At 43.1% G+C, this 144,179-nt stretch overlaps 2 long non-coding RNA genes across 2 annotated transcripts; one reads left to right on the plus strand and one right to left on the minus strand.

Annotated features, from left to right (window-relative positions):
* Positions 1-4,411: 4,411 nt before the first annotated feature.
* On the plus strand, positions 4,412-99,251 carry LOC149121248 (uncharacterized). The gene is made up of 3 exons (XR_016224031.1): positions 4,412-4,696; positions 96,057-96,197; positions 99,078-99,251. It is a non-coding gene; the product is annotated as an uncharacterized LOC149121248 (long non-coding RNA).
* Positions 31,088-39,033, minus strand: LOC149121249 (uncharacterized). Its single transcript, XR_016224026.1, has 3 exons — positions 38,720-39,033; positions 35,708-35,929; positions 31,088-31,885 (listed from the first exon to the last, which is right to left on the minus strand). It is a non-coding gene; the product is annotated as an uncharacterized LOC149121249 (long non-coding RNA).
* Positions 99,252-144,179: the final 44,928 nt, after the last annotated feature.

Below are 144,179 nucleotides of genomic sequence, written 5' to 3' on the forward strand. Positions count from 1 at the left end.
AGTGCCCCTGATTATGCCGGTGTGCTTGGAATGTGTATGTGTTTGTATCCATGTGTTCCATGTGTTTTAGGATTTATTTACCTCCTCACACAAAAACAGTTAGTGGGGTTAACTAATAATTCCAACTCTCTTTCCTTTACTATGTCTCATCCATTCACTGCCTCCTACCAAGTTGGTGTGTCTCTGTGGTTTTCTATTTTTCATTCAATTTCCTTTCTTTTGCTATTCTTTGGTGTCACATGTTCCAGAAAAGTTGCCACTGCCTGATTCCTTAACTCATCCCACCTATCTCAATTGACTATTGGGTTGTCCCTTTATTGTCACTTACCTTGAAGAGCTCTGCTTTTCATTTATTTATTTTTAAGAGATTTATTTGTTTATTTGAGAAAGTTATGGGGGGGGGACAGAAAGAGATCTTCCATCCACTGGTTCACTCCCCAGATAGACACAATGGCTAGCAAGAGGCCAGACTGAAACCAGGAGCAGGAGCTCACTTCAACCAGGTCTCCCACAAGGGTGGGAGGGGCCCAAACACTTGGGCCATCTTCCACTGTGTTTTCCAGGCAAATAGCAGGGAGCTGGATTGGAAGTGGAGCAGCCAGGACTCAAACCAGTGCTCAAATTGGATGCTGGCGTCACAGGTGGTGGATTTGCCTGCTATGCCACAGTGCTATCCCTAAAGAGCCAGTTTTTTTTTTTTTTTAAGATTTATTTATTTGAAAGTCAGAGTTACACAGAGAGGAGAGCCAGAGGCAGAGAGAGAGGTCTTGTATCTGCTGGTTCGCTCCCCACAGTGACTGGAGCTGTGCTGATCAGAAGCCAGGAGCCAGGAGCTTCTTCCGGGTCTCCCACAGGGGTGCAGGGGCCCAAGGACTTGGGCCATCTTCTACTGCTTTCCCGGGCCATGGCAGAGAGCTGGACTGGAAGCGGATCAGCCGAGACTCAAACCGGTTCCCATATGGGATGCTGCCACTGCAGGCGGCGGCCTTACCCACTACGCCACAGGGCCGGCCCCAGAGCTGTGGTTTTTAAACACTGCTTGAACGTACACATTGTTCCATTTACATTCTTGTGCCATTTTCACTGCATAAGGCAGCCTTTCCACAGGTGTTGTGGATCCTAATTAAAGAGACTTAAGAGCTGTGAGAGGTCTGAGATTTTGCCTTTCTTACAAGCCAACAAATTAGTCTGCTACTGGTTCAGGGATGCTGGCAGAAGACACAAGATTCCTGGGTCAAAGATTCAGGCAAACAAGAAGTGAAAGCACTGTGTTTGCATCAGTCCCCTTAGGACCATGTGTCCCACGAGGGTGACATGGAGAGGCCTAGGTGGGTACTCAGCGTGTGCTGGGCTTGCATCACAACCCACAGACCACAGCGTAGGGAACTCAGCTCTTTGGCAATGGGTGGAAAGCCTGCCCACCCTTTGCTTCAGCATCTCCAACTCCCAAGGCTGTTTGCTATACAAATATCCTCGAGAAGATCATCTGGAGCAAAGGCAGCCAAGACTTCTGCTTACAAAATGTACAGAGATGTGAGAGACCAACAGACAATTGTCTCCCAAGAACAATGTCACATAGTTTTGTTGGGAGGGAATCATGTTTCAAAAATCTTTATGTATAAACAATTCTGACATGAAAACAGGGCAGAGATAACTTTACTTGGCTATCTTTTTTTTGAAGTATTTATTTATTTGAAAGGCAGAGTTACAGAAAGAGAGAGAAAGAAAGAGAAAGAGGGAGAGAGATCTTCCATCTGTTGCTTTACTTCCCAGGTGGCCACCACCACTGGAGTTGGGTTAGGCTGAAGGCAGAACCCTGGAACTCCATCTGGGTCTCTCATTTGGGTAGCAGGGGTCCAAGTACCTGGAAATCTTCTGCTGCTTTCCCAGGTGCATTAGCAGGGATCTGGATAGGAAACAGAGCAGCCAGGACTTGGACCAAACAGAGCAGCCAAGACTTGAACCAGTGTTCCTTTAGGATGCCCCCATCACAGGCAGTGGCTTAACCTGCTGTGCCACATTGCAGCCCCCTACTTAGCCATCTTAACTGGAAATTGACCCACCCTTTTCTTCTTAAAAGTATAAATATATATATATAATTTTATAATATATAATATATAATAATTTATATTAAATAATTTTTAGCAGACATAAAATTATATATATTTATTGGATGCTATCTGATGTTTTGTTTTATATATATATGTATAATGTCCAATTAGAGTAAATATGCTTTCAAGCATTTAACTTTTATTTTGTAGTGAAAACATCCAAAAATTCTATTTTCTGTTTTTCAATTGAGAAATACAAAGAAAGTTAACATTATCTGTCTTCACTTAACTGTAAATAGAATCCTAGAACTTTTACTCACATCTAGCTGTAACCTAGTACCTATCAATCAATCTTACTCACATCTAGCTGTAACCTAGTACCTATCAATCAATCTTACTCACATCTAGCTGTAACCTAGTACCTATCAATCAATCTTACTCACATCTAGCTGTAACCTAGTACCTGTCAATCAGTCTTCTCCCTCCTTCCCTCCCTCCCTCCCTCCCTCCCCACTTCCCTCCCCAGCCCTTGGTAACCACAATTACATTTTTAACTCCAGTGAGATCACCTGTTTTTTTTTTAAGGTTCCCATGTGAGTGCGATCCTATGATATTTGTCTTTCTGTACTTGGCTTCTTTTACTTAACATGATGACTCCAACTGCATCTATGTTGTTGCAAATGAAAAGATTTCATCCTTGTATATGGTTGAGTAGTATTCCATCGTGTACTTTTTCTTTATCCATTTATCAGCTGATGGACACTTAGGCTGTTTCCACTTCCTGGCTACAGTGATCATGTGAGTGCAGATGTCTCTGACAGATGAGGGACTGTTGGATTATATGATAGTTCCACTTTTAGCTTTACTGATGAAACTCCCTACTGTTTTCCACAGTGCTTGTATTAGTTTACTTTCCTAGCAACAGTATACTGGGCTCTCTTTTCTCCACAGCCTTCCCAACACTTACTATCTTTTGTCTTTTTGATGATAGTCAATCTTACTGGAGTGAGGAGAGAGCTCACTGTGGGATTGACTGACATTTAAGTGATGATTAATGATGGTGAGCATTTTTTCATGTACCATTTGCCCATTTGTATGTCTTCCTTTGACAAAAATCTGTTTAGATCTATGACCCATCTTAAAACTGGATTTTTTGTTTCTTTGCTATGGAGTCATTGAGTTCTTTATATATTCTGGATACTAACCCCTTGCCAGATGGATAGCTTGAAAATATTCTGTCTCAGTTTTTAGGCTGTTGATATTTCCTTTGCTGTGAAAATACCCTTTTGTTAGATGAAATCCCATTGTCTATTTTTGCTTTTATTTCTTGTGCTTTTGGGGTCTGACTCAGTAAATCATTGCCCAATCCATTGTTATAAATTATTTCCTCTATGTTTTCTTCTAAGTGTCAAAATTTTAGGCCTCATATTTAGGTGCTTAATCAATTTTGACCTGGTTTTGTAAATGATAAGAGATAGGGATCTAGTTTCATTCTTCTGTGTGTGTAAATCCAATTTTCCTGCCACCACTTATAAAAAGACCCTTCTTTCCCTAATGTATGTTCTTAGCACCTTTGTCAAAGATCAGTTGGCTGTAGATGAATGAGTTTACTCCTAGGGTCTCTATTCTGTTCCATTACTATGGGCCTGTTTTTATACCAACACCATGTTGCTTAAATTACCATTGCTTTGAATATATTTTAAAGTCAAGTAGTCCAATGACTCCTGTTTTGTTCTTTTTGTTCAAGAATGCTTTGGGTGGGGCTGATGCTCTGGCGTAGCAAACTAAGCTGCCTGTGATGCCAACATCCCATATCAGAGCACCAGGTTTGAGTCGTTGCTGTACTGCTTCCAATCCAGCTCCCTGCTAATATGCCTGGGAAAGCAGTGGAAGATGGCCCAAATACTTAGGACCCTGCCACCCATGTAGGAGACCTAAGTGGAACTCTGGGCTCTTGGTTTTGGCTTGGCCCAGTCTGGGACCACTGCAGCCATTTGGGTAATGAACCAGTGGATGGAAGGCCTCTTTCTCATGCTGTCTCTCTCTCTCTCTTTCTCTGTCACTCTGCCTTTTAAAAACAATTGTTTTGGCTATTTAGAATCTTTTGTCTTCTCATTAAAAATTTCATACTGCTTTTCTTAGTTCTGTGAAAAATGTTATTAGGTGTGGGGAGCAACTCAGACTAGACTAAGTTACTGGAATTAAGACTTATTCTATGCATCTGCTCTCCCACAATATGGCGCTGGGAGAGGAGGTAACAGCTTCTACACAGCTGCCTCCAGTTCAACCAATAAACTGTAGGACCTGCTCCTGATTGGAGGAGAGCAGTGTACTCGGCGTGTGGGTAGCAGAGTTGGGATTGGTGGAAGAGGACTATAAAGGAGGAGAGAGACAACATGCACCAGGAACATCTATCTGAAGGAACACCTGTGCAGCCCCCGAGAGAGCCGGCCAGCGGTGTGCCGCTCCCCCACGGAAGTGGGGAAAGTGGCTAGGGGGAACCGCCCTTCCACGGAGGTGGAAGGGTCGGTAGCCAACCTGGGAAGAACCAGCAGCAAACCCGGGGAGGGCCGAGCAGACAAAAGAACAGTGCAGGGTCCTGTGTCGTTCCTCCACGAAGAGGGGGAGCGACAATTAGGAGTTTGGTATGGATTGCATTGAATCTATAAATTATTTTGGATAGTATGCACGCTTTAATGGTATTGATTCTTCCAGCTCTTTAACATGGGACATTTCCAATACTTTGTGCCCTCTTCAATTTACTTCATCGATGGTTTGTAGCTTTCATTGTAAATGTTTTTTACCTCTTTGGTTAAATTTATTGCCGGCATTTTTTTTTTTTGGTACCTATTGGAAATAGGAGTGCTTTCTTCATTTCTACTATTGATGTATAATAATACTACTGATTTTTGTATACTGACTTTTTTTTCGTATCCTGCAAATTTGCTGAATTTTTAAAATAGTTTCAACAGCTTTTTGGTAGAGTCTTTGGTGTTTTCTCTATGTAAGATCATGTCATCTGCAAACAGTGACAGTTTGAATTTCCTCTTTCCAGTTTGGATGCCCTGTATTTTTTTCTTTTGCCTAATTGATCTATCTGATACTGCCAGTAATATGTTGCATGAGACTGAGCAGCCTTCTAAATCTTAGAAAATCTTCGCTTTTCTCCATTTAATTTGATGTTAGCTGTTGACTTATTACATAAGGCCTTTATTATGTTGAGGTATGTTCCTTCTCTACCTAATTCAGTCAGAGCTTTTATCATGAAGAGATGTTGAATTCTATCAAATGACCTTTCTGCATCTAATGAGATGATCATATGCTATTTGTTTGTCATTCTGTTGATGTGGAGTTTCATATTTATTGATTGACATATACGTTGAACATCCTGGCATTCCTGGGATACGTCCCACTTGATCATGGTGAATGAACTTTTGATGTCCTGTTGGATTCAATTTGCTAGTATTTTTTTTTTGAGGATTTTTGCATGTATGTTCATCAAGGATATTGGTCTGTAGCTTTCTCTTGTGTGTGTGTGTGTATGCTTGTCTGATTGTGTGTCAAGGTAATGCTAGACTCAGAATGAATTTGGAAGAATTCACTCCTCTTTTATTTCATGAAGCATTAAGAAGCACTCACATTAATCCTTCTTTAAATGTTTGGTGGAGTTTAGCAGTGAACTCATCTGGTCCTGAGCTTTTGTTTGAAGGGGGATTTTTTTTTTTATTACTGATTCTATCTTGTTACTCAGTTTTGGTCTGTTTATGTTTCTATATCCTCATGATTCAATGTGGGTAAGGTATGAGTCCAAGAATTTGTTCATTTATTTTAGACTATTGAATTTGTTGCTTTATACTTGTTCATAGTGATCTCTAACAATCTTGTATTTTCTGTGATATCAGTATAATATCTCCATTTTCATCTCTAGTTCTACGTATTTGAAACTTCTCTCTTTCTTTCTTGGTTAGTCTAACTAAGGGTTTATCAATTTTGTTTATCTTATCCAAGATAAGTGGCACCGCGGCTCACTAGGTTAATCCTCTGTCTGCGGTGCTGACACACCAGGTTCTAGTCCCAGTTGGGGCGCTGGATTCTGTCCCGGTTGCCCCTCTTCCAGTCAGCTCTCTGCTGTGGCCCGGGAGTGCAGTGGAGGATGGCCCAGGTGCTTGGGCCCTGCACCCCATGGGAGACCAGGAGAAGCACCTGGCTCCTGGCTTTGGATTGGTGCAGTGCGCTGGTCGTAGCGCACTGGCCGTGGTGGCCATTTTGGGGGTGAACCAACGAAAGGAAGACCTTTCTCTCTGTCTCTCTCTCTCACTGTCTAACTCTGCCAACCAGTTCTTTCTTTCATTGATTTTTTTGTTTGTTTGTTTGTTTCTAAGTCATTTATCTGTGTTCTGAGTCTTATCATTTCTTTCTTTTATCAATTTTGTTATTTTATTTGTTCCTGTTTTTCTTTTGTTTCCTGTTTTTTTCCTTTAGGTATAATGATATATTGTTTATTTCAGATCATCATGTGTTTTGGATGTGTGCATTGATTACTATCACTGTGTTAGTACTTCTTTTGCTGTTTCTCACAGGGTTTGGTGTGTTGTGTTTACATTTTCATTTGTTTCAAGGAATTTTTAAATTTCCTCCTTGATCTGCTGGTTGCTCAGCAGTTGATTAATTTCCATGCATTTTTGTAGTTTTTATGTTTTTGTTGTTTTCTAGCTTTATCGCATTGTGGTCAGAAAAGTTACTTGCTATGATTTCTGTTCCTTTAAATTTGTTGAGACTTGTTTGCAACCTACCATATGATCTATTCTGAAAAATGTGCTATGTGCTCTTGAGAAGAATGTGTATTTTGTAGCTGTCGGGTGAAAAATCCTGTAGATGTTGATTAGATCTAGTTGATATAGAGTTCAGGTTAGCTTTTCTGTGTCTTTGTTGATGTTCTGTCTACATAATTTGTCCATTTCTGAAAGTGAGTTGTTAAAGTTTCCTTCTGTTATTGTACTGGAGTCTATCTCCCCCTTTAGATCTATTAATATTTACTTTATGCATTTGTGTGCTCCAATACTGGGTGTGTGTGTGTGTGTGTGTGTATATATATATATATATATAAAATATATATATATAAAATAATGAAATGTTATTTTGTTTTGTTGGTTTGAATCTTTATCATTATGGAATGACCTTACTAATCTCATTTTACTATATTTGATTTAAAATTTATTTTTTCTGATAAAAGTATGATTATCCCTGCTTTCTTATAGATTCCATTTGTATGGAATATCTTGCTCCACCCTATCACTTTCAGTATATATGTGTCCTTAGGGGTGAAGTGAGTTTCTTGAAAGCAGAATATAGGTGGGTCTTATTTTTATAATCCATTGGGTCTGTGTCTTTTAATTGGAGACTTTAGTTTATTGACATTTAAGGTAATCATTGATAATTATTGATATTGATAGGTAAGGTCTTACTACTGCCATTTTAGTACTTGGTTTGTATTTTTGTTGCAGATCCTTTCTTTCTTGGTCCCTAAATGACAATCTACATGTGTGGTCTAGTGATTTTCACTAGTGGTATACTTGGATTACTTACTTATTATTTTTGTAAGTCTATATATAGTTTTGCTTTGTGGTTACCTTGAGGCTTACAAAAAATTCTTTTGGCTATAACAAGCTATCTTGAAATGGTAACAACTTAACTTTGATGATAAAAATAGGAAAATGGATGTACATTGTGGTACAGTGGATTAAGCCACTGCTTGGGATGTTATATCCCATATGGTGTACTGGTTCAAGCCCCATTAATTCTGCTTCTAATCCAGCTTCCTGATAGTGCATTGTGGGAGGCAGCAGATGATGGCTCAATTACCTGGACTCCTGCCAACCATGTGAGAGAAATGGATGGAGTTCTTGGTTCCTGGCTTTGGTCTGGCCTAGCCCTGGGGTTGAACCAACCGAGGGAAGATTTCTCTCTCTTTTTCTTACTTAGTGTTGCTTTCTCTCTCTGTTATTTCCAGTAGTGAAATAAATAAATGTCAAAAAAAAAGGGAAAGACAAAGAAAAAGCAAAGAGACAAGAAATCCTAATAAAGCTCTATGTAGTTTTGTTCTATTCCTCCCCACATTTTGAATTTTGATGTTACCTTTGACCTCTTTCCATTTTGCTTATGTCTTAACATTTTAGTATATAATTATAAATTTTAGTCTTCACAGTAAAGATATAAATGATTTACACACTGTATATTAGAGCATCCTGAATTTGTTGCTATGGTTACCCCTCCCAGTGAGTTTTCTACTTTCTTATATTTTCTATTCTTTCCTGTTAGCTTCTGTTTCAGTTTGAAGAACTCCTTTAACACTTCTTGTAGAGTGGCCGGTTAGCTCAGTTGGTTAGAGTGACACAGGTGACACTAGTGGAAATTTAATTTTGTTTCAGGCGTATTTATTTTCTTTCAGAGTTTCTTCCTTTGATTTGTGCTCAGTCTTCACTTAGCTTGAGATCAGATGCATTTTTATTAGCAATTTTTATGGATGTTTCCTGGTTTATACACTCCTATGTCACTTCTCTGAAGTCTATTTTTTTAAAATTTAATTAAAATTAATTTCAGAATCGTTTGATTTATAAAATAAGAATCATGAAGTAGTATAAAGATTTTGCCTATACCTCCCCTGACCCAGCTTCCACTATTATTGAAATCTATTGGTGTATTTGTCACAATTAATGAACCATACCCAGCTTCTCGTATTTTTTAAGGGCACACTTTACCATCAGAACTCTAAGTTTTCTAGTAGGTTTTATTATTTGAAAAACCATTCTTTTGTGACAGCTAAGATGGGAGTGGGAAGTGGTCCATGAGGGGACTTCAAAAGTTCATAGAAAATGGAATTAAAAGATGTTGATTTTGATACAAGCAATTTTAAAGTACATAAGTCTTCAAAAGCTCCTAAAAAGTGTGTATTATGAAAAACTGTGCTTATATTTCAAATTTTTTGTACCAAAATAAACTTACCTTTCAATTACATTTTTCCATGAATGTTTTGAAGTGCTCTCAAATCCCTGATTTTCTTAATTTTTTTTGTACTTTCCAAAATATCTATGACTACACAATTCACTTTTGTCTGTTACAAGAATAGTGAAGCAGCAGTTTAGACAAAAATCGTAGGACAAATTAAATAGAACAAAAACTAACTTCATCTAGTGAAACTTTAAAATCTCTCACTGAAGACTTACAACACAGGTTGTAATTTGGAAATTATCACATAAATGAACCTTTAAATATGCTGTGAGACAGAATAAAAATAAACCATGATTCTGATTCAGCTCAGCAAATGGTTTTAAGTTAATTAAATATTTTTCTTGACATCTGAACTAAAACTAAGAGGTTAAGTAATGATGGTACTCATAGCTCTCTCTAGAGTTTAGTTTTTTTTCCCCCAGAAACCATTTATTTAAGGTATGCAAACTTCATGCATTTCATAAATACAAATTTGGGAATATAGTGATTCTTCCCACCCTACCCTCCCTCTAACCTACATTCCCACCCTTCCTTGTCCTCCCTCTCCTATTCCCATTCTTATTTTTTACTAAGTCTATTTTCAAGTAATTTTATACACATCAGATTAACCCTACACCAAGTATAGAGTTCAACAAATACTGTGACAAAACAAAACAAAACAAAACAAAAACGCTGTTCCTCAACAGTCAAGACGAGAGCTAGTCAAAATCATCGCGTCTCAAAGTGTCAATTTCACTTTTATAGATTACCTTTTTTTTTTTTTTTTTTTTTTTTTTTTTTTTTTTTTTTGACAGGCAGAGTGGACAGTGAGAGAGAGAGACAGAGAGAAAGGTCTTCCTTTTGCCGTTGGTTCACCCTCCAATGGCCGCCGCGGCCGGCGCGCTGCGGCCGGCGCACCGCGCTGATCCGATGGCAGGAGCCAGGAGCCAGGTGCTTTTCCTGGTCTCCCATGGGGTGCAGGGCCCAAGCACCTGGGCCATCCTCCACTGCACTCCCGGGCCACAGCAGAGGGCTGGCCTGGAAGAGGGGCAACCGGGACAGAATCCGGCGCCCCGACCGGGACTAGAACCCGGTGTGCCGGCGCCGCTAGGCAGAGGATTAGCCTAGTGAGCCGCGGCGCCGGCCCTATAGATTACCTTTTAGGTACTCTATTAGTTACCACAGATCAGGGAGAACATATGGTATTTGTCTTTTTGGGACTGGCTTGTTTCACTAAGTATAATGTTTTCCAGTTGCATCCATTTTTTTTGCAAATGACAGGATTTCATTTTATTTTTACTGCATGTAGTATTCCACGGTGTACATAGCCCATAATTTCTTTATCTAGTCTTCAGTTGATGGACATCTGGGTTGATTCCATATCTAGTTATAATACATATGAGATGGGACTCAGAATAAAAGGTGTTTTTTGTCAACTTTTAAAAAATTAATTTACTTTTTTAAAGATTTATTTTTATTTATTTGGAAGAGTTGCAGAGAGAGCTAGAGACAGACAGAGAGAGAGAGAGAGTGGGAGAAGTCTTCCATTCACTGATTCATTCCCCAAATGGCTGCAATGGTCAGAGCTGAGCTGATCCAAAGCCGGGAGCTAGGAGCTTCTTCCAGGATCCCACATGGGTGCAGGAACCCAAGCACTTGGGCCATCCTCTGTTGCTTTCCCAGGCACATTAGCAGGGACCTGGATCAGAAGTGGGGCAGCCGGACTTGAACCAGCACCCATATTGGATGCCAGCACTGTAAGCCAGGACTTTAACCTACTGCGCCAAAGCACCAACTTTTATAATAGAGTGAATGGTGTTCTATTCAATGCAGCTGCCCATTTTCATGAAACTTCCATAGTCGAGAACCTCTCTCATAATTGTCTTACACAGTTGACTTTGAGGTCACCCATATGTTTCTGTTGCCATCCTCAGTATACTTTGAAGGGTATATAAAGTCTTAGCAACAGTCTGAAGAAATTTAGATTAAAGTCTGGGGAACATGTCTGTTGGGTCCAGCTGACTGACAAAAAATAAGACTATAATGCTGTGTCACTTATGACGTTGTGTTCAGCTTTCAGTTTTATAAAATACACTTATGGTGGCTAGCAGTATGAATTTTTCTCACTTATTAAGGAGTCCAAGGCTACTGGCGTGGGCTTACATTGCTCAATGATGTCAGGGCTGGCATTGCTGTAATTCCTTTGTTTTTTTTTTTTTTTTTTTTTTTTTTTTTTTTCCATGCATGACTCCCTCTCCAGGCTCACAGGACAACTGGTGTCTTTCCAGGCTTCACTTTCATGTCCAATGAAAAAAGGGCAATAGCAAGCAGCATTGCTAGTCTCCCCCCAGCCCCCATTTAACAGGACAACTGATGATGGCTCCAGTATCATTGATCAGAACTGGGCCACACAGTCATTCCCTAAGCAAGAGCACTGGGAGCACGAGGGATAGACTCGTCATGATTGGTCTACATCAGTCATGACCCTTAGCTCTCATTTGAGAACATGGCTGTCCATACAAAATAGGGATTATAACGACAAGGATGAAATGGAAATAGGACAGGCAACCAACTGTGTTTGCCACAACGTGAATGGTGGTAGGCTAGCTATGAAGAAGTTCCCCAAACAGTAACTGGTGGTAGTCTCTTGGGATTATTGGAAATGCACATTGATTTGGCCATCTGTGTTCTGTCATTTTACTTACAAAATAATAGTAGTCCTTATACTCACACTGTCCAGCTTTATGTTGCTAGTGTTTTGCTCTTGTCTTTTTCATTAGATTACGTTTTTCTCTAAGATAAGGACTACATTTATTTATTTATTAAAGTTTTATTTATTTATTTGAAAGGCAAGAGGTACAGAGAGAGAAGAGAGAGGGAGAGATAGAGAGAAAGAGAAAGAGAGAGCGAGAGATCGAGAGATCTTCCATTCACTGATTCACTCCCCAAATGGCTGCAATGGCGAGAGCTGGACTGGTCCAAAGTCAGGAGACAGGAATTTCTTCCAGGTCTCCCACATGGGTGGCAAGGGCCCAGGGACTTGAGCATCTTCCACTGCCTTCCCAGGTGCATTATTAGGCAGCTGGACTGGAAGTGGAGCAGCTGGGACATGAACTGGTGCCCATATGGGATGCTGGTGCTGCAGTTGGTGGTGGCTTAGCCTTCTACTCCACAGTGCCAGCCCTCTACATTTATTTTTATAATATTGTGAAGGCAGGTTTCCATGTATTTCTGGGTACTTAAGTTTTGCTTGTTGATCAATTAAATGTAAAGCAGTTAACTCCACACTTAATAAGTCTCTATGGGATGGGAAGCTAAACACACAAAGCTTGGTATCTTATACATTCATGGACAATTACTCATATGGTGTATTTACTAGAATACTCCTCCCAGCTCCAGGATGTTTTTAGCAATATGGTTTAGCTCAAGGAGTCTCTCCACCAATCACAAAACCTGGAAATGATAGAAGCCACAGATACTTGAAAGCTAGCTTTATTAGTACATTCGAGTAGATTGAGTCTAGAATGAGGAGGGTATTCAGCCAGACACTTTCAGCTTTCTCTCAGTAAGGAGATGTTCACTGTTCCTGCTTTTGACATGTATTTGCATGGCGTTGTGCTTCAGAGTGTGGGTAATCCAGGGAGGTAAGCCGATAAGTATGCAAACATATATATTCCTATAGCCAAAAAAATGAAGCTTGGGATTGGGTAGTGTAAACATTGCATAAATTCTTGAGTTAGGAGGTACCTTTCTCTGAAGGGAGGAGAGAACTTCCACTTTGACTATGACCTTGTCTAAATGAGATTGAAGTCGACGAACTCAAAAGGCCTCCATAGCCTTGGCAACTCATGACTAGAGCCTAGGGTGATTACTGACACCATAAACAAGAGTGTCAAATTGTTAAGTCAACAACAGGAGTCACTGTGCACTTACTCCTCATGTGGGATCTCTGTCCTTAATGTGTTGTCCAATGTGAATTAATGCTATAACTAGTACTGAAACAGTATTTTACATTTAAGTTCTGTGTGGGTGTAAACTGATGAAGTCTTTACTTAATATATACTAAATCGATCTTCTATATATAAAGATAATTGAAAATGAATCTTGATGTGAATGAATGGGAGAGGGTACAGGAGATGGGAGGGGTGCGGGTGGGAAGGAAGTTATGGGGGGAAAAGCCATTGTCATCCATAAACTGTAATTTGGAAATTTATATTTACTAAATAAAAGTTTAAAAAAAATTACTGAGAGGAGAAACGAGGTGAATAGGTTGTAGACTTGGGATTATGAAATTATGAAATGTGGATTTTAAACAATTGGCCAAGAATCCTTCCTTGGAAACACTGAGTGATAAGAGAACTAAAGACACAGTAGGACTCTGTAGTCTAAAAGTCCAAAAAATAGGTGAATGACCCAGGATTCTTTTTTTTTTTTTTTTTTTCGCAAATGGCAAAGAACTCAACCCAAACTACTTTAACAAAAAAAGGGGCAATTAATTGGCTCACCTTACTGAAAACACTAGGGTTCAGTGGGAGGCAGATGTGCTAATGTTATCAGTAGAGTGGGGTTCTCTTAGTCTCTAATTTGACTCTGCTTTCCTGGCTGTATTGGTTTATTATCTCCTGCATTGTCCTTTCAAGAGCCCAAGTTGGTCTTGTGATCCTGACATGGCACTTTTTGAACTTCATGTCTGGAAGGAGAAGAAGAACTTTCTTTGTAGCAGGGAAGACAAAGGCCAAAGCCTGGTTCATTGATCGGACTTGGTTCATTGATCACAGCCATCTTTGCACCAATCCCAGTGGGTAGGAGGTGGGACATACTGACGAACTGGATCCACCAATGTCTACTCAAACCTCATGACTCCTAGGTAATTCTCTCACTCTCTCCTTGTTGAATTATGATGGAATATCCATGACTACACATCTCCTTTATTATACATAGTGTAGTCAAAGTGTGCTCCGGGCCAGTGACGATGAGTTTCACGTGGGAACTCATAACAAGTACAGTTCTTGGGACCCACCTCAGACCTATAAAATCAGAAAACCTAGGGATGGGACCTGGTGTGTGCTTTCTTAAAACCCTCTAGATGTTTCTGGTGCACATTAAAGTTTGAGAACCATGACTTAGAGAAATTGACTTTGTATGAAAAAGAGGCCTCTTCTGAGAGGAGAATATATTTTCATAGCAATAATGGCAGCTTAGCCAAAGGTCAAATTAGATGAACTTCTAGAATCCATCAAATGCCAGAGAGAGAGAGAGAAAAATAACTGCGAGAGAGTTTGTTGTATGCTGTCTGAACATGGCTATTTTGACCCTGAAAAAATGCAAATGCATTTTTGTACCCTTAGCACACACTCTACAGTCCAGTAATAATGCATTGTAAACAGACCATATTAAAACAAACAGTTCTCTCTAGATCTTTTTTCAATATTTTCTCTAAATAGTTATTTGGTAATACACATTTTTCTGTTTTGTAGAGTCCCTAAATAGCAGAGGTCTTAGTTTGGAGGAGCCAACTTGTGCCTCCAAGTGCCAGAATGTTCGTGGAGTTTTCGTTGTACTAAATAAAGAACTGGAGCTAATGTCGACCCTGTAGTGGCACTGGGCCCTCGATCCAGTAGGAAAAATAAGGAACTCATAGTTCCCTTCCCTTCCTCAAACCAGAGCTGGTCCGAGACTAAATGGCGCCGAAGGGCAGTCACATCCCCCGGTTTCCTGTTTCCTTCTTTCTGGTGAGTTATCTGCAGAAAGCCCTACTGATGTCACAAAATCAGACACACACTCCACTTTAGAATCAGGTGACTAGTTATTCATTTGTGTCACACGGATCTGTGCCAGCAGATCCCTCTGGGGCTAAAGGTTTCCACTACCGCACTTCACTGCAAAACCCAATATTGAAGAAACTGATGATTTTCTGATATTTACTGTATTATTTGAAGTCATTTTACAGCTTTGTTGATTTCGTCTTCAAATTCATCCCTAGGATAGTTTTCACCAGCTCAGAGCCCATCATGTGCCTGTGAACTGCTTGCTGTCTGTGTCTCAGATGTTGCAGAATAGGCTGCCTTATGACTCACTGGCTTTTGTATTCTGGGCCTCACAGATTCATGGTGTTGGAGGTAGAAGATACTTTGGTAATTGATCATTATTTATTGGTTTCCTCTAAGGCAGACTGTATGCTAATGCCATGCAATTCCTTGGAATTCCTGCCACTAGGAGAGAGGTTCTTCCTCACTTATCCATGGCTTCGGGGGCTTGCATCTCAAAGCACCTCCAAAAAGGGCATACTTTGCTGGTACAACTATCCTGAGCCTGCATGACCCCTTACAGCCTGGAGCAGTGTTCTGTAAGAATTAATGTTTCAGAAGTAACTGTGCACTTACTCCCCATATAGCACTTCTGTCCTTAGTGAGTTGTACTATGAGAATTAACTGCAAAACTTGCTCTCAAACTGTACTTTATATGTTTTGTGTGTGTGTGTGTGTGGGGGTGGGTGCAATCTGTTGAAATCTTGACTTAGCATAGAGTTGGTCCCCTGTATATAAACTAAAAATGAACCTTAATAAAGAATGGGATGGGAGAGGGATTAGGAGGTGGGACGAGAGTTGGGGTGGGAGGGCGGGTATGGGGAAAAGAACCACTATATTCCTAAAGCTATACCTATGAAATTTGCATTCATTAAATAAAAGCTTTAAAAAAAACACAATAAATGTTTAAACAGATGGGCTTTGGATTCAGTAGGCGCTCATAAGAGAAGCAACTTGCTGGCTTTGCTATCTGGGCAGGTGACTTGACCCTTGTGGTCTCAGTTGTAATCTGAGGCTTCCTCCAGCACGGGAGGGCTGTGGTGAGCCTGAGAGGCATGGATAGACATAAACTCATGCCTGGCGCATGCCGAACGCCCAGCGAAAGCATTAGCGATTGTTTGTACCTCCCTGCAGTGGCGCCTCTTTCTCTCTGCCTCATAGCCCGAGTTAGGAACAAGACTCACACTTCCTCCAAGATGGCAAGGGTCATCACAAGGGCAGGGGCTGTATCTGCTCATCCTTTAGTGCCTAAACCTCAGCAAAGTACCTTGGCTGAATAGGAGCTTAAGAAACAGGCTTTGAGTTGAACTGGAGCTCCCCTTCTCCCACCTTAAGCCTATTTAGCATATTCCAGAATAACAGTCCTCTGATATTCTTTTCTTTTACCTAAAATTGATTTTCTGTAAGTTTGTCTGCTTCAAGACCCCTGCCAGGATTTTTGATTCTCTAAATTCCTCTTGCAAAAGCCTTCTTTTCACCATCAAAACTGCTCACTGCTCATTTATTCTCTTCTCTCTTCCTCCAGTCTTCCTGGGGGCTCCCCACATTAAAAAATAATAACAATAAATAGACCAACTCATTGTTTTGGTCATCTGATAAGATGCTTTTTCCATTGTGCTCTGGGCCTTTAAGTTTTTCTCCTGGAGAAGTGGGTAAGAGATGAACAGGAAGCGGGTTGAAGGAGGGGCTCAGAAATTCTTCATATCAGTCCCTATAGACAGGGCAATCCCCCTCTTGTTTATTTTTAAAAATTTATTCTTTGAGAGACAATGTGAGTGGAGGGGTGAGAGATCACATTTGCTGGCTTACTCCCCAAATGCCCATATCTTGGGGGTGGACCATAACCAGTAGCTGTAACTCAATCCAGGTCTCCCACGTGGATGGCAGGAGTCTAATCACTAGACTCATCATTGTCGCTCCCCGTCTTCGTGGAGGAACGACACAGGACCCTGCGCTGTTCTTTTGTCTGCTCGGCCCTCCCCGGGTTTGCTGCTGGTTCTTCCCGGGTTGGCTACCGACCCTTCCACCTCCGTGGAAGGGCGGTTCCCCCTGCCACATTCCCCACTTCCGCGGGGGAGTGGCACACCGCCAGCCGGCTCTCTTGGGGGCTGCACAGGTGTTCCTTCAGATAGATGTTCCCCTTAGATGTTCCTGGTGCATGTTGTCTCTCTCCTCCTTTATAGTCCTCTTCCACCAATCCCAACTCTGCTACCCACACGCCGAGTACGCTGCTCTCCTCCAATCAGGAGCAGGTCCTACAGTTTATTGGTTGAACTGGAGGCAGCTGTGTAGAAGCTGTTTCTCCCTTCTCAGCGCCATATTGTGGGAAAGCAGATGCATAGAATAAGTCTTAATTCCAGTAACTTAGTCTAGTCCGAGTTGCTCCCAGTTGCTCCCCATAATCATCACTGCCCCAAGGTCTGCAGAAGCAGGAAGCTGGCATCAGGAGCCAGACCTGGGTACCAAATCCAGGCACTCCCACAGGGACATGGACAACTCACCTGCAACGCCAACCTCCCACCCTCTCATCCTCTTCTGATGATTTTCTTGACCCCACCCATTTTTCAGGACCCTTACTCAGTAGCCATTAGGAGCATGAAGAAGCTTCCTGATCGCCCTCCACATGACACCCAAAGCGATCTGTCGATCACCATGGGAGTCTGCTCTGGGTCCCTGGTTACGCCTGTTCTTTCTAGTACAGTGAGGACGGGTGTGGCTGATTGAGCTGCAGGGCTGGAAAGAGTTACACATCAAGGCAACCTACAGTGAGCAAACTTACTCATTGGTAAAATGTGGGAATCTAAGATCGTGATTTTCTTTCCTGAATTTTCACTCTTCCTCCATACGGCAGGACGGAAGAACTATAGAATGGCCTGAGCAGTGGAGGGAAGTGCCACAATAAGTATGGCAAATGGGGTGGCTTCCAGCAGAAACATTTTCTCTCATAGTTCTTGAAGCTACATCTGAAATCAAGATGTTGGCAGGGCTGTACTCTTGAAGACTCCAAGCAAGGATCTGTTATTTTTTCTTAATTTCTGGTGTCACCAGTGATTCTTGGTGACTCTTGGCTCGTAGATGCATCCTTCCAATCTCTGCCTCTGTCGTCATGTGATGTCCCCTTGCCATCCTCCTTACAAGGATACCAATCATGTTGGGTTACTGGCTGACTGTTCTCCAACAGGATCTCCTCTTAACTAGTTAAATCTATAATAGCCCCATTTCCAAATAATGTCACATCTCAAGATATTGAGGGTTAAGGCTTCAATATATCTCTTTGGGGAAGGGGCACAATGCAAACCATCACAGAAGGGAGATGCTTTGAGGCAACTGTATGATAAAAATTTTGATATCACATGAGCTGGTCATTTTAATATTGAAAATTGGGTCTGGCATTGTGGCATAATGGATAAAGCTGTTGCCTGTGACACCAGCATCCCATATGGGTGTCAGTTCATGTTCCAGCTGCTTCGCTTCTATTCTGTTTCCCTGATAATGCCCCTGGGAAAGCAGCGAAAGATGCCGCAAGTCCTTGGATCTCCATCACCCAGATGAAGCTCCTGGCTCCTGACTTCAGCCTGGCACAGCCTGACCACTGCAGCCATTTGGGGAGTGAGCTAGTGGATAGCAGATCTCTTTCTCTGTTTCCTCTTCTCTTTCTTTGTAACTCTGCCTTCAAATAAAGAAATATATCCTAAAAAATAAAATTAATTTTTGTCTGTAAATCTGAAAGTGACTGGAGGAAGCTGTTTGCTCCTGAGGGAAAGGAAAGGAGATGTGAGAGACCAGGTGGTACCAATGGAGGAAAAATGAACTCCTTTCAACCCCACCAAATGCAGTCCATTTAGCAAGACAGACACAAACCTAGTCAAACTGCTGCTTTTGAAGATAAGGAAGCAAAAGCTTAGAGAAGTATAAAGCTTTGCCACAGCCAGTGTTTTAATAACTCAGTGTTCTGTAGTTTATTCTGTTCTTTCTTTTCTAAATAAAGAGAAGAGGGTCAGCATTGGTTGAGCCCTGATTGTTCCACTTCCAATCCAGATCCCTGCTTATACACCTGGGAAAGCAGTAGAAGGTGGCCCAAGTGCTTGGGCCCCTGCTGCCCACATGGGAGACCCAGATGGAGTTTTCAGGGTCCTGGCTCCAGCCTGGTCCCACCCTGGCCATTGTGGCCATTTGTGCCATGAATCAGGAGAGGAAATCAATCTCTCTCTCTCTCTCTCTCTCTCTCTCTCTCTCTCTCCCTCGACCCAAGGACTCCAACAGCAGCATTAGGAACAGCTTTCCTCCATTTCTCATATCTTCTCTCCTCTCTGTTGGTTTCATTTTCAGCTACCATTTCCTGCCCAAAGGTGATTGACCCCTTATCCTGAGTGCTAGCAACATTGATTAGTGTTGCCTGATTTGAACTGCATATTAAAGGAACCGTAGGGGGTCTGCTTCTTTTATCCTTTATTGATGTTTGTGAGAATCGTCTATTTTGTTCCACACGGATTTTTCAATGCTATTTGTGTACTATATGAATGTACCACAGTTCATGACTTCTTTTTCTCTTTTACTATTAGCAAACATTTTCCCTTGGTTTTAAAAAATATTAACTATTTAATTTGAGGGAAGGAAGGAGGGAGGAGAGAGGAAAAGAGGAAGAGAGGGAGAGAAGGAGAGAGGGAGAGAGAGAGAAAGGGAGAGAGAGAGAGAAAGGCAGAGAGGCAGCAAGCTCCCATCTGCTTTTTCACTCCCTAGATACAAGAACCAGAACACGGCCAGGCTGAGCCAGGAGGTGGAAACTCAATCCAGATGTCCCACCTGGTGGCAGGAACCCAGCTACTGAGCCATTACCTGCTCCTGGGATATGGGATGTGGGCATCTTAAATGCTATACCATGTGCCCACCCTTCCCCCAGTTTTTGACTAATATTGTTGCTGTGAACATTTTTATACACTTACATGTAAACGTAAGTATTTTTATCCTAGTAAATTTTCTGGGTGAGAAGATTTGCATGCATGAGGGGGTACTTCAGAAAGTTAATGGAAAATTAAATTAAATGATATGTTTATTTTCATGCAAAAACATTTGAAATCCATGTGCAATTTTTTTCATAACATCAATTTCTTATGAGTTTTTTGAAGGACCCTTCTTATTCAGTTTTAGAAGATAATATATAACCCAATTAATCCCCACCACCACATACTGCTAGGATAGTGAGTAGGACAGTATTGAATCTATAACTCAGATTGGAAGAATATGCATTGACTGCACTGAAATTCTAATCCATGAACATGGTATATATCTATTTACTATTTGGTTATTTAGTATGTCTTAATAATGGTTTGTAATTTTCTGGTTACACAAATTTTTAGATTTTCTATTTGACTCATTCCCATGCATTTAATACACTTTTGTTACTGTTATGTTATTATCTTCAGTATTTCTTTCATTATTTTTATTATTTAGAGTACATATATGATATATTTTTATCTAACTGGATTTCTATTTAGTGACCTTGTTAAATTCATTTGTAAAATATCTGCAGATTCTTTAGGATTTCCTATACATACCATCCTGTGTATAATAACAATTTTTCTTTCCTATCAATCTTTTAAGTTTTAATTGAAATTTTTTTGTTTTACTGAATGGGCTAAGATACTTAATAAAATGTTGAATACAAATAATGAGAGTTGACTACATTGTTTTCTTCCTGATATGAGAGGCAAAATTTTCTGCGTTTTATTATTAAGTACTGTGCTTGATTTAGAATCTCTTGTGAATTCCTTTTGGCAGACAAGGGAAATTACCTTCCATTCCTAGTTCGTTATGTTTTATTGTGAATGCACATTGGGGCGTGTCACATTCTTCTACTTTTTTTTCACATGATCATATAATTTTCACATATAACATTGATTTTGAAATGTTAAATAAACTTTGTATTTCTGGAAGAAGCCCCACTTTGCCATAGTTTTTTTTTTTTTTTTTAATTGCTGAATTTTACTTGCTACCCTTTGGTTAAGAACTGTTGCAACTTTGTTCATGAGAGATTCTGGCCTCTAATTTCCTTACTTGTAATATCTTTGCCAGGTTTTGGTAATAAGATTATAATGGCCTCATAAAATCAGTTGGGAAGTGTCATCCCCCTTTTTGGTAGTCCCTAGAACTAGTGCTACTTCTTCCTTAAATATTCAGTGGATCTTAGTATTGAAGCTCCCTGAAGCTGAGGTTTCCTTTGTGGAAAGATTTTAAATTATGAATTCAGTTTCTTTCCTAGATACTGGATTACTTAGATTTTTTAAAAGGATTTTATTTATTTGAGAGGTAGAGTTACAGACAGAGAGAGGGAGAGACTGAAAGGTCTTCCATGCGGTGGGTGACACCCCAAATGGCTGTAATGGCCAGAGCTGGCCTGATCCGAAGCCAGGAGCCAGGAGCTTCTTCTGGGTCTCCCACATGGGTGCAGGGGCCCAAACACTTGTGCCACCTTCATTGCCTTCCCAGGCCATAAGCAGAGAGCTGCATCAGAAGAGGAACAGCCGGGACATGAACCGGTGCCACAAGTGGAGGCTTAGCCTCCTGTGCCACAGTGCTGGCCCCTATTTAGGTTTTATATTTCTTCTCATGCCATTTTTGTAAATTATGTTTTTCTGGGAATATGCCATTTCCTCTGAATTTTCAAATAGATTTGCATAAAGTTATTAAAATGTATTTTCTTGGTGAGGTCATTTAGCCTAGCAGTGTAGAAGCTGTTTAAGCTGCCAGAGTACCTGGGTTTAATTCCTGTTTCTGGTTCCTGACTGTCCTCTTGCTAATGCTGGCACCTGGGAAGTGGTAGTGACGGCTGAAGTGACTGGGTTCCTGCCACCTGTGTGGGAGACTTGGATTGAGTTCCTGGCTCTTGCCCAGCTTGGTCATTGTGGGAGTTTGAGGAGTAAACTAGTGGATGGAAGCTCTGTTTATATGTCTCTCTCTTTGTCTGCTCTCAGATAAATAGATGGACATTAAAAGATATTCTCTTACTGTTTCTAATCTTTAGTATCTGTTATGATATTCTTTTCTTTCTGTTTCCATTTGGAAATTTTCACCTTCCACCCTCTTGGCCAGTTGTATTTGTTTTTAAATATTTCTTTATTTATTTGAAAGTCAGCGTTACCGGGGAAGTGGGAGGTGGTGGGGAGAGAGAGAGACAGAGAGACAGAGACAGACAGAGACCTTCTATCTGCTAGTTCCCCAAATGCCTGCAATGGTCAGGGCTGGGCCAGGCCAAGGCCAGGAACTTCTTCTAGGTCTCCTGTGGGGGTAGACCATCTTCTACTGATTTTCCCAGGCCATTAGCAGAGATCTGGATTGGAAATGGAGCGGCCAGGACATGAACCGGTGCCCATATGGGGTGCTGTCATCACAGGTGGCAGTTTTACCTGCTACGCCACAACAGCAGCCCCTGTTGTATTTTTAAATTCAATCCTTTTAGTCTTTTCAAAGGAAAATATTTGACTTTGTTGATTCTACTTTAATTTATTTTTATTTTATCAGTTTTCTCTCCCAGCTACAATTTTCTTCTTCCTACTTTCGCAAGTTTAATTTGCTTTCTATCCCTGTGATCTTCAGATGGGTACTTCAGTTAGTGGTTTTCATATATTTTGTTTTCTAGCATATTTATTTAAGGCCACATTTTTTAGAGGAAAAATTCCTAATTTGGTGATATACTATAACATGCCATATTTTAATAATAATTCTATTAAAATACTTTGTAACTCTGATTTGATTTCTTATTTCATTTATTTGTTATAGAGAAGAGTCTGAATTCCCAAATATTTGAAGATATTCTGCTATCTCATATATTGATTTATATATGTAAATATATATATATATATTGAACTAGAGGTACATATTTATTGTGCACTTACTGAGCATAATGTCAATTAGATTAAGTTTGTTCAAATTTTTTTATATATTAACTAACTTTTGTCTTCTTGTGTTATCAGTTGCTGAAATAAATATAGAGATCTCATTTTGATTTGGGATTCACCTATTTTTCCTTTGTTTTCTAACTTTTGTGATGAATCAACACCTTTATTATTCTGCTTTTCGCCTTTATTTTGCTTTTATTTAGCAATCACTCTTGATGACAATTGAATACTTCCTGTATGTATCAGTGTATACATTGGTACTTTTTTCATGAGACGCTCCCCATCTTTTGTTTTATCCTCCAGTATTTTTTAAATGCTCATGTTTTAATTTACAGACATTCAGACAGCACAAGGCATTGGTTTCCTGTATGGCACATCGAGTGTCCATTTAGATTTACGGTCTGTGTTCTTCCTGTTGGCCTTCATTTCCTCCTCCTTCTGTGGGCTTTCTTTTTATTTTTATTTTTATTTTTATTTTTATTTTGACAGGCAGAGTGGACAGTGAGAGAGAGAGACAGAGAGAAATGTCTTCCTTTGCCGTTGATTCACCCTCCAATGGCCGCCGCGGCCGGCACACTGCACTGATCCGAAGGCAGGAGCCAGGTGCTTCTCCTGGTCTCCCATGGGGTGCAGGGCCCAAGCACCTGGGCCATCCTCCACTGCATTCCCGGGCCACAGCAGAGAGCTGGCCTGGAAGAGGGGCAACCGGGACAGAATCCAGCACCCTAACCGGGACTAGAACCCAGTGTGCCGGCGCCACAAGGCGGAGGATTAGCCTAGTGAGCCGCGGCGCCGGCCTCTGTGGGCTTTCCTGTGAGATAATTTCCCTGAAGTTCCTGTAGTGTTAACTTTTTAAACAGCTTTGTTGGTGATTATTTCAATATACTTAGTCTCACCTTTGGTGTCCTAAAATAATACTCTCACAAGATAGGCAATTGAGTTGTTTCCTTTTAGCGTTTTAAAGGATGATGTTACATTTTCTTATGACTTCTATCTTTTCTGTTTAAAGCCATGTGTAATAGGTAAGTACTTGTCCAGCAGTGAAGTGATTGTTCAGGATGCCTGCATCCAGTATCAGAGTACCTGTGCCCAAGTCCCTGGTCTGGTTCTACTAATGTGGACCCTGGAAGGTGGCAGCTGATGGTTCAAGTAGTTGGATTTTTGTCACCCATGTGGGAGATCAGGATTGAGTTCCTGGATCCTGGATTTAGCTTAACCCAGTCCTAGTTATTGCAGGTATTTGGGGAGTGAACCAGAAGGTAGAAGTTATCTCTGTTTACTTGTCTCTCAAAGAAAAGTCATGGGCAAGTTTTACTATTGATCTTTTTTTTTTAACAAATATATATGTGTATTTATATTTATATGAAGAGAACTGATTCTATGTATCGTATATATACAGTTTTAAGAACATATCAATACTTCAACCCTTCCTCCCACCACCTCTCCTCTTCCTTTTATTATTTTTCTTTTAATTTTTGCAATGACATACTTTTCATTTACTTTATAATCACAAACTTAGTCTTGCACTGAACAAAGACCTCAACAAGGAGCCAGCAGAAAGACCACTGTTCCTCAGGAGTATAGACAAGGGCTATAAACAATAATCAAATCGCAAGATGTCAGTTTCAGTCATTTATTTGCTTTTTTGTACTCTATATATTAGTTACCACAAATCTCTCTCTCTGTGTGTGTGTGTGTGTGTGTGTGTATCTCTATGTATTTTCTTCATCCTGTCATCAGTTGATGGAGATCTGGGTTGATTTCATATCTCAGCTATTATGAGTTGAGCTGTTATAAACATGAGGGTATAGATAATTTTTATATACTGATTTTATATCCTTTGGGTAAATTCCCAGGAGTGAAATAGCTGGGTCACATGATAAATCAATTTTTAGATTTCTGAGGAATTTCCATACTGTCTTCCATAATGGTTGTACTAGTTGACATTTCCAATAGTATATTGGGGCACACTTTTCCCTACTTCCTCACCAGCATTTCTTACTTTTGGGTTTTTGGATGGTAGCCATTCTAACTGGGATGAGATGAAATTGCATTGTGGTTTTTATTTGTATTTCTCTGATGGCTAGTGATCCTAAGCATCTTTTCATGTGTCTATTGCCCATTTGCATTTCATCCTTTGAAAAATGCCCATTCATATACTTAGACAATTTCCTAACTTGATTTTTTCTTTTGTTGTTGTTGAGTGTCTTGAGCTCTTTATATATTATATACATAAATAAATATAAATAATATTATATATTATTAATTCTTTATCAGATGTATAGTTTTCAAATATTTTCTCTATTCTGTAGATTGCCTCTTCACTTTGTTGAGTGTTTTCTTTGCTATGCAGAAGCTTTCTCAGCTTGATGTAATCCTTTGTCTATTTTTGCTTTTATTGCTTGTACTTTTGGGGTCTTATCCAAAAGTCCTTGCTTATGCCAATGTCTTGCAGTGTTTCCTCTATGTTTTCCTCTAGTAATTTGATGATTTCAGGACTTAGATTTAGATCCTTGCTCCATTTTGAGTTAATTTTTGTGTAAGGTGTTAGATAGGGGTCTTATTTCAAACTTCTGCATGTGGAGATCCAGTTTTCCCAGCACCATTTATTGAAGAGACTGTCCTTTCTCCAAGAAGTGCTTTTAGTTCTTTTGTCAAAGATTAGTTGGTTGTAGATTTGTGGATTAATTTCTGGGGTTTCTAATCTGTTTCATGGGCCCACATGTCTATTTTTGTGCCAGTACCAGGCTGTTTTGATTATAACCACCCTGTAATATGTCTTGAAATCTGATATTGTGATGACTCTAGTTTTATTTTTATTAAGACTGCTTTAGCTACTCAGGGTCTCCTGCATTTCCCTGTGAATTTTAGGGTCATTTTTTCTAGATCCGAGAAGAATATCCTTGGTATTTTGATTTGGATCACATTGAATCTGTAAATTGTTTTGGGTAGTATGGACATTTTGATGATATTCTTCCAATCCATTAAAATGGAATTTTTTTAAGGAAAGTTTATTTTTTTCTCTCTGTTGTCGGTTTTCAAATAGTTCTGCTATGATGTGCACATATATGATTTCTTTGTCTTAATTCTAGTTAGACACTTGATCTTAGCCAAAAGGCTGAGAACCAATTAATTCTGCTTAGATACATTAGTGCTTCTTGAATTTGTGACCCTGTCTTATGTTTTGGAAACTTTTACTTTATTAACTTTTTAAATAATATTTTATCTCCATTTTCTTTCCCCTTTCATTCTGGGAGCTCCATAACACGAGAATTAAACTCTACCCTGATCCACAGGCCCCTCATTTTATTTCTCTCCATTATCTTTTCTTGCTGCATCTGAGAATGCAATTGCACCCTCATTTCAGCTGTGCTCAACCCGATATCAGATCTACTAAGTGAGTTACTGACTTCATGTATTGACCTGTCAGTTCTGGATTTTACATGTGATGCTATATTACATACTTCAGTTATCTACTCAAATTCTATCCTTTTCATATTTTTCACTAAACACAGTAGTGCTAGCTATTTTAGAAGACATAGTGGATAACTCTAATATCTAATGTCATTGATAAGTCTGTTTCTATAATTTTCCCCTTCTCCCAAGTTTTGTTTTTTGGTCCTTTGTCCTTTTATGCCTGATATTTTTAGACTAGTTTTTGGACATTGTGTGTGAGAAAATGATACAAGGGTATCTTCCCATTTTCTTGGCCAATTAACCTCTTAACATTTCAGCCCACAGATGTGTATGATAGCCAGTGCTTTGCACAGTATCATCCTGTGATCTCAGTTCATCTCCTGGCTACCTTGTTATCACTCACTGATTCCCCTAAACAGATGACTTAAAATTTCCTTTCATAAAATATCCTAGTTCTAGTTGTTCTTGGTGGCAGGTATAAGCTAGTCAAACTAGAACAGGAAATCTAAAAGTCTTCTTCCTTAAGTTCTATGTTTTGTGCTCCTAAAACAACAAAACCACACTCTTTGTCCTCTGCTCCTTGAAGAAGATGGTGGAAGATACGAATGTTAGATACAAGGACACTTCTTCCTCTTTCTCTTACAGTGTGTTGGTTTTCTTTCAGGAAACCAGAGGTATAATTTAGAGAATACTCTTCCTACAAAATTCTCCAAATTTTGAGTCTTTAAGGGACAAAATATTTGATGCTTTTCATTACTCTATATTAGTAAAAGAATATTTTTATCTATAAGCTTTTAAATTTACATTATAGGGCCGGCGCTGTGGCTCACTTGGTTAATCCTCTGCCTGCGGAGCTGGCATCTCATATGGGTGCCGGGTTCTAGTCCCAGTTGCTCCTCTTCCAGTCCAGCTCTCTGCCGTGGCCCAGGAGGGCAGTGGAGGATGGCCCCTGCACCGCATGGGAGACCAGGAAGAAGCACCTGGCTCCTGGCTTTGGATCGGCGCAGCACCGGCTGTAGCGGCCATTTGGGGAGTGATCCAATGGAAGGAGATCTTTCTCTCTCTCTCTCTCTCTGTCTATAACTCTACCTGTCAAATAAAAAATTACATTATAGTTGTGACTTTTGTAGCTTCTATTAATGGTAGAAAGTGGTTGCTTTCTCAACACTCCATTAGATGGGAAACAACAGGTTGATGGAAAAATGTTGTCGTAAGCATTTACCTAGAACTATGGACAGACAGAATCTGTTTCTGAAACTTGGCTGCTCTGTGAGGTCCTATTTGGCTTTGATTTTGAGTTTTGTTTCTTTATGGAAACATATTGAGTTCTATATTCATTATATGCCTCCACTCATGAAAATGAATTCTCTTTGGATGGGTTATAGTCATGACTGACTAAATCAGAGGTTCAGGATGGTATTTCTAGTGCAAGTTCAGAGCTAAGTCTAGGCATTCATTATCCTTGTTGTTCAAAGGAGCCTCTTGTTTATATGCAGAATGACAGACCTGACCTTATGGTGCAGTGAGTTAAGTTGCAGCTTTTGATACTGGCATCTCTTAGCTAAAAACCGATTCAAGACTTGGCTACTCTGCTTCCAATCCAGCTTCTTCTTAATGCAGAATTAGGACAAGAGTTGCAGTTTCTTAAATAGTGATTAGACAGCTAGTTCAAAGTTATAAGAGCATTGTTGCTCAAAGTGTTCTACAAATACGACTTCCTGACCTGATCAATATGTGAAATGGCTGGAGTGTGAAGTGTAGGGTGCTAGGGAAGAGACAGGATCCTGGATTCAAAAGCAGAGTTATACAGCCAAGTTTATTTACTAGGTCACTTGTCAGATAGGCACACGTGTGTGTCTGATATGCATTGTGATTCTCCAAGGTGGGGAGGGGCGAATGAAAAGGTGCAGCACGGCCGGCGCCATGGCTCAACAGGCTAATCCTCCACCTTGCGGCGCCGGCACACCGGGTTCTAGTCCCGGTCAGGGCGCCAGATTCTGTCCCGGTTGCCCCTCTTCCAGGCCAGCTCTCTGCTGTGACCCGGGAGTGTAGTGAAGGATGGCCCAAGTCCTTGGGCCCTGCACCCCATGGGAGACCAGGAGAAGCACCTGGCTCCTGCCATCGGATCAGCACGGTGCGCCGGCCGCAGCGCGCCGGCCGCGGCGGCCATTGGAGGGTGAACCAACGGCAAAGGAAGACCTTTCTCTCTGTCTCTCTCTCTCACTGTCCACTCTGCCTGTCAAAAAAAAAAAAAAAAAGTGCAGCACTTCCCAAAGGAATCTGAAAGGTGGAACTTACTCCACTTTACACGTTCAAAGGAAATTCTTACTTCTGTTATAAGCCCTAGGCTTGGTGATGATGCTGGGAGAGTGGGAGAGTAAGATAGCTCTAGATGGGATGATAAATTCATTTTCTTTCCACTCCATGTATTCGTTTTCACTGTCATCATGTTAAGAAATGTTTCTTGTTTATGTGAGGTTTTTTGGTACTGACTTTAAGCCTTTGGCATGGGAGTTTCTATAGAAACTAAGCAACCAGCCAAACAGAATGCTCCTAGCTTCCCCCTTCCCCTGGCAGTGAAGTGTAGGTGATGTTAAGAAGGCTGCAGTGGCAGAAGCTCCCCTGGGGGAGTCCTCTTGTTGGTACAAGATACTTCTCCTAACTGGAGTTCTTCTGAGTGCTTGGTTTCCCAGTGGTGACTGGAGGACTGGTGGTGACTGGTGGACTGGAGATAGGTTGAACCTGGGATGATGTGAATCTTATTTGAAAGGAAACTCAGATGAGCCAAGCATTAGAGGACAAATTCCAAGGGCAGATCATATACCTACCATACCCTCATATCCATCACCTTTTTCAAGGACAGACTGGAGAAGAAGAAGAGTCAGACTGGTAGGAATAGTGATTATTTCTACAAGAAATATATATTTTTTAAAAAATATAGCATTATGTTAAATCCTGTCTTTCTCATGACATGACAACATGTATGAGTAATTGAATACTTCTCACTTGTGTTGTGTTGTGTGTGTTAGGAGACTGTGGAGCTATAACCCAATATTTAGTCCTATGTAGAGTAAGAGTTCCTTGTGGTTATGAGGAGTCAAAAGGAATCTTGTTACTTGTTTTGCATTTATGTATAGCCACGCTTTTTTAAAATTTATTTGACAGGTAGAGTTATAGAGAGTGAGAGAGAGAGAGAGAGACAGAGAGAAAGGTCTTCCTTCTGTTGATTCACTCCCCAAATGGCTGCTACGGCTGGAGCTACACTGATCTGAAGCCAGGAGCCAGGTGCTTCCTCCTGGTCTCCCATGTGGGTGCAGTGGCCCAAGCACTTGGGCCATCCTCCACTGCCTTCCGGGTCCACAGCAGAGAGCTGGACTGGAAGAAGAGCAACCAGGACTAGAATCCAGTGCCCGTATGGGATGCTGGCGCCGCAAGGCAGAGGATTAACCAAGTGAGCCATGGCGCTGGCCTGCCACCATTTTTTAAAATTTATTTTTATTTATTTGAAAGGGCTAAAAAATACACAGACAGACAGTAAAAGAGAGACCTGCCACCAACTGGTTCACTTCCCAAATACCTGCACAGCCAGGACTGGGCCAGGTCAAAGCCAGGAGACTGAAACTCAATCCAGGTCTCCCTTGTGGACAGAGAGACCCACGAACTTGAATGATCACCTGCTGTCTCCCAAGGTGTGCTTCAGCAGGAATTTAGAATTGGGAGCAGAATCAGGACTGAAACCCAGGCACTTTGATACGGGATGTAGACATCCTAAGCTGTGTCTTAACTACTATTCCAGCTACTCAACCTGCATAACCACCTCTCTTTAAGGTATTCTGGAATAAAGGGAAAACTGGAGTGTTGGGGAGAGAGATCACAGTTCTTAACAGCTGGCAGATCTCTTTGCACCAACCCACACTGTGGCTCTCAGCTGTGCTATCCCTGTCACTCCGAGCAGAGCTGCTTTGTTTAACGTTGCTGGTGATGGGATGGGCAGGGAGGCGAGGCTGTTATTTGCCTTGACTCTTCCACAGAAATTTCACAAATAGTTTGCTTAGTGTGTCAATCTGTGCATCTGGGAAGCATAATGCGTTCTTGGCACTGCAGCCCACTGTGATGTTCGTCAATTGCCTCTCGCAGAAGGGGAAGGGGTTGAGTCCATCTATTTAGAGTATTGAGTATTTTGGTGTCTATTATTTAGAAAGTTGTGATTGGGATCTCTCTTCAAGTGGAGATTATTTTTGTCCTCAAATAATGAAAACCAGACTCCCTACAGGAGGTGGTAGGATGGCGGCGGGTGCACTTGAGTAGAACCAATTGCTATCGTGCAAACCTCATCACCACATTAGCGAAGAAGGGGATTTGAATGATGAAAATTGTTCCAGAGAGGTTTGGCCTTATGGTTTTGATAATGTGTATGGCAAAGCTGGGAATACAAATATACTTTCTCTGGGATAAACAACATAGTACTATAGCATCTTTGACAATGTTTTGTCTTGATTTTGGAAAGGGAGATGACAAATTAGACATCAGGGTTGAGTTATAGTCACTGGAACCTCATTTCTCCTTTCTTCTTCCCCATCACTGAGTGTTTTTGCAAGATTTTAACCCTTTTTGCTAATATAGTACCCCTTTTTTCTCCCTAGGCAGATCAGAGACATGGCAATACCTATTCCAATGTCATGGAGATAAATTTTGAAATGTGGAAGACCCTGAAACACTGATTTTTCCCTCTGCATTTTTCCTGCTGCTCACCATTGTCATGCAATGATATTGATGATCATCGTTACCATCATCTTCTTTTTTTTAACTTTTATTTAATGAATATAAATTTCCAAAGTACGGCTTATGGATTACAATGGCTTCCCCCCCATAACGTCCCTCCCACCCACAACCCTCCCCTTTCCCACTCCCTCTCCCCTTCCATTCACATCAAGATTCATTTTCGATTCTCTTTATATACAGAAGATCAGTTTAGCATACATTAAGTAAAGATTTCAACAGTTTGCTCCCACACAGAAACATAAAGTGAAAAATAATGGATGATTTTTTAAATGATGATGAAATCAGATCAGACCTATTTTACCATCATCTTCTAAACATTAACTCTTACGCCTTCCCTCTGTCTTCCACCCTGCACATTGTTGCCAGATTAATCTTCCTGAGACAGGTCTTTGTTGCTGGTGTCACTCTGGTCAGACACCTTCACTTGGATGGTCCGGTCATTACAGAGTTCAAAGTCCTGTAGTCTAGATCTGGTCTCACTCTGAAGACTCGGCCTCTCCCTGTTTGCGACACACATTCGGGAGTTACTTGACTTTGCCTTCGGTGCTCCTTTTGGCTGAAACACCTTTCCTTCCACCTTCCTAGGTATAAATGCTGCTTAGCATTCCTGATGTAGTTGAAATGCTGCTTTCTGCTCCCCGAGACCGTATCTTCCTCTTCTAACCTCCTTCTACACTGTTAATTTGTTTCGTCATTTATCATCTTTTTTTTCTTAGAGCATGCTTTGAAAAATAGATGTTATCTTCTTTTAAGGAGTCAGAATCTCTCCTGGAAGCCACTTTCAGTGCCTAAGTGACATTTCATTATCTGTGAGATTTGGCCATAGTGAGCTTTCTGGGTTCCAGAAAAATTCTTTATTTCTTGACTTCTATTTGAATGTTTATACTGAATAAACCATTGCTTGAGGCAACTTTATTGAGTTGTTCTTCTTGGAAAGTAAATGAACCTAAGACAATTATAAAGATGTTTATTTCTTAGTGGTCACTAGAGGCTAAGAAGGGGAAGGTAAAGGTGGGATTAGGGGGACCTGGATCCCAAAATGGTGTTTCACCGGAGGCATAAACTGCAGTGTTACATAGCACAATAGGGTGATTATTATAATTGAAAGCAATGTAGTGCATAGGTGATTATTATAATTGAAAGCAATGTAGTACATATTTCATAAAGAACAAGAAGAGAAGAGCTCTAAGTTTCTCAACACAAAGAAGTTATAGATGTGTAGAGAGATGGAATTATCCTGATTTGATCATTATCCATTGTATATATGGATTGAATTATTACACTTCCCCACTAGAAATCTGTACAATTGAGATGTCTTAATGTCTTGCTAAGTTAATTAGCAAATGCAATACAATTCTAGTAAAACATGAAGAATTTCTTTTTATTTAACCTGAGAAAGTGACTTTAAAGTTTGACAGAGAGAATACAAGAGAGGCCTGACCAAAAAAAAAAAAAAAAAAAAAAAGTCCAGAGGAGGAAGGATGGATCACTGACATCACTAAACTTTAAAATGATTTGTAGGAATACAGCAGTATAGAGCCAAAGCCAGAATCCACAGACGAGGGGATGAGCATGGTGAAACCAGAAGTTGGTAGACAGCAAAGGGGGCATTTCAATCTGTAGCAAGAGGTTTCGGGTCATTCATGTCCCTGCTCCTGGAAAGAAATCAATGAGTCTCCACTTGCAGCCATGCAGCAAACAGACTCATAGAAAGGTTTAATGTAAAATGAAACCACAAGAGATGAAAGTCAAAATCTAAGAGACTGTGATGTAGAAGGGGCCAGCTTTCCCTAAGGAAAATCTCAAAGGGCCTACGTTTGCTTCTACTGCTCTACTGTTGCCATCTTAAATCTTAGTAACTGTTTACAGAGGACTTCTGCCATTCATGTATTGTAGACTTAATCCACAAGCTCACATGTGACGGTAATGTGGAGGTGGTAATCAGGGTTGGATAAGGTCATGGGGGTAGGCTCCCCATGATGGCACTGGTGGCTTCTGAAGGCAAGGAGGAGAGAATGAAGCTAATTTGTTTGCTCTGTCTTACAGTGTGATGCCCTCTGCCATGTAATGATGCAAAGTCCTTTACCAGGTGCGGAGCACATGCCAATTCAAGTTATTGGAACTCACAGCCTCCGACTTCTATTCTTTTTTTAAAAAAGATTTTGTTTATTAATTTACTTCATTTGAAAGGGAAAGAAAGAGAAAGAGAGAGAGAGAGAGAGAGAGAATGAGAAAGAGAGAGAAAATGAGAGAGAACTTCCATCAGCTGCTTCACTCCCCATATGGCTGCAATGGCTGGGGGCTGGTCCAGGCTGAATTCAGGAGTCTGAAACTCCATCTTGGCCTGCCACGTAGGTGGCTACGTGGCAGGGGCCCAAGCATTTACGTCATCTTCTGCTGCTTTTCCAGGTGTGTGAGCAGGGAGGTGGATTAGATGCAGAGCAACCAGGACTTGAACCACCACTTTCATAGGGCATGCTGGTGTCTCAAGCAGTAGCTTAACCTACCATACCACAATGTTAGTCCCAACTTCTACTCTGTAAATCACCCAACCTCAGATTCTTTGGTAGAGTCACAGAAAACAGATTAAGACAATTTCATATTTATATTTTGCACTGAGCCCCATAAGTTATATAGAAGATTCTGTCTATTTACATAAGACAATGCTGTAAGGCCAAAGACTTTCAAATAAAATTAAGCACTTTTAGGTCTAACCCACCATGGTTTTTTTTTTTTTTTTTGGTATTTTTCTTTTTTTTAATTTATTTTTTATTTAGTAAATATAAATTTCCAAAGTACAGTTTATGGATTACAATGGCTTCCCCCCCCATAATTTCCCTCCCACTCACACCCCTCCCATCTCCCTCACCCTCTCCCATTCCATTCACATCAAGATTCATTTTCAATTACCTTTATATACAAAAGATCAATTTAGTATATATTAAGTAAAGATTTCATCAGTTTGCAACCACACAGAAACACAAAGTGTAAAATACTGTTTCAGTACTAGTTATAGCATTACTTCACATTGGACAATACTTAAGGACAGATCCCACATGAGAAGTAAGTACACAGTGACTCCTGTTGTTGACTTAACAATTTGACACTCTTGTTTGTGGCGTCAGTAATCTCCCTAGGCTCTAGTCATGACTTGCCAAGGCTATGGAAGCCTTTTGAGTTCACCGACTTCGATCTTATTCTGACAGGGTCATAGTCAAAGTGGAAGTTCTCTCCTCCCTTCAGAGAAAGGTACCTCCTTCTTTGATGGCCCGTTCTTTCCACTGCTAACCCACCATGTTTAACATTTAAATGCCAACAACCAATTGGTAGGAAATATTTGCAATGCACATGGTAAAGATAAAATATATGGAGAGTTTTTATCCAAATTATTAAGAAAAATAAAACCCCCCTTAGAAAACAAATCATCAAAAGACATAAGGAAATTCACACACAGAAATGAAATATAAACAAATCTCAATGAAAATATGATTATATAATCTCAACTCTTAATGCCCAGTGCTGAATCTAATGAGAGTTAAAAGTACATACTTAAAATCTTGTGGGTGAGACTGTAAGCTTCTATAACTTGCCTGGAGGAAAATGTGGACAAATACAGTTTTTTCCTAAATTATTTAAAAAAATACAAACAACTCCAATGGGAAAAAGTGGTCAAGGGACATGAGAAGAAAATTCACATAATGCAGCTAACTCTTCTTGCCTTCTATGGTTATTGCCATTCCTTTACTTTTGCTCCATTATGCCTCCAGTGTATAACCCTTTCTACCAATTTGCAATGCACATGGCAAAGATTTGCATCTGATATTAAAAAGGGCCGTGTTAGTTTCCTAAGCTACTTGAACAATGAACTTAGACTATGAGACTTAGAAAACAAAAATGTATCGTCTCACAGTTCTGGAGGCTGAAAGTCCAAGATGAAGGTGTTGGCAGGCTGTGTTGTCCCTGGAGGCTGTACAGAGGGATGGTTTCCTGGGACTCCTCGTGTGTGGGAGCCCCAGGTGCTCCTTGGCCTGTGGACACACCCACTCCAGTCCTCCACATGCACGTGGGGTTCTCTGTGTCTCTTCCCATTGTTGCCCCTCTATGTGTCTGTCTCTGGATCCAAATTTCCCCTTTTTATAAACACACCAATCATGCTGGGTGCCAACCAAATGGCTTCATGTTCATTTGATGACTTTTTTCAAGTCTTTTCTCCTGAATAAAGTCACTTTTTGAGATACTAGGGGTCGGGTCGTCAATATGGTGCCCGCATTGTGGTATAACAGGTTAAGCCTCTGCTTGTGATGCCAGCATCCCATATGGGGTAGGTTCAAGTCCCAGCTGCTCCACTTCTGGTCTAGACCCTGCTAATGTGCCTGGAAAAGCAGTGTAGATTGGCCTAAGTGCTTGGGTCCCTGCCACCTACATGGGAGACTGGAATGGAGTTCCAGGCACTTGGCTTCAGCCTGGCCCAGCCCTGAGCCCCTGAGCCCTGTCTGTTTTGGCCATTTGGGGCATGAGCCAGCAGATGGTAGATTTCTCTCTCTCTCTCTCTCTCTCTCTCTCTCTCTCTCTCTCTCTCTCTCCCTCTCTCTCCCTCCCTCCCTCCCTCCCTCCCTCCATCCCCCCCTCCTTCCTTCCCTCTCCCTCTGTAACTCTACCTTTCATATAAATAAATAAATAAATAAATATTTTAAAAAAATACATCAATAAGTTTTTTCCAGCAGACATATTCAACTTGTAACAAGGCCCAACTGGGATCCTCCCTCACCTGTGACTGAGTTGATCTCACAGTGATCTTTCCTTTCATCTGAATTCCTTCTCATGTCTGGAATCAGGAGCAGATATTTGCACAAGGGCTATGGAGGAGTTCTCCAGTTGTTTCACTTGCAGTCTCCTCAGGGTGTCTTAGAGCTGACCCACAAGATTCTCCTGAGGGGCCTCCAGTAGTCTGGATGTGGGCAATGATTTGATTTCCAATCCAGGTTCTTGTCTTTAGCAGAGGCAAAAACACAAAGTGGAGGCTAGTATTGTGTGCAGATAGGAAGAGAATTTACTTAACAATGAGGAAATAAATACACATCCATACATCCATGCATGTGTGGGCTGCCCCACACTGAGAAACACCCGTCATGAATGGGTCAAATGAAGGAGAGAGGAAAAAAAAAATCCCTAAAACATACCTGTAAGTGAGAGTGGGAGAGGCCCATTGAGAGTGGTTCTGGTAGAAAGACAGCTCCCTAGCACCTTCCACTTCTTTTTTATAAGGATGGGGGGTACCCCAATGGATATACAACTAAAGTTGGATCTGGGTGTGTGCCCTGATTCTGTATGCGACAGGTACATCCTGGGGAGGTGGGCATGTCAAATCAACAGCTAACGAGTCAGCATGACTTTGCAAGGATACAAGAATTCCAGTTCACCTAAACTTTAACTCCTTACCTGGTTACACCATGTCATTACCACTGGCCAAACTAAATCTCTAAAACTTAAGGGAAACCTCAAATGCATACCATCAAGTCATGTTGCTAATGCATGGTGGCTGGGGGTATAGCTGAAAGCAGGCAGAGGCTGTGCCTGTGGTGGGGCTGTTGGGCTAGGTTCAAGGCAGGGGTCCCATCGTCCACTCTTCTATTGCCAATGTTCTCTATCCATCTCCATTTAATATATTCTGCAACTGTTTGTTGGGCTCCTTGATCCTCAATGCTGGAACTTTGAAATAAAGTTAAACATGGATACTATAGAGGAAGACATGAGAGACTAAAGACCCTCTCATGGACTAGGTGAGTTCTAGTTGGAGGAAACCTACAGGTGGTGGCCAGGTTGTGCTGTGATCAGGGTGAGGTGTGAGGGCTACAAGAGCGACATTCTTGGTGTGTAATAATCCAGCCACATCCCTCTTGGAGCCATGCCTTCTCTGCCAGTCATGGAAACCAGAAGCCTCACTGGAGCAGATGTTACTGTTGGGAAGATAAATCCTTCCTCTGCTCCCCCAACCATTCATGTGCAGTCAAAAGTGCTTCCTGAAGAAGGAACCTGCATTTTGCTCCTCTTCTATTGCTTCCCCTTGGTCCTGTCTCCAGTGTCCATGGAGCAGCCATTGCACAATGGTAGATACTCGGAAAACATTTAAGTGAGTTTCCCTTCCATTATTGGCCACCAAAAAGACATTATCCAGTGTCTGTTAAAAGCCAGCTCCCGGGGCTGGTGTTGTGGTGTAGTGGATGAAGTCACCACCTGCAATGATGGCATCACATATGGGCACTGGTTTATCTCTTGGCTGCTCTACTTCTGATCTAACTCCCTGCCGATGTCCTGGGAAATGCAACAGAAGATGGCTAAAGTGCTTAGGCCCCTGCTACCCACAAGGGACACCTGGAAGAAACTCCTGGCTTCAGCCTGGCCCAGCCCTGGCTGTTGCAGCCACCTGGGGAGTGAACCAGAAGATGGAAGATATCTCCTTCTGTTTTTCCTTCTGTCTCTGTAACTCTGACTTTCAAATAAATAAATGATTTTTTTAAATAAAAGCAGACTCCAGACTCCCTTGAGTATGCTGCTCCCCCTGCAGGGGCTGAGACAGGGCTTTCTCTGTGTCCAAGCCTTGGTTAGCCCACTGAAAAAAAATTGTTGTCCATCAGTTGATCATTTTCTTATCAAGTGCCGCCTTTTCTCCCCTGACCCCAGCTCCTTCATAAAGATCTTGTGAAACATCTGCCTTATCTAATTATAAAATAAAATTATGTAAATGAGAAGATCATCATGTAAATATGAGGTATCATTTTATAGTCGCCGATAGTATGATACGAGCTGAACTCAAGAGAAAAGGTTTTGAGCTCTTTTTCCGAGACCCTGGGAGCAAGGGGGTAGGGAGACCCCTTGCTGGGGCAGTGGGGAGACCCAGCCATGGCCGCAGACTGATGAGGGAGGGAGTTTCAGAAAAGCTGAAAGTTCAGGAGGGAAATAACAGCCAAGAAATCTAGCTTCTCCTTATCCAGGCATCTTTCTCTTTTTCTCTCATTTTTCTTCTTTGCCAGAGTACCTGAGTCACATTAACGACCTTAAGTCACAGAGATTCAGCCACGGCCTGCACACCGATGACCTTACCTAACCCTCACCACCCTCTCACTACCTCCCAATGCGGTGGGTGTTCAGTGTCTCACGTTACAGTGTCTGGGATCACTGTGCGGTGATGGCTTCTGGCTAATACAGACCTTGCGAGGCAGGGGTGATGGCTCCAGTAGTGGGATTCCTGGCACCCACGGGGTAAATCTGCATTGAGTTCCCTATTTAAGCCCCAGCTGTGGCATCATTTGAGGAGTAAACCTGCAGATAGAGTCCCTTTGCCTCACCCTTTCCCTTTCCCTCCCTGTCTCCCTCAAATAAATAATTTTTTTTTTTTTGACAGGCAGAGTGAACATTGAGAGAGAGAGAGAGACAGAGAGAAAGGTTTTCCTTTGCCGTTGGTTCTTCACCCTCCAATGGCCACCGCGGCTGGCGCACTGCGGCCGGGGCACCGCGCTGATCCGATGGCAGGAGCCAGGTGCTTCTCCTGGTCTCCCATGGGGTGCAGCGCCCAAGCACTTGGGCCATCCTCCACTGCCCTCCCGGGCCACAGCAGAGAGCTGGCCTGGAAGAGGGGCAACTGGGACAGAATCCGGCGCCCCGACCGGGACTAGAACCCGGTGTGCCGGCGCCGCTAGGTGGAGGATTAGCCTATTGAGCTGTGGCGCCAGCCTCAAATAAATAACTAAAAACAGTTTTTTAAGTTAAAAAGAAAGCTTACCTGACAATAGGGGTTGCATTTTAAACTCACGAACTCTTGAGGTCCTTTTAAACCATATTCAAACCACAATATCCGTGTATTTCTCTCCTATCTCTGTTTCTGGAGCCTTCTCTCACAGTCTCTGCAGCCCCTCTTGGCTTCAGCTGCCGCCAAACAGGCTCATGTAGCCTTTAGCTTCTGAGGGTGACCTTAGTCTCTGGGCCGCTGTAACTCTGCCTCCTCCCCACCCCTCCAGCCGGGGGTGGGGGGCAGTGGGGACTCTTTACTGTGCTACTCCTGTGTTTGCATTGCTGTCCCTGTTTGATTTCTCAGCTCTGCTACTACCTGGGAAACCAATTTCCTACAGGAAAGCCCCGCTGTGTTTTGCATATTCAAGTGATTTTGCTTCCTGGTTAGATCCTGGTTGACAAACCCTTCTGCTAAGAAAGAGCCCAAATGCTTGGGCACAGTTCTGGCAGAGAACTTGGCAAAGCATCTGTTGCCAAATTGCAGCACCCTGCAGAGAGCCACAGCCACAGGCTTTGCTCCTGCAAAGTCTTTTCTTGGATCGAAGGGTTGGAAAATTGGGCTCTGTGATTTGTTGGACACATGTTTATACGGAGGGCCTGTGCAGTCCTACAGATTTCATGACTCCAAGACGTTAACTGACTTCCAAGTTTTATATATTTGAATGTTTAAAAAATAAATTTGGCCTGAAGATGAAAGGACTGGAAATAATTTCCATGTCCTCATTTGTGTGCTTCAGCTATTGCTACTGACATTTTGTAAATATTTTAAACCTTTCTTCACCTTCTATATGTCAAGATAAAAAAAAAAAAAAGACTGTTCCAGATAAGAGCTGGGGTGACGTGTGGCGCCTCTCTCTTGACTGGGGACGGATGCCCCCATGGAAATGCTGAGTGGCATCCCTGCACACTTTACACAGCCAGGTTTCCCAGCACACACAGTAGAGACCTGTAGGAATGCTTGTGGAGCAGTTGTAGAATTCAGGGTGGGTTTTTTATCAAGCCTGCAGTTTTCCTGTGCTACATCCTCCTTTCCCTCCTGCCTCCAATTCTGTGATTTATGCACAAACTCCCTCTGTTGCCAACCCTGCCCTGAGTCCTGTTCTAGACGGGTTTCCCTCCCCGAGGCTTCACCAGGGGCCCTCCCTCTCTCAGCTTCTATTGTGTCCTGTAGAAGCACATCAGGGAAAGGTCAATCTTTTTTTCCTTCTTTCGGTTTTTCTTGTTTTGTTTTTGATTTTGAGTAATGAGCTCCTTTGGAAAATATCTGATAAACTTTAGGACCCACTGCAGGAGCACTTACAGTAAATATTCTATACAACTTTAGCAAGATAATTCAACTGTAGCCATAGGTAGGTTGCAGTTCAAATGGCCCTCTCATTCATATATATATATATATGTGTGTGTATATATATATATATATATATTCGAGAGGTAGAGTTATGGACAATGAGAGGGAGAAACAGAGAGAAAGGTCTCTGTCAGTTGGTTCACTCCCTAGTTGGCTGCAACAGTTGGAGCTGTGCCAATCCAAAGCCAGGAGTCAGGAGGTTCTTCCGGGTCTTCTACATGGGTGCAGGGACCAAAGGACTTGGGCCATCCTCCACTGCTTTCTCAGGCCACAGAAGAGAGCTGGATTGGAAGAGGAGCAGCCGGGACTAGAACCGGCACCCATATGGGATGCTGGTGCTGCAGGTGGAGGATTAACCTACTGCGCCACAGCGCCGGCCCCAGATCCTCTCTTATGTTCTGGACATTTTACATTAGAACTCTTCTTATCCTCAGCCCTGACCAAATTGTCTTTTCTCTGGGGCATATACACTCTGATACGCACTCTGTATGGAGTTGAATTGATTTGAATTCTGCTTCATTTGATTTCACTCCTATATTAATTCCATTGTGGTTAGAGAACATATTTTGCAGGATTCTACTCTTTTACATTTATCTAGAATTCTTTTCCAACTTAGCATATGAACTATCCTGGAGAGTGTTCTGTGAGCTCTAGAGTGTAGAGTGTTCTATTGATGTCTATCAAGTCTAGTTGGTTTAGTGTTCAAATGGTCTATGTCCTTGTTAACCTTTTGTTACTTTTTCTATCTATGATGGAAAGTGAAGTATTGAAATCTTCAGCTGTTATTGTTGAATTGTATCTTCTTGTAATTCCATTACGTTGCTGCTTCATATATTTTGGTAGTTCTGTAGCTAGATGTACATATGCTTATATTCTTTTTTTAAAAAAATACTTATTTGAAAGTCAGAGAGAGAAGGAGAGGCAGAGAGGGAGAGAGGGAGAGAGGTCATCCATCCACTGGTTCACTTCCCAAATGGCCACAATGCCTGGAGCTGGGTAGATCTGAAGCCAGAAGCCAGGAGCTTCTTCCGGGTTTCCCACATGGGTGCAGGGGCCCAAGGACTTGGGCCATCTTCCACTGCTTTCCCAGTCCGTAGTAGAGAGCTGGATTGGAAGTGGAGCAGCCAGGACTTGAACAGGAGCCCATATGGGATGCTGGCAATGCAGGCGGTGGCTTCACCTGCTACGCCACAGAGCTGGCCCCATGCTTATATTCTTATATCTTCCTGATGCATGAACCCTTTTATCATTTATGAAATATCCATCTTTTATCTCTAGTAATATTTTTTAAAGCTTAATTTTTCCAATATTGTATAGCTACTCTGGCTCTCTTATAGCTGTGCCTTTTTGGTATAACATTTTAATTTCTTATTTTAAGATGTATTTACTAAGCTAGTTTCTCAATCAATGCTCTGGAACTCACAATATACACTTACCAGAATTGCCTTCAGATTTATACTAACTTAATTTTAGTGAGGCATGGAAACATTACTTCCATAAAGCTCTAGTTCTTCTTTTCCCCTCCTTTTAGTACTATTATTGTTACATATACCATGTCTGTTACAATGCGTAATATGTTGTTATAGTTGTTATCTTTTCCAATTTTTGTCTTTTAAGGAAGTAGAGAGAAGAAAGGAGGCCATATTTATAGAGTTTGTGTCATTCACAATTTCTTTTTTTTCTTTTCTTTTTTTTTTTTTTTTTTTTGACAGGCAGAGTGGACAGTGAGAGAGAGAGACAGACAGAGAGAAAGGTCTTCCTTTGCCGTTGGTTCACCTTCCAATGGCCTCTGCGGCTGGCGCGCTGCGGCCGGCGCACCGCGCTAATCCGATGGCAGGAGCCAGGTGCTTCTCCTGGTCTCCCATGGGGTGCAGGGCCCAAGCACTTGGGCCATCCTCCACTGCCCTCCCGGGCCACAGCAGAGAGCTGGCCTGGAAGAGGGGCAACCGGGACAGAATCCGGCGCCCCGACCAGGACTAGAACCCGGTGTGCTGGCGGCTCAGGCGGAGGATTAGCCTAGTGAGCCGCGGCGCTGGCCTCATTCACAATTTCTGATTCTCTTTCTGCTCCTCCTTTTTAATGAATTCAAGTTACTCATTCAGTTCCATTTCATTTGTTTTTCCCTATCTGGACTAGAAAGGATACTCTCTTCTTAAACTTCTCTCCTGACATTTTCTTTTTCTTTTTCTTTTTTTTTTTTTTTTTATTTTTTGACAGGCAGAGTGGACAGTGAGAGAGAGAGACAGAGAGAAAGGTCTTCCTTTGCCGTTGGTTCACCCTCCAATGGCCGCTGCGGCCGGCGCACGGTGCCGCTAGGCGGAGGATTAGCCTAGTGAGCCGCGGCGCCAGCCGCTCCTGACATTTTCAAAACAATGTGCTGTGGTAGCCTCTCAAAGCCCCAGCCTCTTTAGAAATCTCTCATCTTTTCAAATGACTGCTCATGATGCGTGTTGGTTTTTCTCTGAAGTCAGAACAACTTCTTCAGTGACATCTTTTCCTAATTCCGTCTTCTTTTGTGCCATCTCTCTTGGAAGCTTGATAACAAATTGGCCATTGTTTTAGCTCTGGGGGTAGACATTATCCTTAAACATAACCACAATATTTGATGCAGGGGTGAGTACAACCAAATCAGAGACAAAGAGAATTTTACTCAGATTGTTGGGGAAGGGGCACAAGCTCTTTAGATCGGATGTCATCAAGACTCCCTCCTATGAAAGGGAGTCAAGAAGACAATGAGCATACTTTTATAGTTTATGGAAAAACATATTAAAAGATAAGATTATTTTGTGCAAAAATGTTTTGAAATCATACAGGTTTTTTCATGATGCTCATTTTCCACAAACTTTATGAGATCACTCTTTTAGTTGTTATTGTTGTTCTTGCTCCTTTGAGTTGGATTTCTGACTTTTGGCACCAAATAATGTTAAGTGATAGACATCTCTTTCTTACAGTCAGACATTTTCAAGATACAACAAAGCAAGCTATCTGGATGGGTTAAAAATGTTTGATTACTGTAATGTTCTCAAGTCCTTATATCTTATTTAGGATACAAGCAGATGGTTAAGTGGTTTACAAAAGTAATGATACAAATGGCTAGTACACAGAGAAAAAGTTTAACCTCATTGTTAATCAAGAACTGCATATCAAAACAAAAGATAACATTTTCTTACAGATGAAGTTGGCAAAGTCTTGTCTAAAAATGATAATTCTATGTGTTGTTGCCAGAAACATATATTCTAAATTGTTCACGGTGCTGTATATTACCCTAAGTTTCTCAGAGGCAACTTGGTAGCATAAATTTAAACCCTGGGTATTTTGCATTCCTTTTGATCCAGATATTTCTGTAGAAGGAACTAAGCATAAAACAACATGGCTTTTCTTTGCAGCACTGTATACAAAGCCAATATTTTGAAACAACAAAATTATCCAAATTATAACAAATTTTGTCCAATAACTAAGTAATGACTTTGACATTTAAATTGGTTGAACTAAGCATTTCCCTAGTTTTTAAATATTATTTTACTTAATTGAACACACCTTTATAGTGCCCATTATACAAAACAAACTCCCAGATCTGAGAGCCATGGATCCAATTCCTAACCTCAAGACATCCACATATATTGGAAGAAAATAACCTCTGATGAGAGACTTAAAAATGTTAAATACCATATCCTTAATAAGGAGTAGAAACTCTTATGAAAATGATGAGCTTCATTCTAATAAGTGGAAACTGGAAAATGATATTTGATTTCTTCAAAAAGTATAATTTTTATTTGAAAAGGAGAGTTAGTGGAAGAGGGAGAGGAGAGGAGAGGAGAGGAGAGGAGAGGAGAAATATTCACTATCCACTGGTTTACTCTCCAAATGTCTGTAACAGCTAGAGCTGAGGCCAAGAGCTAAGAATTCAAAAAGTCTCCAATTTGGGTGGCAGAACCCAATTTATTTGGCCATCACCATTGCCCTCCAGAGTGCATTAGCGAGAAGTTGGAATCTGTAGCAAAGTCAGGACTTGAACTCAGGGACTCTGTTATGGGACATGGGTGTCCTAAGCAGCCTCTTAACCACTTTGCCAAATCCCTGCTCCTAGGAAATGATACTTGAATTTAACTTTGGAGGATGGGCAGGATCCTGAGCAGCTCTTGACTGGTGATGTGTGCCTGCCTGCTTGTGTTTCACAGTACAGACTCCAAAGAGGAGCACATGTGATGGGAATCTCCTAACCCTGGCTGAGGCCACCCTTTGGGTCGGGCAGTCTGGCAGTCTGCCTACTACCCAGGAGCTCTCTTCTCTGCAGGGAGTCCTGGCCTGAAAATTTTGCCTGAGGTCCTAAGTATGATTGGCTCTGTGCTGTCATTCCTGGGAGTTCAGCTTGTGGTCTGGGTATGTTTTCCATCAGATCTTTGCAAAGAGTCAGAGACTATGGGAATAGAAAAGAAAACCGAGAAATTCAAGTTCCTACAGAGGAGAGCTTGGTGGGGTATCCAGGGGGAGGATGTGTAAGTCATAGCTTTGTCTATGGGCCCATATGTGTGTTATAGGTTTTCTGGCCCAGTAGATAAGGCTGGTCATATCTACGTAGAAAATTGTTTAGAAATATTAGTGCTTCTGCTACACTGCCTCACATTTTGAATTAACAACCGTGGGTCTGAGATCACTGGAGTATGTAAAATGTAAGACCAAATCATGGGCTTCCAATGGCACAGATAAGAGCATAGTGACTCAGCAAGTCCTGGATGAGGAACACAAAAAAGAGAGGCAAGTCAGCAGTTCCCAACCAGTGCTTACCCAAGAAAGCCAAGGGAGTTTGTAGGCTTCAGTGCTGCATGGAGGTGTATGTGATCTTGACCCTTACATTTTTAGTGCACTGAGATTACAATAGAAGGAATATGGGGGGAATGGTGAGATGTTGCCAGTCTGGCAGATTGCTTCATAAAGTTGAGTTGATTGAAGTGCATAACTTAAAAGAGTCCAGATTCTGGCCTCAGAATTCTAATTTCGTGGGAATACTTAATGCTCTTTCTTAGGGGCTGATTCACATCAGTCAAATTGTTTTGAAATCAGTAGATAAAAGGAGAGTGATTGCTGCACACTTAACGAGAGAGAATGCACTAAAGTTATTGTCACTTGGCTAATGCAGTCCCTCCTGTCTGCTGCATTTGCTTACCTACCATTCTGCTGTCTTCACACAGCTGGCTGCTTGTCTTCATTTAGCTCTCAGCTTTATTTGTAGGAACTAAGCCAAACAAATGTATCAAACACATAGAAGTTCTTCTTTTTGATCATGTAACATGTAGTCCAGCTGTGTGTCAACGAACAGGAAGACAGTGATTTTGGTCAGTGGTTCCTGCCACTGCAATTGTGTTCTGGGGGATATGATTTTTGGGTAGACTGTGTTAGAAATGGTGGCCCTGGAGCTGTGTAATATGATGACACTGCTACTGTATTCCTGGGACACCAAACAGGAATCAGTAGGCAATCGCTGTAACGTGGACTAGAACACCTTACCATGGCACTGGTAACATACTCTCCTCTTACGCAGAATTTCAGGGGAAGTCAAATTGTGGCCAAGAGTTCCAGTGGGAATGGGAAGTAACTTGAGAATGTAATGAAAGCAGGAAAAGATAGTTATGAGGCGGCCATCCCTGTGATAGGTAAATCTTGCACCCAAACCTGAAGAAGTTAAGTCCTGAGTCAAGGTACCCTTTCACAAAGGTGAAATTACAGTGAAGACTGACAAAATTGTCCACCATCATCCTTATTTCTCCTCAGTTCCACAGCTCAGTCAGTTCACCAGAGTTATGATGTGCAAGACTATATAAAACTCTGACTTGGCAAATTATATTTGGATCTATCACATTAATTTTTATAGCTGATCTCTCACATGATCAATTAGAGAAATCTTGCTGAGCCCAAGGAAGGGCCACAGTTAGCAACTGCTAGGTCGTTTCATTTCCAATGCATTTGCTCATAAAATACATTACTTGATCCTCACAACGTGACTGGGAGGGAGGCAGATAGTTATCATGATCCGTGTTTTACAGGTAAACCTAGAGAATGGTGACTTGCTCTAGTTCACATAGGAAATAGATGTTACTAAGATCCCAATTTGTTACCTGCACCTTCAACTATTCCCTCTTTACTGGCATCTTTAACTTCAACATGAACATATGCTTACGAATCCTTTACCTTATTAAAGGAAAATGGGGGTGGGGGCTGGCACTGTGGTGTAGTGGGTAAAGCCACCACCTGAGGTGCTGGCATCCCATATGGGCACCAGTTTGCAACCCAGCTGCTCCTCTTCCAATCCAGCTCTCTGCTATGGCCTGGGAAAGCAGTAGAAGATGGCCCAAGTCCTTGGTCCCCTGCACCTACGTGGGAGACCCAGAAGAAGCTTTTGGCTCCTGTCTTTGGACTGACACAGCTCCGGCTGTTGCAGCCTACTGGGGAGTGAACCAGTGGATGGAAGACCTCTCTCTCTCTCTCTCTGCTTATCCTTCTATCTTGGTGTAACTCTTTCAAATACATAAATAAATCTTTAAAAAAAAAAAGAAAAGAAAAATAGGGACTGGTGTTGTGGTGAAGTAGGTTAGGCTGCCACATGCGATACCAGCATCTGACATTGGAGTGCCGGTTTGAGTCCCGGCAGTTCCACTTCCAATTCAGCTCCCTGCTAATGCACCTGGGAAAGCAGCAAGATGACCCAAGTGCTTGGGACTCTGCCACTCAAGTGGGAGGCTAGGATGTGGTTTTGGGCTTCTGACCTTAGCATGGATTATCTTGGGCCTTTGTGGCCATCTGGGGAGTGAACCAGCAGATATAAGATCTCCCTTCTCCATCCCCTGGCCCCATCACTCTTCCTTCCTTCCTTCCTTCCTTCCTTCCTTCCTTCCTTCCTTCCTTCCTTCCTTCCTTCCTTCCTTAGATTTATTCATTTATTTGAAAGAGTTACACAGAAAGAGGAGAGAGAGAGAGAGAGATCTTCTTTCTGCTGATTCACTCCCTAAATGATACCTGTGGGGCTGCTCCATCTGAGCCTTCCTTGTGGGCAGCAGGGAACTGAATACTTGAGCTGTCATCTGCTGCCTCCCAGAGTGCGCATTAGCAGGAAGGTGGATCTGAAACAGAGGTGGGATGGAGCCCAGGCACTCCGTACGGCATGTGGTTGTCCCAAGGGGCCACTTAACCTGCTGCACCATGATGTCCGCCCCCTCACCTGCTTCTAAAAGTGCCACCTCAGCGCCACTCAACACCAACGTGTGAGAGCAAGGATGGCAGAGTGCAAAGAGAGAGAGAGAGAGCTGTAGCTCATGGAGTCTGTGATTTTGTCAACCAGGCCAGCAGGTGTACACATTGCCAATTAACCTGTGAGCGTGGTGGAAGCATCTGTCCTGGGCTGAGCTTCGTTAGCTTCCTGCTGAGCCTTCTCCAGTTTGGGACAGTGTAACCTGGAACTAATGGAAAAGAGCAAAATTGACTTGACAGCACCAAGCACAATGGGCTGAAAGTTGATTTAGTGCCTAGCAAAAACCCCCTCCTTAAGTCTCGAAAGCCAAAAAAACACAAAATAGTCTCTTGTTGCTAAGGCCCAGTGCCAGTGCTGGGCCTGTCTGCCCTTGGATCCATTCCTGGTCTTTGGCCTGCTCTGCTCCCATCACAGAGTAGCTGTCCCGGAGACTTAGCCTCTTCCCAGCCGCAGCTCTCCCTGGACAAGCCCTCGTGGTGCTCCTACTCCTGCGCTCCCACATCACCACCTTTAGGTATCCCCAGCTGGGACTAGCACTGGATTCCTGCTTTTGCTACTCCCAGGGTGCATTTACCTTTATCACCTTGCAACTGATTCTTTGTAGTCCATTCCCTCCACTCATGGACGTTTTCTTGATGAAAGCTGGACCAACGAGGCACTGTTGGCTAAGATGTTTGGGAACTGTTGACTTTGAGATCTAAGCAGGTTGCTCTCAGTGGAGTGGACGGAGAAAAGGAATTATTTAAATATCACAAAGGTGGCAAATGTTTGGTCTAGAGGTGAAGACACTGCTTAAGACACCCATAGCACATATTGGAGTGTGTGGGTTTGAGTCTATCTTTGCTTCCAATCCCAGCTTCTTGCTCATGTAGATCCAGGCAGGTGGCAGGTGGCAGGTAGTGGCTCTGGCATATGGGTTCCTGTTGTCCACATGAGAGAACTGGGTTGAGCTTCAGGATCCAGGCTTCAGCCTGGGCCAGCCCCAGATGTTATGGGCATTTGGGGAGTGACCTAGGAGATGGACAATCTCTGTTTGTCTATCTCTTCTCATCTCAAATAAAATAAATTTTAAAAATTGCACAAGGGAAGGTGAACAATGCCAGAAAACCCATAAAATCCACAAAGAATTCAGAAGAACAGGTACACAAGCTCATATATTCCTCTCAGGAAAAATTTCAATAAAGTCAAAAACCCTTTTGCTATTAAGAGTTGCTTTCAGGGGCCGACACCGTGGCTCTCTTGGTTAGTCCTTCGCCTGTAGTGCTGGCATCCCATATGGGCACCGGTTCTAGTCCCGGTTGCCCCTCTTCCAGTCCAGCTTTCTACTGTGGCCTGGGATAGCAGTGGAGGATGGTGCAAGAGCTTGGGCCACTGCACCTGCATGGGAGACTGGGAGGAGGCACCTGGCTCCTGGCTTCGGATCAGCGCAGCTCCAGCTGTTGCGGCCATTTGGGGGGTGAACCAACGGAAGGAGGACCTTTCTCTCTCTCTCTCTCTCTCTCTCTCTCTCTCTCTCACTGTCTGTAACTCTACCTGTCAAATAAAATTTAAAAAATCCTTTTTTTAAAAAAAGAGTTGCTTTCAGAGATGGTGCTGTGGCATAGTGCGTTGATCTGCCACCCACAGCAGTGCCATCCCTTATGGACCCTGCTTCAGATCCCAGCTGCTCCACTTCCAATCCAGCTCTCTGCTAATGCGCCTGGGAAAGCTGCAGAGGATGACCCAAGTCTTGGGCTCCTGCACCCATGCGGGAGACCTGGAAGAACTTCCTGGTTCCTGCCTACAGATCAGCCCAGCTGTGGCTGTTTGAGGTGTAAACCAGTGGATGTAAGATCTTACTCTCTATCCCTCCCTCTTCTGTAACTCTGCTTTTCAAATAAATAAATAAATAAATCTTAAAGAAAAAAAGAGCATGGCAGCTGATACATTTGTTAAAAAAAAAAAAAGAGTTGCACCCCCGGAAAAAGTCAATAAAGGGTGATTTAAATATAATATAATCAAATGTAGCTTATTTCAAAAATGTAATAAATATATATTTTTATTTTTTATTATTTTTTTTGACAGGCAGAGTGGACAGTGAGAGAGAGAGACAGAGAGAAAGGTCTTCCTTTTGCCGTTGGTTCACCCTCCAATGGCCACCGCGGCCGGCGCACTGCGGCCGGCGCACCGCGCTGATCCGATGGCAGGAGCCAGGAGCCAGGTGCTTCTCCTGGTCTCCCATGGGGTGCAGGGCCCAAGCACCTGGACCATCCTCCACTGCACTTCCTGGCCACAGCAGAGAGCTGGCCTGGAAGAGGGGCAACCGGGACAGAATCTGGTGCCCCGACCGGGACTAGAACCTGGTGTGCCGGCGCCGCAAGGCGGAGGATTAGCCTAGTGAGCCACGACGCTGGCTGTCAAAAATGTAATAAATATATTTTAAAATATATAAATCAACATGTTTACATATATGTATAACATATATGGGAAAGAAACATTAAATATTCCATTCATTCCCTTAAACATTGAACTAAAAACACCGTCCACTGTTGGATTGATATAACAAGTAAAATGTCTGGTCAGTTTTGGAAAAAATGAATGAGAGAGCTGGAAGAAGAAGGCATAGGAAGAAACAGTTACGAGAGAAGGCTAAAAAGAGAGAAAAGACAAATGTACAGTATTGTAATAAAGAGCAATAAATTACAGAGGGAGGAAACCAAAATGTATTATGCTTACAATAAAAAAATTTAACAGCCTAAGTTGTCCAGGCTTGAAAATTAAATTCTGCCTGTTTTAATCCAAGTTCAAGTTGGTGATAGTTGGACCCAAGCCGTCAATGAAATTTTACAGGAAGTCAAGTGCCTGGACCTAAATGGTATTCTGGACAAATTCTTCTAACTGTTCTTTGAATAAAAGCATTCACATCACTACAATGATTCCAAACCTTATAAAAATGAACCTATTTCCAATAAAGGCAGAATCCTGACATCAAAACTTAACAGAACTAGGACACCAATTGCCAATACTCTATCCCATTTATAAATTATATTTGGAAGCCAAGAATCAAATAAATATGGTGAAATGTGAAAGACAAAATAAGAAAGAAATAATGAATAAAAAGGAAGTGAGAAGAATCTCAAATATTAGAAAGGTGGGGTGGGCATTTGGCCTCGTGGTTCTGACACTGCTTGGGCCCTCACATCTCATATCGGAGTGACTGCTTTTTCATCCTGACTCTGCTCCCAATTTCAGCTTCCTGATAATGGGCACCCTGGGGGTCCTTAGGTGATGGCTCAATTACAGGGGTCACTGACACCCACATGGGAGACCTGAATTGAGGTCTTAGCTTCTGGCTTCAGCATGGCTCAGCCCACTCCAGTCCTGGCTGTTGTGGATATCTGGGGAGCAAACCAGAGATGGGACATCTCTGTCCATATGTCTATCTGTTTCTCTCTCTCTTTGTATCTCTGCCTTTCAAATAGATAAAAGCTAACAAAAAGTAAATACCACAAAGAAGTTAAATCATCACGGCTCAGGGCCGGCGCCATGGCTCACTTGGCTAGTCCTCTGCCTGCGGGGCCAGCATCCCATATGGGCGCTGGTTCTAATCCCGGTTGCTCTTCTTCCAGTCCAGCTCTCTGCTGTGGCCTGGGAAGGCAGTGGAGGATGGCCCAAGCACTTGGGGGCCTGCACCCGCATGGGAGACCAGGAGAAGCACCTGGCTCCAGGCTTTGGATCGGCGCAGCGCCAGCCATAGCGGCCATTTGGGGGGTGAGCCAACGGAAGGAAGACCTTTCTCTCTGTCTTTCTCTCTCTCTCTCTCACTGTCTAATTCTGCCTCACAAAAAAAAAATCTAGGACTGAATTTAAGGAAGAAATTTCTGGAATACACAGAAAATATGGCCACCTATGATTAGGCAACCTAAGAGATACATGCAGTGTCGCTGACAATCTGTTTTACATTGATTGATATGTTTAATGTAATTCCAAGAAAAAATGCTAATGCTTTTGTTAGAGGTTGGCAAAAATAACCCAGAATTATATTGGAAAAAATCTAATAAATTTTTCGCCATAAGAAACTAAAACAGGTTGAGATCTATAACAAGAAAGCAGGATGGAAATTGTACAAGGTGGGTAGGAAGAGGATAAGAACTCATTATCTGATTGTGTCATTAAACTTCCTGGATTGACTAATAATGGTGATGGCATGACTATTTAAAAACAACTTGAATATTATGTTGTATCTCGAGATAAATTTCAGATGTCCTTATGACCTTAGTCTTAAGAATTCTTAAGGGTTTATCTCAAAAGAGAAATCAGAGATACTGACAAAAGTTTATCTTCGAGGAAGATACCCAAAGCTTTTTGATAATAGTGAAAAATGAGCAACTAACTGAATGTCCAGAATTAGGATCTAGATTAAGAAAGAATAGAAAATCTATAGGACAGAAAATGCTATGGCCATAAAAATACGAAATTCTCCTTTTATATTGTTAAGTAAAAAATAATTTAAACATTATGAACACCTTATGGCATTTTCAAAGGACATATAAAAATGTTAGGAAGACAGTTACCACAATGTTTATGTGTTGCTTCTCCTCCTCTTCCTCCCCTCCCTCCCCTCCCCGCCCTCCCTGCCTCATGCACAGTGCCAGCAAGTTCACACGGACAACAGGCAGTGGGACACCAGTGACTCCTATGCCATTTAATTCACCTCTTTGCATTTTTAAGTGGAAGTAAGTTTGGGACGCGGGTACAGAATCTAAGTTACTTACAGGGAGGGTCGTTAGGCTGTGAAAGTCCAGGAAAGAGCTAAGCTTCAGTGGAACCGGTCAGCTAGGGAGAGATTTGATCTTTCGTTCTTGTTTCTGATGAAAGACTGTTGACAGGGAGTGATTTGAAGGACGGGCTCACACCTCAGCTCTTCATGATGTTCCCATCACAGCTCTTATGCTTGAACGTGCACACAGACCACCTGGAGATCCTGATAAAGGCAGATCTTGATTCAGTAGGTCTGGAGGCTGTACTCCTAGCAAGCTCCCAAGTGACAGAGGCCTGCACCAAACAGGAGGGGCCTAACCAGTTCTGATATCTCTGTCTAGCTTGGTTCCAAATGATTTTTACCATGATCGTGTGTGTGTGTGTGTGTGTGTGTGTGTGTGTATACATATATATATGCATGCATATATATATATATATATATATATATATATATATATATAAGAAACCAATAATCTTTCTGCCTTCATCTCCTTTTCTCTGGGATCTGACCTTTTTCCTTGTTATTCCCAGGAATGAGTGCTCTACCTGGGGTTTGAGTCAAATGTAGGGTTAATGCCTCTTGTAAGCCAAGAGCAAATAGAGAATAAGAAATGCATGGAAAAAAAAAGAATATTTTTTATCCCAGGCAAATACTTCAGTCAGATAAAACAGAAAATATCTTTATGAAACTATTAATAAATCCCCAAGACATCTCAAATTAAACAATGGCAAGAAATGTTATGTTTGTAGAAATACATAAAATTCATTTGAGGTCAGGACATTTTATGGTGTCAGCCAGTGAAGCAGATGGGAGATTCCACTCATCTGAATGGGCCTGGGATAAAGCTGTCAGTCCACGGAGCCAGGAGACTGGGGGTTCTGTTCTGGCCCAGGTAACTTGGGGGGTGGGCAGTTGCGGCAGAGACCCGTTGTGGTTGGTCTGAGCAGTAGGCTCTTGGGTTCAGGCTGCTGAAATATACTGTGGGTGGCAGCAATGCTTGTATGTGAGCAGTGAATTGAAGAGACTCAGAGCGTGAGTTGTACTGGTTAGGATAATACCAGCTGCAGTAACAAGCAGACCCTGCCGTGTGCCCTGGCTGACACACAGTAGATGTTTACTGTCACTTGCATGACAGTTCAAGGTTGTCGTTCCTACCTGGCGGACAATTTTCCTCCACATGGTGATCCGGGATCCATGTTTCTTTCTATCCTACCATCTCATTCTAGATCACAAAATGAGAAAGAGCTGAGAGAGAGAGAGAGAGAGAGAGAGAGAGAGAGAGATGCATCTATGAGGGAACCTCAAAATAGTCATTGAAAAATGGAACAAAATATGTTTATTTTGATGCTAAAATTGTGAAATTATGTATAGTTTTTAATAATACATATCTTGCATGAAGTTTTATCCTTGTATTTCTTTAAATTTTTTAAGGATTTATTTATTTATTTGACAGGCAGAGAGAGAGAGAGAGAGAGAAATCTTCCATCCACTGGTTCAGTCCCCAGATGGCCAGGGTTGGGCCAAGCTAAAGTCAGGAGCCAAGAACTCCATCCAAGTCTCTCACATGGGTGGTGCAGGTTCCCAAGCACTGGGTTTATCTTCCACTGCTTTCCAAGTTACATTAGCAGGGCACAGGGCACTGTATTGGAACTGGAGCACCTGGGACTCGATCCACTGTTGATATGGAATGCTAGCATTGCAAGTGGGTAGCTCGCCTCACTGTACCACAGCCTCCGCCCCTCCTCTTGTATTTCTTAGGTACTTTTGGCTCAGATGCAGTTGATTGAAGATCACTTTGGATTCATGAGAAGCCCTTCTTGGAGCCACACTGACTGTCAGAGAGTCAGCTGCGAAATGAAGGCTGACCCTATGGCAGGTAGAAACAGAAACAGATCTGTGAAGCTGATCCTTGTTAGACATAAACAGACAACAGCCTAAACCCTCATACAAAAGCTCAGATTTAAATAGAAACGATGGTTTAGAAGGTTGTGGAGCAGAAACCTAGTATTCTTCTTGGTAAAAATGTTAAATGCAGCAAATAGTGGGATTGGGGGAAATTATCAAGGTGAACTTGGGGCAAATAAATTTGTCAGTTAGTTGAGAAACTTTGCTGGCCATCAAGGGAAGATCTCATTCGGTGTGCCTGGGGCTCCCAGCACCAAGATAGCTTCATTCATCCCTTTAAAAGAGCTGTCATTCATTTCTTGCAACAAAAGCTGCAAGCAGGGGTAGGAAGGCTGAGTATTGCAGAGTACCCAGACAATGTGCAGTGTCACCCAGAGGTGGCAGAGATCTGCCAGGCTACTGATCCTCAGCTCTCGGAGTGATGGGTGGCCCCCAGCGTGGCTGCAATCCCTGGATTTTTCTCCCTTGGCGGCCTAGAATCCATGTCTTCCATCCCGGTGTGTTACCGTCTTTGTTACTGTCTCTGTGTGACTTGACACGAAGAGTTTTGGGACTCACAAGTTAGGCAGAGTGTTTTCCAAAGGCTGACACATTGCTGGTTCTGATCGGCTTCCTATAAGCATCATGTATTTGATCCTCATGCTTCAATTGCCCTTTTGTCCAACAGATATTTCCTGGGCATCCACTCTCTGCCAAGCACCGTTTTAGGCTTCAAGGTCATGTGTGCATAGAAAAGATTTTACATTACTTTCATTTTATCCTGATAGCTGCCTGTATTTTTTCCCTCTCCTCCTCGGCCACAGACGGGTACATTTTCTCATGAGACTGGTAAACTTGAACAACTCAGAACACATAGCAGTTGGGCCTTAATTATGGCCCAGTGTTCCTGAAGTGGCCTGTGCATTTTTCCTGAGGTATACAACGAGGACATATGACACTTAGCGAGATGGATCTCTCTACTGAGAAACAAATGAGCCTTAGTGACAATGTTTTTCCAATCAAAAGAGAGGAATTTTCCAACCAAAACAAAGGGAAAGCCTCCATCCCTCCATCCCTCGACAGGTAGATACTAAGTAAAACCAACACAAGGCTGCCAGGATTTTACATTAAACACTTAGTTTCTGTTTAATGTTTTCTTTATCAAGATTCTCATACTTCATCAGACACACTCGGCTTCAGTAAGTTCCTCAGAACCGAGTTCTTAGAGCTAGCCTCCCTTCCAGAACCCGAGATGTTTAAAAAAAAAAAAACATTTAAACAAAACAAAACAAAACAAAAAACTTAACAAGGATTTTTTAAACAGAGATTTATAGTGGTTTCATCACAGGCTCATTCCTCCAGAATTCTGCCCCGGGTGGCCGGCTGGAGTTGCCAAAGCGTGTGTGGTTTGCTCTCGGGAACAGCTCCTCTGCTCCGGACAGCGGCCAGCCTGAGCTTGTCCCCAGCACGTGTGCTGCTCAGCGCAGCCCAGGGTCCTCTCCGGTACTGATGCCGGAGCAATACTGAGAGCATTCAGGCTCCATGTGGAGACACAGCTGCTGCTATATATGCTCCTCACAGAGCCTTCTAGGCGGGAATGGCTTCACGTTGCAGTATCTCACATTCCACCACCCCAGCATAGGGGAGTCTCTTCTCCAAAGATCCTGCATTTTCGTAGGAGGAAGTCTCAGGGGTACAAGCTAACCCCATCGTGTTATTATCTGAACTCATTAGTGTAGACGGATACGTGGGTCTAACATGTTCCAACTTTAGGTCAGCCTGAGACCAACCAACTCACTTCCTTTCACGCCGGGTCCTGGGTGGCTTAGTTCTTGTATTCTGGACCACAAATCTACCCCTCTCTTCCAGGTTCCAACTGTCTCTCTGCGGTAGTCTAAATATTGACATAATGTTTCTCTCCCCCTCTTGACAAGCTCCTCTTTATCAAGCCTCTCTCTGTCCAGGCTCTTGCTAAGAAGCTGGGCACGTTCTCCCCAGTGTCTGCTCCATCTCCCAAGTGTTTTGTAGTTGACCTCTGAGCGGTCAGTTATGTTTGGTGTCTCAGTGCCCTGCAAAGTTCTAAGTTGTTGCACATGGTGTGGGCCCCTTTGCAATTGATTATCAGCCTTCCTCAGATTCTTCCTCTTTGCTCAGTTTTTCTCTGCTGGAACAGTTGATCAGGAGCCTTGCCTCTCTTTCAAATCATAACAACATTCTTTTGTGACTCATATTTGTATTGGAAAAAAAAAGGTTTTAAACAGGAAACCAGTACCATCCAAAGTAGACATTTAGGAAAAGGGTTTCAACACAACCATCACTCAGTACCATCTTCCCTTTTTTTTCTTTGATGGCAGCTTTCCTTTCAGAGGATGAAGGGACATCACAACTTGGCTACTTTTCTGTAAACCTCAACCATGCAGCCAAAGGGAACTCAGTAGATTTAAAGCAGGTCTAACCAAAGATCTAGTTCAATTACTTGTTTTGTAATCAGCTGTTTGCAGGATTTGGAAAACCCAACAAACCAAAGACTGCTTGAGTTTCATTTCTTTCTGTTTAGAGAGGAACAACTAGATGATGTCTGGAGGAGATTTATGCACAAGACTGGTAGTGGAATCCGTTAAGAGACTTCCAATGGGCTCCATAGCACTGGGGCATTGGGAAACTGTGTTAGCTGTTCTCTGTGTTGAAAGAGCTTGTAAGTTGAGCAAGAGAGGTAGGCGTGGCACGGATGGCACAGCACAAAGGACAGCGCAAGACAGCAGGATACATTGAGCCAAATTAACCAAGATGAGCAGGCAGACTTAGGATGACTTCCTGAGAAGATTGGCCTTGACCTGGACCTAACGCAAGTGTGGGGAGAGCAAAGCATTTCAGAAGACGAGGACCAAGTCTTGGAGATATAAGCAGAACAAACGTAGAGGCAGATGAGAAGCCTGCCTTGGCTGCAGGAGAGTCAACTTCAACCGGAGGTTTGGGGCAAACATGAACAGATAGGGAAGGTATAATCCGGTGAAGGGCAGCTTTTGCTAGCAGAGTGAGTTTGTGGTTTGGGTGTTCAGGATTCTTAACGCTTTTAGATAGAATGCCCTCTGGCTTCAGGAAGAGCAGCTAAGAGGAGAGAAATTCCACTTCCTGTCCCTTGGACTCAGTGAGTTGCCATCGTCTTCATTCAAACCGTATCTTGCCTGGGCTCTCCACATCTTTTCTGTTTGTCTGTAGTTTTCCTTCTTTGCTTCTAATTTTGGGGATAGTTTCTTCTATCCTGTAAACTTTATGTCAGGAAGTGACACTTGGGTGTAGGTTTGTGTGCCTTCATTCAAGATAGTATTGGTGGCCGGCGCCGTGGCTCACTAGGCTAATCCTCCGCCTTGCGGCGCCGGCGCACCGGGTTCTAGTCCTGGTCGGGGCTCCGGATTCTGTCCCGGTTGCCCCTCTTCCAGTCCAGCTCTCTGCTGTGGCCAGGGAGGGCAGTGGAGGATGGCCCAAGTGCTTGGGCCCTGCACCCCATGGGAGACCAGGAGAAGCACCTGTCTCCTGCCATCAGATCAGCGCGGTGCGCCAGCCACAGCATGCCAGCTGCGGTGGCTATTGGCGGGTGAACCAATGGCAAAGGAAGACCTTTCTCTCTGTCTCTCTCTCTCACTGTCCACTCTGCCTGTCAAAAAAAAAAAAAAAAAAAAGCTAGTATTGGTTACACTGAAAATCCTATTTCATTGAATATATCTGAAAGCCCTATTGCTTTCTGCTGGGGGACCCTGGAGAAGAATTTCCATGAAGAAAATTCCTATAAGGGATTTTTCTGACTAAGGTATTTGTCGCTCCCCCTCTTCGTGGAGGAACGACACAGGACCCTGCGCTGTTCTTTCGTCTGCTCGGCCCTCCCCGGGTTTGCTGCTGGTTCTTCCCGGGTTGGCTACTATCCCTTCCACCTCCGTGGAAGGGCAGTTCCCCCTGGCCACATTCCCCACTTCCGCAGGGGAGCGGCACACCGCCGGCCGGCTCTCTGGGGGCTGCACAGGTGTTCCTTCAGATGTTCCCCTTAGATGTTCCCGGTGCATGCCATCTCTCTCCTCCTTTATAGTCCTCCTCTGCCAATCCCAACTCGGCTGCCCACACGCCGAGTACGCTGCTCTCCAATCAGGAGCAAGTCCTACAGTTTATTGGTTGAACTGGAGGCAGCTGTGTAAAAGCTGTTTTCTTCTCTCCCAGCGCCATATTGTGGGAGAGCAGATGCATAGAATAAGTCTTAATTCCAGTAACTTAGTCTAGTCCGAATTGCTCCCCACAGTATTTCCCTTGTGAAACTGAGATTCTCTTACATAGTAACTTTGGCCATGGATTAATAAGGATGCCGGGCACCAAATCTCTAGGCCTCTAGACTTTCATTACATTCTGTGCGCATCACAACTTTCACCTGAAAAATGAGATGTGCCTGTCACATGATTATTCTGTTCTTTTTCATGCCAGAGCTCCTTTTTTTTTTTTTGGTAAAGGTTTTAATTTTATTTACAAAGCAGAATGACAGAGAGAGCGAGCGAGAGCAAGAGCAAGAGCAAGAGCGAGATCTTCTATTTGTTGGTTCACTCCCCGAAATGACCACAACAGCCAAAGCTGGGCCAGGCTGAAGCCAGCGGCCTGGGACTCCAGCCAGGTCCCCCACATGGGTGCAGGGGTCAGAGTATTCAAACCATCTTCTGCTTCCTTTCCCAGGCGCATTAACAGGGAGCTGGATCAGAAGCGGAGCAGCCAGGACTTAACTGGCCCTCTAATGGGCTGCCAGCCTTGCAGGTGGCTGCTTAACCTGCTGTGCCACAACGCTGGCCCCTAATTGCCTCCATCTTAACCGGAAACATGAAACCCAGTTACTATCATTGTTGACTGAATGGAGACAGAATTTTGACAGATGAGGAACAAGAAGCACTGAGAGGTTTTTAGTAGGGGTACATCTAAAATCGGTTTCCTTAATTCTTATGCCTCTATGATTATGTGTGAGAAACTACTGCAGAAACCTTTTTAGGACATGGCTTTGAGCATGCCAAGTGAAAATCCTCTAATAGACACTTGCAGTGACTTTATCACCTTTTGTGTCAAGATGAAACTCTTTCCAATTCAATTAAATCTCAACCCAATTATCAGAGCCCATTCAGGATCGATCATCGCCTAACCTGCTTCCCTCTCATTGCCTTTTCCTTCTTCAGTGTCTCTTACTGGCTGTACAGTGAGTCTGACCGGGGTAGGGATGTGTGTGTGTGTGTGTGTGTGTGTGTGTGTGTATTTTCTATTTGTTTCTTGCTGTTTATTTCCCTCCTCATCCTCTACTTTCAAGTTGCTCTTTCCAACAAATGTAGGGGTACTTCAAAAAGTTTGTGGAAAAATACAACTGAAAAATAAGTGTATTTTGGTGCATAAAATGTTTGAAAGCCAAACATAGTTTTCCCATAATTTATATTTTCAATAAGCTCTTTGACGAGCTTTTGTATGTGCATTGACTTAGAATTTATTGTACCAAAATAAATTTCTTTTTTTTAGAGATATATTTATTTATTTGAAAGGCAGAATTACAGAGAGGCAGAGGCAGAGGCAGAGAGAAAGAGAGGAGAGAGAGAGAGAGTCTTCCATTTGCTGATTCACTTCTCAAATGGCCACAATAGCTGGAGCTGGACTGATTTGAAGCCAGGAGCCAGGAGCTTCTTCCAGGTCTCCTACGCGTTTGCAGGGACTTGAGAATTTGTGCCATCTTCTACTGCTTTCCCAGGCCATAATGGGAAGCTAGATTGGAATTGGAATAGCCAGGACTCAAATTGGTGCCCATATGGGATGCTGGCACTGCAGGCGGTGGCTTTACCTGCTATGCCACAATGCTGGCCTATTAAATTTATCTTTTAACTCCACTTTCCACAAACTTAAAAAAATTACCTTTTTTTGAAAGGCAGAGAGAGAGAGAATCTTCCATCTCCTTATTCACTTTCCAAATGCCTGCAAAGGCCAGGGCTGTACCAGGTGAAAGTCAGGAGCCAAGAACTCTATCCTGGTCTTTCACATGGGTGGCAGGGGCCCAAGTACTTGAGTGATCCTCCACTGCCTTCCCAGGAGCCTTAGCATGGAGCTGGGTTAGAAGCAGAGTAGCTGCGACTTGAGCAGGCACTCTGATATGGGATGCTGGTGTAGCAGTGCTCTGGGCCACAGTGCAGGTCCCTCTACGAGCTTTGTAAAGTGACCTCCTACATGATCCTCTAGTGCAGGGCCTGTGCTTCTTACATATTCCTTTTAGTCCAAACGAAAGTACCAGGCACATTTAAGCCTTTCAGTAAATGTACTCTAATGAATTGATGAAGGGTCACAATATTCGGAGCAGTAAATGCATACGAAAAGGACCGATGGGCATTTTTAAGCTCTGGAATCATCCATCTGCTGGATCAGGTCATCTATACATATTGGTGATCTTATTTCAGCAAATGGTCTTTTTCAGAACCCACATCAAGATGAGGACATGTCCTGAAAGAGAGATGATGCTGAGTGTGCCTGGGCTCTGAAGACCACCCACAAAGGCTTGGGTGGAAAGGAGAGAGGACACTGGGGGCGGGGGTGGAAGTGTTCCGAGGATGAAGGGACAGCACAGATGGATGGAGGACCACAAGGTGACCCAACCAGGGGCAAGGAGGAAGAGAGGAGGCTGCTGTAGGTCTTGGGCAGCAAGCAGTTTACATGGATCAGTTTATACTGTTGGATTAATACTGTTTGGCTGGAAGAAATAGTGTAAATAAGATGAATATAAGCCATCTGGTTGGTAAACTCATGGACAATGTGAACAATAAGTAACTGGGAAGAATGCTGAAAAGAATAAGAAGTGTAATTTCACTTTTTAAGAATTCCTACAGCCATGTTATTTAAAACTCGGGGATGATTACCAGGTCAGCACCGTAGGGATAAGCACACCAAAAACGATGAAGCATTCCCCAGCGTTGAGGCTGGTCCCACCATCATGACCTGTGCTCTCTGAAGTCTCTGGAAGCTGGGAGCAGATGATAATGCTTCAGGAAGAGCCAACTATGATGACTGAGCCCATGCCAGCAGTTTTGTGTTGCCATTAATTAAAATTTACAACAGAGTTAATCTGGCAACATCCACATATTTAACAATATGGATAATTGTTATTGTGCTGGGAGGGTTTTACGAATGAATGGTGACCAGATCACATAAATGCCTGTAGTTTGTGTTTCTTTACACAGTTGAGCTGAGCCTTTACAGATTTCTCTTCTCTTTGTTAGGGCTCCAATAACCCAGAAACAAAGCCAGTGTTAACAAGTTTTTGTGACACTGATTTAATTCTCTCTCTCTCTCTCTCTCTCTCTCTCTCTCTCTCTCTCTCACACACACACACACACACACACACACACCTTCAGAGACAAATGTTCTGGTTAGATTCCTTGGAAATGGTGTCCCCATGCATGAGGGCCCCAGTGAGGGACTCAGGCCCCCCTCGTGTGCTGGGTCTACCTGCCTCTGCCTTCTCAGTCTCATTTCCCGTCCACAAAAGAGGCCCCTGGCTATTGCGTGCTGGCTTTTAATCCCTTCCTGGCTATGGGGAAAGCTTAGAAATTACTCCAGGGAGGCCAAGGAACATGGAGCCTTGAGCTTAAGAGAAGGGGTTGGGCAGGTGAGCAAGAAGATTCCTGGGGCCGGTGCTGTGGCGCAGTGGGTTAAAGACCTGGCCTGAAGTGCTGGCATCCCATATGGGTGCCAGTTCTAGTCCTGGCTGCTCCTCTTCTGATCCAGCTCTTTGCTTTGGCCTGGGATAGCAGTAGGAGATGGCCCAAGTCCTCGGGCCCCTGTACCCACGTGGGAGACCTGGAAGAAGCTCCTGGTTCCTGGCTTTAGATTGGAGCAGCTATGGCCATTGCAGCCATCTGCGGAGTGCACCAGTGGATGGAATACCTCTCTCTCTCTCTGTCTCTACTTCTCTCTGTAACTCTGTCTTTCAAATAAATAAAATAAATCTTAAAAAAAGAAGATTCCCATCTTCTGGAGGTCTTGGGGAAGAGAAATGTCTTTTGCTCTTTAAATGCTTTAAATTTCTAAATTTGTTCTACATGATAAATTCATAATTGTTAGAAAAATTAAAAAAATAAAATGATGTGAAAAGAAGAAAACAAAGATGGCATGCATCTGTGGCTTGCAGTGTAGCTTGCCTGTGCCCTCATGTGCACACACAAACAGTTGCCCAAATGAGATTATATGTTTTTTGTAATCTACATTTTCTCTGAGTGTATTGTGATATCTTCATGCATTATCTCATATGCAATCAGGACATGCTTTTATTTTATTTATTTCTTAATGATTTATTTTGAAAGTCAGTTGCAGACAGAAATGGAGAGGAGGAGGAGGAGGAAGAGGGGGAGAAGAAGAAGTGAGAGAGAGAGAGAGAGAGAGAGAGAGAGAGAGAGAGTCTCGTCTGTTGATTCACTCCCCCTTCAGATAGCTGCAATGGTCAGGGCTGGAGGCCAGAACCCAGTAGCTTCATCCACGTCTCCCACATTGGTGGCAGGAACCAAACACTTCAGCCATCTTCTGTTGCTTTTCCCAGACCATTAGCAGGGAGCTGGATGGAAGTGAAACAGCCAGGATATGAACTGGCGCCCATATGGGATGCTGGCACTGCAGGCAGCAGCTTTACCTGCTATACCACAAGACTGGTTTGAAGACATGAATTTAATGAAGACAGAGTGATGATTGCTAATTGTATTGTGTGCTTGCTAGGGATTGGGGAACTTGAAGGACTTTGCTTTCGGAGGAAGTTAGTATTGACACCACAAAAATACTGAATAAGCAGGTGCAGCACGAGTTTTAGGAATTTTCATGTATTGTAGAAGAAACAATAAAGGGATTTAGCATATCTAAGGTGATGAACATTTTAAAGACAGATGGCTTCCCTCTCCAAACAGTCTAGTACTCATGAGGAATTTCCATAGTTTTATATTTCTTTGGCATTCTTGGAAATAAATGGAATTGGTGGTGGGGTGGGGATGAGGGGGATCAGACATATGTCCCATAAGCCTTTACCCATCTCAGGAATCACAAGCTTGTTCCTCTGACATGTTGATTCCTGATATTCAGAGAAATATATTATACCGTACTCATCTGCAACTACCTTCATTCTTCTGTTTTACAAAGTTATGGAGAAGAGTGTTTCACTTAGTTGTTTATCTGTCCATGTCCCACATTGGAGTGCTTGGGTTGGATTCCTGGCTCCCGCTTCCTGCCAATGCATGTCCCAGAAGGCTGCATTGATAGCTCAAGTCATTGAGTTCCTGCCACCCACGTGGGAGACCTGGATTGGATTCCAAGTTCCTGGCTCCAGTCCTGGCCCTGGCCCTACCCTGGATATTGTGGACATTTGAGGAGTGAATCAGTCAATAGGACAACAGGAGTTCTTTCTGTTTGTCTCTCAAATAAACATGTGATAATAAATCTCAAAGTTGGCATTTTTATCTTTTGTAAAAATAGAGAATTGTTGGGAAGTCTGTGTTCTCAAAGCAGGATTTAATTACCTCCCCCAAAGAAGTAGAATATAGGTCTCACAATAGAGGGTAAACAAAGCGAAAGGTAGTCGGGGGCAGAATAAACATGTGATCTGTATCAGTTAGCTATTGCTGTGTAACAAACCACTTCACTACTTAGTAGCTTAAAAATAAATACCAACGTTTATTCCCATGCTGGTGGGTCTGTTGAGAGTTGACTGATCCAAGCTGTATCTAGACTTGGTGTACCTGGGCTTAGCTTCTTGCTTCAGGAGGCACTTAGGGCTTTGTTTTTTGTTTGTTTTAGGGCTCAAGTTGAGGGAGCCTCAGCTATGCAGAGGAAGGAAACTCTTCTCATAGCAACGGTGGAGGTGCTGGAGCTTAAGAGTCACTACCCTTGCAGGTCGCAGACACCGTTTGTGTCAAATCTTGCTACCAAAAAAACCTCACTGGCCAAAGCAAGTCACATGGTCAAACCCAAAGGCAACAAGTAGGAGAGTTCTACTGACCACCCTTCCAGTTTTCCAGGGATTTTCCTGGTTTTATCATTGAAAGTTAGCTCCTGAGAAAACTTTGAGTCCAAGGAATACCAAGATGATTCATTGTTCTGGGGACTACTTTAGAAAGTTCATAAAAGTGGAATTAATGCATAAGTTTGCTTTGTTGCAAAAATTTTGGAATCCAGGAAGGGATATTCAAAAGGTTCATAGAAATTGTTTATTATGAAAAAAACTATGGGTGAATTTCAAAAATTTTACACCAAATAAATGTGTCTTTTAATTCCATTTTTCATGATCTTTCTGAGGTGTCTTGGTGATTTCGGACTTTAGCTGGAGGAATTGTAAAGTCAAATACTCAAGACAATAGATGCAGGAAGAGGTAAGTGATTGGGCTAATAATTCAGTCTACCATAGATGGAAGGTGCGATTCTGTGCTGAGGAATTCTGTATCTATCTGCTGGAGATGGCTTCCAATCTACATGGTATGTGGCCTGTCTATTCATTTTGGTATAGAGCTTCATATACCCATAGTCTATTTCAGTTCTCACAGGATCCCTGCAACAAGTCTGTAAGATGAGTGGGAGGGACATTTTGGGCAAGCTCAGTGGGCCATTCTCAGCTTGCCTGTCTTGACCAAGTTGGAGTAAGGCTGCCGGGAGCCTTGGGGAGTGAATGGACTTCAAGCTCAGGTTTTTGGACTTTCATTCTCCATCCTTTACAGTCTTTCTAAAAAGTGATTATATTTGTTAAAAGTTGGAGGCCACTGGATGTTAGCATTGAGCTGGAAAACTGATTTCTGCTCTTTCAAGTCCTCTAATTCTAGTCCGGTTTGCAAACAGCCCCCTGGTCACGCATGAGCAGCAGAGAAGGGTCAGCCTTGTCCTTCTCAGTGTGGGAAGTGGACAATGGCAGTCTACCCTGGTGTTTGAGGACGTCTGAGAGCAGATGTGAGGAACGGGATCTGCAAGGGGCTCTGGTAGTAGGAAGAAGACTCTTGTTCATTTATTCACAGAGGCATCCACAGGGACTGAATGACCCCAGGAACACGGTCTTCCCTACTTTTGTCCATCCTACCCAGGGCATAGTGACACTGCTGAAGGAGGTTCTGTGTCTGTGAGATGTGGTGCCACCCGTCTCTTGGCAGGCCGCACGGGCTTACTGTAACTTGTCTGGCATGGTGGGACTGAGAGATTGCAGAGCTGGTACCCTGTGCACATCCAGAGTCTGAGTCAACGTTTCAAGGAAGTGAAACTCAGCCGTTGGCGGTTATTTATAAGGACTGATGTAAGTTGCTCCTTACAAATCATTTATTACTATTTAACTGAAAGTGATGAGCTCATGCCTGAATTAAAAAAAAAAAGGCCTTAATGAAATGATGAACCTTTGGGAGTGCTTCTCCTGGAGCCAGTTTGTTCTGGATAGAGAGGGAGGGAGCAGAGGAGGAGAGGAGTAAGCCTCATATTCCCCTTCCAACAAATCCAGCTCAATCTTATAAAATAGAGGGTTTTAGATACAATTTCCAATGAGCTGGGTGACTTCATTTACATGGCAAGGATTTATGAAACAAGTTCACTACCATAGATGTCTATGACACTGAGTCCCTTTGGCTGCCCAAGTATTCTCCCTCTGTTTTAAATTGTTTCTAAGTTTGAACTCTGGAGTTTAAAGAAAATGGTCTTATGTAAGGAGGAACTGTGTCTATGAAGATTGAGCACAATGTGAAATGGGTTTTGTGCAAAGTTCAAATATTCAGGGAGAGCGTTGGGATGCAGAAGGGTTAAGCTGCTGCTTGCAACACTTGCATCCCATACTGGAGGCTGGTTAGAGTCCTGGATACACCACTTCCAACCCAGCTCCCTGCTAATGAGCCTGGGAAGCAGCAGATGATGGTTCAGGAGCTCAAGTTCCTGCCACACCTGTGGGAGAACCCGATGGAGTTCCTGGCTCCTGGCTTCAGTCTGGCCAAGCCCCAGCTGTTGTGGACAACTAGAGAGTGAACCCGCAGATGGAACTCCTTCCATCCCCTCCCCTCCCCTCTCCTCCCTTCTCCCTCCCCTCCCCTCCTCTCCCCTTTCCTCCTCTCCCCTCCTCTCCCTTCTCCTTCCCCTTCCTTTCCCTTCCTTCCCCTCCCCTTCCTTTCCCTCCCCTCCCCTCCCTTCCCTTCCTCTCCTCTTCCTGGCCTTTCCTTTCCTTCTTTCCTCCTCACTCTCTCCTCCTTTCAAATAAATAAATCTTTAAATAAAAATCTCAAATATTCATGTTTGCTCAGAAGTATCTGAGTCACAGATAATGATTCTGCCATCCTTTGGACCAGGAAAATGATCTGCTTCTGACTTAGTAACTGAGCTCCCCAACTAGCATAACTTGTTTATGGATTCAAATAATCCAACTCTGAGATCTTTTATGTGTCACCTTTTGAAATTCTCTCCCTCCCTCCCTCTCTCTCTCTCTCTCACACACACACACACACACACAGAAGGCAGTATAGTTTTTCATTTAAAAGAAAACAGTGCACAACAAAATGGTTTTCATTTAAAAGAAAACAGTGCACAACAAAAATATGTAAACTGAAAACAAAATCATAAAAGCTTTCCAATTTATTTTAACAGGAAGTTCATGTACAATTCAATCAATATTATGTACGATGAAGGGAGATGAGATGAAGCAGGACAACTCTGGCAGCTAGTAGGAGAAACCAGGGAAAGGAATGATATGCACAGCACAGAACAGACATTTGGGAAAAGAAGCAAAAAGATAGAAAGGAAATAAGAGATATAAATAAAAGAAAGGATAAAAAGAAGAAACAGCCCTTGGGTCTTACCCAATTGATCTTCATTTCTGTTCCACCAAAGGACTGAGGACATCCACCCCTGCAAACTCCGGGGTCCTTTAGTTTGTTTTTAACACTTGTTTGTTTGTGTAAGGTGGAGAGGAAAAGGCGGGGGGAAGGAGAGAGAGAGAAATGCTCTCACCTGCTGATTCACTCCTTCAATGCCCACATGGCCCAGGCTGGGCCAGGACCACCTGAAACTTAATCCTAATCTCCCATGTGGGTGGCAGAAACCCAATCACGTGAGCCCGCTCCCTCCTATGGTATGCACTAGTAGGAAATGAGTCTGGAGGGAAGCCAAGGCACAAACCCGGGAACTCCAACAGGGAACGAGGGCATCCCAAGTGGCGTCTCAACTGCCAGGCCAAATGCCAGCTCCTGGATTCCTCGACTCTTTCCCAGTCCAGTCTGCTTCTGACCACAGAAACTGGGGAGAGGTTGGTCAAGGGGCACACGCTTTCAGTTGTAGGGTGAATAAGTTCTCAGGATCTACTGCACATATGAGTAATGTGTTCAACAATACCGTCTCACTTACCTGAAATTGGGTGACTGTAGATTCCAAGTGTCCTCACCAACCCCCTCCCTCCCACAAATAATAACTCTGGGAGGTGATGGATGGATGTGTTAATTAGATCATGATGATCAGGGCACACTGAATGCATCTATCAAACCATCATTGTTAAACATCTTGAGTATATATTGATTGTTTGTCAAGTAAATATTTTAAAACTCAACAGTTGGGCTGGCGCCCGCGGCTCAGTAGGCTAATCCTCCACCTTGCGGTGCTGGCACCCCAGGGTTCTAGTCCTGGTTGGGGTGCCGGATTCTGTCCCGGTTGCCCCCTTCCAGGCCAGCTCTCTGCTGTGGCCAGGGAGTGCAGTGGAGGATGGCCCAAGTACTTGGGCCCTGCACCCCATGGGAGACCAGGAGAAGTACCTGGCTCCTGCCATCTGATCAGTGCGGTGCGCCGGCCGCAGCGCGCCAGCCGCGACAGCCATTGGAGGGTAAACCAAGAGCAAAGGAAGACCTTTCTCTCTGTCTCTCTCTCTCTCTCACTGTCCACTCTGCCTGTCAAAAAAGAAACTCACCAGTTGAATTATGTATACATGTCTATGTATAGATAATAAATATGTCACATATCCTATAATTCATTAAACATTTTTTAAATGTTTATTTATATTTTTGAATGGCAGAGTTGTGCACACACACACACACACACACACAGAGAGTCTTCCATCTGCTGGTTTACTCCCCAGATGGCCACAGCAGTTGGAGATGGGCCAAGAAAAAGCCAGAAGCTTCATGTGGGTCCCCCTACTTGGGTGCAGGGGCCCAAACACCTGGGCCATCCTCCACTGCTTTCCCAGGCGCATTAGCAGGGAGCTGGATGGGAAGTGGAGCAGCCAGGACTGAACTGGCACCCATATGGGATGCCAGCATCACAGGCAGCCGCTTTACCTGCTATGCCAGAAGTCAGGCCCCTAATTTAAACATTTAAAATGTGCAGCTCAGTGGTTTTTCATGTATGTCCCGGTATTAGGCAACCATCAATTCTGGAGCATTTTCCACACTTCAGAAAGCAGACTTATTTGATATGTTTAAAAAAGATGGCTTTTCTTATTGACTTTGGAGTCTTTGGCAATGTTTTCCTCAAATTATTTTTGGATGCTATTTTTTACTAATAATATTTTAATCTAAATTTAAATCAAGAAAATGACGAGCTTCTAAAACAGGGTACACACCATAGTCACACGGGTTTTTGGGAAACTTGGTTCTGTGAAAGGCATCACGTCTGTCAGAAGTCACCTCAGGATGCTTTTCTGTTGCCCACTCTGGCAATTCCATTAGTAAAGCACCTCTTTCATTTTGCATCTTTTCCATGGTCTGAAATGGTTTATTAAACTCCTAATTTTTTTTTCGGTGTTTATTTTACATCTACAAGGGGATTCTAAGAGACTCCAACTTCCATTATATTAATCAGTGTTAGCACAACCGTTCCTTTTTTTCTTTTTTGACTTCACCAAATCTCATGTTTTATTATGGTCCCTCTCTTGGAACTTGAACAACCTTCACAAAGGAAGAGCATATAAAAAGTAAGACACTGAATTTGATTATGAAGTTGTCTGCATATCAGAACACCAAATCCCTGAGAACAGGCTCTATTTTTATTTTGTACAACAGATAATTTTTTCAAGCTCCCAAGACATCTGCACATAGAATGTTCAAATTCATATTTCATTTACACACCTGTTGGCAAAAATGGGTCTTAATGGGGTGGCAAGCGTCCCCCCATTTTAATTAATTTTAATTTTCTTGTTTGGACTAGAACCAGGCAGAAATCTGAGGTTAGTCTAGAGGCTTGGGACTCTCATAACTTACTTTAAATTGTCCTGAGAAGTATTTATTAATGCTTCTAGAAGTGGGCAAACTAACAACAGCAAAGTGGTAGACGGACCAACAACCACGTTTTATTTTTTAAGCCTGTTACGTATATTTCCAAAAGGTTTAGTGTTAGAAAAATCTGAGGAAACTATGTGTAATGCAGTCACTAGGAGCCAAGTGACTATTACTTAACTAAAAAAAAAAAAAAGGTCCACTTAAGAATGTGGTTTCCAATATAGTCCCTATTCTTGTGATCCAACATTTTTTTTTTAACATTCTAAAATTAACCAGACAAACCTGATCACTTGACCCCTAGCAGAATGTTTATGTTCTCAGTACTTAGAGCGTACAGGAAGTTAAAATGGTAGAAACCAAGGTGCTGGTTGAAAAAAATCTTTTGAAAGTCAGGTAAACTGGTGAAACCACAAGTTCTCCCTTAAAATGTGAAAACGGGGGTTCTCCTAAGAGCCCTCAAGTCCATCCCTTCTTCCGCCTGTGTCCTCATTGTGATTGGGTGCTTACTGAACTCCTGGTCACAGACATGACTCCACGGAGCCCCTGCCCCCGACTTCCTAGTCCAAAGAGGCGTCCCCTACCTTGCCCTGTCTCCTTGCTCTGCTTGATCACTCGTCCTTGCTGTTCTCGATGATCTCCTATCCACTTCCTTGTGTTCTGCCTGCTCTACTGGATATGACCTCAGCACGACAAGGAAAAATGGCAGTTTCCAATGTATAGAGTTGCCCTGAGAATGTATTAGTTGCTCAACTACTGGTTACTGGTACTGGTTACTAGCTGCAATAAACTAGCGCTCTGTGTGTGTGTGTGTGTGTGTGTGTGTATGTATGTATGTGAGAGAGAGGGAATACTAGAGTTTCAATTAAAATCATCGAATCTTTGGCTTGAAGAACAAGTCTTTTTCTTTACACTATTTATTCATTTAATTTGGAAGCCAGAGAGAGAGAAAGAGAAAACAGACACAGACAGAGAGACAGGGAGAGAAGAACGGACGTTGACTTGGTTCCCAGTTCTGGAGCTGGGAAGTCCAACATCCACGGGCTGACATCAGCTTAGCCCCTGGTGAGGGCCTCCTCATTGCGCTGTAATGCAGCAGAGAGTATCATGTGGCGAGGCAGAGTAAGTGTGCCAACTCAGGTCTCTTCCTCTTCTTACAAGGCCATAATGCCTTCATGGGGGCCCCAACCCAATGACCTTGTCTAAGCTCAATCACCTCCAGAGTGCTCCATATCTAATTCGCATTAGCACATGAAGTCTAGGGGGCATCCTCAAACAATAGCAATCATTCTAGCAGTCTTAACTTTCTTCACATGATGGTTGATTCCACCAGCATTAGCATCTTATGAACTGATGGGAATGGGATTTATTTATGCTCTGTCTTTGCTGCCACAGCCTGTTTCTTGAGTCGAATTTCTCTCTTTAGTTTTCCTTTTTTTCTGATGAGATTTGCCAAAAGTATGCCTATTTTATTGTTTCTTTTTATCCCAGTATCAAACTTGCTGATTCAATTATTACTTTTTTTATTTTCAAATAAATTAATTCTAACTTTTATCCACAGTCATAAAAGCATTCATGGCTATTAATTTTCCCTGAGCACATCTCCTACCATTGTACATATTCTGGTGTGATGGGGTCCTCCCTTTTGTCTCTAACTAGCTTATATTTTCAATTTTGATTCCCTGTGTTTAAGATCTAGGAGTTATTTCAGAGAGTGTTTCCTAATTTCCAAGTAGTAAAGGTCTTTTTCTGTCACTTTTTTTATGTCTGATTTTATGAGATTATGATTAGAGAACACAGCCTAAAAACTCTCCGCTTGGAAATCATCAACTTTTCTTTGTGGCCAAGCTTATAACTGATTTTTATAAAGGTTCTGTGTACAGGAGGGCTAGTGTAGATATCTTTGTGTATTATTCTATTTGATTGTGTCCAAAAAATTCCTCTTTGGAGAGTATGCAAATAACATCTGATTCTTAAGGAAATACATGAAGATCTTTCATGAGAGGTTTTTTTTTTTAAATTAAAGCGTCTTTGAATCTCTAATATTAATATTCAACACTTAGGTGTTATGTCTTCCTAGGGCATGCAGGTTTATGATCATTGTTTCTTCTTCATAAATCGTCTTTTATTATTACAGAATGTTCCTCTTTATTTTGTTTAGTGCTTTTAACCTTAGTTCCACCCCGTGTGATATTAATATTGTCATTCCTGCTTTCTTTTTGCTGCATCTGCCTGGCGTCTCCTTGCTCATCCCTTTATTTTCAGTGTTTCTTTTCCATTTTTGAGAGTGTTCCTTATAAACAACCTATATCTGGGTTTTGCTGTTTTCACTCGATGTGACAGTCTCCGTGATTTAATGGGATAACTCAGCTTGCTCACGTTTGCTCAGCATGTGTCACTTTTCATTTCATTACACCCATCTTGATGCTTGTTTATTTTACTTTGTGATTCTCCTCTATTTCTGAGCTGATCTTATTTGCCCGTCATTCCATTTTTTTTTAGATCAGTTTGATAGTTCTACTGTGTTTTACTATTTTTCTAGTCATCTATCGCTAGTAGTAACTTCCTTTTTTGACTGTCATAATCAAATGTATTATATCCTATTATTATGTAGAAGTAAGAATTTCCTAGCTTTCCTCATTAAGAAGTTCTATTACAGGTTGAGTATCCTTTATCTGAAATGCTTGGGACCAGAAAGGTTTCAGATTTCAGGGTGTTTAGGATTTTGAAATATTTGCATGGACTTTTTTTTTTTTTTTTTGACAGGCAGAGTGGACAGTGAGAGAGAGAGAGAGAGAGAGAAAGGTCTTCCTTTGCCATTGGTTCACCCTCCAATGGCCGCCGTGGCCAGCGCACTGCGGCCGGCGCACCGCGCTGACCCGATGGCAGGAGACAGGTACTGATCCTGGTCTCCCATGGGGTGCAGGGCCCAAGTACTTAGGCCATCCTCCACTGCACTCCCTGGCCACAGCAGAGAGCTGGCCTGGAAGAGGGGCAACCAGGACAGAATCTGGCGCCCCGACCGGGACTAGAACCCGGTGTGCTGGCACCACAAGGCAGAGGATTAGCCTAGTGAGCCGTGGCGCTGGCCTGCATGGACTTTACAACTTGAGTATCTTAACCTGAAAATACCAAATCCAAATTCTCTGAAATATGAAACTTTTTAAGTGTCACATGATACCATGCAATGCTCAAAAAGTTTCAGATTTGAGGGTATTTCAGATTCTGTGTTTTGTTTGTTTGTTTTTAATATTTCCTTATTTATTTGAAAGAGTTGCAGAGAGAGAGAGAGAGAGAGAGATCTTTTACCCCTTGGTTCACTCCTCAAATGGCTGCAATGTCTGGGGCTGAACCAGGCTGAAGTCAAGTGCCTGGAACTTCATCTGGGTCTTCCATGTGGGTGCAGGGGTCCAAGGACTTCGGTCATCTTCCACTGCTTTCCCAGGCACATTAGCAGGGAATTAGATCAGAAGTGGAGCAGTAGGATCTCAAATCAGCACCCTTAGGGGATGTCGACATTGTAGTTGGTAGCTTAACTTGCTACACCACAATGCCAGCCCCAGATTCCAGCTTTTTGGATAAATGATGGTCAACCTCTATGGGCCTACTTCTCCAGTGATAATTAGAATATTTTTAAATTTTCTCCCTCCATCCTGCCTCCATGCTTAATGCTCTAAGACATAGTTTAGAACTTTAAATTCCAGATCAGTATTAGGCTTCTTTTATCATCTGTCTCTTTTTCCCCCCAAGAGTCTGTAGTTGATGGAGACCAACCCTACTGCCAGAATCTAAAATTCTGGAAAACATAATGATTAAAAATTACCCTCCATGGCATTAAAGAAGTCACAAAAGAGTAAGGGATTAGGAGCCACAATTTAGAGAATGGGAGAGAGAAGTGTGGATCCCAGAAGTAATTCTGCCCTTCGGTAGACTTGCCACTTGTATCCTAAACACTTGGTGCAGGTAACAACCTGATCTGCTACTTCTGTTTAAAATTGTCCCAAACTGGTCATATCCCCAGTCTACCTCACCCAGGCCAATTTTCTCTTCAGCTGTGCCTCAAAGAAGTTGCACACATAATTTCCTAAAGAAAATGAGTGTTTACAGTAAAACTGATTGAGTGCACTAGAAATATGGCACCACGAGCAGGAAGAAGTCGAATAACTGGCAACAGAGGCTCCTATATGCTTAGATATTAGGATTTCCAGACACTGATAACAAAACACCTGCTCCCTACTGTGTTTAATGGAAAACGACAGGGGCTGGCGCTGTGGCACAGTGGGTTAAAGCCCCAGCCTATAGCACCAGCATCCCATATGGTGCCAGTTCATGTCCCGGCTGCTCCTCTTCCAATCCAGCTCTCTGTTTATGGCCTGGGAAAGCAGTGGAAGATGGTCCCAGTGCTTGGGTCCCTGAATCCATTTGTGAGACCTGGAAGAAAGTCCAGGGTCCTGGCTTTGGCTTGCCCAGTTATGGCCATTTGGGGAGTGAACCAGGGGATGGAAGACTTTTCTCAGTCTCTCTCTCTCTCTCTCTCTCTCTCTCTCTGTAACTCTGCTTCTCAACTAAATAAATAAAATCTTTGGAAAAAAAAGAAATATTTTCTCAGAATAAGGAACTCTAAAATACTGACCTAGAAGTTTAAAAAAATAGCCAGCGAGAACTTCTAGAAATACAAAAATGTGAAATGATTGAAATGAGAAATTAAACCAGTGAGTTTAAAGGAAGGTTAGGTGTGTTTGAAGAGTTTGTTGACTGTATTATAAATCAGATGCTAGAAAAGTACAACACAGTGGAACTAAGGTAACCACCGACATCTGAATAAAAATATAATTAGGAAAGAGGGTGGTAGGGAGAGAAGAGAGAAGAGAGTGAGGAGGAGGAAGAGAGGAAAGGAGAAAAGAAGAAAGCCAGTTTTATCCCAAACACTGGAAAGTTAGTTACAATGAATAGATAGAAGCCCCAAATTCAGTGACTTAAGCACAGTAAAAGTTGGTTTTCTAATGCAATGGAACTTCAAAAAGTTCATGGAAAAACAGAGTGAAGAGAGAAGTATAGAGGCCAGTATCCTGGTGCAGCGGGGTAAGCCCCAGCCTGTAATGCTGGCATCCCTTATCCAAGTGCTGGTTCAAGTCCTGGATACTCTGACTCCCATTGGGATCCATGCTAATGCAACTGGGTAAGCAGCAGAAGATGGCCCAAGTATTTAGGTCCATGCCACCCACATGGGAGACCAGGATGGAGTTCCTGGTTCCTGGTTTTAACTTGGCCCAGCCCTGGCTGTTGCAGCTACTTGAGAAGTGAACCAGTGAACAGAAGATCTTCCCCCCACCTTCGCTGTCACTCGTTCAAATAAATAAATATTCTTTTTTAAAAAGATAAGTATATTTTGGGGCCAGTGCTGTGGTGCAGTGGGTTAACGCCCTGGCCTAAAGTGCTGGCATCCCATATGGGTGCAGGTTCGAGACCTGGCTGCTCCACTTCCGATCCAGCTATCTGCTATGGCCTGGGAAAACAGTAGAGGATGGCCCAAGTCCTTGGGCCCCTGCACCCACGTGGGAGACCCGGAAGAAGCTCCTGGCTCCCAGCTTTAGACCAGCGCAGCTCTGGCTGTTGCGGCCAACTGGGGAGTGAACCAGCGGATGGAAGGCCTCTCTCTCTCTCTCTGTCTTTCCTCTCTCTGAGTAACTCTGACTTTCAAATAAATAAATAAATCTTTAAAAAAAAAGAAAGAAAAGTGATAAGTATATTTTGGGACAGTTATTTTGTTGAAATCCATGTATAGGTGATCTTTAATTCTATTACCATTTTGAAGACTGTTTAACTGTTCAAACACATTGTTCCCTGTCAGAGGGTAGCTCTCCTTCAGGTGGTAATGCAGGCTTCTTCAGTCTTAACAATTTGCACCCTCTGGGTCTCGTCTGCTGAGAAGAAAAAGATAGCACGCAGGAAGCAAAATAGCTTTGCTCTGACAAAGTCTCCACCTGCGGTAAACATTTAGTCTAGCCGCTAAGGTGCCTGTGTTCCACATTGCACTGCCTGGGTTCAGTTCCCAGGTCCAGCTCCTCCCTCCAGCTCCCTGTTAGGGCAGACTCTGGGGGCCAGCATTGATAACTCAGATAATTGGGTCCCTGCTACTCCTGTGGGAGTCTTAGATTGAGTTCTGAGTTCGTGGCTTCAGTCTGAACCTAGGGCCATTGTGGGCACTTGGGGAGTGACCAGTGACCTGGCAGGTGGGACCTTTTCCTCTTTGTCCATCTACATGTCTTTCTCTATCTCTCTGCTTCTCAAACAAATAAATAAAATGATAAAAGCCTTGGACCAGAAGTGAAGCTTCTAGAACTCTTTGGTTATTGCTAAAAAAATAAGTCATAGCCCAAAAAGACACAAGGGAGGCCGGGAAGTGTCCTCTGCAGGGGGCAGTCACTTCTGAACTTGATCTGTATGGTGTAGAAGGGTGAACAGGTTTGACTGGCAGCCAGCTGCCCTTGCTCCACCAGGAGACATGAACACACAGGAAACTTAGTCTCAGAGAGTCCCCCATGTCTCCTAGAGAACCCTACTGAAAGGAATATGACTGATGTTTTGACTGCTTTTCAAAAACTTTTAAATTGCATTCAGCAAAAAATCATGAATGGACATGATTTGTCACAAAGTGAGGAAAACACCCATGTAAACACCACCAAGGTCAAGAAATAAAACCATCGCCAGGGGCCGGCGCTGTGGCATACAGGTAAAGCCGCCACCTGCAGTGCCAGCATCCTTTATGGGTAACAGTTTGAATCCTGGCTGCTCTACTTCCAATCCAGCTCTCTGCTGTAGCCTGGGAAAGCAGTGGAAGGTGGCCCAAGTCCTTGGGCCCCTGCACCCACGTGGGAGATCCAGAAGAAGCTCCTGGCTCCTGGCTTCAGTTCCAGCTATTGCAGCCATCTGGGGAATGAGCCAGCAGATGGAAGACCTTTCTCTCCCTCTCTGCTTCTGCCTCTCTGTAACTCTGCCTTTCAAATAAATAAATAAATAAATAATTAAATCTTTTAAAAAAGAAACTCTTGTCAGGATCTGGGAAGTCCCACCTGCAAGGCTGTCCTATCACCCCTGAGCTTCTACCACCCTGACTTAAAACACCCCAGATTAGTTTTGTGTCTTTCTGAGATGTCTATACAGATCATATCATATGGATTCTTTTCTGGCTGGCTTCTTATGCTCAAAGTCTTTAGTAAAAGTCACAAATGGGAGTTCATAGAGCAGGAGAATTTCAGTGCCCCCACTCAGGGAATCAGCCCACCCAGTTAAATGCTAATCACTCTTGGAAACAGCCTCATAGACGAAGCTGGAAGCAATGGGTGATCAGATGTCTGGGCATCCCATGGCCTGGTCAGGTGACCACACCAAATTAATCATCTCAGCAAGGAGGCATTGCTTTCTGTCTTTGAGTTCATCACCAGGGATATCAATATGTTCCAGGGAGACTACGAGATGTGTTGGTCGACCTAGAACATTAGCTAAGTGGGCGTTGGCTCAGAGAATTTCTACTCATGGGGAATCAATCCACCCAGGGTTTACTGCCCGCCTACTGCAGATCTACTTTGCAGAGTTCCTTCCATCTTAGTCACACCCAGGGCAAGAATGCAGCTTATTCTGAGCTACTCCATAATTCATGTCTTTGCACACACTCTTCTGTCTACTTCATGCTGTTCTCATGCCTCTTCTATCACCTGATAATATGTCTGCTTATCCTTTAACATGTGTCTGAAAAATCACCTCCTCCAGGAAGCATTCCTTGTCATCTAAGACTATTGTAAAAGGTTACTGTGTTGCCTCTTGCATTCTCTCACAATAATATGTATCATTCCGTGTTATAAAACATAGTTTCCAAATATCTCTAAGCCAGGACCCTTTGAAGACATGGATTGAAACTTGGTCATGTCCATAATCAGTTGTACACAGCTGGTGTTCAATAAATGTTTGCTAAATAATGACAAGATTAGTACAGCAAAGCATAAAATAAAAGGGCTGCATGAGTAGCCTTTATTATCATGAATATGTATGTGATTTTTGAAGTGTAAATATGGACTTAATTTAAAAAAAGGTCTTGAGGATTATAAATTACATAGTAAAACAGATTACTATGTAGAAATCTAGTGAATATATTTTGCCTGTGCATGGAAACTGTGAAAGTTACTCATTTAACAACTTTACCCCCATTCATAATATTAACTGTTATAATGCTCTTAAGGTCACTAAACTTTTATTTCAAATTATAGTACGTATCTTCCTTCAAAATGAACTTTTTTCTAAAGATTTTTTATGTACTTGAGAGGCAGAGTTATAGAGAGAGGGAGAGACAGAGAGAGGGAGGGAGAGAGAGAGAGAGAGAGAGAGAGAGAGAGAGAGAGAGATCTTCTATCCTCTGATTCGCTCTCCAAATGGCCACAATGGCCAGAACTGAGCTGATTCAAAGCCAGGGGCCAGGAGTCTCCTCTGGGCCTCTGACATGGATGCAGGGGCACACTTGGGTCATCTTCCACTGCTTTCTCAGACTACCAGCAGGGAGCTGGATAGGAAGTAGAGCAACGAGGATTCAAGCCAATGTCGCAGCCAGAGGCTTAACTTACTGCACCACAGTGTCAGCCCCAAGATGAAAGTTTAAACACCAAATTCTTGACTCATAAGAATGACATCTTCCAAAAGGGCAATCTTCACTCAGTCTCTAGTGGCCTTAATCCACATTAGTATTTTTTACCAATTGAAAAATCTTCAAAACGTCCCCCTTTTTTAAACATTTATTTAATGAACATAAATTTCCAAAGTATAGCGTATGGATTACAATGGCTTCCCCCCCATAACTTCCCTCCCACCCGCAACCCTCCCCTTTCCCGCTCCCTCTTCCCTTCCATCCACATCAAGATTCATTTTCAATTCTCTTTATATACAGAAGATCAGTTTAGTATATATTGAGTAAAGATTTCAACAGTTTGCACCCACATAGAAACACAAAGTGAAAAATACTGTTTGAGTACTAGTTATAGCATTAATTCACAATGTACAGCACATTAAGGACAGAGATCCTACATGAGGAGTAAGTGCACAGTGACTCCTGTTGTTGACTTAACAAATTGACACTCTTGTTTATGGCATCACTAATCACCCTAGGCTCTTGTCATGAGATGCCAAGGCTATGGAAGCCTTTTGAGTTCACTGACTCTGATCATATTTAGACAAGGTCATATTCAAAGTGGAAGTTCTCTCCTCCCTTCAGAGAAAGGTACCTCCTTCTTTGATGACCCGTTCCTTCCACTGGGATCTCATGCAGGGAGATCCTTCATTTAGGTCTTTTTTTTTTTTTTTTTTTTTTTTTTGACAGAGTGTCCTGGCTTTCCATGTCTGAAATACTCTCATGGGCTTTTCAGCCAGATCTGAATGCCTTAAGGGCTGATTCTGAGGCCAGAGTGCTGTTTAGGACATCCACCATTCTATGAGTCTGCTGTGCATCCCACTTCCCATGTTGGATCATTCTCTCCCTTTTTTATTCTATCGGTTAGTATTATTCAGACACTAGTCTTGTTTATGTGATCCCTTTGACTCTTAGTCCTATCGTTATGATCAATTGTGAACAGAAATTGATCACCGGGACTAGTGAGATGGCATTGGTACATGCCACCTTGATGGGATTGAATTGGAATCCCCTGGTATGTTTCTAACTCTACCGTTTGGGGCAAGTCGGCTTGAGCATGTCCCAAATTGCACATCTCTTCCCTCTCTTATTCCCACTCTTATATTTAACAGGGATTACTTTTCAGTTAAGTTTCAACACTTAAGAATAACTGTGTATTAATTACCAAATTCAACCAATAGTATTAAGTAGAACAAACAAAAAATACTAAGAAGGATAAAGTATTAAGTTGTTCATCAACAGTCAGGGCAAGGGCTGATCAAGTCACCGTTTCTCATAGTGTCCATTTCACTTCAAAACCACAGTGAGGTTTCACCTCACCCCGGTGAGAATGGCTCACATTCAGAAATCTACCAACAACAGATGCTGGCGAGGATGCGGGGAAAAAGGGACACTAACCCACTGTTGGTGGGAATGCAAATTGGTCAAGCCACTATGGAAGTCAGTCTGGAGATTCCTCAGAAACCTGAATATAACCCTACCATTCAACCCAGCCATCCCACTCCTTGGAATTTACCCAAAGGAAATTAAATTGGTAAACAAAAAAAGCTGTCTGCACCTTAATGTTTATTGCAGCTCAATTCACAATAGCTAAGACCTGGAATCAACCTAAATGCCCATCAACAGTAGACTGGATAAAGAAATTATAGGATATGTACTCTATAGAATACCATATAGCAGTAAAAAAAAACAATGAAATCTGGTCATTTGCAACAAAATGGAGGAATCTGGAAAACATTATGCTGAGTGAAATAAGCCAGTCCCAAAGGGACAAATTTCATATGCTCTCCCTGATCGGTGACAACTAACCAAGCACCAAAAAGGAAACTGTTGAAGTGAAATGGACACTATGACAAAATGTTCACTTTTAATAGTCTTTCCAGTGGAAAAAAAAATTAACTACTTCCGCCCTCCCCCAAATGAGTCCCTACATACATGGGTAGTGGGCAAGCAAAGAAAGATTAAAAATAAAAGTCAGCTATTAAAAAATAAACAGATTAACTGTATAGAATATTTGGCTCATGGCAATTAAAAAACATCATCTAGGGTATGTTACTAGCCTGCTGCTTGAGCAATTACTAAGTATGTTAAGAAAATGAAGGCAATCCAGTATGACCAAGTGGGAATATAGAATTGTCACTGCAGTCACTCTTTACAAATGCCCTAAACCACTAGGAAATGTAAATTATATTTAGATCCCCAATTCAAACATGCTTAGCTTTAACATTTTCACTGGGGTTAGTACATCAATAATTTCCTTTATTCATAAACTTTACAAGTCTTTTGCTATTGATCTAAGTGTATTTTGAGCATAGAATATTTTAAACAAGACTTCTATGAGCATGCATGTGATTTTTAAAAATCATAACCATGGGTCTTTTTTTATGTTAAAAATAAAAGTAATATACAAGCATATATGAACCTCAAAGGCCAAATAGTACTACATTCTTGTGCATATCTTTTTTTTTTTTTTGACAGGCAGAGTTAGAGAGAGAGAGAGAGAGAGAGAGAGAAAGGTCTTCCTTCCATTGTTTCCCCCTAAAATGGCCACTATGGCTGGTGCGCTGCGCTGATCTGACGCCAGGAGCCAGGTGCTTCCTCCTGGTCTCCCATGCAGGTGCAGGGCCCAAGCACCTGGGCCATCCTCCACTGCACTTCTGGGCCACAGCAGAGAGCTGGACTGGAAGAGGAGCAACTGGGACAGAATCTGGTGCTCCAACCAGGACTAGAACCTGAGGTACTGGTGCCACAGGTGGAGGATTAGCCGAGTGAGCCGCAGCACTGGCCTTTGCATATCTTTATAAAATAAAATTTGGAGCTTACACTGTGGCACCATGGGTGGAGCTGTCACTTGTGACACTGGCATCCCATATTGGAATGCTTGAGTCCTGGCTGCTTTGCTTTCCTTCCAGTTCCCTGCCAAGGCACCTGGGAAGGCGGTGGAAGATGACCAAGTGCTGGGAAGCCTTCCACCCATGTGGGAGACTAGCCTGGAGTTGCAGGCTCCTGGCATTGATCTGGCCTTGCAGCCATCCAGGGAGTGAACCAGTGGAAGGAAGATCTCTTTGTCCCTCTGTTTCTCCCTCTCTCTCGGTCACTCTGTCTTTTAAATAAGTCAGATATCTTTAAAAATCCAGTAAATAAAATACATTTTTATTTGCATTTGCTATTTAGTAACTGTGGTGCAGTGTAGTATTTCAACACATGTTCTCAGGGCATCATGAACAGATCAGGATTACTGACGTATTGATCATCTCAGACATTCATCATTTCTTTTTGTTTGGGATATTCAAAGTCCTCTCCACCAGCTATTTAAAAATATCCAATTAATGACTGTAAATTGTTGTTATCCTGCTGTGGTGTAGGATATTTGGACTTATTCCCTCGTCCACCTGGCTGCATGGCTTTTGGGTATACAAACTGTATTAGTTAGCAGTTGCTGCGTAACAATTATACCACACACCTAGTGGCCTGTTTCTCGGTTTCTGTAGGTTAGGAGTCTGGGCATGACTCAGCTGGGTCTGGTGTTTAGGATTCTGCATGGTTGCAGAGGAGGGATTGACTGTAAGTGTAAGCTAATGTGACGTCTGGGGAAAGATCCACTTCCAAGCTTACTGTTTGTTGGCAGAATTCAGTTAAATGGGGTTGTGGGATGGCAGGCTTCACTTTCTTGTGGACAGCAGGCTGCAGGCCATCCTTAGCTCTTGAGGACTGCTTGTAGTTCCTTGTCACATAGGTTCTTTTTATTGTATTTTCATTTTATTTGAAATGGAGAGAGAGAGAGAGGGAGAGAGAGAGGAAGAGAGAGGGAGAGAGAGAGAGAAAATGTCCCATCTCCTGGTTCACTCCTCAAATGCCCAAAATAACCAGGGGTAGATTAGGCTGAAGCCAAGAGCCCACAACTCAATTGGAGTCTCCTTGTGGGTAGCAGGAAACCAAGTGGCAGAGCCCCCATCTTCTGCCTCCCAGGGTGTGCATTTGCAGGAAGCTGGATCAGAAGCGGCATATCTGGGACTCAGATGTGGGATGAAGGTGTTCCAAGCAGTAACCTAACTGCTGTTCTAAGCCCTCGCCCACGTGGGTTCTTTAATAGGACTATCTGCATTGTCACAGCCAGCAAGGGGTGGAGAGACTCCTGGGAGGCGTGTGATCCAGTCATCTATATTTTAATATACACATGGCAGTGTACAACTCATCCCCTTTGCTGTATTCTGTGGGTTAGATGAAATCACAGGTCCGTGCCCATCAAGGGAACTATGCAGGAGAGGAGGGTAGGATAATGGGGCACCTCTTCCCCAGAGTCTATCTGCTTCATATTACATTTTTATCAGATATTAATTTAGGAGTATATCATGTATGTGTTCAGCTTTATTACATACTGCCAAATATTCTTCAAAGTCAGTGTAGCAATGTGTAATTTCTACCAACAAAGAATGGGATTTTAGCTGCTCCACAGCTGTGCCAACTCTGGTTATTATCTGTTTCTTTAATTTTAGCCACATAGAGCCAGCGCCGCGGCTCACTAGGCTAATCCTCTGCCTAGCGGCGCCAGCACACCAGGTTCTAGTCCCGGTTGGGGTGCCGGATTCTGTCCCGGTTGCCCCTCTTCCAGGCCAGCTCTCTGCTGTGGCCAGGGAGTGCAGTGGAGGATGGCCCAGGTGCTTGGGCCCTGCACCCCATGGGAGACCAGGAAAAGCACCTGGCTCCTGGCTCCTGCCATCGGATCAGCGCAGTGTGCCGGCCGCAGCGCGCTGGCCACGGCGGCCATTGGAGGGTGAACCAATGGCAAAGGAAGACCTTTCTCTCTGTCTCTCTCTCTCACTGTCCACTCTGCCTGTCAAAAAATAAATAAATAAATAAATAAATAAAAATTTTAGCCACATAGGTGAGTATGTAGTAGTACATTGTGGTTTTAGTGTGTATTTCTTCAATGACTCATGTTTTTGTAAGTTTATGAATTTATTAACTGTTTTGCTATCCTCTTTTTGTAAAGAGTCTTAAAAAAATTTTTTTTTTGCCTATTTCTCCATAGAATTGATTTGCCAATATTCTTTGAATGTTTGGATCTGAGATACTTGTAAAATGGATGTATTGCAAGTGTTTTCTTCCTCTCTCTGACTTGCCTTTAATTTTCTTAATACAGGAGATGAGAAGAAGCCCTGAATTTTAATGAGATTCAATCTTTTAATCTTTTTCTTTATGGATAGTACTTTTTTATATCTGGACTAAGAAATCATTACCTAGTCCAAAGTCATGAAGACATTCTCCTATGTATTTTTTAAAATACATTTTTATTTATTTATTTTTAAGATTTTATGTATTTATTTGAGAGAGTTACAGAGAAAGAGAGGGAGAGACAGAAAGAGGTCTTCCATCCACTGGTTCACTCCCCAAATGGCTATTACGACTGGAGCTGGGCCTGTCTGAATCCAGGAGCCAGGAGCTTCTTCCAGGTCTCCCACGAGGGTGCAGGGGCCCAAGCACCTGTGCCATCTTCCACTGCTTTCCCACGCCATAGCAGGGAGCTCCACTGCTGATCGAGGCTTAGCCCACTACACCATGCATCAGCTCCTCCTATGTGTTTTTAGGCGTATTATGGTTTTACCTTTCTCCAGCAGATCTAAAGTGCACCTGAAATCGATCGCTTCATCAAATGTGCAGGAGTCTGTGCGAGTCGGGGGTCTCATTACTTCAGCAATGAAAATAATAAACACGTCGAGCTGCTTATGAAGGAGAAGAGAGCTAATCTATTTATCTGACAGTTTTGGAGGCTGAAAGCCCAGATGGCTTGATGCAGGCTTTGGCACAGGCCCCATGGTGGGTGGCAGGGCACATGTGGCAGGAAGCAGAGAGGCTCCGCCCCAAATTGTCTCACTGCTCTATTCTTCTACCTGTGTTCCAATGCTGCTTTGTCACAGTGTCAAGGCTCAGTTGTGATGAGCCTTGCCATGCGGCAGTGATAAAGTCTTCCAACTTTGTTCTTTATCCTGATTGCATTGGCTAAGTTTGGCTTTTTACATTTTTGTGTAAAATTTGGAACATGATTGCTAATTTCCACAAAAACTTGCCAGGATTTTGATTGAGGTCACATTAAGTCTATGTGTCATTTTGGTGAGAATTGACGTTACCCTCTTGAGTCCTCTAGTACATGAGTAGGGTATATTGCTTTATTTCCTCAAGTTTACTTAGGTCTCAGTGTTTTGTAGTGTGTCTGTGCCCACTGTAAAATTTATTCCTAGGTATTTGATTCCTATTTTTTCTTATGCTTTTTTGAATGATACTATTTTAAATTTGTTTTCTAATCGTTTAGTACCAATGTATAGAATGCCATTGACTTTTATATATTAGCTCTGTATCCAACAACTTTGCTGAATTCAGTTCTTAATTTTTGTAGTATAGCTATAGATTATTTGGAATTTTCCACATGAATAGGTTTTTTCCCCTTTTAAAATCCTTATATTTTATTTCCCTTCTCTTATCAAACTGTATTATCACCAGTACAGTGTTGACCAATACGTTTGTGTTACTGGATTCTGGATGAAAGTTTTCAGTATTTCATCATTAAATGCAATGGTTGCTATAGGCTTGGACTCACAGCCTCTATAAGATAAAGAATATTTTCTTTTACCCCAAATTTTATTAACTGCATTTGTTTGAAAGGAAGGGGGTGGAGAAAGAGAGAGAGAAGGACAGAGATATCTCATCTGTTAGTTTGCTTCCCCAGTGCCCACAAGAGCTGGGCTGGGCTGAATCTGAGTCTCTCATGTAGGTGGCAGAGACCCCGCTACTTGAGCCATCACTCGCAGGATGGTTTTACCTTTCTCCAGCAGATCTAAAGTGCACCCGAAATCGATCGCTTCATCAAATGTGCAGGAGTCTGTGCTAGTCGGGGGTCTCATTACTTCAGCAATGAAAATAATAAACACATCTAGCTGCTTATGAAGGAGAAGAGAGCTAATCTATTTAGCTCACAGTTTTGGAGGCTGAAATGGTGCACATTAGCAGGAAGCTGGAGTCAGGAGTGGAGCTGGGATTCGAACTCAGGCCCTCCAATATGGGATACTGGAATCCCAGTCATGGTCTAAACTGCTGTGTCAAACTCCTATGCCCTGTACAATGTTTTTTTTTTTTTTTCAATTGTGAAGGAATATTGGATTTATCATGTGGAATTTTTCATATCAGTTGAAATGATCACATAACCTTCTCCTTTATTAGGATCATTATGTGATTTATATGGATTGAGTCTGCAATGTTAAACCAACCTTATATTTTTGAAACACACTCAACTTGGTTTTCACATGGTATTCTCTCTCTGTGTCACTGTTGACTTATTCTTCCCGGCCATTTTGTCTTTGATGCAGTATCTATGTTCATGAAAGGTGCTGACCTGTAATTTGTCTTTCTGGGGTTCTCCTCACCCACATGAAGGTTATGTTGGTCTTACAAAAATGAGTTATGAATTGATAATATTGTGGCTGTTTTGTCTTTGTATGTTTGAAGATATTGAATGCTAAAGCTATCTGGGCTGGAAGTGTTTTAGAAACTGATTTGCTTTCTTTAGAAGGTTTTTAGCATATTTTATTGCTATTTGGTATGTTTTGATTTTACTAGGAATTTCTTCCTTTTATCTGAATTTTCACATGTATTGCCATAGTTTTAATAATGTCATTTTTGTTTTGAGACTTTTCACATCTTATCTTACCTACTTCTAGTTTTCTGTTTTCTTTGAGTTTAGTTTCTTCTTTTTCTGGTAGATAATTGGGCTTTAGCCTTTAGTTTTTCTAATGTATGTATTAACGTTATAAGTTTCTATCTTGAAGGAAAGCTCTGCATAGTCCAAAATCCCCTTACATTTCTGTATCTTTCCTCTGTGTTCTTATTCAGATCTGTTTGGTTGGCCTTTCCCCACAATGACCAAACCAAGCAAACAAACCAAAAACCGCAGTGATTACTGGGTCAAGACTTTTACATTAGCAAGTAGCCTTCTTCACATCACTGGCTAAAAGACGTGCTGAGATCTTTTTGAGGCCTTCTCACTTCTGTCTTGCTAACTCTGTTCCACTCAGATTGTGTCTTACTGAGGCAGTGATGGCAGTAGACAATGGAAACAGAATCGGAGTTGAGGGATATCGAAGGAAGAGTAGGCAGAGTTGGTTCCAAAAATTGGGCTTAAGGGAATGTAAGAAAGAAATGACAAATAGTATTTTATTGGCTCACTCAACATTTGCTAAGTGACTGTGATGTGCAGTATGTTGTGGTAGGAGGCTGGTTAAGCAGGAAGGAGAGGGGGAAGTGTCCTGGGAGGGGTCGCAATTCATGGGGGGATTGGGATACTTTTGTGGCTGTGATGTTAAGACCTGATAAGAAAGTTTTTGGGGTCAGTGTTGTGGCTCAGTTGGTGACACCAGCAACCCGTATCAGAGCGAAGGTTCAGGTTTTGGCTGCAGAGTTACACAGAAAGAGGGAGAGACAGAGGAAGATCTTCCACCTGCTGGTTCATTCTCCAAATGATAGCAACAGCTGGGGCTGGGCCAGGTCAAAGCAAGGAACCAGGAGCTTGATCCAGATCTCCCACATGGGTGCAGGATTCCAAGTCCTTGGGCCATTCTCTGTTGCTTTTCCAGGCATATTAATTGGGCACTGGATCAGAAGTGGAACAACTGGGACATAACCAGTGCCCATATGGGATGCCGATGTTCAAGGCAGAGGCCTAACCTGTCATACCGCAGCACTGGCCCTGGATCTTGGCTGCTGTGCGTCTACTCCAGCTCCCCACTAATGTACCCAGGAATGTCGCTCCTAGGCTTCCTATCCGAGTCACGGCACCATTATGTCGCTCCCCCTCTTCACGGAGGAACGACACAGGACCCTGAGCTGTTCTTTTGTCTGCTCGGCCCTCCCCGGGTTTGCTGCTGGTTCTTCCCGGGTTGGCTACCGACCCTTCCACCTCTGTGGAAGGGCGGTTCCCCCTGCCACTTTCCCCACTTCCGCGGGGGAGCGGCACACCGCCGGCCGGCTCTCTCAGGGGCTGCTCAGGTGTTCCTCAGGTGTTCCTGGTGCATGTTGTCTCTCTCCTCCTTTATAGTCCTCTTCCACCAATCCCAACTCTGCCACCCACACACCGAGTACGCTGCTCTCCTCCAATCAGGAGCAGGATCAGCTCCTGCAGGTCATCACTCAAGTTGGCGAGAGACAGCTGCGTAGAAGCTGTTTACTCCTCTCCCAGTGCCATATTGTGGGAGAGCAGATGCATAGAATAAGTCTTAATTCCAGTAACTTAGTCCGAGTTGCTCCCCACACAGGAAAGCAGTGGATGATAGCTCAGATGCTTGGGCTCTTGCCACTACAAGGGAGAATTAGCTAGAGTTCCTGGCTCCTGGCTATTGAGGCCATTTGGGGAGTGAACGAGTGGATGGAAGATTCTCTACTTCTCTCTCTCTCTCTCTCTCTCTCCATATATATATTTGTGTGTGTGTGTGTGTGTGTGTATAATTGCCTTTGTAATAAATAAAAGCTATTTCATTTTTAAAAGGAAGTTCCTTAGCTATAACGTTTCAATATTCTAAAAGATACAAGCACAAAGATCTGTCCCAAGAAGGACTGTCTCTTTCTGTGTCTTTCTTCGACCCTGTCACTTCATTTTTGAGCCATGTGAGTAAAGGCGATTTATTTAGTGCCTTCATTATTTAAAGTGGCCCAGTTTCTTCAGCTGTGAAACACTTTGCTCACACCTTAGATCACAGAATTCCAGAGAGAACGAAATGAGGGTCTTTCAGTGAAGTACTTGATGTACTGAGCCGGGTCCAGCCCATGTCAGGTATTCTTGGTATTGCTGTCAGTCTTCCTGTGTGCTTTTCCCCCTCCTTGTCTTTCTGTGTCTCTTCCTTTTCTCCCTTATTTATCCTTTGCCTTCTGTCATGTCAGGTATTCTTGGTATTGCTGTCAGTCTTCCTGTGTGCTTTTCCCCCTCCTTGTCTTTCTGTGTCTCTTCCTTTTCTCCCTTATTTATCCTTTGCCTTCTGTCATGTCAGGTATTCTTGGTATTGCTGTCAGTCTTCCTGTGTGCTTTTCCCCCTCCTTGTCTTTCTGTGTCTCTTCCTTTTCTCCCTTATTTATCCTTTGCCTTCTGTATAACTGGTGAAAGAACAAGAGAATTGTTCTCAGAAAATTTAGTGGAAAGTAGTGTTTCGTGTTGCTGATTTTAGAACTATGTGAATGAGTTGTCATATACCTATATACTTTTTGATCTAGTAAAATATACCCCAAACTAGAATAATGATAAAAAAGGTTCTCACGGTGAAGGCAGGGCTTGCATACATTGCCTGGTTACAGAACTATCTTTGTAGTCCTCTTCAGTCCCAGTTCTCTTTGTAATCTAACCTTTCTGAAGGCAGATACGGTGTCCTACAAGGTTTGGTGTCTCTTTTAGCTATTAATATAATATTAATTACTAAATATTTTGGAGCTATAGCATACAGTGTATTTTTTTAAAGATTTATTTATTTATTTGAAAGAGTTACAGAGACCAGAGAGAGAGAGAGAGAGAGAGAGGTCTTCCATCCACTGGTTCATTCCCCAAATGGCTGAAAAGGCCAAAGCTGGGCCAATCTGAAGCCAGGAACCAAGAGCTTCTTCTGGGTCTCCCGTGCGGGTGCAGGGGCCCAAGTACTTGGACCGTCTTCCACTGCTTTTCCAGGCCCTAGCAGAGGGCCGGATCAGAAGTGGAGCAGCTGGGACTTGAACCAGCGCCCATATGAGATGCCGGCACTGCAGGTGGTGGCTTTACCCACTATCCCACAGTGCCAGCCCCAGCATGCAGTCTTTTAGACAGCAAGGAAAAAGAGAGCACACTTAGGAATACACTGTATCCTGTGATACTTGTGTCTATGGCAGGTAACTTTGATTTAGTTCCTTTAGCTCTAAGTGAAGTGTGTGTGTGTGTGTGTGTGTGTGTATACAAGCTTCACAAATACTTTTATTCTCTTTCTCATTTATGTAAACTCAAATTTGTATACTTGGAGATGATGAAAGTTCTGATTTTTCCAGAAGACAGAAAAAGAGCTGCTTTGATATGGAGTCAAGAGCTGCAGTGTTGAGTTCACTTTAGAATTCATTGCCAGTGCACCCAGAGGGCTTAATCAGATGATCATTGGATGTAACTCAGCACTCCCACCAAGGGACACTGACAGAAGGAGAAGCCTTGAAGCAACCTATTATCAGTCATTATATTGCTTCCCAGCTGTCAAAAGCTGTGTAGACGTCAAGCCAGTGGGATTCAGAACTATTCCTAATGCATATTTTCATGTAGGTTTAACTTTTTCTCTGTGCACAGCCCAGTCAACTTTAAAAACCAGAATCAAAACAAGATCCTTGGAATATCCCTGTAGAACTGTAATGTCAGGGAAAAATTAGATTTGAAAAAAAAATGTAATGTGGCCAGTTTGTGGTCTTCTTTTATTACCCCAAGATTTATCACATTCATTGTATAATTAAATCTCTACATCTGTGGGGCACAAATGTTTTATGTTTCCAACATTTATGGTTTGACATCGGAAACATCTGTGCAGGCCCAGTATACAACATCTGGAAGACATTTCTGAGCTTTTATGACATGCAGAGTGATCTTTGTTTTGGAACAAGTGTGTGGTTTTCTCCAGTAGCTCTTCCTGCTGGTTATATCCCTCTAATTGGCATTTCGCTGGAGGATTGAAAGAAGCCTGGCTTCCTGACCTCCCGTGGGTGTAAGGAGATACTCCAGAAGATTCTTCTCCTTGTTGAGAGTCACAGGAGAGAGAGAGAAAGAGAGAGAGAGAGAGAGAGAGAGAGAGAAGTTGCTGAGTCATAGGTTTAGCTGCCTTCAGCTATGATTCATTGATCAAAGGGAGCAGGTTGAAAGGAGAGAGGATAATATACTGGATTCCTTCTTAGACGTGTTTTCTTTCTTTTTTTTTTTTTTAGTTTTATTTGTTTGGAAGTCGGGGTGGGGAGGAGGAGGAGAGAGAGAGAGAGAGAGAGAGAGAGAGAGAGAGAGAGAGAGAAAGTATCTTCCATCTACTGGTTTACTCCCGAGATGGTCACCAACAGCTAGGTGTTGGCTGGGCAGAAGCCAGGAGCCAGGAGCTTCATCCAGGTCTCCCACGTGGGTAGCTGGGAGTCAAGCACTTGGGCCACCTTCTGCTGCTTTCCCCAGGCCATTAGCAGGGAGCTGGAATGAAAGTGTAGCAACCAGGACGTGAACCAGTGCCTGTATGGGATGATGGTGTTGTAGGTGGTGGTTTTACCTGCTATGCCACAGCACCATCTCCCAGACATTTTCTTTAGATTAAGGCATTGAAGGAAAAATGAACATCATTGGCCATATTTACCAGTGAAAAAACTGAGTTTTAGAGAGGTTAATCCACTTATAATAAGTGGCAGATCTGCATTTTAAACTGAGGTTTGCCTAACATTATATAGAAAATACCATCTTTGTTCTTGAAGTGGTTTAACAATCAACAAATATTTGAGTACCTTCTAGGCATTGGGAAACATTCTAAGTGGTGATGATGGAGCAATGGACAAAAATAAAATATTACTTGAGAAGTTTATATTAGTGCACTAGATCATCTAGTACTATGGAATGACAAAGCAATAGTGCAATTGAATTGTGCAATTAACTTATCTAGTGCAATAAATACATAAATGACATTGTAGGTAGGAGGTTGATGATTGTGTGGAGAAAGAGAGAGAGCCAGGTATAGGATTCAGGAGTGTTGTGCAAGGATTTGTTTCTGTTTGGTCTCACCTGAGCAGAGCCAGAATCAAGGACCTGGAAACGGGCGGCTCATCTGGGAGGTGACCCCAGGAAGTAAAATGACATGGTGAGGACACCAACCTGAGGTGGGGAGAAAGGCCAATAGGGCAAACATTGGCAAAGTGATGACCAGGACTCAATTCCCTAGGGAATTCTCCGAGGAGGACCGCATAGAACACACCCCAAAATTAACCTACAGCAAAACAGGGAACTTGGGGGCTGTTGTTCCTCATTGGTTCAGGGTTGCCCCTGAGGAAATTCAACTCTTCTAAACTTTCAGATTGTGCCAGCATAGAATGGAGGGTCTTCTGTGGCTCCAAAGCAGAAAGACTGAGCAATGCCAGGACGCGTGCTTAACACAGGGCACTGCAGATATTGCCAAAGCAGGTTCAATTCAAGGAGGTCACAGGCATTGGTGTAGTGTATCTCAGCTGTCCACTATATGGTTAAAATTTAAAGTGGAGTGGGGAGCCAATGCCTGCAATGCTGCCATCCTGTATGGGAGCCAGTTTGTGTCCCGGCTGCTCCACTTCCAATCCATCTCTTTTTTTTTTTTTTTTTTTTGAAGAATTTTGAAGAATCTTAGAGCCTGGGAAAGCAACATAAGATGGCCCAAGGTGTGGAAGACCTGGAAGAAGCTCCTAGCTCCTGGCTTGAATTGGCCCAGCTCCAGTCATTGTGGCCATCTGGGGAGTGAACCAGCAGATTGGAAGACCTCTCTCTCTCTCTCAATCTGTCTCTCCCTGTCTATAACACCGCCTTTCAAATAAATAAATACATCTTAAAAAAAAACATTTTAAAGTAGGAGGGTCATTGCAGGCCTCACTGTATAGCTAATATGTAATCAAAAACTGAAAGCAGTTAGGGGTGAGCCAAGAAACTATCGAGACACAGGAGTGTTTCAACAGTCGAGTCAGTTCGAGACCCTGACCTGGGAACATGGCAGAAGGTGTCTGGCGTGGTCTAGGAATGTGTGAGGATAGAATAACAGGTGAGGCTGTGGGCAGGAGAGCACAAGATCATATGGGACTTGCAGTATTGTAAGGCTTTTTGGCTTTTGCTATAAGAGAAAAGGCAAATCACTGAATGGTTTTGACTTACATTGAAACAGACAACTCTGGTTGCTCAGTTGCAAATGTAAGGATGTTATTGAGGATGGCTGAGACCAGGGTGGTAGACATGGAAGTAGTGAGAAGCAGAGGCATGCAAGGTCGGCTTTAAAGGCAGAGCCAACAGGATTTCCTGGCACATTGCATGCAACTTATGAATAAGAGACAGGCGAAGAGGGGCAGGCAGCATGCAGGTGTTCGCCTCTGCAGCTAGGATATCAGAATCGCTATAAAGTGGAATGGAAGAGGCAGGAGAAAGAACAGATCTGATGAGGAAAATCAGTTCAGTTTGGAGATGTTTCTTGTTGGAGGTGAACACCAGGCATGCAGGAAGAGAGGCCAAGTTGGAGGTTGGAGCTGAGTCTGGGGCTGAGGGGTGAGGACAAGGCTGGAGATAAAACTGTGGGAATCTTCAGCCCGCAGATGGGCTTCAAAGCCTTGGGACCGAATGAGCTCACCAGAAGCCAGACACTGCTGGAGAAAAGACTCCAAGGACCGAACCCTGCGGTCCTCCAACATTTGAAACTCAGGGAGAAGAGGAGGCCAGCAGAGAGGTTGGAGACAGTATAGCCAGTGAAGAGGAGGAAAGCCAAGAGAAAGTTGTGTCCGTGAAGCCAGAGGGGATCAGATTTAAGAGCGACTTGGGGGATGGGCGCCAGGGAATGAAAACAGCTTCTTTGAGATGTTTGGCAAGAAAGAGGAGCTGACACATGCAGTAACAGCTAGACAGGAAGTGCAGACATGAGAGGATCTTTTCTCTTTAGTTATGAGAAATAACACGTTTGTCTGCTGATGGAGATGATCCAGAATTCCTCTCCCTAAGGAGGAAAAACATCAGAGGTATAGAAGAGAGAAAGAGAGGAGAAGTGCTGGATCAGTGTCTTACCTGCTGTGGTCAAGGCGTGATGGGTCTAAATCTCCAGGGACATGTTAGGCTCAGATAAGAACACGCACAGGTCATCATTTCAGTGAGTGACAGGCGGACTGTAGACTCTGTAGATGTGGAGACGTGTTGGTGGGAGTTGATGAAAGTTTTTTCTGATGTTTTAACTTTCTGGTGCAGCAGGACACAGTGTCACAGTGCTGGGTGTTAAGAAGAGAGAGGTGTAAAATATTTATCTAGAAGTGCAAGGAAAGGGTTGAGTTCATGAAATACTGTGTGGTTTCCAGGAAACAGCGTGAAGGACCCGTTTGAATCTCATGGTCTGAAGCATTTTTTTTTTAGCAAGGTAGAACTCATATATCAATCATTAAAGAATGACAAAGAGGGGCCTGCGTTATGGATCACCTGTGATGCTGGTTGCCCATATGAGTGCCCATATGGCTGCTGATTCGAATCCCGGCTCTTCCACTTCTGATCCAGCTCCCTGCTAATACACCTGGGAAGGCAGTGGAAGATGGCCCAAGTGCTTGGGTCCCTGCCATCTGCATGAGAGACCCAGATGGCATTCCAGGCTCCTGGCTTTGCCATGACCCAGCCCTGGCTGTTGTGGCCATTTGGAGAATGAACCAGCAAATGGAAACTTCTCTGTATCTCTGTCTCTGTCTCTGTCTCTATCTCTATCTCTATCTCTATCTCTATCTCTATCTCTATCTCTATCTCTAACTCTAACTCTGTCTTTAAATCTAACTCTATCTCATCTCTTTCTGTCTCTCTCTGTAACTCTGACTTCCAAATAAATGAATAAATCTTTTTTTTTTTAAAAAAAAGAATGACCAAGAAAAGGGAAGTCAATGTTTCTAGTAGGTTAGGATTCCCTGCCACAGGCTCCCAGACACATGGATATCCTACCACTCATCACATTTTGCAAAGGGAGCAAAGCAAGGAGACTTTTCCTATGTAAACTGATGACAGTGAGTATTGATTGAGCCTCCTTGGTAAGCAGTTTTATCATGTCCAGTTTTAAAATCTCTGTACCCTCCTGTCCCATCATATTGTAGTAAACAGCTCAAATACCATTCCTTACCTCTGAAGAACTCAGGCGTTCATGTCCCCAGCTACAGGGGTGCTGACGTGACTGCTAGCTCCGAGCTGAGTTGCTGTCTGAGAACTGCCTCTGCCAAGGAGATCCCCACTGCAGTCAGGGGCATCCCTCACCCACTGATGGTGCAGTGTAGAACAGGGTCGTCCTGGACAGCTGTTATAGTTCCAGTTCCCTGTGAGCTCTCATGTCTTTGCTGTGGTTGTGCTGCAGCTCAGGGCCTCCTCCTGTCCAGTTCTGCCTCCTTCAACCTTCAGTACCCAGCAACTGGTGACTATGAAGCCCCCCCAACAATCTTGCTATGTTCAACCCACTTTCTTAGCCTATTTTGCAGAGAATCCCACCTGCAACTCTTCCAACTGACAAACTCTAGAATTAGGAATGGATCAGGGGGAGATGCATAAGAACACAAGGGTTTTGCTGACACATTGTTTTTGATAGTTCAAAATTAAAATGACAGCAATAGTGGGAATGATGGCTTAAATTATTTATGGTATACCGTATTTTAGAGACATCAGTCTGCTATAGATGCATAATTAAAGGCATGGGAAGATTTCACAGCATTTATTGAATGAAAAATGCCAGTTGCAAGGCAGTAAGTTTGGTAGAATCTCATTAAAATGATTTATAGGAGTACGTATGTATGAAATATAAGAGTGCTTCAGAAGGTCCATGGACAGTGAAGCTAAATGATAAATTTATCTTCGTGCCAAACAAGTTTGAAACCATGACAGTTTTTTTTTTTCATAAAACACATTTTCCATGAATATGTTGAAGTATTCTTGTATATGTGTAGTAGGAGATCTTGAAGAATAGTCACTAAGGTATTTCACATGGTCTGTTGGATACTGGAATTATAGATATTTTAAATATTTGTTTTTATTTTTGTCCATATTGTTGAATTTAAAAAAATTTATGTATTTGAAAGGCAGAGTGACAGAGAGGAAGAGATGGAGAGATCTTCCATTATCTGGTTCAATTCTCAAATGCCTGCAACAGCCAGCCAGAGCCAGGAGCCAGAAACTCTGTGCAGGTGTCCCACATGGGTGGCAAGAGCTCAAGCATTTGGGCCATCATCTGCTGCCTTCCCAGGGGCATTGGTAGGAAGTTGGGTCAGAAATAGAGCAGCATGCCTCAAACCTGCGCTCTGATATAGGATGCCAGTGTTGTAAGCAGCAGCTTAACCTGCTGTGCCACAGTTCTGGCCCCTAATTGTCTAATTTTTATGTGCTGATCATAATTTGCTTTTATAACAAGATAAAGCAAACTTTTATTTTAATTTGAGGGAAAAAAAAACTATTAAAATTGTTTTATCGGGGCTGGCGCCATGGCTCACTTGGTTAATCCTCTGCCTGCAGTGCCAGCATCCCATATGGGTGCCGGGTTCTAGTCCTGGCTGCTCCTCTTCCAGGCCAGCTCTCTGCTGTGGCCCGGGAAGGCAGTGGAGGATGGCCCAGGTCCTTGGACTCCTGCACCCGCATGGGAGACCAGGAGGAAGCACCTGGCTTCTGGCTTCAGATCGGCGCAGTGCCAGCCATAGCGGCCATCTGGGGGGTGAACCAACAGAAGGAAGACCTTTCTCTCTGTCTCTCTCTCACTGTCTATAACTCTACCCATCAAATAAATAATAATAAAAAATGTTTTATCATCTGAGTAAAAGGAACACAGGCAGGAAACTTCCAGAATGGGCAAATGAAACTCAGCCACATGCACAGCTACAGTGAGTGTGGATTCCAGAGTTTACAAAAAAAAAAAAAATCAAGATTTCCTTTGTCCAAGTGTACATTTCCAAAACTCAGGATGTATGAGCCACTGGGCACGTCTGTCTCAGAGATGGTCTCAGAACTACAGTTTAGTCAATGATTATTAAACAGATTATTTGAAATTAAGACGTTTGGGAAAATCTTGCCTCTACAATCACCATAAATATAAATATTCTCACTCTTGTTACAGAGACCATCTGGGAAATGCCACCATTTTGCTGCAACCTTTGAGAAAATCCTTTGTCAAGTGTTCCCAAATCTGTTGTGTGCAGGCTACCTACATGATTTTTCACATGTGGACGGCCTGTACAATTACATATTCAATATTTTTCCTTACATAGACTCTTTGCAGAAATATCAGAACTTCCTTAACCTGATTCTAAGTCATAATATTCAAGATAAAACTGACTTAATTTACTAGTAATAATTTTTAGATACCCATTAAAATAAGCACATAACTATCAAAATAGAAAGTGTTTGTTCATGTACCTCTGTAAAAAAAAAATCATCTCTTGTATTTGTACCATGTTTTGGGAACACGCTGCACTAGGTTGTCAGAATCTGGAAGAACAGACAATTTTTGGACCTGCAGAGGCCCCGCTGCACTGGGAGGAGAAAAATGGAAGGTACTCGAAATCATTTGGCCCAGCCTGTTCCCAAAGAGACCCTGCCCAAGGCCAGCATTTTATTTGTAAGTTAGTCATGTAGAACAAGAACTTGTTATACGTTAAATGAGGTTTTATGAGCTGGTGGGAGAAAAGTATAAATTTTTATGGACGTCTTTTTCTGAGGTTGCTGAATGACATTGATTTATGGATTTATTTTGGCAAACGACGTTTTACCAGTGCCTGACACCTACCTATTGTTGGTGGTGGTTGGTTCTTGAATGTCATTGGCTAAGGTTGTTTAAAATGTTTCCTCAGCGTCCTGGAAATTTCAGAATTAAAATGATTCTTACCTGAAATTGAAAGGAATCCAGAAGTTAGATCAGATCAAAGGATGGAAAGTGGGGCCTGGGAGAGCATGTTAAAAGAGACCATGGCAATTTTCTATGATTTTAGTGTGGGGTGCAAGAAGGAGGCTGTGGAGAGAGTACTTGATCTCTTTTGGAAAACAAACTGAGTTCTTGACTTTGAGCTTTAGGGTCTAATATCTGGGAAACCTCTCATAGATTCTCATCCTGTGGTCCAAAATCTGTCCCTTAGCATTCATTAAAAAATGCCAATATGTGCTGGGTTCTAGTCCCAGTTGCTCTTCTTCCAGACCAGCTCTCTGCTGTGGCCAGGGAGTGCAGTGGGGGATGGCCCAAGTGCTTGGGCCCTGCACCCCATGGGAGACCAGGAGAAGCACCTGGCTCCTGGCTTCAGATTGGCGCAGTGCACTGGCCGTAGCAGCCATTTGAGGGGTGAACCAACGGAGGGAAGACCTTTCTCTCTGTCTCCCTCTCTGACTGTTTAACGCTATCTGTCAAATAAATAAATAAATAAATAAATATATTTTAAAAATGCCAATATAGAAGAGAGTTCTTTTACTTTTCTAGCTCACCTTCTTATTATTATAGCAAACGAATACCTTGCTGTTTCCTTCGACTTGTCCTCCTGATCTGATACACCAACCCCAATATACTTATGCATTATTCTAGGGAAGTACTGAGAGTGGTAACCCACTTAGTATAGCATACACAAACACTCTTTACACCTGCTAGGCAGGAGCCTTCAAAGATTAGTCCGTTGAAAAATGACTGTCGATGGCCCATATACTTACTGAGTATTTGAGAGTGAGCATGGAAGGTGGACTTCGGAGGGCTTGCATAGACTAAGATAATCACTTTGTACGCTATTTAAAATTCTGTGCAGGTGCAAGGAATAATGACTTTTTGTAAACATTTATTTTTTGTTTTTGTTTGTTTGAAAGCCAGAGTGACAGGGAGAGACAAAGAAAGTCCATTCCCTAAACACCAGCAACAGCCAGGGCTGGTCCAGGCCAAAGCCAGAAGCTTGGAACTCCATCCAGGTCTCCTACATGAGTGACAGGGACTCATGCTCTTAGCCTATCCTCCACTGCCTCCCAGGCTCACGTTCAGTGAACCGGACCAGAAGCCCAGCAGCCAGGACTCCATTCGGGATGCTGGTGTTTGAAGCAGTGGCTTCACCTGCTGCAGCACGATATGATTTCTGGGAATAATGATTATTATTGGTTTGCTGAATTGGCCACTTCCTCTTTTCTCTCTCAATCTTTCTTAGTACATCGTCTATTACTGCTACTTAGCTCTCTTAAGATTTTGAATTCCAAGTGTGGTAGACTGTTCCTTTGGCTGGCATTCCTGTCTTAGTGCACCCCTCCTATTGGATCTGGGCTGCCCTGTGACCTGCCATGTAGAAGTTACACTGATCCAATTCTTCACCTAAGTCTTCAGCAGGTCTGGAACATTTTGGCTTTTGCCTGGGGGGAGCCATCCACCATGTGAGATGCCCCACTACACTCATGCTGCAAGCAGCCCAAGCCAGCCAACCAGAGAGTTCAAGGGTTCTCCCAGGCAGCAGAGACAGCTATGTCATGGCCAGTCCCAGTGCCAACACTTCAGCCATGTGAGTGGGGCCATCTTGGAAGCAGATCCTCTTGCCCTCCTAAAACCTCTTCGGCTGACAGCACGTGGAAAGACAAATGTGTAGTAATTGTTTGGAGCTGATGTAACAAAGAAACATAAACTGCATGGCTTCAAATAGATATCAACTCGGTCCTAGTTCTGGAGGCCAGAATCCGACATTGAGAAGTTGACAGGGCCATGGCCCCTCTGTGGGCTCTGTGGGAGGCTCATTCCTTGCCTCTTCCAGCTTCTGATAGTCTGGGCTACTTCTTGGCTTGTGCCTCTCTCTTTGTGGCTCCCTCCTCTTTCTGACTGTGTTCTAACTTTCTTCTTCTTATAAGGACACAAACCATGGGATTGGGGGTGTATGTGTGTATGCTACTCTGATGACCTCATCTGAACTTTATGACATCCACAAAGACCTTACTTTCAAATAAGTTCACATTTATGGGGTCCAACCCTCAGAACTTCAGCATACTCATGTCATTGTGGGGACACAGTTTCACCCACGGCAAGTTGTCTATCCTGAGCCCGGTCCTAACTGGAGAACTGTGAACAAATAAATAGATGCTTTTAGCCACTGAGCCCCGGGTCACTTTGTCACAGAGCAGCAAACAATGGAGACACAGAGTTATAGCCCTGTGATGGCCTCTGCCACAGAGGCATGGCCATTCCCTGACCTGGACTGTAGTTCATTCTTTCTGTTGCTGTTGCTTCCCAGGTTACTCCTGTGTAGGAAACATTGATGTATACAGTCCTGCTTTACTCTCATTTTAATCACTCCTAGTTTTCCCGATCCCAGGAGAGTTTGCTTTGGCAATCAATATGATAGTTTTCTCAATATGATTATTTCCAATATGACTATGAAGTCTATTTCTTGGAGTTCTCAGTTGCTAATGTTTTGTCCGACTGCCTCACTTTTGTATGTGTCTGCCTAATGCTGGCCTTATGATACCTATTGACTCTGCTTCTCCCTTCTTGCAGACTTCATTATGAGCCTATGCTTGCGTCCATACCACCCACGTGGGAGACCTGGATGGCGCTCCTGGCTGCTGGCTTCAGCCTGGCCCAGCTCTGGACATTGCCAATGGGTGGAAGATCTCTCTTTCTCTCTCTCTCTCTCCCTCTCTCTCTCTCTCTCTCTCTGTGTGTATAACTCTGACTTTCAAAATAAATAAATAAATCTTAAATTAAAAAAAGTTGAATTGTGAGGAATAAAAATTCTACCCCTCATCCACCCCTCATGTGTTCATTCAGCAAATATTTCCTGAGCCCCTGCCAGTGGCCAGGCATGGTTCTGAGTCATGGGGATCCAGAAATGAGTAGAACAAATATAGTCTCTACCCTTATGGAACTGGCACTCTAGAGGGAGGGGAACAGCCACAAGTATAACAAATACGATTGTGTCTCAGGTGATGCCTGTGTGTCATAAAGGAACATATGACAGAGAGTGGGGATGCTGTCCTGTACAGGGTGGTCAAGGAAGCTGTGAAGGATAAGATGGCACTGGTGAAGAGATCTGAAGGAACTGAGTCATGCTTCCTTGGTAAAATGCATGTGTATGTGTATGTATGTGTGTATGTGTATGTGTGTATGTATGTGTATATGTATATGCGTATGTATGTGTGTATGTGTATGCATATGTATGTGTGTATGTATGTGTATGTGTGTATGTATGTGTATATGTGTGTGTATGTATATGTATGTGTGTATGTGTATGTATGTGTGTATGTGTTTATGTGTATGTATGTGTGTGTATGTATGTGTATGTGTGTATGTATGTGTATATGTGTATGTGTGAATGTGTGTATGTGCATGTATGTATATGTATGTGTGTATGTGTATCTGTATGTGTGTAGGTATGTGTGTGTATGTGTGTGTGTGTATGTATGTGTATATGTGTATGTGTGTATATGTGTGTGTATATGTGTATGTATGTGTGTATGTCTATGTATGTGTGTGTGTATGTCTATGTATATGTGTATATGTGTGTATGTATGTGTATGTGTGTATATGTGTATGTGTATATGTGTATGTATGTGTGTATGTGTGTATATGTGTAGGTGTGTATGTATGTGTGTATGTATGTGTGTATGTGTACGTATATGTATGTGTGTATGTATGTGTATGTGTGTATGTGTATGTATGTGTGTATGTGTATGTACGTGTGTGTATATGTGTATGTGTGTATGTGTATGTATGTGTGTATGTGTGTATATGTGTATGTGTGTATGTATGTGTGTATATGTGTATTTATATGTATGTGTATGTATGTGTATGTGTGTATGTGTATGTATGTATGTGTGTATGTGTATGTGTATCTATGTGTATGTGTGTGTATTTAGGATGAAACATAGGCCAGACCAGTGTAAGGAATCCAGTGAGGAGGCAAGTGGGAGGACATGGGGTGGAGGGAGTGGCTTACATTGGACAATTGTCCCTAAACTTTGCTGCATATTAAAATCCACTCATGAACTTTTAAGACCACCTCAGTGTGCAGGGCTTGCTCTAGATGCGACTGCAGAGATCAGCAGTTTCTCAAGGCCTCTGCCCCTGGCCCGTGGAGGGGTAGGGCAGGGGATTCCAATGTGCTGCCTCCCAGAGCTGAGAACTTGTGGACCATTGTTAGGAAGTGTGATGGCTCATTCTATGTGTCAACCTGGCTGAGGCACGATGCTCAATTTGTGATTAAAGATTGTTCTGAATATTCCTATGAAGTTAGCACTGAAGTCATTGGACTGTGAGTGGAACAGATTGTCCTCCATAACGAGGAGGGGACTTGTTCAAGCAGTTGAAGATGCAAAGAGAACAAAGACTGATCCCCCTGATCAAGGGGGAATTCTGTCTTCAAGACGGCCTTTGAACTTGAATCAAATCATGGGTTCTCCAGGGCCTGTGGCGTGATGGCATACCCTGCTTATTTTCGACCTTCTGGCCTCTATAATTGTATAAGCCAATTCCTTAGAGTAAATCTTTCTCTATAGATGGACACCCTATTGGATCTGTTTCTCTGGGAGACTCCAGACTGTTAGAAACGGAGGAGGGATAGAATCTGATTAACCCTTTAAATAAATCCCTGATTGCTCCACTGTACTCAGACTCTTCAGAGTCAAGGGCCAATGCGAGGAGATGGCTTAGGAGGATATTGCAATAATCCAGGCCAGAGTTAACAGTGGTCCAAACCCAGGGGATAGAGGCCATGGTCTGTAGTGGGAGTTGTAGGATTTTGTTTTATCTCCGTAGGTAGAGCCATCAGTAGCTGCTGTTGGACGCATGACAGTTTTGCTGCAACTGATCTTGGAGATCCAGGGTTTTGGTAATTCAAATGTTGGCTTAGTCACTTACTGCGATTTGCATCACATGAAACCAAGCAGAAAACGGCCGTACGTGCTTGATCGGACACAGGCAGCAACGCGAAAAGTCTGATCCTAAGAGAATTCTGGCATCAACCAAACAATTCAAACGCTTTCAAACATGCTGGAATAAGCAAGGAACAAAACACACTTTGACAGATGATTTATTTCTAAACTATATGTATCTTAAGTGTAACTGAATCCAGCTGTTTCTCCTCCTTTGCTTTCTCTCTCCCGTCTCCCTGATGAGGCACTGACAGCCCTTAGAACACGTCAAGTGCAACGTTCGCCCAGCGGGACAAAATGTTTTGTTACTCACGAGGACTCTGACCTCAGGAGGGCTGAGTTTTCATCCATAAATCATCACCCAGACATCCAAGTGCCGCTACATTTGGCAAGGACCCCTCTACCCACTTGCAGCAAGGCCAGAGCCAGGCACGTGTTGGGAAAAGCCTCAGTCCCAAGGTAGAAGAGGAAAGAAACGTTTCCGCCCCTACCCTCAGTCCATTTTAGCCCTACCTACGCCTCTTAGGCCCAGGAACCTCTTGCTGTCTTTCATCTGGGGGTGGGGGGAGGGACCCCTAAGGAGATGTCCCCCGGAGCCGCCCACTTCTCCCATCTGCTTCACCTGCCTCAGCCCCCAGTCTCGAGCCTCCATAAATAGCGAAGCAGACTGTGTCTCCCCAGCCTTGCCCCAGGGACTTCCTGTTACCGAAACCTCCCTTGACCTCTGCAGAGGAACTCCAGGTGCTATGGTCTGAATGCTTACCACCCGCCCCCCACCCCAAATCTATATGTTGAAATCATGACCTCTATGGTGATGAGGTGGAGAGGAGGGATCTTTGGGAGGTCATTAGGTCATAGGGGTTGAGCCCTCCTGAACAGGATTAGTGCCCTTATTAAAGAGACTCGAGAACCCTGGTGCCTTCTACCCAATGAGGTTAGAGGGAAAAAGTGGCTCTAGGAGGGAGTGAGCCCTTGCCAGACACCAGATCTGCTGGCACCGTGGTTTCAGATGTCCAGCTTCCAGAGCTGTGAGAAAATAAATTTCTGCTGCTTGGAAGCTACTCAATCTATGATATTTCAGACTAAGACGACAAGTTTGAAAATCCATATTTTCAACACTTAGCATACCTGTATATAGCCTTCTAATATTTCATCTTCTAGGTTACAAAACACCATTAAGACAGACCCAGGCTGTCCAATCCACTCCCGTATGCCCAGCCAGCAGCATAGCTCTGGGTCAAGGGTACCTTTGCCCATTCGGTTACAATTTTTTTTTAAAGCTGCTCTGTGTCTGGTAGGGTGCTAGGCTCTAAGGAGACATGGTGCTCTATAAAGGTTTGTTGACCAGGCATTTGAATTTAATTTAGACACATTGTAAATTCTCTCTCACTTTCCAAAAATCATATTCCATTCACAAATTTCTGCTATCAACAAAGGTTATCATCTTTATGTCCTCAAAACTCCAAGCTAGATAAACTCCAAACTGCTTCTGTCATTTGTGTATGTTTTTGTTTGATGATTTGCCATCAAATTCTATAGGGTAGCCCTATAAAATACTCCTTATGCCCACACCTTTATTCTTTCTAATATTCACTTGAGGTCCTTTTCATTCCTGAGTTACTAAAGTAGCTACTCCATTCTTTATCCCTGTCCTGGAAGAAATGTCATCAGAAATCTGGTCACGGGCAGTCCATAATTCTTTTTTTTTTTAAGATTTTATTTATTTGAGAGGTCGAGTTACAGACAGACAGGGAGAGACAGAGAAAAAGATCTTCCATATGCTGGTTCACTCCCCAAATGGCCACAATGGCCAGAGCTGGCCTAATCCAAAGCCAGGAGCCAGAAGCTTCTTCTGGGTCTCCCATGTGGGTGCTGGGGCCCAAGAACTTGGGCCATCTTCTGCTTCTTTCCCCGGGCATTAGCAGGGAGCTGGATCAGAAGTGGAGCAGCAAGGACGCAAACCTGCACCCATATGGGATGCCGGCGCTGCAGGCAGTAGCTTAACCTGCTCCACTACAGTGCCAGCCTCGGTGTTCTTTTTTCAAGATGATAACTCAAAGATGTGTTTTCTTTCTTTTCCTTTTGAAATTTCTAGAATAAGAAAGAAAATAAAGCGACAAATTTGACCTGGGTAAAGCTAGGTGATTTCTATAACATAACCTAACTGTCCTATATGAAGATGGAAAGCAGAATAAAGAAAGAGAAATGGTTTCAACAGTGAGGAGAAGGAGAAGGAGGGAGAAGGCATGAGGAATCCAAGCCTAGGATGCACATAGGGTAGCAAAGCCACCAGCAGTTGCATTCTTCGAATGCCAGAAGTGAGCCTGTGAGCACCCTCCACCTACTGGGACTTCCAGGAAAGTCACCCTGGTTCTGAACAGGAACATGGAACCACAAGACAGCAGTACCATGGGCTTGTCATTCAAATTCACATCACCTGAGTGGTTCAAAAAGCTCAAGGCTGTGAATTGTGCTTGTTCCTAGACTGGTAGATGCACTGAGTTTTTAGCAGAAAAAGCTAAAAACTAGAAGCACTTATTAACTGTAGTAAAAACATAAAGTTGTATGAAATTTGGTGGAGAACAATATTTACATAGTTAAAATGACAGATATGGAATATGAATTGAGCAAAAAACAGGTAAAATTGTATTGCGAGGATAACCAAAGGGAAAATGGGAATAAGTTAGCTAAATAATAAGGAACAAATAACTAATGTCTGAAAGACATGAAGGGAAAGATAATTTCTATAATTTAAACATTTAAGATTAAGTAACAATAATAGTTAAGGTTGGTATACTTTAGGAATTACTTCTGGGTACTTAAAGAACAACAGTAAGGTTGAATAAAAAACACCTAACTTGGTTTTTTGCTAGAAGCCTTTTTTTTTTTTTTTTTTTTTTTTGACAGGCAGAGTTAGACAGTGAAGAGAGAGACAGAGAGAAAGGTCTTCCTTCTGTTGGTTCAACCCCCAAATGGCCGCCAAGGCTGGCGTGCTGTGCCGATCCAAAGCCAGTGCTTCTTCCTGGTCTCCCATGGGGTGCAGGGCCCAAACACTTGGGCCATCCTCCACTGCCCTCCCAGGCCACAGCAGAGAGCTGGACTGGAAGAGGAGCAGCCGGGATTAGAACCCGGTGCCCATATGGGATGCCTGCACCACAGGGGGAGGATTAACCAAGTGAGCCACGGCGCCAGCCCCTGTAAGCCTTTTAACACTATTTGGCTTTTGAGATGACTGAAATATAGTTTCTGATTTAAAATAATCTTGAAACATAAATGGGGCAGTAAAATAATTTATGCAACTACAAACCTACATTTTGATGTTGGGACAAAAATAGAATTCAAGGCAAAACAATTATATAGGATAAAGATATTTTTTAAAGTGATGTTTATAGTCCACAAGGAAAATATTAAAATCATGATTATTTGTACTTCCAGATACCATTTAAATAGATAAATCAAAAATGGTTACAAATTGCAAGAACATTTGCCAGAACACAGCAACTTTTGAGACATTACGTATCTATTTTAGTTATTGTTAAATCACACAGGAGAAACGAGGGGAAAAAGGAAATAGAGAAACAACACAATGATAAAGTAGAATTAATAGGCATCATGCTATCATTAAACAGAACTGTATGTATGTAATGAATCAATAAAACTGGAAATAAATAGCCAGAACATAGTAAAATAATCCAAGTTATCTGGAAATGTTGATGTGGTGTCTCAAGTATCTCTTGGAGAAAAGGGAAACATCAATCCTTCAATTAAATTGTATTTAGGAAGCAGTGATAATATGATCACCATAAATCAAAGCTTTTAGGAAATCGCCAGCACAACACTGTTCAAAGTGAAATTCAAAATCATGATACTTTAATTTCCCAAGTGAAATGAGAGCCAAGTATACTAATTCCAGAACGTAAAAAAGGAAAAAAAAAAAAAAAAAAGCAACACACACAGAGAGAATAAAGGAAAAATACAATAACATAGTGAATAATATAAAAATAAAAATTAATGAATTAGGATTCATAAATAATACAATAGAATAGTAAAACATTTTAACTTATCTAATGAAACCTAAAAATAGAAATTGCTGGAAAACATAACTTTAGTTATTAGAAAGTATGTAAAATCACAAAGTACATAAAATACAATGAGAATAAGTAAAATCCAACACTAATAAATTTGAAAACTTTAGAAAAATATAAATTAGAAAATTTTACTGAAGTTGAAAACCTGGAATAAATATTTAATCAAGGGAGAAATGGGAAAAGTAAAAATCTAATTTGAAATAGAAGTGCCAATTCTAGATACAGGAGAATATATTCGAAGCTTTCCAACTTTCAAGGGACAGAAAGTCCCCATTCTGTAAAAGCTTTTCCCAATTCTCTGATTTTTTGTTTTATGTTTCATTCAGTCTCTTTCAATTTTAGATTTCTTAATTATCAAAATTAAGATAACGATAATAATAAGCAACTGAACTCTAAAAATGTAATGGATCAGAGACGCACTTAAAAATACTAAAATTTTTAAGAACCTACTGTAATTAGTCAATTATAAAGCAAATATCTAACAATCCAGTATCATAATAATAAAAGATTGTAGTTTAGAAATTTAACAGGAAAAATATCCCATTCACAAGAGTAACCAAATGCAACAATAATGGGACAAGGTACACCAATTTATAAGAGGTATAGAAAAATGCTTCAATAGGTAGAAGACATAGATTTAAGATTAGGGAAGGTTGATATAATTCTTATTGTGGAAAATACGAAGTCCAGGGGCGGGATGATGCTTAGTCATATTTTTCAGTGGAATTTATTTTTGTATTTCTGAGTAATTTCTGAGAGTCTTGGCCAAAATTCTCTCCAATGAATGGGAGTACCTACACTTACACATCTCCATAGCTTATGTTTAGTTTCCTACTGAACACAAATGAACAAATACATCGCCTATGTTTATTTTCTGTTGTTAGTGGGTTTGTTTCTATATTCTGGAGAGTTCTCTTATCCTGCCCAAATGGTGACTCATGTAAATTAAATACGTGATGATCCAGGAGGCATGAGGGACCTCCCAAGAGGCCCAAGAAGCAAGAGTCTCCATCACTGGTCCGGTATCTGGGACAGGAAACGAGACCATGCTAGCAGACATAACGTGCCTGTAAGAAAACCTAGGGTGAATCTCCATTCCCAGCAGTCCAGGTTTCTACAATCCTGTGACATAAGCAATTCCTAGACTGCAATTGCTTCCTGGGAAGTCTCCTACAGCCACTGCTTTGTCATCTACCCGAGATGAGAAATACAGGTCCAGCAACAGGGCCTCCGCACATGAGTTATTACCCTAGGATCTGGGATTTTCTTTATAGTTCTCCACATTCTGGAACACACCATGCCATTCAGTGCAAGGGTGGACAAGAAAGCAGTGGAAGATGGCCCACGTTCTTGGGCCCCTGCACCCACATGGGAGACCCGGGGGAAGTTTCTGGCTCCTGACTTTGAATCAGCGCAGCTCTGGCCGTTGCAGCCAATTGGGGAGTGAACCATCGGATAGAAGACTCTCTCTCTTTCTCTCTCTCTCTGCTTCTCCTCTCTGTGTGTCACTCTGACTTTCAAATAAATACATAAATCTTTTTTTAAAAAAAAAGAGAGAAGCAAGAGTGAGGCCACATACTGAAGTTTTCAGATCTCAGCAACCCTATCAACACCCCACATCCTCAAATGTGAGATCTCTGATCTCACATTTCTCTCCTACAGTAAGGGCAACAGACAGAAACTCCTGAAATTTTGCCTTCTCCCTCCAAAAACAGGATTATATAACATGGGCTTGGGAACATAACTGTCCCTTTACATCTGTTGGAGATTGGTTCCAGGAACCTCTTCAGATACCAAAATCCACGGGTACTCAAGTTCCTTATATAAAATGGTATAGGATTTGCATTTAACCTTCACACATCCTTCTGTATGCTTTAAAACATCTCCATATTGCTTATGGTATCTAATGCAATGTAAATGCCATGCAAACAGTGGTTAACCTGTGCTGTTTAGGGAATGAAGATAAGGAAAACATCTTTATAGTACAGGTGCAATTACTGTTTTAAGAATCTTTCCAATCCACAATTGGTGGAATCTAGGGGTATAGAACCCACGGGTATGAAGTGCCAGCTATGTATACGTAACCTGGGCTTTCCCTGGGCATGCAACTGTCTTAGATGGAGGAGCAAGAAGTCACATTCCCTGGAGAAGAACTTTGATGCATATTAACAGAGATGGAATGTGAGGCAGAGATATGGTTTAGGCATATTTGCCTTGCAATTAATAAAGCAGCACTCCATTTCCCACTGGCTTAGCGTGTAGATGCCCGCGTCTGCGTCAAATTCTGGCTGCTCCATCTGCCTCTCCCTGTCTCACTCATTCACTTCAATGACCCTTCTTTATCCCCAGAGCACATTGTAGCATTCATGCTCCTCACCATTCACTTAATCCTCGGGCCATTTTGCCACACCTTGAAGTTACTTTGAAAACCGTAGCTACCTGGTAGACAGTGAGTCTAGATCTTGATATCTGCCACTTTCCCTTAGTGGCGGTGATGGGGAGTTACAAAACCTCACTCTGGACAGGAGCAGGGCCATCATATCGTAAGAAAACTTTGAGCCGGGTCTCAAAGGCGGGGCAGAAGTTCTGTAGGTAGAATTGGCCAGGAGGGAACCATTCTAGCATGGGAGACCAATGTGCACACTTGCTTGGACAGGGTCTTGATGTGGGTCATTTAGAAAGCATGGAGAATTCAGTCTGGACAGATATAGACGATGGGTGGGAGGATCGCAGACAGAGAAGCCTTGAGTCTCCAGCTGATCGGGCTTATTAGGGTAATAAATATATTTCTCCATATCCTGAGCCGCCAAGAGCCCCTTTCGACTTGCCACTTGATGCATCAGCATCACCTGGTATTTCATTAACATGTGTTGTCTCAGGCCCCACTCCAGACCTTCTGAAACGGAATCTGTATTTTAACAAGAGCCCTCGGTGACTCGAGCACACATTAAAGTTTGACAAGCCCTGTTCGGTTGCACAGATGACTAAAAACCCCAAGCCTCCGTTGGAGGCTTAAACAGAAACAGATGGCTTTGAAATGTAGCTAACAACTGGGTTTCGAGTCATTTCCTCAAACCTTCATGTTTCCGGCAGCTCGCAGCATCACCCATCCAGAGAGCATATCCAAGGTTCTCCAATCTTAATAAACACCAGAACAGCCCACAGCGGTGGTAACAGGCAGGGTCCTGGAACACCAGGCTGCAGCCCTCACAGGGATCCTCATGCTGACTGTTCTGGGACTACACTATGAGAAATATCCCATCCTTGAAATATTGCTTAGCACCATCAGGTAAAGCACGCGGGACAGATGGGGGAGATTGAGAATGTTACTATTCCCTGTATGGAAAAGTTTTAGGTTAGCTGCCTTGGGTTTGAAATTGCCCCAGCCAGGATTTAGCAGGACACTTATCATAGTTCTGTGGAAATAATGCCATTAGCCTTCCAAGCGGTGATAAAATTAGCAGAGTAAACAAAGCAGTAAGTGATCCCAGGCGGATCGCTGTTGACTGTGACCCAACACCTTCTAAGACTATTAGTCAGGAGCCAATGAGACCAGGGGAAAAGAGCGCACTCCCCTCCTTGTTCACTTCCCCAGGATTCTCCAGGACATACACTGTTTCTTCCAACGCCTGTGGCTGCTGAGGGCTTCGGATGCCTAGAGCTTTGCCGCAACTCTGTGCCAAACTCTGTCCTGGTTGTTCTTCCCCAGGAGGGAAAATTTCCTTCCAACCTGAGACATTTTTGTGCTGTTACTAGTCCAGCTGCCCGAGAAGGATGCGTTCTCTCCTGGAGTCCCAGTGAGGTGCGAGGCAGGGCAGGAGTCAGGTGGTGAGGAAGGAAGGCTCCTCATTGGGCAGGCGGCAGATGCCCACTGGTTTTAGACGGACGCTTTTGTAAAAACCCCACCTCCTCCAGGGGGTCCTCTGGATTCAGACAAGTCCGAAGTGAGACCTGCTCGTCTGTGTTATTGATGGGGCCTCTTCTGTTATCTTTATTGGATTGTTTCCTCGCCTGATTCTTAATTCCTTGAGGCATACTCTCAACATTATATTTCTTTTTGTCTTCCTTAAAGAAAAAGCCCAGACTCTGAGGCAGCGGGTCTAGCTTATTGTGCTGATTTGAGCATAACTGGGAGAGAAACACTCATAACCTAGACTGTTCAGCATATTTCGAGAGGACAAAAATCTTAACCCAGGTCAGATGCAGAAATTAGGGGCCACTGTAACAGGTGAGTCATGTGTTAAAAGGTCCAGGTTTGCAGGAGGCAGTAGGTACACATGTTTGTGTGTACAGGCATGTGCATGTATATGTGTACACGTGCATTCATGCACACACATGCATTGCTTACTTGCAGGTGGATGCATGTCTGTGCACACGTGTAAAGTGCAAGTGTGCCGATGTGCATATGTGGGCTTGCATGCACATAGGCATGTACATATATTTATGTATGCATCTGTGTGCACGTGTGTGTGTTTCCCTGTCACTTCCTCCTTCTAGGCAGCTGGAGCTGTAAGCTCAGAACCTGATGGTGTGGCAGGTGCATACCAGTCTCTGCATTCTCATTATCCACCCGAGAAACAAGCCAGGGCTCCTTGGAACCTGGGCCAAGGTAGCACTGGTTATTGGTAGTAAATATAGCGAATACACACCCTTCCCTAGCTGTGTAGACTTGCTGGTTCTGTTCTGTCCCATTGCATGCAAGCCAGCCCCAGCACCATGCTCCTGCCTGGCGCAGGGGAGAACTCAGCATCCGAGATCAGGCTCAAAAGCTCATCAGCCTTTGTTTCCCACGTGTGTTCTTCTGCCAGGGACCCCTAAGGAAGGCATGCTACGGTGCAGTCTCCTAGTCCAGTGCTGTTGGTTGCCTCCTGCAGTCCTGGGTTGCCCTCACTATTTGTCTGCTCACACTGTGCCTGCTTGCAATCAACTCTGGGCCACAATGCTCTTTCTAAAGTGGAAATCACAGCTGTACTTACGGAGATTTAAATGAGATAACATTGCCAAATGCCTGGTAAATTGTAAAAACATGCAAAAGGGAATTTCTTATTGTCTTATTGGTATGGGTTTTTGGTGAAATGGAGACAATGAGGACTTTTAAAATTCCTGGTTGACCAAAGAAAATTTCCTTCACACAGTATCTATGGAGAAGTTTATCTATGTGTTTGTATTAATGTATCTTTAGAGAGATGATTATTTAAATGTATGTATTTTAAAAGTTTTATTTATATTTGTTGTTCTGTTTTATTTGAAAAGGAAAGAGGGAGAGGATGAACTTATCCCTTGGCTCTCTTTGCTAATGCCCATAATGGCCATGACTGGGCTGGGCAAAAAGGAGCTAGGAATTTAGTCTGGATCTCCCACGTGAGAGGCCAGAATGAAGTTGCTTGAGTCATTCCCTGCTGCTTCCCAGAGTATGAATTAGCAGGAGGCTGGCTTGGGAGCGGAGCTGGGACTGGAACCAAGGGTTTTGGGTATCTCCAGTGGCATCTTGACCACTGCAGCAAATACCTACTAAGATCTGTTATATTTATATAGAGATATCATTTATATCTTTATATAGGGATGTTATCTTTATATAGGAATATCATATATAAGGGGAGTATATTGGATTAGGAGTACCCTGGCAGTCTGGCTGGGCAGGGACATAGTAGAACCCTGTGGACTAAGAAGTTAGTCTAGTGGAGAAAGTTCTTGAAGAGGTATCTCTAAACCCACGGTCCTTTGACCAGCTCATTCAAATTGCTCCAAACAAATGTTGATTGACTTTTTGGATCTATGTGTTTACAGAAAGTTTGACCTTCAGAAACATATTCTCAACATGGGTTGGGGGGAGTGGATAGCCACACCAGTGTACCTTTCTCACATCAGAAAGAACTCCAGCTCTTCTGTCTGCTGAGTTTTCTGAACCTAAGATTGTAGGAAGCCAGAAACTTAGACCCAGCATCATCCCTTGATAAAAAGCCCTCCAGCCAGCCTGCTGTGCTCTCTGGTGTCATTGCATCGTGTGGGGCCAGCTGATTCCCATCTCCACTCCCACAACTGACTACAAACTGAGGTTAGATAAGTGCATCTTCTCTTTGTAAGCTCCAGACATCCACTTAAATACTGGTAGAAGTTCCTGGGGAATACGGTCCAACCTCTTATAACTCTTTCTATCCTTGTTTCTTTTCTTCGTCCGACCAGCATATTTATTATCTCTGGTCCACTAAAACAAAAACAAATCTCACAGAACAAAATAACTTTTCTCTTATCCTACCATCGTACTGTAGTCAAACTGCCTTTCTCTTGTTTTAGTGTTATGTATTTGCAGAGTATGTTATTGGATACTCTTTCTTTTTGAAAGACAAATTTTTATCCTCTGTGTTTGAGGTTTACAATGTAATGTTATGGGATACATGTAGGTAGTGAAATGGCTACTCTGGTGAAGTCTAGCTTATGAGTACTTCCCTCCCCATATCATGCATCTTACACAGTTGCTTTTATTTTTAAGATAAGAGCAGCTGGGGCTGGCACTGTGGTGTAGTGAGTAAAGCTGCCACCATAGGGGTGCTGGTTCAAGTTCGGCTGCTGTACTTCTGATCCAGCTCTCTGCTGTGGCCTGGGAAAGCAGTGGAGGATGGCCCAAGCCCTTGGGCCCCTGCACCCACGTGAGGGTGGAAGCTCCTGGATCCTGCCTTCAGCTTGGCTCAGCTCTGGCTGGCTATGGTGGCCATTCACATAGTGAACCAGGGGATGAAAGACTTTCTCTCTCTCTCTCTTTCTCTCTCTCTTTCTTTCACTCTCCCTGCCTCCCACATTCCCTCCCTCCCTGCTGCTTCTAACTCTGCCTTTCAAATAAAACAAATAAATCTTTAAAAAAAAGATAAGAACAGCTAAAATCTATTTAGTTAACTAAATCTCTTATATACTAAGTATCATTAAGTATAGTCCTCATGTTGTACATTAGACCTCAAGACTCATTCATCCTACGTGGTTGTCATTTTGTCTCCTTAGACCTACATCTGCCCCGTCCTCTCCCTCACCACTATTTTATCATTGTACAAGTCTCACTGTACAGTCTCATTCTTTGGTTCCCACTGGGAATTGATTTCACCACCACCACAGGCTCTAAAACCCACACATAATCAAATCCCTTGTGTAAACCAGCATAGCACCCACATACAATCTGTGTACAACCCCCACATACTTTAAGTGATCTCAAGATTATTTATAATACCTTAGTACAGTATAAATGCAAAATTAATAGTTGTTATACTGTATTATTTAGGAAATTACAAGAGAAAAAAGTCTATATGTGTTTAGTATAATTTTTTTCCAAATATTTTTGATCTGCAGTTGATTGAATCTGTGGGTGTAGAAATTCTAGCTATACGATGAAGAGTGGGATGGGAAAGGGAGTAGGAGATGGGATGGCTGCAGGTGGGAGGGAGGTTATGGGGGGAAAAGCCACAACAGTGCAAAAGTTGTACTTTGTAAATTTAGATTTATTAAATAAAAAAAGAGAAAAAAAAGGGTCCGGCGCCACAGCTCAATAGGCTAATCCTCCACCTGTGGCACCGCCGGCCGCAGCCTCAGTGGCCATTGAGGGGGTGAACCAACGGAAGGAAGACCTTTCTCTCTGTCTCTCTCTCAATGTCCACTCTGCCTCTCAAAAAAAAAAAAAAAAAAAAAAAAGAAAGAAAGAAAAAGAAAAAAAGAAAAGAAAAGAAATTAACATAATTCTTCAGCCAAAAGAAATTGTAGCTATAAAGCTCATGAATATGTATGGCCAATGCACATTTGACCTTTAAAAATTTTTCGTATGTAAGTGACATCTTGCAAAATTGTACTTTCTGTGTCTGACTTAGTCACTTAGCATAATGTTCTGTTCTAGCTATGTTGTAGCAAGTTGAGCAAGAACACATGTGATACATGTGTATATATTCACACATATATACATATATACACATATATGTACCATATATATATAGCATATTTTCTTTATTCATCCATTTGTAGACACTTAGGTTGTTTTTGTATCTTGGCTATTGTGATTCATGCTGTAAAGAATGTGAGAGTGTATGTATTTTTATAAAGTGGGGATTTCAGGCCAGCGCCACGGCTCAGTAGGGGTTCACACCGGGTTCTAGTCTCGGTCGGGGCACTGGATTCTGTCCTGGTTGCCCCTCTTCCAGGCCAGCTCTCTGCTGTGGCCTGGGAGTGCAGTGGAGGATGGCCCAAGTGCTTGGGCCCTGCACCCGCATGGGAGATCAGGAGAGGCATCTGGCTCCTGGCTTTAGATCAGCGTGGTGCGCCGGCCACAGCGGCCATTGGGGGGTGAACCAACGGTAAAAAGGAAGACCTTTCTCCCTGTCTCTCTCTCACTGTCCACTCTGCCTGTAAAAAAATAAAATAAAATAAAATAAAAATTATAAATATAAAAAAAATAAAGTGGGGATTTCTATTCAAACACGTTCTTAACACAAAGCTAACTTGGTCTGTGTTCCCTGACCACTCTGCCCAGACTGCTTCCTAGACAGGCTCCAACAGCCACTCAGCTGGAAAACCAGGAAAAACTTCTTTTTACTCCTCAACCTCCAGTCCCTCTTTTTTTTTTTTTTTTTTTTTTGGACAGGCAGAGTGGACAGTGAGAGAGAGAGACAGAGAGAAAGATCTTCCTTTGCCGTTGGTTCACCCTCCAATGGCCACCGCGGCCAGCGCGCTGCAGCTGGCGCACCGCGCTGATCCAATGGCAGGAGCCGGGTGCTTCTCCTGGTCTCCCATGGGGTGCAGGGCCCAAGCACTTGGGCCATCCTCCACTGCACTCCCTGGCCACAGCAGAGAGCTGGCCTGGAAGAGGGGCAACTGGGACAGAATCCGGCGCCCCAACCGGGTCTAGAACCTGGGGTGCTGGCGCCACAAGGCGGAGGATTAGCCTAGTGAGCCGCGGCGCCGGCCTCCAGTCCCTCTTTACAGTGTTTGATTCTGATATAAACTGCATCGTAGTGCGTGAATTGTGTCTGTATTTTCTACTTTTGATGCTTTGGCAGCTGGGCCTTGCTGACTTTGAATGACTGCCTTTTCCAGGGCTCACCAGTTCCTAGGGGCAGGAACTGGGCTACGAGGGGGCAGTTCCTATATCCTGGAGCCTGCTGGCATTTTCAAACTATGCAATCCTGAACCACTTTCCCTGTCCATCCTGTTCCTTCCCCCTGGAAATCACAGAAAAGGTTCTTGCCCACCCTTTTCTGCCTCTTGCGCTGCCTCCTGACAAACCCTGCTGCTTCTTCAGTGGCCTGCATGGCACGTGTGCCTCCTGTTTCTAGGCACCCGTGGGTATAATAAACCCATGGCAGACAGTTCCATGTCTGTGTGTCTTACTTGCACTTGACTCAAACAAATCCCAGGCACCCTTGCAATGCACCTTGTCTTTTGGGAAAATATCACCTTCATTGCCTTTAGGACAGCTCTCTGGGGTTTTAACTGTTTCCCTGTGTTTTCTGCATTATTCTGTGCTTTGCATTTTTCTGCTCTGGCTCTGATTTGCTCAAGAATCAGCCAACAAATGAATAGATTTCTCTTTTTAAAAACGAGGTTATTTATTAATTTATTTGAAGGGCAGAGTGACACAGAGTAGGACAAAGAGATCTTCCATCCACTGCTTCACTCCTCAAATGGCTGCAACAGACAGGGCCAGGGCAGGCCGAAGCCAGGAGCCAGGAAACCCTTCCTGGCCTCCCATGTGGGTAGCAGGGTCCCAAGTACTTGGGCCATCACCGTTGCCTTTCCAGGTACATTTGCAAGAAGCTGGATCAGAAATGCAGCCGGTGGGACTTGAACTGGCTCTCATCCATAGGATACTGCCATGGCAAGCAGCAGCTTGACCGGTGCATCACAGAGCCCACCTCACAATAAAGGATCTCTAACTACAAGATGAAGCGGGTACTAAGTGAAAACAAGGTTCTGGGTCAGTTTATCCTAAAGGAAATAAAGTGCTTATGGAAGACTAGGGTAGAACAAACTCCTGTGTTACAACACATCGAATGGGCACAGACTGTGAGATGAAGTCAGAAGGCTTTTATATTTTGTCTCACACAATCCCTTTAAATTCTCCCTTGCCTTTGGTTAAAAATGGCTCAATCGAAGGAGGCACCCTTTCATGCCCATCCCAGTCTGAATTTGGTTATTAGAATGGATAGTTTGCCTCCAGGATTGTGGTACAGATGGGTATGCTGTGTTTGTGGTGTTGGCATCCCATATGGGAGTGCTAATTGGAGTACCAGCTGCCCTGCTTCCGATCCAGCTCCCTGCTAATACACCTGGGAAAGCAGTGGAAGATGGCCCCAGTGCTTGGGCCCTGGCCACCCACAGGAAAAACCAAGATAGAGTTCCAGGATCCTGCCTTTGTCTTTGCCCAGTCCCCGTTGCAGCCATCTGGGGAGTGAAATAGCAGATGGAAGATCTCCTCCTCTTTCTGTTTCTGTCTCTCCTTCTTTCTCTTTCTCTCTGTCACTCTGTCTTTCAAATAAATAAAGTAAATCTTAAAAAAAAAATGAAAAGAATAATCAGTTCCACATTCAAATGCCAGACCTGACTTAAAATTGCCTTTTTGTTTTGTTGTCCTGCTGGAAACTGCTTCAGTTCCTAATCTACCTGCTGCCTTGGAGGGCGGTGTAGTCACCTTTTTGCTTTTTATCTGGTTCATCTTCCCCATCATGGTCCCACTTCAGTCCATGTTCCTTCCAGGACACTAACACAGAAGACAGGGAAAGAAAAGACTGATACTCCTATCAGAGGGCTGCTGGGGCTGTGAGTAGGGTTTCTTTGTGTCTCCCAAGAAGCCATGCATTAGAGTGTAGTCCTCAGTGTGTTTGTGTTGAGGTAGTGGGGTCTTTAAGAGGTGAGGCCTTGTGGGAAATCCGTAGTTCACTGGGCACTACCTCCAGAAGGGATTTAGGTAGCTCTCATGGGAATCGTGAGCTCTCATGAGAACAAGGTGTTGTAAGCATGAGCTTGACCCTTGAGTCACTCTCTGCTCCCAGTTTCCCAAGGTAGCCTGTGCTCTCCCACCACAGTGGTACCATCCACCCTAAGGGCCCAACCAGAGCTGAGCCAAGGCCACAGCCTGGCCCTTGAGTCTCCAGAACTGTGAATTGTAACAGAAAATGGTCTGATTCAGTGGCTTTGGGCTCTCTGTCCTGGCTCTGTCTTTGTTGCTGCCTTCTTATTGGAACAACAGCCACAGCCTGATTTCAGACCTTGACTCCCCTGCCCCATGTCTCTTTCCATTTCCACGCAGGAGCAAGACTCAGGGCTGCTGAGTTTCCCAACAGCAGGACTTGGGTTTAGAAGGAAACACACCCCATGCCTGCCCCTCAGCGAGCTGTGGGTTTCCCACACTGACCTCTCTTTCCGTGGACATCTTTCCCCTTGGAACAGAGCCTCGGAAACGCCATCCTTCCAAGTTGCCTTGAAAACCTTTCTATTCCCTCCAAGTTTCACAATCGAAGCTTCCATTCTGCGGTAGACACTTGGCCTAGTGGTTAAGACATTGTTTGGGATGTCCACATTCTATTCAGAAATGCCTGGGTTCAATTCCCAGCCTGGCTTCAGACTTCAGTGGACTGCTAATGTGTACCCTGGGAGCCAGCAGGTGATGGTTCAAGTACTTGGGTCCTTGCCAGCCCACATGGGAGACTTGGATAGAGTTATCAGCTTAGCCCAACTGTGGCCATTATGGTCATTTGGAGAGTAAATGGGAGGGAGTGTGGGAACTCTCTCTCTCTCTCTCTCTCCCTCTCTTTCTCTCTCTCTCTCCCTTTTTCCCTCCCTCTCTCTCTCTCTCTCTGTGTGTGTGTATGTCTGCCTCTGAGATATATTTCCCATTTTAACATCACATGACCCATTTTTTAAGGGTAAAGAAATTAAAAAAAAAATGCTACAATCATTTGAATGTATGACTGAATAGCCTTTATCAAAAACGCTTGGGACCAGAAGTGTTTCACATTTCATTTCTTTTCTTCCAGATTTTGGAATATTTTCATAAACTTCTCTGATTGAGCATCTCTAATCCCAAAATCTAAAATTCAAATGCTCCAAATTATGAAACTTGGAGCACTTTGGATTTTAGATTTTTTGGATCAGGGATACTCAGCTTGTGCTTGTTTTTTTAATGATCTTCGTTTAAACAGTGTGTCACATATATTTAAAATTATATATGCAAGATAAGCTTTAGACTCTTCTCACAAATTATTGTACAGAAAAATTAGGCTGTGCTCTTGACGCTTGGTTTTCTATGCCTGTGCACAATCATTCTGTTTGGACTAGGCTGTGATCTATAGTAGTGATTGTCAAACTTGGCAGTGCATCAATAAAACCTAAGAAACTTATTTGAAATTCTGATGTCAGGCTCTGTTCCAGACCTAGTAAATCTGTCTCCAGGCCATCAGGATTTTTATCAAGCTTCACCTGTGATTCTCTTGCACCACTAGGGTCATAATTATTCCCGTGTGATGAAGTCGGAAATGCCAGGGCCTCTCGAGGAGGCAGACAGCGCGTGCTGCGCAGTTCTTGCCAAGCTAAGCTTAGAAAACTGCGGTCTTGAACTGGGAGCACGCTCCACCAGCCTCTTATTTAACCAGAGGGCTTCTCTTTCATGGATTTTCCCTGTTCCTGAGCAGTGAAACCCCACCTCCAGGTTTAGAAGTGAGTTCCCTGTTGAATCCATTGTTCTGGAATGTTCCTGTTTAACAGCGTTGCTAAGAAAGCCTGACTCATAACCTTCAACCCCACGGATTCTATGTTCCAGTGCTAAGTCCCTTCCCAACCAGTTTATCCACTTGTTCTTTACTAGGCTTGACGACTTGGGTCTTGGCTGCCAATTCTCTTGTTTTGTGTCTTGGTAGCCTTGGGGATTTTAAACATTTCGCCCCTTTCTCTTTCTCCTTAATCAGGGAAATGAAGTTCTCCATGGTTCTCATCAGTAACCTCTGAGTATGAAAAATTATATCAAAAGTTCGTGACCATTCAGATGTTTCCCCCATCTGCTATTTTGATTCTGTCTTTCCCTGTGCTCCAGAGCTCCCACTGTTCTAATGTACAAGGCCCACTTGGATGCTTAGACTTATTTGGGGCCCCTTAAAAGAAGTAGGTAGTGATGGCTCAGGCCATGATCTGGAGGTGAGGGACTTCGTGGTAGTAGGAGTTTACAACTCTGCTCTTCATGACTGGGATCTAGACCACTGAAAAAAGTCCAGCTCTTCTGTTTCTAGCCTTCTGCAGTCTCTACCCCCTGTCGTTTTTCCATTCACACAGTCACTGGAGTTATTCTTGTAAATTGCAGGTCACCCAGGCTAATTCTCCCTCACCCATTCCTCCTAATAGCTTCCCCTGGTCTTCAGATTGAATCCCCAAATGACCTGGTGCCAAAATGTATATCTTTTTTTTTTTTAAAGATTTATTTATTTATTTGAAAGTCAGAGTGACACACAGAGAGAAGGAGAGGCAGAGAGATAGAGAGAGAGAGAGAGAGAGAGAGAGAGAGAGAGGTCTTCCATCCATTGGTTCACTCCCCAGTTGGCCGCAACGGCCAGAGCTGCACCGATCTGAAGCCAGGAGCCAGGAGCTTCCTCCAGGTTTCCCACGTGGGTGCAGGGGCTCCAGGACTTGGGCCATCCTCTACTGCTTTCCCAGGCCATAGTAGAGACCTGGGTTGGAAGTGGAGCAGCCGGAACTAGAACCGGCACCCATATGGGATGCCAGCACTGCAGGCAGCAGCTTTACCTGCTATGCCACAGCACCAGCCCCAATATAACTGGTTTTGACTTCCACCCCCCCCCATACTCCTAAATTATTCAGTTTTCTCATGATCCTCCAAATATGTTGTTGTCTTAGTCTCCTTAGGCTGCTATCACAAAAACTCCATAGACTGGGTGGCTTAAATGACACACAGAGTCCAAGGTCATGGGATTGGCCTTGATCTGGTGCTCACCTGCTTCCTGGTTCATAGACTTCTTGTTGTGTCCTCACATAGCAGAAGGGCTGTGGAATCTCTCTGGGGTCTCTGCTTATATGGATATTTTATCCCATGAGAGCTATGAAATATCTTTAAATTTCTTCATAGTCCATTGCATGTATACCTTTATTCATGAAGAAAGGTCTTGTTGAGAATGGCCTTAATGTCAGATGCTGTGTGAGGTGCTAGGGAGAATAACGTGAGCACAGAATGTATTCCAACTCTGAAAGGAGCTTACATTCTCATAGGGAGATGGAAAATAAACAAGTAAATAATGATGAACCCAGAGCAGGGATGTGCTGTAGAAGTGATAAATTAAGTAAAAGCAGATGATGGTGTCTGGGAGGATTACTTTTGGGCTCATAGTTCTGGAGCCTGAGAAGTCCAAGGTTATAGCCCTGACAATTGATGAGGGTCTTTTGTGGCATCATACCAAGGCAGGGGGAATTGCAAGGTGCAACAGAACAAGCTTGCTACTTCAAGTCTCTTTTCCTCTTAGAGCCAGTAATGCCTTCATGAGAGTTCCTCCCTCATGACCTCATTGAATCCCAATGGCTTCCCCAAAGCTCCAACCCCAAAGCCATGAACATATGAGCTTGTGAATAAGGTTTCTAGCCCATGAACTGTTGGGGGAACCATTCAAAAACTTAGCAGCAAGGTAGGTAGGTATGAGGTCCTGTGAAGCCATGAGGTCATTTTGAATTTTGAGGATAATAGACAGGATCTAACATATTGGAAGTGCACAGCTGATAAGCTTTGACATATGTGTAAACTGTGAAATAAGGATCGTGATCAAAATAATGAACATAGCCATTGTCCTTCAGAGTTTTGTCATCGTCTTTGTAATACCCTGCTCATAATCTTACCTGACCTCAATTCTTGGCCACACCTGATTTACTGCTTCTCACTGTAAATTAGTTTGCACGTTCTAGAATTGCCTATCAATGCATGCATAAAGTATGGACTTCTGTGAGTGTGTGTGGCCTATAGATTTTTCAAAGATAAGTTTTATTCCCTTACAGACTTAGTTATTTATATTTTTATCGGCAATGAGCGCTGTGTTTAATCAAATGCTTGTTTACTAACTTTTCAGATGAACGTATTTTTTTCAAACTTAAAATTGATTGTTTTGAACGGCAAACTAATCTTACATCTCTGCAATAATCCCTTGTAGATCATGATTTATTAGCCTTTTTATATATTATTGGATTAAATTGCCCAAGATTTTGTTGAGAAAACAGGCATCTATGTCATTTTGTTTTCTCGTAAAACTTTGGACTTGGTGTCACAGAAATGCTTGGCCTCATAGAATAGTCTGGAAAGCATTCCCTCTCCTCAATTTTCCTTGTTTGTTTAAATTGGTATTATTTCTTATTTATGTCTGGGAGACTTCACCAATTTACTCCTGAGCCCGGAGTGTCCTTTGATGGAAGGATATAAATTACAAATTCCATTTTTAATTTTCAAAAATCTATTTTTATTTTTATTTCACATAGAGATAGACACAGAGAGACAGAGACAGACAGAGATCTTCAGTTCACTGGTTCACTCCTCAAATGCCTGCATAGCTGGTTCTGGGCCAGGATGAAACCAGGAGCCTGGAGCCCAATCCAAGTCACAAGGGTGACAGGGCCCCAAATGCTTGAGCTGTCACCTGCTGTTTGCATTAGGATGCTGGATTGGAAGTGGAGTAGTGGGGAACCAGGCACTCTGATATGGGACGCCTGCATTCCAAGTGGAGACTCAGCTGCTGGCCACATGCCTGCCTCAAGTTCAATTTTTAAAGATAATGTAAGATTATCTCTCTATTCAGCCTATCTGTTTCTTCTTGAGCAAGCATTGGTATTATATCTTTCAAGGAATTTTCCTGTTTTTTCTAAGTTGTCAGTGTATTGCCAAAAATTTGTTCATGACAATCTTTTATCATCTTTTTGACATCTGTACAATTTGTGATGTCACATTTCTCATTGCTGGTATTGCTGATTGTATCTTTATCTCTTTGACCCTGATGACTTTTGTAGTGGCTAATCAAATTTACTGATCTACTCAAATAATTAGCTCTTTATGTTATCCCTTTTTATATTTCCGTATCATTTTATATTTTTATAGCATTCACTTTCTTTATTATGCTTTCTGTTTTATATATAACTGGTTTTGTTCTAATCTTTACTTCATTATTTTGAGTTTAGTACATTGTTTCCTAGTTTTCTGGTTTTTGCTATTTAAAAAAGATTTATTTATTTGAAAGAGTTACGGAGAGGCAGAGGCAGAGAGAGAGAGAGAGAGAGAATCTTCCATTTGCTGATTCACTCCCCAAATGGCCACAATGGTCAGCGCTGGGCCAGTCCAAAGCCAGAAGCCAGAAGACCTTCTTCCGGGTCTCCCATGTGGGTGCAGGGGCCCAAGGACTTGAGCCATCTTCCCCTGCTTTCCTAAGCACATTAGCAGGGAAATGGACAGGAAGTAGAGCAGCCAGCATCCATATGAGGTTACCCATTATGCCACAGTGCCAGCCCTGGATTCTTGCTTTTTAAGAATGAAACTAAAATTATTGATTTGAGACCCATTTTGTCACTGTGGCTGGTGGAACAGGAATTATGCCCAGTGCACACGACTTCAGAGGAATCGCCGCCTTTAATAATTCTTTGAAGTGGTTCTCTCCCTGGCCTCAGCTCGTTGTGTCACAGGTGCAGGCTGAGCAGTACTCAGTACAGGACTCAAGAGGATTCTGTGCACCTCAGAGCAGCCTGCCTCTCTCCAGTGCTCTCTCTAGAAACACTGCCTCCTGACCGCTTCGCTGCACAAGGGTACTTTAGAGAACTTAGGCAAAGTGCCTATGGTGAAGGGATTAACGCTGGCCTTGCAGAGCCAGTTCCTGCACTGGCGAGTTAGCGTAGGAAGTTCAAGCATGGGCCCTGGATCTCTTGCTTCCAGTCTCATCAGTGATCTCTCCTGCATAAGCTCCCTGCTGCCTTGGTGCTGTCCACCATGAGGCCCTCCCCAGAGGCCTAGCAGCTGGGACCACTCGATCTTGGACTTTCAGATTTCAAAACTGCAGGCTAAATTCCTCTTTTCTTTATAAGGTATACATCTCAGGTATTTTGTTACAGCAACAGAAAATGGACTAAGAAGGCAAACGTGCTTTGCCTGGCTTCTCCGTGCTCGAAACATGACCTGGAAAGGCTTGGAGATTCTCTCTGGGCAGTATGCTGGGCGATCGTATGGCTCCACTTTGCTTCGCACTCCTCAGATGTTGTCTGATGCTCCAGTGTTTCATATATTTTGAATCATGTTGTTATTGCACGTGGGAGGATAAATATAGTCCCTGTCATTCCATTTATTTGATTCCTTTGATAGATGATAAGCTTAGAGGAGCAGCATTGTACCTTTTGAGGTTTAAAAGGATTGCAGCATGGATAGAGGACAGATGTGAGAGAACAGGTAGACCATTCCAAGATGCAGGCAAGAAGCAAGGGATATGAAAGGAAGGTTTGGGCGTGGTCCTTGGATACCGAAGGTGGATCCCAATCCGCTGGGAGAGGGGGATGCATGGGAATTGCTGATTGCTGGGAAGAGTCAACATTGCCTCCTGGAACAACGGGGCATCTGGAGAAAGCAGGGAGGGAAGCCACTGCAGACGGGCGAAGTCAAGAGTGACTACTTTCACGTGAGCTTGAGATGCTTCCTTTGATCATTCAGATGCATCTGGCCAGCCAGGCAGGGGACTATGAGATGCTTGGGGGAGGAATCAGAGTTGGAGACAGAAAAATGGAATCACCAGTGCAGAACCGTTCAAAGCTCTAAAATAAATCACCTGGAGGAAGAGGGGGTGGTAGAGAACAAAGGATCCAGGATGAGCCCACGGGTTCTTCAGCATCAAGAGACCAGGGGGGTGGGAAGAGCTGAGAGGGACACAGACACGAAGCACCTGTGTTCCTGTAAGACCAGGTTCCTTTATTTACCCATGTGTTGTTCCTGTTTATCTGCCCGTCACTCAACTGTCCTAAGAGCCCTTGAGGTCAGGGCCTTATTTAACTGTATCATGAATGTCTAATGCAGTGCCTGGCACTCAGGCCGCTGTTTAGAGGAATGAATGAAGACTACAGAGGTTAAGAAATAGTTGGTGTCAGGCAGAAAGCACAGAACCTTTTATAGGAGCTGCGAAAGAGAAGTCTGGGAAAACTAGGCTCTGGAAAAAGCTCCCCAAAGGAACAATCCAGAAATTTTCTTCTGGAGCACCCATTTCCTGATCTGTAAATTAGCACTCCCAGAGAAATGATCATCTGGGTGGTTTTTTTTCCCCCGTGAACACGGCACACACAGACCAGAACCTTCTGTTTGACTTTCTGCTAACGGAGCTGCCGCAGGGAGACAAAACAATGTGTTTAAGTTGAGCTGGGTGGATGTTTCTATTCTTTGGGTCTTTTGTCTGTTTTCAAGCAGATCAAAGCATGTCTTGTGAAATGCTTTGGCCCCAGATTAGTACTGAGGACAAGAATGGACATTAATCAAAGCTCATTTTGACCCTTTCGGACTGGGCGGCGGCGGTGGGGGGGCACACAGTGGGGGTCACAAGAGGCCAGGTGTGTCCCTGCCAGCCCAGTGGAGAGACATAAAGATGTCTTCCTCAAAGAATCAGGCTAGGGGTCAGTGACAGTCTCCACATCTACCCCCTGCCACGCGGAGGAGCCAAAACTCCCGCTCTTGACTTAGAGGACTAGCAAAGACACTGACAGAAGCCTGGCCGTGGAGCCTGGCTGGAATCCTGGCCCGCCTTAAAGATAGCAGAGAAAGGCAGCCTTCAGAGGTTAACCACGGTATTTACAGTTTCATGATTTCTGCCGAGAGCCGCGGTCTCGCGTTTTACACATTCAGCAAGTTGAGCAGACCCTGAAAGGTTTAACTGTCCAGTTGAAACTATAATAAAGTTTATTTTGGTTAAAACCTGAAATGAGTCTGAGTTTAGATCTTTCAGCCTGGTGGCTTTGTGTAAACAGTTTACTTAACATCGTTTTTGGCTCTTCTTCAATAAACCACCATGATAATCCCATTCACAGACAAAACAGATCACAGATTAGCAGACAGACTGCTGTAAAACAGCGCGTTACCTGCTCTTAGTGTGAAACCTAAAGATCTGTTTGGAAGAATGTTCTTGTCCATCTCTGGTTTTCTGATTGAAAACATAGCTTCTTTGGACCTCAATGGGAGACAGAGAACACTGCATTATTTAGTTCCTTCTTATGCCACAAAAATAGCTTTTAATTAAGCACATAAAGTGAGCCTGGCCCGGAGCTGTTATTTTCCAGAGAAGGCGTGCTGACTTTATTCAGATCGCAAGAGACCCTAGGCGAGTGCCAAAATCACCTATTGCTTACATTTCATTTTAATGTGCTCAAGTTCAATAAAAGTTTATCATCTCCATTAAACCAGTACCTATTGGAACTGATTTAATCTCGTTAGCACAAAGAACCACATGAAAGAAATCAAGACCCCAGGACAAGATTGTGCACAGCACAGTTTAGGGGGATAAATTACATAAAAGAAACCAAGGATCCACTGATGAGAAGGGCGACTCTCACCTGCTCTGTGTGTGCACGCGCGTGTGTGTGTGTGTGTGTAGCATGTGTGTGTCTCCACCGAGAGCCACACACCCTGCAGTGTGGGGTTCTGGCTTGCTGCCACAGTGCAGCACGCCAGCAGGCTGCCAAGTGCGGGAGTCCTTAGCTGTGCAGTGTCACAGCACCGCCACGCTCCCTCTCGGGCCATGAATTGTGTGACATTTGAACAAACAGATGTCACGTGCAGGGGTGCTAGTCAAATGTCTACTGGCAACGGCACACTGAGGATATATATCTTGATGGTAGCCCCAGGGAGCTACAGCACGCACACACATACACACACACACACACACACACGGAACTTTCTCTGCAGGAAACAGAATCAGGCTGCTTTCCACTTTCGGTAAACTCTTCTCCATCAGCCAGAAAGCATCCTATAGCTCAAGGTAAGGCATGGATGGAGATGGATCTGGGACAAAGCTTGGGGCCAGGAATTCAATCCAAGTCTCCTATATAGGTGGCAGGGACCCAATCACTTGAGCCATCACCGTTGCCTCCTAGAGAATTCATTAGGAAGAAACTGGAATTGGGAGTGGAGCTAAGACTCTAACATGCACTCTAATATGGGATGTGTGTGTCCCAACAGGTGTCTTAACTGCCTGCCCATACGACCAGGCTCCACCGTCCATGACCACAGTTTACTCTAGGTACCTAAGTTCCAAACCTCATTTCCAAATAGAGCCACATTGGAAGCTGGGATCTCAGCACTTGAATCTTGGCCGGACACATTCAGTCCTTAACAAGCTGTGAGGAAGGTCACGGATCTTCCAGACGCTTACACAACAGTCAATCAATAAAGCCCCAGACTGACACTGGAGAGGATGCTGACCGAAGCCTGTTTTCTTCCAATCTCATTCAGCTCAGAGAGCACCACTCACATCACCTGGTGTGTACTCCTGCAACCTGCCAGGTTCACCTGCGCATCTCACATCCTGGGATGACCTTGGCCCCTGCTAAGGCCTCCACCTGTGGTCAGCTCCTCACAGAGGTCTCTCTTTCCACCCAGTGGAAAGTTCTCTCTAGATTCCAGGCACTATCAGTCGCCTTACCTTGTCTCATTTTCCCCAAACCCTTGAAAGCATCTTGTGTGTTTATTTCCTTGTTCATCACATGGATGTTCCAGCCCTTGATGATGTGGGCTCCGTGACATCATTGCTGTCTCCCCAGACTAGAAGAGCATATGGACATAGTAGGTTTTCAGCAAGTACATGATGATGAATACAAATAATAGAGAAAGTGTGAAAATATCATTCGCTGAGCATCAGAGATGGGCCTTGAAGGTCAAGGAGGACTTTGGGAGATGGATATGTGGAGTGAGGAGGGAAACAATCCATCCCTTTAGTTTTACAAGGATAATATCTAGATTAAGTGTTTTATTTCTTTTTTAAAGCACAGATTCGTAAGCTCTTTTTAAAAAGATTTTATTTATTTGTTTGAGAGGTAGAGTTACAGACAGAGAGAGGGAGAGACAGACAGAGAGAGAGAGAGACACAGAGAGAGAGAGAAAGAGAGAGAGAGACAGAACCATCTGCTGGTTCACTCCCAGGATGGCTGCGATGGCTGGACTGAACTGAGCTGAAGCCAGGAGCCAGGAGCTTCTTCTGGGTCTCCCATGTGGGTGCAGGGGCCCAAGGACTTGGGCCATTTTCTACTGCTTTCCCAGGCCATAGCAGAGAGCTGGATCAAAAGAGGATTAGCCAGGACACGAACAGGTGCCCATGTGGGATGCTGGCACTGCAGGTGGAAGCTTAGCCTACTATGCCACAGCGCTGGCTCCTGGCTCCTCAGAAGCTCTTTAAAGGTCTTATTCCATAAGTTAGAACTCTGGAAATCAGGGTGTTCTTCCTGATGTCTAACCTAAGAGCTCACTTCCTTTCTTCACCAATTTCAGTCCACCTTCATCTCCCATCCAGTAGAAGCACCGTAAAGCCCACTATCAGGCTTCATAAATCCTCACATTTGAAAAACACAGGTTGTGCAGGCCGGCGCCGCGGCTCACTAGGCTAATCCTCCGGCCTTGCGGCGCCGGCACACCGGGTTCTAGTCCCGGTCAGGGCGCCTGATTCTGTCCCGGTTGCCCCTCTTCCAGGCCAGCTCTCTGCTGTGGCCAGGGAGTGCAGTGGAGGATGGCCCAAGTGCTTGGGCCCTGCACCCCATGGGAGACCAGGAGAAGCACCTGGCTCCTGCCATCAGATCAGCGCTGTGCGTCGGCCTCAGCGCGCCGGCCGCGGTGGCCATTGGAGGGTGAACCAACGGCAAAGGAAGACCTTTCTCTCTCTCTCTCTCTCTCACTGTCCACTCTGCCCGTCAAAAAAATAAAAAAAAAAAAAAGAAAGAAAAACACAGGTTGTGCAAGTGAAAAGCGATCATGCTCCTCTTGCCGAGGAGGTCGTGTTTTCAGAAGACACTAGCAGAGCATGCTGGGAGGTCTGAAGTGGTGTTTTAGGGCCATAAATGGCTCTGGGTTTGTCTTAGGGATGGATGCTCTTTGTGTTTTCATGTGGATGAGACATACTAGTGAAAAGACTTTGGAGAGCATCATTTCCCCAGATACCGTGCTTGAAATCATCTTAGCCTGGATCAAGGGCTCAGCCACTGTCTCTGAAAGCCTAGCAGTGCCGACTTCCACCCTGCAAGCATTTAACAGCAGTGTTCAGGGGCCAGACGACATGTCTCCTAGCATTGACTCACTTATCTCGCTGGACGAGACAGGGGCCCAGGATGCAGGGCAGGTAAAGTGAAATGTGAGTCCCCTGGGGAACACTTACTTAGGCGTGTGGAAAGGCACCCAGCAAAGGTAAAACAAGAAGTTTCCAACGAAGGTCAACTGGAGTCCTCAAAGAAGCAACTTTGCAAGACCTTCAATGTCAGTTTCAGCCTCAGACACATCATGGTCTGGGCCAGAGCCCTCCAGAGCATGTGAGGATGATGTCATAGGGACAGCCATCACTCTCTTCCAGGCACAGTGGCTGTGCAGGCAGAGCAGGTGCCCCCTTCTGTTTGCAAGACTCAGCCCCGCATTTCCCAGCTCTCAGAAGCAGTTCCTCCTTCCTTAAACATCCCTGAGGTCCTTTTGGTGCATTGGACTTGATCTACTTCCCTCAGTGTACAGACAACGTAAGTACAAGTCCAAAATCCAGACAGCAGCTAACAGGAGAACTGACTTTGAAGTTGAGAGCCTTAGGTTGAAGGGAATTCTCTTGGCCGAGTTACAAAGGGAATAAAATGCCATCATAGGAGAGCAGCTTTAGATTTTCACTTTATCTTCAAAATAAAAGATTAGGGACACAATTCTGGTTGAGATGGTTAAGCAGGTGCCTGCATAATTGAATTTCACGCTTATTACTTCCCTCTGAAGTGGTGTACACAAGCAGACATTGGAAAGCAGGTTTAACAAATACACTGGTCAGGGCTTTGCGAAACTCTGCAGCTTTCCAAAACTTCTGAGTTCTTTCAGGCTTCTTCATGGTTGTGGTGCAGAAAGTATGAGTCAACACGGACAGATCCTCTAAGCCAAGCAGTTTCAAAACGAGCTCCTCTTCCACCAGTGCACTTGTCATAGCATTCGAGCATTTTCCGTTTTGCACAAGATCAGATGTAGCTCAAGGGACGCTTTAGGCTGTGCTGGATGGACGATTTGTCTGGAGCTTTGACATCCCATAATTAAGGTATATCCGGCTCCAAAGTAGGAATACACTAAAGCTCAGTTTGCTACTCTGATGGTAAACATGTGTCATTATACACTTATCCAAACCCATCGAATGCACAGCACTGAGAGTGAACTCTAAGATAAACTATGGACTCTGAGCAATGACGTGTTATGCAGCTTCGTTGACTACAGCTAGTGTGCCAGTGTGGTGAGGGATGTTGATTACAAGGGTATCTATGTGTGTGGGAAGTGGGGGGTATATGGGATATCTGCATACCTTCCACTCGATTTTGATGCTAACCTAAGACTGCTTTAAAAATAAAGACACAAGCAAAGCCACAGTTATAAGTGAGGGAGATGACTTCCAGTGCTCTCATGCTGAGCCCTTGTCTCCTCTTTGCTATTTGAAATTTCTTGCTTTAAATGTTGCAAATCAATGAACTGCTTGTTGTTGACAATCCAGGAGTTGACTGGGGAAAAGGTCTGGCTCCTTGGAGATGTCCAAATTATTTCATTTAAAGCTTGTTTCAAAAATAAGTATTTTCTGTAGATTCCACAGGGGATACTTTCTCCTAGGGTGAGAGATGAGTAGCTTCCTATGTGGACCCTTCTGTGTTCACATCAATTGGAAGACAATAGTCATGTGCACATCTTTCCTCCCAAAGAAAGTCTCCTTGTGCAGGAGAAGGTAGGTCTTACCCTTGCTTTTTGTTTTGTTTTTGTTTGTTTCTGGAGCATTATCAAGGCTCACTATCTTGTATTGACTGCAGGATCCTTAGTCTTTGTTGGGAAAAAACTGACTTTTCTTGAGTACCTGTACTATGTCCAGCACTACTACAAAACTTCCTGTACATTATCAGAGAGGGCTAGATTGTCCCTTCCTTACTTGAACTTCTCAAACTCTCTCCAGGGACAGAGCAAGTATTTCCTGTGTTTATTTCCTTTCTCTTTCTCCTTTTGCTACACAAGTATATATTTTTTTGGTCCTGACCTTCTTCAATGAGAAGAGTCAAAGAAGAAGAGTCAAAGAATCACGTGTTTGGACATTATAACAATGTCAAGGTGCTAAAACAAAATTCCTAACTACTTCCTGTCTGTGTTTACAGTTCCCCCGGCATGGACCAGGGATGCAGAGGGCATGCCCCCCAGTGCCTCTTGGGAAGCATGCTTGTTTGTGCAACAAGGTATGCACGGAAGTTAGAGAAGGTGAGCAACCTGACCATGATGGTGCTGTCAATAAGACTGCAGATCCACTCCAGGTTAGGGTACCTCTAGCATCTACACTGTATGTATAGAAACTGTACAAAGTGGACATGGAAATTATTCTGTCCAAGTTACTAGATTTCCAATGAATTTTCCATGAAAAGAAGATGGAAGGAAGGATAACTAGTCACTTCTCTAAATTTTACTTCCCTGAATCAAAGTAATCAGGACCTTACTCCCAGCCCTTGCAGGGAGAACTGGAGTCTTGTTGACATTTTCTTCTCTTTCTATTCCCTGTTGCAGCTGCCACTTGATCATGCCTTCCTAAGAACTCACTCTGCGTAGAGCACAGAATTCAGGGGTAGGAGGGGGAGGAGCAGCATCAGAACAATGAAATAAATTATAGTGTCCAAAGAATTCTCAGGAATCCAAACAGAGCAAAATTATTATGTTTAATGTAAAAATTGAACTTAAAATAATTCTGCTCTGTGTTTAATAACAACAGGTATGGCTAAGCTAAGCCAAGTCAGCGAGGTCCTCCCAGCCAGGCAGCCTGGCTTCTCTTAGCAAAAAGATAAAGCAAATGTGAGCGCATGAAGGTTAATAGAATCTATCACCTCCTAAAGAATGCAAACTGTATAAATATTCAGGTTTTAAAATAAAATCCCCCAAAGCCAGCATCGCAGAATGAGGTCAGCCCGGTCTGGCAGGGCCCGTTGGCTTGTCTTTCTGCCGTGTGGTGGTGTGTCTTGTGACCAGAACATCCGTGACATATAGACACAGCTTTTGCCTCTCCATTGTATATTGAAACTGGGAAGGCAGAACTCCCATAGCTCAAGTTTATAGAAATACGTGACAATGTTTGAAGTAGCTTAACCGAGACTAAAACAGTCTGACATCACAGCCTTGGGGAAGATGATGGAAATTTCTTAATTTCTCTGGAAAATTGAAAAAACAAATTCTTTTCAGGTACTCGGTTGGCCACCCAAGTGCAGCTCTGGAGCTGCTGTTATTTTCAGGTTTTAGAAAATCATGCAGAAATACAGATTCTCCCTAAAGGGTCCATCACTTTGTACCTCCCCAGTTGCGTGGAGCAGTGTTGGTAGAATTCTGTGTATCGCACACTGCAGGCTCTTTTCCAATTGTCTCCAGATCCGTTCTCATTCCTTCTATGCCTTGGTCTGTGTCTGGGAAGATTGATCTCAAGGATTGTGTTTCTTAGGTTCCCCACCCGCTCTGACGTGCAGGTGGATTTGGCCAAAGGAAGCCCCTGGCAGGAGAGAGGAAGGATGGAGAAGAGAGGCCCCGTCCTGTTCCCTTAGGTGATACCTCTTCCTTCCCTCCAGGCTCTCTAACACAATTTCCTCCTTTGCCTCTTTTGGCCAAGAGATGGTAATAGCTTCCCACTGTTGCTGGCCCTGGAGTGACTCATCTCTATTTCCCTGATCTCACCCACAGTCTTGTCTGTTTTTCACTGGGGCCCAGGGTGCTATCCAGACCTCTCCCTTAGCCTCAAGTTCCTGTTCAAGACTCCATATTTCTCATCTTAATTTGAATATCCTAATACCATTGATTGTACTGAAGATAAATGAGTAAGCAAGTGTCATGGAGAACAAATAGGTGATAATTTCTTCCTGTCATTTAAACAAACATCTCTTTGAAAAGCAGAGCAATGGAGAGATAGGGGAGAAGGGAGGGAAGAAAGGAAGGAAGGGGGGGAGAGAGAGAGAGAGAACATATCTGCTAGTCCACTTCTCAAATGCCCACAACACCCAGGGCTGGGCCAGGTGGAACCCAGGAGCCAGGAACCCCATCCAGGTCTTCCACATGGTTGGCAGGGGCCCAGGCACTTGGGCCATCATTTGCTGCTTTCCCCTGGCACATTAGGAGGAAGCTAGAGTGGAAGCAGAGGAGCCGGGACTTGAACTGGCCCTCCAATATAGAATGCAGGTGACCTCAGCAGTGGCTAAACGCACCGTCCCACAGCACTTGTTCCTCTTCTTGTCGCGTAAGCATTTTATTTGCATAGTTTCCCAAGTCATCTGTTGATGGTGAAAGGAAACGGTTCTTCTTTTTCTTGTTTTTCCTCTTTCTGGAATAACTTACCTTTAATCACTATCATATCATTTTTTTTAGCAAGATCAGATATTTACAATCTACAGCTTCCATGTGCCAAATCATCCTGTGTGTGTTTGTATCCGTAGAAGCTTCTTGTGTGCCTATTGCCACTGATTGTGTTTGGGGGAGTTAAGCAGACTGTTTCAGTTGAAATCAGGTTCTTTTGGGGAAATAATATCTTGTAACATTTTCCTGCTCCTCTCACAACCATCCTCATTCCGTTCCCCTGATCATGTTAATATATGGGGGTCATGTCACTTTATGGGTCTATTGTTGTGGTGAGACCAGCCCCTTGGGTCCATAGCTATCTCTGGGCCCACAGTGGTCTCTGTCCTGTCTGGGCTGACCTGGTCTAGTCCCCGGACATTCACATACCAGTGCCTTTTGGAACATCATGCCTAGACTTACTGTTATATCTTTGTTCATTTTTTAAAAAAATATTTCTTTATTTGAAAGGCAAGAGGGGTGGCGAGAGATCTTCTATCCACTGGTTTGCTCCCCAGATGGCCATTCAAATGCCCACAACAGCCAGGGCTGGACCAGACTGAAGCCAAGAGCCAGGAACTCCACCTGGGTCTCCCACATGGGTGACAAACTCAGTTACTTGAGACATCATCCACTACTTCCCAGGTTCATTAGCAGGGAGCTAGATCAGAAGCTGAGTAACTGGGACCCAAACTAATTCTCTGATGTGGGATGCAGGCATCCCAAGTGGTATTTTAACTCACTGGGCCACCATGCCTGCCCCCTGATGTCCTGGTTCTGAACTTTGCATATGAAGTTACTACATTCTGTTCTGTCCCCTCTGCTGAAGCACTGGTACAGTTGTCCCTTGGTGTCCATGGAGGATTGGCTTCAAGACCCCCTGTGGACACTACAATGCATGGATTCCCAAGCTCTTGACCTCCACACTGTCCATGATGTATAGAGAACAAAAAATATCTGCCTCCAGGCCACCTGCAGCAAGGCTCACCCCAGCGACTGAACTCCCTGTTGCTCTGGGACCCAACTAAACATGAAGTTGTTCATAGGGGCTTTGCAATGGTCTCCATGGAGCTAGAGAGGCAGGAACAGGTACCCTGCTCTGGGATTGTCCCCAGATTCATCTTCTTTTTCTTTTTTTTTTTTCTTTTTTTTTTTTTTTTTCTGTTACTGCTCTAAGGAAGATTTTGAACTCCAGGGGGTGATCATGACTTACGTAACTCACTTCTTTCACCTGCAGATGTAGTCATTCCTCACTTCCCACCTAGGCAGAGGCCACAGTTGTATCACAGTATCTACTTGTCTAGTTAGGAATTATACATTGATTCCTTATTTGATTCTCCAAGTCCTGATTTTTACTATGTCAGAGGAGCTTTTGGCAGCTGGTCATGCTTTTATTTTTCCATGTAGACTGGCTTCCAAGACTCATTTCTCCAGGAAGCAGAACATATAGCTGGAGGACTCCCATGTTTCCCACTTTCCTCCCTTTATCCCACTCTCCCTTCCTCTCAAAAAACGTCAACAGAATGCGCACTGTCCGCTACTTCTGCTCTATGCCTGTTTCATTTGGAGTAAGGATATCATGTCCTTCCATTGTATAATTTAGAATGTAGATTTATACACATATTAAGTATTTTCTGAGGCCGTAAGAAGAATAAAACTAGGATAGAAAACACAGTCAGGCTATTTGATAGTTTTTTCCCCCATAACAACCAGATCCTGTGTTTAATTCAACCACATTTATCGTCATTGTCTTCCACTAAATTGGATTTTGATTGCTGTGAATGTTTAGCTAGTTGGCCAGAAGTCTGCATTATAGCTGCCATTTAACTTTAAAGGGAGTCTGTCAATATTTTCATTATTTTGTGGACACACAGATTTTAAAAACATGTGCTTAAGTTCAAGAGAAGACAGAAAATATGATCATTAAAATCTTCTGGAAGGGGGCGGAGCCAAGATGGCGGAATAGTGAGGGCGCGCACCGATAGTCCGGGAAAATTTAGTTTAATAAAAGGGGAGTTACGGTAGCCTCAGAAAAAAGAACCAGGAAAATATTGCAGACAAAACTCTTCTGGATCCAGTGGGCGTGAATCGGAGGACCTACTGGGAGAACAAGGTCGCCCACCGCGCGCGAAAGCCGAACCGCAGGACCGAGCCGCAGGACTGAGCCGCGGAAGCCGAGCAGCGGGACTGAGCTGCGCAAGCTGCAGGGTCTGCCCGCAAGTGCTCCAAGGGGAGTGCAACAGCGGGGAGACTTGGGAAGTCCAGGGCTCCGAGTCCACACATCGGCGCTGGAAGGGGAGCAGACCTGCGTGGAGAGCGTGGGAGCCCACAGTTTGGGACATCAGCGGCAGACTCAACACACCAGCGCTGGAACGCGAGGTGAGCCGAACCTCAATAACCCGAGACACCGGCAGGCAAGCGGAGAGAGGAGACTAGAGGGAACGACCCCCGGGGCGGGGGGGACTTCACCAAGCTAACTGGAAGAGAGAGAGGGGGAAAAAAAAAAGGTGACTGGTATGGACACGGGTTTCCCTCTCTCCGCTCACCTCTCAAGGGCGAGCAAGACAAAGAGCAGGCGCCATCTTGGACATACATCATAAGCAGAGCGACCTCAGGTCTGCACCGGCCCTGAGCCTAGCAGAAAAACCTGACTCTGGGTGGGGCGAATTAACAGGAGATTAGGACTTAGTAAATTTATGGTGCTACTGAACTGAGACTGTGAAAAAAGAGACGGTGGGGGAGAGAACTCACGGAATTCACGTGAGCACTCTCCAGAGAGGCTACAATTCCGTAACTTTGGCAACCCAGTGGGAGACTGAAGGAGAATTTGAGCCCACTCTAAGGGCCGAACAGATTCCCCGTGTGGTCCTTGGGAAAGAGCTTCTGATCTCTGGCTCCTGTGGGTATATCATTCACCTGCTAACTACCTCCAACTTTGTTCAGCTGTGCAGAATAACTTCCCTGTTGAATCAAAAAAAAAAAGAGAGAGAGAGAGAGAGAGAGAGAGAGGTTTACCACGCCTAACCTGGGAGTGTCACCTTAGGCACACCAAACGGAGCTCTCAGGCCACACCCATCTCAAGCCCTAAGGCTCCCTCAAAAACAGATAGTCCACTTAATCTAGAGTCGTAGTATAACAAGAAAAAGCACCACAGTGAAGAAACCAAATATCTCCAATATGACAAATAACAAACGCAAAAACCAAGGTAATAAAAACAAGGAAGTCACCATGAAGCCCTCAAATGAAAAAGACACCCCAATTCAAGATTATGAGGATGATGACATAGAAGAAATGCAAGAAGCAGATCTCAAAAAATTGATAAGAACATTAAGAAGTTCTCAAAAACAAATTCTTGAACTACAGAAATCCTTAATGGACAAGATAGAAAATCTCTCTCGTGAAAATGAAATATTAAGGAGGAATCAAAATGAAACGAAACAACTAGTACAACAGGAAACTGGGATAGTGACTGAAGTGAAGAATTCAATAGATCAAATGAAAAACACAATAGAGAGCCTTACAAACAGAATGGGAGAAGCAGAAGAGAGAATATCGGACTTAGAAGACAGAGAACAGGAAAGGATACAGTTAGACCAAAGAAAAGAAGAGGAAATTAGGAATCTAAAACATATTGTCGGGAATCTTCAGGATACTATTAAAAAACCCAACATTCGGGTTCTAGGAGTTCCTGAAGGCATGGAGAGGGAGAAAGGATTAGAAGGCCTTTTTAGTGAGATATTAGCAGAAAATTTCCCAGGTTTGGAGAAGGACAGAGAAATCCTAGTACAGGAAGCTCACAGAACCCCTAATAAACACGACCAAAAGAGACCCTCACCACGGCACGTTGTAATTAAACTCTCCACAGTGAAACATAAAGAAAAGATCCTAAAATGTGCAAGAGAGAAACGTCAGATTACTCTCAGAGGATCTCCAATCAGACTCACAGCTGACTTCTCATCAGAAACTCTACAAGCTAGGAGGGAATGGCAAGATATAGCCCAGGTACTAAGAGAGAACAACTGCCAGCCCAGAATATTATATCCTGCCAAGCTCTCATTTGTGAATGAAGGTGAAATAAAGACTTTTCATAACAAACAGAAATTGAAAGAATTTGTTGCCACTCGTCCAGCCCTGCAAAAGATGCTTAAAGATGTGTTACACACAGAAACAAAGAAACACGGTCATCAATATGAAAGAAGGTAAAGGAAGGAAACCAAGGAAGGAAAGCTCACAGCTAAAGATCACAGGGAATTCAAAGCATATATTAGAACTTATCTTTGGCAAATGGCAGGGCAAAGTTACCACTTATCATTAGTCACATTGAACGTGAATGGCCTGAACTGTCCAGTTAAAAGACACCGTTTGGCTGATTGGGTTAAAAAACAAAACCCATCTATTTGCTGCTTACAAGAAACACATCTTTCCAACAAAGATCCATACAGACTGAAAGTGAAAGGCTGGAAAAAGATATACCATGCCAACAGAAATGAAAAAAGAGCAGGCGTAGCCATCTTAATATCAGACACCATAAACTTTACCACAAAAACCATTAAGAGAGACAAAGAGGGACACTACATAATGATTAAGGGATCAATTCAACAGGAAGATATAACAATTATCAATGTATATGCACCTAACTACAGGGCACCGGTTTATCTAAAAGATTTGTTAACGGACTTAAAGGGAGACTTAGACCCCAATACAATAGTACTGGGGGACTTCAATACTCCACTCTCAGAAATAGACAGATCAATAGGACAGAAGATCAATAAGGATACAGTAGATTTAAATGACACTATAGCCCAAATGGATCTAACAGATATATACAGAACTTTCAATCCTACAGCTAAAGATTATACATTCTTCTCAGCAGTACATGGAACCTTCTCTAGGATTGACCACATACTAGGCCATAAAGCAAGTCTCAGCAAATTCAAAAGAATTAGAATCATACCATGCAGCTTCTCAGACCATAAAGGAATGAAGTTGGAAATGAACAACTCAGGAATCCCTAGAGCATACGCAAACACATGGAGATTGAACAACATGCTCCTGAATGAACAATGGGTCATAGAAGAAATCAAAAGAGAAATCAAAAACTTTCTGGAAGTAAATGAGGATAACAGCACAACATACCAAAACTTATGGGATGCAGCAAAAGCAGTGTTAAGAGGAAAGTTTATATCAATAGGTGCCTACATCAAGAAATTGGAAAGGCACCAAATAGATGAGCTTTCTATTCACCTCAAGGATCTAGAAAACCTACAGCAAACCAGACCCAAATCTAGTAGGAGAAGAGAAATAATTAAAATCAGAGAAGAAATCAACAGGATTGAATCAAGAAAAACATTACAAAAAATCAGCCAAACGAGGAGCTGGTTTTTTGAAAAAATAAACAAAATTGACACCCCATTGGCCCAACTAACTAAAAAAAGAAGAGAAAAGACCCAAATCAATAAAATCAGAGATGAAAAAGGAAATGTAACAACAGACACCACAGAAATAAAAAGAATCATCAGAAATTACTACAAGGACTTGTATGCCAGCAAACAGGGAAACCTATCAGAAATGGATAGATTCCTGGACACATGCAACCTACCTAAATTGAACCAGGAAGACATCGAAAACCTAAACAGACCCATAACTGAGACAGAAATTGAAACAGTAATAAAGGCCCTCCCAACAAAGAAAAGCCCAGGACCAGATGGATTCACTGCTGAATTCTACCAGACATTTAAAGAAGAACTAACTCCAATTCTTCTCAAACTATTCAGAACAATTGAAGAAGAGGGAATCCTCCCAAATTCTTTCTATGAAGCCAGCATCACCTTAATTCCTAAGCCGGGAAAAGATGCAGCACTGAAAGAGAATTACAGACCAATATCCCTGATGAACATAGATGCAAAAATCCTCAATAAAATTCTCGCCAATAGAATGCAACAACACATCAGAAAGATCATCCACCCAGACCAAGTGGGATTTATCCCTGGTATGCAGGGATGGTTTAATGTGCGCAAGACAATCAATGTGATACACCACATTAACAGACTGCAGAAGAAAAACCATATGATTCTCTCAATAGATGCCGAGAAAGCATTTGATAAAATACAACACCCTTTCATGATGAAAACTCTAAGCAAACTGGGTTTGGAAGGAACATTCCTCAATACAATCAAAGCAATCTATGAAAAACCCACAGCCAACATCCTATTGAATGGGGAAAAGTTGGAAGCATTTCCACTGAGATCTGGGACCAGACAGGGATGTCCACTCTCACCACTGCTATTCAATATAGTTCTGGAGGTTCTAGCCAGAGCTATTAGGCAAGAAAAAGAAATTAAAGGGATACAAATTGGGAAGGAAGAACTCAAACTATCCCTCTTTGCAGATGACATGATTCTTTATTTAGGGGACCCAAAGAACTCTACCAAGAGACTATTGGAACTCATAGAAGAGTTTGGCAAAGTAGCAGGGTATAAAATCAATGCACAAAAATCAACAGCCTTTGTATACACAGACAATGCCATGGCTGAGGAAGAAATTCTAAGATCAATCCCATTCACAATAGCTACAAAAACAATCAAATACCTTGGAATAAACTTAACCAAGGACGTTAAAGATCTCTACGATGAAAATTACAAAACCTTAAAGAAAGAAATAGAAGAGGATACCAAGAAATGGAAAAATCTTCCATGCTCATGGATTGGAAGAATCAATATCATCAAAATGTCCATTCTCCCAAAAGCAATTTATAGATTCAATGCAATACCAATCAAGATACCGAAGACCTTCTTCTCAGATCTGGAAAAATTGGTGCTGAAATTTATATGGAGGCACAAGAGACCTCGAATAGCTAAAGCAATCTTGTACAACAAAAACAAAGCCGGAGGCATCACAATACCAGATTTCAGGACATACTACAGGGCAGTTGTAATCAAAACAGCATGGTACTGGTACAGAAACAGAAGGATAGACCAATGGAACAGAATTGAAATACCAGAAATCAACCCAAACATCTACAGCCAACTTATATTTGATCAAGGATCTAAAACTAATTCCTTGAGCAAGGACAGTCTATTCAATAAATGGTGCTGGGAAAATTGGATTTCCACGTGCAGAATCATGAAGCAAGACCCCTACCTTACACCTTACACAAAAATCCACTCAACATGGATTAAAGACCTAAATCTACGACCTGACACCATCAAGTTACTAGAGAACATTGGAGAAACCCTTCAAGATATTGGCACAGGCAAAGAATTTCTGGAAAAGACCCGGGAGGCACAGGCAGTCAAAGCCAAAATTAACTATTGGGATTGCATCAAATTGAGAAGTTTCTGTACTGCAAAAGAAACAGTCAGGAGAGTGAAGAGACAACCGACAGAATGGGAAAAAATATTTGCAAACTATGCAACAGATAAAGGGTTAATAACCAGAATCTACAAAGAGATCAAGAAACTCCACAAAAACAAAACCAACAACCCAATTAAGAGATGGGCCAAGGACCTCAATAGACATTTTTCAAAAGAGGAAATCCAAATGGCCAACAGGCACATGAAAAAATGTTCAAGGTCATTAGCAATCAGAGAAATGCAAATCAAAACCACAATGAGGTTCCACCTCACCCCGGTTAGAATGGCTCACATTCAGAAATCTACCAACAACAGATGCTGGCGAGGATGTGGGGAAAAAGGGACACTAACCCACTGTTGGTGGGAATGCAAACTGGTCAAGCCACTATGGAAATCAGTCTGGAGATTCCTCAGAAACCTGAAGATAACCCTACCCTTCGACCCAGCCATCCCACTCCTTGGAATTTACCCAAAGGAATTTAAATTGGCAAACAAAAAAGCGGTCTGCAGCCTAATGTTTATTGCAGCTCAATTCACAATAGCTAAGACCTGGAACCAACCTAAATGCCCATCAACGGTAGACTGGATAAAGAAATTATGGGATATGTACTCTTTAGAATACTATACTGCAGTAAGAAACAACGAAATCCAGTCATTTGCAACAAAATGGAGGAATCTGGAACACATCATGCTGAGTGAAATAAGCCAGTCCCAAAGGGACAAATACCATATGTTCTCCCTGATCGGTGACAACTGACTGAACACCAAAAAGGAAACTTGTTGAAGTGAAAGGGACACTATGGGAAACGGTGACTTGATCAGCATAGCCCTGACTGTTAATGAACAACTTAATACATTATCCCTCTTAGTAGTTTTTTTGTCTGTTCTACTTAATATGACTGATTTAATTCTGTAATTAATACACAGTTATTCTTAAGTGTTGAAATTTAACTGAAATGTGATCCCTGTTAAACATAAGAGTAGGAATAAGAGAGGGAAGAGATATATAATTTGGGACATGCTCAAGCTGACTTGCCCCAAATGGTAGAGTTAGAAACATACCAGGGGACTCCAATTTAATCCCATCAAGGTGGCATGTACCAATGCCATCTCACTAGTCAAAGTGATCAATTTCAGTTCGCAATTGATCATAATGAAAGGACTAAGAGTCAAAGGGAGCACATAAGCAAGTCTAGTACCTGCTAACACTAACCGATAGAATAAATAAAGGGGAGAGTGATCCAACATGGGAAGTGAGATACTCAGCAGACTCATAGAATGGCAGATGCCCTAAATAGCACTCTGGCCTCAGAATCAGCCCTAAAGGCATTCAGATCTGGCTGAAAAGCCCATGAGAGTATTTCAGGCATGGAAAGCCAAGACACTCTGGCAAAAGATCTCTGTGAGTGAGATGTCAGTGAAAAGAACAGGTCTTCAAAGAAGGAGGTACCTTTCTCTGAAGGGAGGAGAGAACCTCCACTTTGACTATGACCTTGTCTAAACAAGATAAGAGTCGGAGAACTCAAGGGGCTTCCATAGCCTTGGAAACTCATGACTGGAGCATAGGGAGATTACTGATGCCATAGACAGGAGTGTCAATTGGTAAAGTCAACAACAGGAGTCACTGTGCACTTACTCCTCATGTAGGATCTCTGTCATTAATGTGCTGTGCATTGAGATTTAATGCTATAACGAGTACTCAAATAATATATTTCACTTTGTGTTTCTATGGGGGTGCAAACTGTTGAAATCTTTACTTAATGCATACTAAACTGATCCTCTGTAAAAAAAAAAAAAAAAAAAAAAAGAAAAGAATAGAAACTATCAACTCCCAACTTGACTCTCACTGGGATTAAACATGACAATAGGTCTGATCTGATTTCATCATCATTAAAAAAAATCATCTATTATTTTTCACTTTATGTTTCTGTGTGGGAGCAAACTGTTGAAATCCTTACTTAATGTATACTAAGCTGATCTTCTGTATATTAAGATAATCGAAAATGAATCTTGATGTGAATGGAAGGGGAGAGGGAGTGGGAAAGGGGAGGGTTGTGGGTGGGAGGGACGGTATGGGGGGGAAGCCATAGTAATCCATTATTCGTACTTTGGAAACGTATATTCATTAAATAAAAGTTAAAAAAAAAAAATCTTCTGGAAGGGAAAAAAAAACAATGTAAATACAGGATGTGCTGACAATAAATTGGTATGTCGTCATCACAGAGAGTGGACAAAACTGCTGGTTATCTTGATGGCAAACCAATAGCGTGTGTTCCCTCCCCTTCTTCCTGTGGTCACTGATGGAGTTCAGACCCTCAACAGCTTGCCTGCCTGGCAACAGCAGCTTCCTAACTTCTCCCTAGATGAGCCTCCCCTCGTTCCTCACCAAGCTATGTGCTGTTTTGCAACCAGTAGCATCTGGGGAGGAGGATAGCCATCATGTGATATTTTAGCTTGGACAATATAAGCAGCAATTTTAAAACATCTGAGCCCAGTTTTGGAAGCTAAGGATGTGGCCATTAAAGAGAGTCAGCAGGCCGGTGCCGCAGCTCACTAGGCTAATCCTCCACCTAGCGGCGCCAGCACACCGGGTTCTAGTCCTGGTCGGGGTGCCGGATTCTGTCCTGGTTGCCCCTCTTCCAGGCCAGCTCTCTGCTGTGGCCCGGGAGTGCAGTGGAGGATGGCCCAGGTGCTTGGGTCCTGCACCCCATGGGAGACCAGGATAAGTACCTGGCTCCTGCCATCGGATCAGCGCGGTGTGAAGCCGCAGCACGCCAGCCGCGGCGGCCATTGGAGGGTGAACCAACGGCAAAAAGGAAGACCTTTCTCTCTGTCTCTCTCTCTCACTATCCACTCTGCCTGTCAAAAAATAAAAAAGGAGAGTCAGCAATAGACCAGTTCCTATTTCCTGCAAATGCCTGGGGCTATAATATAAAAGGTAGTCAGGCAAAGGATAAGAAAAATATTTTACCTGGTTTGTGCAACCATGGACATTATCAACCCCATTGGGAGTGGTATGGAAGTGGTCTTTAAAACTAAGGAGCAGGTAGAAAAATATGCCCATCTTACCTTCAGAGTTAGTGGGAGGGCTCAACATTCTCAGCCACCCACATAGACCAGACTGCCAACTGGAGGAGTGATGAAGGTTGATCCTGGGGGAAGATGTGCAGTGCCATAAGCCATGGTGCATTAGGGAGAGCGACTTCTCCAAAGGGGCCACCATTCCTCAGCAGCAGGCCAATGGAAATTTTTCATTTTATTCCAAAAAAAATAGAAATCTAGATTTTTATATTCAGTTTTACAAATTTTCATACCAAACCATATCAGGTTTGGCCATTGGGCTTTCTGTTGGCTACTTCTGATTTAGACTGCACTATGCATGAGAGTTAAGGTATATTTTTCAGAGGTGGTGGTGGTGGTGGTGATGATGATGGCAAAGAAGGTGGTGATGGTGGTAGTGGTGATGGTGGTAGTGATGGTGGCAATCATGGTGGTAATGATGGTGATGGTGGTGGTATGTAATTAAACATTGCTTTCTGGACAAATAAAGGCTTAAAAGAAAATCTGTGACTCAACTTGGAAATGAAAGGACTAGAGTTGCTCCCTCCATCTCCATCTATTCCTTCTGATGTGCCCTTGGCTTCCTATCCCACTCCTACACACACACACACACACACACACACACACACACCAAGAACAGACTATTCTTAGGACACAGAGTGCCAATGCTGTGGAATTTGTGCTCCCACTCCTGGAACATTTTCTAACTTTAATAACTCCAGCTTGGAGAAGCACCCCTGGGGAATAGGCCGTGACATTGGGGATATGATCAATCTGGGAAAGTATGGGAAGGTGTTTGTCGAGATTTTTATATCAAGTCTCAAAATGGAGATTAGATTAAAGGACATTTTTGTTTATTTTTTTGTAAAAGGAACCAGAGGAAGCCCTGGAGCTTGAGTAGGCTTCCCATGTGGGTTATGAGAAAACCCGCATAGACACAGAGTTGTGAGGTTTTCCCTCCATGTGATGGTTTCAGTCTAATAGGGAAGACTAACGTTTAAGTTAAAGTCTGCATGAGTTCAGTGCAAAAAGATGCCCTACAGGAGCATATGGACAATGGAAACATGGAAGTGTATAGGGCTATGTTATCATGTTATGAGAGAGGAAATTGAGGCCTAGACCAGGCAGGGCTTGTCCATCTTGTCTTGGTCCTGTTGGATTGTTCTAGTGCTTCCTTCCCCAAGTCGCTTGTTTCTCAGTCCATCCCAAGCACCACCACTTAAGTTTTCACCATCTGGCTTCCCTGGTCAGACATTCTCGGAGCTGTTCCCTCATTCTTATGGTAAATCCAAGTTTCTGAGTGTGACAACATAAGATGTAAGAATGATACCTCCCTCACGTTTGTACTTGCCATGGGATATGTGATGTGGGCACTTAGCTCCTCCTTGTGCCTTTTATATGTACAATTTGACTTCCTGCAGAGGATTTTGGTGAGGATTAATTGCATAAATTGGATGGATAGGATCATAGGCAGAGAGATGGTACATACATAGATAAGTAGATGATAAATAGATTGAGGACAGAGACACAGTTGTTTCTTGGTATCCATAGAACATTGCTTTCAGGGTCCCCATAGGTACCAACATCTGTGGCTGCTCAAGTCCCTTATATAAAATGTTAATATAATATAATCAATACAGAGCCTCCTATGTACTCTAAAT

The sequence above is a fragment of the Oryctolagus cuniculus genome, chromosome 17, assembly GCF_051225735.1.
Source record: "Oryctolagus cuniculus isolate XC-2025 breed Fujian yellow rabbit chromosome 17, ASM5122573v1, whole genome shotgun sequence".
Classification (NCBI taxonomy): Eukaryota; Metazoa; Chordata; class Mammalia; order Lagomorpha; family Leporidae; genus Oryctolagus; species Oryctolagus cuniculus.